The 144179-nt window shown below is 35.2% G+C and overlaps 3 protein-coding genes, 1 long non-coding RNA gene and 1 other non-coding gene across 6 annotated transcripts; 2 read left to right on the top strand and 3 right to left on the bottom strand.

Annotated features, from left to right (window-relative positions):
• The first annotated feature begins 1097 nt into the window (after positions 1 to 1097).
• LOC109012022 (transcription factor TCP12-like) lies at positions 1098 to 2738 on the top strand. Its single transcript, XM_018993447.2, has 2 exons — positions 1098 to 2257; positions 2463 to 2738. Exons 1-2 carry the CDS (start codon positions 1163 to 1165, stop codon positions 2559 to 2561), a joined length of 1194 nt encoding a protein of 397 aa, XP_018848992.1. The 5' UTR covers positions 1098 to 1162; the 3' UTR covers positions 2562 to 2738.
• A 12702-nt stretch (positions 2739 to 15440) lies between these two features.
• LOC118348702 lies at positions 15441 to 20703 on the bottom strand. The gene is made up of 3 exons (XR_004801681.1): positions 20652 to 20703; positions 20419 to 20508; positions 15441 to 15582 (listed from the first exon to the last, which is right to left on the bottom strand). It is a non-coding gene; the product is annotated as an uncharacterized LOC118348702 (long non-coding RNA).
• Positions 20704 to 40390: 19687 nt separating this feature from the next.
• On the bottom strand, positions 40391 to 94428 carry LOC108984299 (transcription initiation factor TFIID subunit 2). 2 transcript variants are annotated; one of them, XM_018956206.2, is made up of 26 exons: positions 94153 to 94428; positions 93718 to 94048; positions 93002 to 93147; positions 92814 to 92880; positions 82550 to 82749; positions 82304 to 82457; positions 81307 to 81342; positions 79318 to 79402; positions 79106 to 79197; positions 77779 to 77904; positions 77625 to 77678; positions 75532 to 75600; positions 69959 to 70056; positions 69461 to 69808; positions 59381 to 59468; positions 56856 to 56981; positions 56703 to 56759; positions 54296 to 54375; positions 54165 to 54207; positions 53013 to 53099; positions 46050 to 46139; positions 43493 to 43551; positions 43310 to 43400; positions 43066 to 43231; positions 42047 to 42230; positions 40391 to 41690 (listed from the first exon to the last, which is right to left on the bottom strand). In XM_018956206.2, exons 1-26 carry the CDS (start codon positions 94266 to 94268, stop codon positions 40535 to 40537), a joined length of 4149 nt encoding a protein of 1382 aa, XP_018811751.2. In that variant the 5' UTR covers positions 94269 to 94428; the 3' UTR covers positions 40391 to 40534. The 2 variants fall into 2 exon arrangements, with proteins under 2 accessions (XP_018811751.2, XP_018811752.2); XM_018956207.2 differs by lacking the exon at positions 81307 to 81342 and having other exon boundaries at positions 40535 to 41690; positions 94153 to 94268.
• On the bottom strand, positions 91837 to 91909 carry TRNAF-GAA. Its single transcript has one exon. It is a non-coding gene; the product is annotated as a tRNA-Phe (tRNA).
• A 37698-nt stretch (positions 94429 to 132126) lies between the features above and the next one.
• LOC109010523 (phosphatidate cytidylyltransferase, mitochondrial-like) lies at positions 132127 to 135551 on the top strand. The gene is given in 13 exon segments (XM_035690747.1): positions 132127 to 132207; positions 132209 to 132277; positions 132389 to 132445; positions 132545 to 132607; positions 132687 to 132738; positions 132741 to 132754; positions 132922 to 133014; positions 134024 to 134132; positions 134202 to 134334; positions 134558 to 134642; positions 135042 to 135114; positions 135117 to 135178; positions 135474 to 135551. Coding segments are annotated over 13 exon segments (918 nt in total). The 5' UTR covers positions 132127 to 132177.
• Positions 135552 to 144179: the final 8628 nt, after the last annotated feature.

Genomic DNA, 144179 nt, shown 5'->3' with positions numbered 1-144179 from the left:
TTTCAAAGAAAAGTTAAACAGATAAGCACGCATGGGAGGGAACCCAACGACATTCTCACATAGAGAGAGAGAGAGAGAAGAGAGAGGGAGAGGGAGAGGGAGAGAGAGAGAGATGGGATTTCTTCCTTTTGATGAAAGGGACGTGTAATTAGAAGCCCAGTCAAAGGGTGCATTACCTGAGAATTGCAGGCTCATCACAGTGCATTCCCCTTGGAGGGGTGAAATAATTGTCCTCGATTTCTCATCATGTTTAGATACAGCTACGTGTAGGTTAAGAAATCCTTTGTAAAATCATATATGCAAACATGAATCGTCCAATGAAAAAGTCACATAAGCCTTTTAGCAAACCAATTACGGTGACACATGACTTCCCACTTGAGGATCTCCCGACCCCTAAAACACACAAACACAATAACAATGTGGATATGATTAATTATTATTATTATTATTATTATTATATATTATTAATTTGCAGCATGTCTTAATTAATTTGTGATTGATCATGAGGGGCCTGTTGAAGATCAGTAGTAGTGTTTTTGAGGGTGGAGGAAGTAGTTCATGATCATGAAAGCCTCCTCATCACCTGCAAACCACGTGAAACCCCACAATTACTTGGTATTTTCCTATCCACTCATCACTTCCCAAATATCGCTAAAGTAGCCAGTGCTACTGTTTGCCCAAAAGAGAGAAAAGATTAAGAAAAAGATGGCTCTTTGTCTGCAATAAATTCCCCCTTCCAGGCCATCTTTATTCAATCTCTCTCTCTCTCTCTCTCTCTGTGAAGCCCTTGGTCGACGTACAGTATTTGAGCTCTGCTGTCTTTCTCAAGCTGAGGGGAGGTAAATGTACTCTCTCTCTCTACCACACACGCACACACACATGATCACACACACACACACAAAACGCAAAGACAAGCAAATATACATACATACGCATACATTGTACATCATCAAGAGGCTGTCCTTCTCAAGCTCGGGTAGAAAGTATTAACTCATCAAGGGTTGTCCTTCTCTAAGTCTCATGGTTTCCACTTGCAGAGAGAGGTAAAAGGATGAAATGAATAGGAAAAATTGAAACGACCCACGTCATTCTCCTGCTTTAATAGTCCAACCGGCCACCGTCAGGCCTAGTTAGGGTTGTCCAGTGCAATTCATATTCACAGATGTATCCCTCAAACAGTAACAATATTGGCAGTGACCCTTTCTCTTATTCTGACCAACCATTTTTCCAGCATCCTTTTCCAAATCATGACTTCAATATCATCTGCAATTCAAAACAAGGAGACCCATCTCCTTTATCCTTCTTCGGCCAATACTTCTCTTCCCCTTTCGTAGATGACGATGTTTTCATCCAACAACACCATGACCTGTTGTTTCAACAACAGCAATCCTTAGCAAAAGCTGCTAATAACACCGCCGGAGCTGTCACCAACAATATGGTGGATTCCAACAAAAATCACATGATGATGAATGGACAAAAAATGGCCGAGCAGATCCCGAGAAAACGATCTTGCAAGAGAGATCGGCACAGCAAGATTAACACTGCGCGAGGCCCAAGGGATCGGAGAATGAGATTGTCCCTTGAAGTTGCCCGCAAGTTTTTCGGCCTGCAAGACATGCTAGGCTTTGACAAGGCTAGCAAGACTGTTGAGTGGCTACTCCTACAGGCAAAACCTGAAATCAGGAAGCTAGCAAGAGAACTGAAGCGCAGTTGCAGCTTTAGTGTCAAGAGTGCTTCCTCTACTTCTGAGTGCGAAGTCGTGTCTGGCATCGATGATGTCGCAATTTCTTGTGAAAATCAACAAGGAACGGCTTCAGAGGAGAAGCCCTCGACGTGTGCTGTGAAAGAGAAGAAGATAAGGCAGTGTCGGAAGAGTGCATTTCACCCTCTTGCTAGGGAGTCAAGGGAGAAAGCTAGGGCAAGGGCAAGGGAGAGAACGGAGAAACTGAGGCGTCGGAGACTTGATGAATCAAAATTATGTGAAGAGGCGACCAACTGTGACTTGAGCCGGCTAGGTTCTTGGAGTACCTTTGAAACTGGGGAAGAATCTGCTGGAACTCAAAGCCATAACATGAACCTTTCCTTGGAGGTGCCACCGCCTGAGGTTGAAGAAAGAAGCTCCCATGCTCGAGATCATCATGATTTAGGGGCTGCAGAAGCCATGGTTAATGACGATTCATTTCTGATTATTGGAAGATGGAGCCCATCTAATAATTTGATTTTCAATTCTCTGAACAATACTGCAATTCCCCAAGAGGTAATTACTTCCAAAAAACAATATGAGTTTACTGAATTTTGCGAACAAGGCACTGATCTCGACCAGTCTAGCTAGCTTTAATTCCTATATATGTCATGTGCTATGACAAGCATATATGTATTTTCAAATGCATATATATATATATAGTGTCGTAGATGAACTACATTTTTTCGGATGACTGAACTCCTCGTACAATTTTTTGCAGCATCAATTTGCAGACTTTCAATTCTTTGGCAAATCGTGGCCGGAAGCCTGCAACAACAATCATAATCTATCAGACAAGGACAATCTCTCGTATGTCTGATGTGTGGAATGAATAAACATTAATTTGCAGCATGATATGTGGTGCATGCTCTCTTTCCGTTTGAAATGTAATATACAAAATTATCCTATTTGATCATTGTGCAATTAATCTAGCTTGTTTAATACTATGTTGTGAGTGATTGTTGTGTCTTAATTATAAGAATCTCATGTTTCTTTTGCTTCTGTTTCAAACATATCAGAATTGAGTAGAAGAAGACCATGATAAACTATCCACATGATCAGGTGGATTAGCAGCAGGTTGGCCGCTTGATAAAACTAAATTATGATGAAGTCTTTCGTGGTTAAGATGGACTAACAATTAAGTACTAATGCCAATCGATGTATTCTTCATTTATTTTTCATCCCCACTTTAAGGCTTTACCTGCAAATTTTCAAGGCGAATTGCTTTTCTATACAGGTTCACTTGACAGATTGCCATGTTTTTTTTTCTATGTCTTCTCTAGTCTATCTTTATTTGGAGTTAAAAGGATTAGGGTTGCTTCTCTACATGAATATTTTGTTTTTTTATTTGTGAGTAGCTAACTTCCTAAGTGCATTAATCCAGGGAATGAATTCGGTTTATCTTTTGAGATGTGATTGAATAGACGCTTGAGTGATCCACAATCCACTTTCAGGTCATGTTTTCAAAGTCCATTGACACCTAGGTAGTGAAATTTCAACACACCAATTATCTCATTACTTTACATGACAACAAAAACCTTGAAGTAAAGACAAGGAGAAAATGAATGACATAGTAGCTAGATGTGAAATTTATCTGTGACACATGACAGAAATAATTAAATTATTAGCAAGGAATTAAACTTTTATAATTTGCTAAGGTGGGGATCATGATCATGTATTGTCATGATGAGCTGCTGAGGTTTCCTAATTATTAATAGCTAGGGGATAAATCAATGATAGGACACAATTAGCTTCATGAAAAAAACAAATAATAAAAAGCTGGTTGATAAGCTCAATTGATGATATCTGACCAAGGAAGTGGAAGGAGAGGGAAAAAAAAACCCTATTACTCATGGTACGTACTGCTGCCATAGTGCATGATCTATTACTTCCAAGTACTTTACTTATTCCTAATGATACTAGAGCTAATTCTGGACATATACTGCATGATCATCTACAAATGCATGGGGTTTGTCCAAAGAATAGTAGTAGTACTATCACAGGCCAGTAGAATGGAAATTTGTATATATAACATCAAAGAAGCAAAGCTGAATTGTTCTCATCACTATAAAAGATCAATTGTAGTCATCAGTATTGCATGGTAAGCTATAATATTATAGGAGGAAGAAGGTTGTAATATGCAGGTCGATCTAGTACTGGAAATCTGGGTTTTCCATTTTCAATCTGTTTTTGTTGCAGTCGGGACTCATGCTCAAGATATCTATATCTATATATATATATATATATATAGTTTATTGCTTATATTAATAAGTTTTTATCTTCAAGTAAAGGGAAGTATCTATGAGCTCATCATGATGTATCACAGTGAGTAAAATCCTTTACAATTGCAGATCATGTAGTAGTACTGCTAGCTATATATGCAACTCATGAACAACACAAATTGTTAATAGCAAGGCTTTAAAGTATAAATTTTATCATAAACTTATCAATCATATTAATAAAATTATATTTTCCTAATCTGAACTATTATATATATTAAAGTGATATTTGATATATTATCTTAATTTTCTGACGCCTCCCATATAGCTGCATGCTGCATGCATCTTCAAAGTAAAATTTTCCATTAGACACCCATTAATATTTTACATATATCATAGCTCCCTTTGCTGAGTCGTTTGTATCTTTGAAAAATGAGGGAAAGCAAATTAAAATTGTTATATTGCTGCTGCTCAATCTGCTGAGCCAATTAATACCATTGCTACTGCATGTATGGCTGTCAGTCCTAAAGGGTGTTGCTTAATTGCCAGCTATGGCTTAGAAAAGTTTTCCTAAATAACCAAGCATGATATATAAGGTGAAAACACAAGAAGCTGGTGATCTAATATTTAATTAAGGTCATGAGACTACTCAAGAATCTCAAAAGCATGCATGTTGACGACAAATTTAATAAGATCAGACTCAAGAAGACACTGATCATAAAAAAACAATATTTAAGGAGACAGATGATCAGCCGAAATTAGCACATGATCAGTTTCTTTTTGATCTGCTTCGCATATTCCTGTATTTGTTTTTTATTTTTTTTTATTTTTCAGTCAACATATTGCTAGGAATGGGAGCTAGTAAGAGGTTTTGGGAGGGAATTGTGACATACATACAGCTAGCTAGCTATAGGTGGTAGATTAGGCTGCAGAAAAGATCTGAATATATGTCTCTTCTTGAAATATAGTTTTATGAAATGAAGCCTCATTTAGACTTAAGAGACATGTACATAACATTTATTTTTAAATGTGAAATAATTTCCTTTATATATACATATATATATATATGGTGGCCAAGTGTATTATATATTAATGTAAAGGCAGGTCCTAGCTAGCTAATTAGTAATTTAGTGAGCACTTAAAAATATAGTCATGTTTTCCTTAAAGAAGTCACTTGTGTTAGCCCCACATAAACACACACACACACACATATATATATATATATATAAATATATATATATATATATATTAATATATGCCATGTTTTCAAGAAAATTATCAAAATGTCTTCAAGATGAATAATTAACTCTTCTTCTTTTGAAATTTGATAGCCAAACAATTATTATTTTGCAATGTGTGATCATATATATCTGAAGTACTAGTGTAACTTCTGAGATTAATTTGGCATTTTGCATCCTTAATTTATTAAAAAGTCTTCTTGATATATATACACACTAATTATAAGTTAATATCGTATCATGTATATATATACCATGCACCGAGAATGCTTAATTCAAGTCATCTATTTTCGTTTAATATCCCACAACAAGAAATCAGACATTTTCCAGCGCTCAAAATTAGATAATGTATCCTATATAAAAAAAGAAGAAGATAATGTGCATTTTAAGGCAAATGATCATGATAGGTTAATGTTGAAATGCATGAAAAAAAAAATGATAGTTTAAATACCACAATATTACACAAATATGATAATTTAAATACCCTTCTCTCTCTCTCTCTCTCTCTCTCTTAATTTATTGTGTACCTTAAAACATTTTTTCTAGTTCCTAAACAAAAATTCTTGGAATTTTTTGAGTTTTATGTTTTGAATTTTAATTAATTAATAGTCGAGTCTCAGACTATAACGGCTCAAGAAAGGTTGAACCCACATCTGAATTTATGTTCCAAAAGATTAACTATATTAACTATATATATATATATAATGATCATGAGTACTAGTACTAGCATGAATAATGTAATTATATTCCAGTAAGTATATTACATATATATATATATATATATAATTCCTACACATGATGATGATCCAAACGAAACGTCTTGATCTAGCATGTATACATCGGAGTAATTGATCGTTGGAAACAGGTAGGCGTAGGCCTAGCTATCTAGCTTGCATGCGTACGTCTAGACTACCACCGGCCCCAATCAAGACTTGTTATATTAAATACATTTTCTATCTTGAATTGGAAAGTCTTTTTCTCAGTCATGAATATTATTATTATTTGATGGCAAAATTTTTGGATTGGCTTTTGTCCAACTTTTCAGCCGATATTGTTGAATGGGCAGACGTTTCTTTGTAATTACTCTGTATCTTTCTGGCCGTGAATTCCTCAGAAGCTGTGGTTATAAGAGCTGCCTTTCTATGTTTTAGTACGTATTCTATATTCTAATTGGATAAATTCTTTCTTTCGGATAGCGAGCAAGCTAGCTAGCGTGGTTATCTTTTCTATATATATTCTTTTCCTTTTTTTTTGGGTTGGTTCTGATCAGCAACTAGCTAGCTAGTACTTTGTGCGCATAGGCTTGTCTTTCCTTCTTCTAATTTCTCTTCCTAGCTATATTTTTACTGTTTAGTAGTTTGGCCACACATACAGGCACATACAGGCACTACATGATCAGATCAGATCGATCCATGGCTATATATATGCATGATGATCTTGTCATGAAGAACGACAATGGCCGGCGACACCAAAATATGTTCATGACCAGAACACTAATTAATGAACATATTGAGTTTGTACGTACGTACGTACGTAGCTTATAAAGAACAGAAAAGTATATAGCTTGCAGGTTGGAGCAATTTTCAAAGTCTTTTAAGCTGTCGGCAAGAAGTTCATTTTTTTTTTGTAAGTATATCAATGAAAAATGAAAGGCATTAATTCATAATGTGTTGCAAACTTTTTTGTAAGCCTAATTTGTTTTCGCAAATTGAGATGATATAATGAGTTAAAATAAAATTTAAAAATATTAAAAAATATATTTTTTTAATATTATTTTTATTTTTAAATTAAAAAAAATTGAATTATTTATTTTATTTTATGAAAAAATTTAAAAAAATTATAATAATTAAATATTAAGACAAGACGAGAATAATTGAGAAGTTTTGTGAAAGTGAACAGGACCGAGTTTGGCTGCATCTAGAGAAAAGAATTACAAGATGAATATATATATTCTTATATATATCGTCTTGCTCATGATGAATATATATATATATATATATATATATAGTTTCCTAGCTGCTGTAATGTTTCTCATGTCTAGGTTGAATATTAGGATCTATGTTTGGTATTTGTTAATCAGAGGAACCATATATGCATCTGAAACATATATACAAATTATATAAGTACTTGAGAAAACTGCAAAGTTGGGAAGAGAAAAGTCTTTTAGGGAAGACAAGTAGTACCATATGTTCCTAGCTCACTGTTACAGAACAAACGTACCACTGCACCAAACATTATATGACCAAACATACTCCTTATCATGTGCATCATCAGCTTCTGCTTATTTTCAAGTACCAAATTGAACATTGCTATATATTCTAAAGAATAAATATAGATAAAAATTATTATTAAAAGCATCTATTTTACATATATGATGTGGCATCATCTAGACCACACATCTCCCAAAGTGAGTATTGGAAACAATCAACTAGAAGTAACGACACAGTGAATACAAAGTATGCACTCCTATAATGACTTCTCTCTAACATTGCTATATATTCTAAATGCTTGTTTCATTTTATAGCACCCCAACCCCATAAAACCACTACATGACAGAAATTAGCAAATGATTTCAATATCTTATTTCAGTTTCTTTTAATGGAGGTGTGTTCTGGGTTCCTTTTCTTTCTCTGGAAAGTAAGCCCTCAACAAATTTATGCAGCTCAGCTTTAAAAAAAACAAGTTTATTCTGATCTTCTTTATAATTTTGGCCTTGCCCTAAAAGCGTGGGGGCAGATCAAAATCCCAGAAAACCTCTAAATACAATGAATATCCTTTCCCAGTTATTCAAAGAGATTTCACTGTACGTGCTAAACTAAACCCACAGAGAGAGAGAGAGAGAGAGAGAGATCAGTGCTCGAGTGATGATCATTCAACGAGATAACCTAGCTAGGAGCAGATCTAGAGAGAAGAGAAACAAGAAACTATATATGGAAACCTAAGATACCCTGCAGATTAGGACTTACTATTATTAAGCCTCAAGATCTCTATCATTCCTCCAACCCATTTTCCTGAAAAATGAAAAAGATCGAAATAAACAGGAAATATTCAAATATGATCGATCCAAGTTTACTAAGCCGTAAATAACCATGTGAGTACTAAGCTGGGTGGGAATTAAGCAAAAGAAAAATGGGAACAGTGAAACCCCAATTAGAAACCACTAGTACTCCTTGTGGAACCCCTTATACAGACACTATTCGTTTGCTTCACAGATTCTTGAAACAAAAACAGGATACCAAAAGTACCAGTACTACTTTTGAGAAGCGAATTCACATTTTTTGAGCTTGAAAACCTCCACAAAACATGATTTTCCCTCCATTAAAAAAGATGCAGTTCAACCACAGATCATGAAGATTCATAAAACCCCAAAAGATGCAGAAAGATTTACTGAGAGAGAGAGAGAGAGACAAACAGGTTCTTCCAACCCACTTCCTGAAAAACCCAGAAAGGAATTAAGTTGGATCAAAGTATGGATAAGAAGTGATGATGATGAGAAACCCTAATGGCATGGTGATGGAAAAAAGCTTGTCTTGGAGTGGTTGGAGGAATTTTAACAGTGGGGAACACCCGAAAAAGGGTTGGCTGATTACAGAAATGAAAGCGCACTGCTGGTGCATGTTGTATAGTACATTGGGCATTACCCAGCTTTGAGCAGATTGAAAATGACCACTTTGGTTCAGGGTGGCTGTAACTCATTATTAATCAAAGAAAGTAAATTTCACTAGTACATGTAACATGCCCTTTTCCTTTGGAGCATCTAATCTAGATTTACCACCACCTTAGTCCTTTGCATGTCCCAGCCCCTGCCCTCTGTCTCACTTTTTTGTTCTTGTTTTTTAATTCAAAAATTATTATTTTGTATGCCGGCCGTACCCACTTCTTCCTGCAGGACCACATGATGCAGAGGAAAAACTGATGATTCTTTAAGACTCGCTAGCTTATTGGCTTGGCTTGCATGCATCTATGGAAGAGGATAGGCCTATTGATCATGATGTCTGTTATTTTTTAGTAGGACACACATACATTCAGTAACGTACGTTTTAACCAGATCTTAGATATACATGAATCCAACCTAACTTTTAAGTCCACCACATGATCATACTTCATGCTCATCTACAGTACTTCGTGGTGATGAAGAAATAATTAACATCAGGACTTGAAATCTTAAACATGACAGAGGAGAAAAAAAAGTTAAGAGAACATATATATATATATGTATGTATGTATTTGGGTATTTTATTAATTAGGGAGTTTTGGGTGAGAAAAATGTCAAGAAAGAGCGTTAGTACTCATGAATTTGAATTTATAAACAACGCTTGAAGGCCTGCAGTCTGGAGATCAGGCCTAGAGAAAGGATTATCACCGTTGGCTGCACTACTTGAGAGACCATGCATAGTGCATAGATTTTGTGGGTGTCATCAATATTGGGGATCATATACATATATATATATATATATATACACATACATATATCTATATACGAAAAACTTAGAAAATGCTAATTAATGTACTTAAAAAAAATTTATAAAAAACTTCTGCTTATAAGTGGTTGTATTAATGGAACTTCATAACTGATCGAAGACCACGACGTATCATAGAATAGTGCTGTTCTTAGAAGGTTATAGATTGATCACCACAAATTGCTAATTAGGATATATACTTAAGTTGTAATGAGAAATTAAAATTGTATATATATTTTTGGAACAAAATATATATTAATGTGCATCTTATACGAAATATTACCTATATTAACTAGCATTTGAACCATATATATATATATATATATATATATATATATATATCTTTGTGATAAAAAAAAAAAAGGTTCAAACATCAAAATAAAACAACTTTCACAAAAATCAAAATAAAAACTCCCATTAAAAATTAAATTCAAACAAAATTTCAACAATTTACCCATTCAGTTCTTTCATCTACAAGCTCATGTCCTAATACAAGAAATATTTTAAAAAAATTATTTAAGTCCTCTTATCTATTTTTACAAAACCCAACAAACAATACATCTAAAAAAAAAATTCACAAAATTTCTCTTAAACCAAACACACAATTTGCAGGTTTGTTCTTCAGAGTTTTCAGAGAGATTAATTAAGGAGAAATATCGGAGAAAAACATATATAAAGAGATGATCAGCTCAAAATTAAGGAAAAGATGAGAGACCAAAGACAGGCAATGATATAACCCGACCCGTACTGATCATAAATCGATCGAGAACAGCTTTTAGAGAAAATGAATATATAGCTAGTATTCAGCTTATCTAATATATATATAGATTATACTCTTAATTAATTAAGCACCATAATTTCTAGAAACCACAATTGTTTATATATATATATATATATATATGAACCCCCCCCCCCCCCCAAAACAAAATTCAGTGGGCTGTGAATGAAAGTTAAGGGAATTGAGACCAAAGATCCAATTCAGAACAAACAAAGTCTCTAACCCGGCCCATGGGTAGGGTCCTCTGAACGCAATCTGTAGGAGGGAGGGTGCTACAGGAGATGAGACTCGTCGATCTGAAGACCCCTCGAGTAGTGTCCAGCTCTCAAGTACCTGTCTGCATAGTAGGTGTAATGTGCGGGGGACCCTTGATCTTTTGACAGGAAAAATATCAATGGACCACCAAAGATATTGTTTGGAAGAAAGAAATCGGAAAACCAAGCCGCATTAATAGCACCACTACCTGGGCTACATGCCATATTAATGACGTCATCGTAGAGTCACGCCGCATTAAATGACTCTGACACAATGAGCAGTACAAAGGACGTGGACTCTATGGGGGCAGACATGATCTGTCCCCAAGGCTTTTAGTATAAATAGCAGATTTCAGGTACGAGGATACTCTCTCCAATCCCTAGATTCTTTCACTTATTTACAAACTTCCAAAAATACTTACAAACTTTGGCATCGGAGATTCTTGGCCCCAAGACCACCCTCTCTTAGTTGCATTGTCTACCATCTTTTGCAGGCCCATTTTGAAAGACTTGAGTCGTCGGAATCTGGCCCAAAGATGTGCAAAACATGACGTTAACACCTGGATTATTCTATTCTTGAACCGACATATAGACCACACCCTCCACATCACTTACATGATAAAATTTGATTTGTAAAATTAAAATTTTAAAATGAATTTGTCAAATCAAACATGGTAGCCACGATATATCCAAAGCAAAGTCATGATAAAATGTTTTTGTCTGATCCTCATGATCATGTCCTCGATCATGATCCAGCTAGACTCTGATATTAATATTCACGGTTGTGTCTCAGGTAAACAAGATATAAATAAGTCTTGTATTTATTCTTTAATTTCAAATAACCATATCGTGATGATCGATCTAGATCTGGTAAAACAAAAAATATCTCTGTATCATGCCCCACATGCATTATTCATTGCATCCTGTGCATCTTTTACTTACGTTAATGTATCTTTGACAATCAACACATGCCACAAGTTTTGGTAATTGGTGCAGTACACATGGTATATTGATTAGATTAATGATCTTGATTTTGTAAATAATTGTGAATATTCAGTGCATTGGGACTGAAATAGTTTGAAATGACCAGCTTGATCATGATCATTTAGGTTTTTATTTGTTGAAATTATTGCGATAAACAGCAGCTTATGATCTCTGCTTGCTGTAGATATCATTAGCCATATTAAAGCTGTTGTACGTAGGGTCGTTAGCATTTTTTGGTTGAACATCTATATATAATTATAACCAATTGGCCGGGTTTTGATCATCTGTCCTTTGAATCGTCTCCCACCTTGCACTACAACCAGTACTAAACACCGAGTCATGTGCAAGCAACATCGAAATGGATGCTATGTCATGTCATGCCATGCCATGTTGATGTGATACATGCGACAATTATAATAAATAATATAAAAAAGAGAAAACAAGAAAAACATACAGAATTTAACGTTGTTTTATTCCGCTCCGCTCAATACATTACGATGATCCTCTCATTCCACTTTGCTTCATTCTTGACTTCAGTCTACTTTCTATATATATATTCCACTCAATATAAATCACATATTGCAACACATGCCAAGACATATATACGGTTGTTTACTGCAACATACGGACGGATATATAGAAATTAATGTATAAGAATAGTGGGGGAAGATGATGATCACAAGAAGAAGAGTACTTTTTTTTGATATCAGATCATTAATCAGCAGGTGAGCGAATAATTTGAAGGGACAGCAAGCTTTACAGCAAATCAATTCCTAGTTGTCGCTTGGAAGATGATTAAATCGAGGTATATTAGTAGTACTACTAGTGTCGGCTAGCTACATATCTAATAATCTGCATCATGTTGCTGGAACATTGACATAATATTGCTGTGCTGTTCCATCTTGTCTTATAGATAAAATGACACTTGTTGGTCATCATGTACAGTTCAGGTTGTAGTAGCTAGTACTACTGGAATGTAGGTAGCTAGGTACCATACCACAGTTAATTTTATGTTGTACTGATTGAGATCATGTTTTTTTGAGTCGCCCTTTGGATATTTCAGCTATGTTTGGATCTTAAAATTATCAAAGATAGATTATATGAATAATAATAAATTATAATAATAGTAAATTATTTGTAAATAATATATAATAATAAATTATGTATAAATAGTAATAAAATAATCTGAGAACAGTTATGTTTCTAAACATAGTACAGTTAATTTGAATATCTCAATATATCTATAAATAGTAGTAAAATAATTTAACTAAGATATTTTATTGAGTTTCGGGTGAGAAAGAAAAAGTTGAAACATAAATATTATAAAATTAAAAATTCTTTAATATAATTTTTATTTTGAAATTTGAAAAAGTAGTATTGTTTTATATATTTTGTTTAAGAGTTTGAAAAAATTGTAATGTTTAAATAATGATTAGATGAAAAAGTTAAATATTTGAAATTAAAAAATATTGTGTTTGAGTGATGTTTAATATTAAAATATATGAAATATCTAAAAATATTTTAGAGCAATTGTGTTGGCAAACATAACTTAATTTGTAGTTTGGGAGCTGTTCATGTATATATATTTGATGGGGTTTCCTAAAAATTCTTTGTGCATGGTCAAAAGAATGCAGCTTTCTGAACAGTGATCAAGAACATTGGTTTAAGTAAAAGACGAACGAAAATTCAGGATATCCACTGGCCGGAATATAATCTTTCTTTGGTGGGTACAAAATCTATCTAGAAGGAATATATATATATATATATATTATACACACACACACAATGAGATCACAATAAATCCAATGTATTTTAGGTGAGGTTTAAATAGTGAGATGAGATGATTTTAGATGAAAGTTAAATAAAATATTATTAGAATATTATTTTTTAATATTATTATTATTTTAAGATTTGAAAAAGTTGAAATATTATTTATTATATTTTGTGTGAGAATTTGAAAAAATTATAATAATTAAATGAGATGATTAGTTGAGATCAACTATGAATACAAACGATACCTTATTCTTTTCCAGGTCAAGACGGGCGCCAAACCCACATACATACACACATACATATACACATACTTATATACATATATATATATATATGAAAAATTGCACCCAAATATTTTTTTTCTTTTTCTCAGCGACTAATTATTTTTCTAAATTAATTAATTATTAATCGTTTCTGAGCATCGTAGGAAGTGCAATTAGAGCTAGCTAGCATGACTACAAAAAATGGGGTAACTGATAATTTATAAGAAGAAATGATCTTAATTAAATATTTATAATTAAGGAGATCAGTTTTTGGGTTTTCAACTCTATACCTGTATGTATGTGTGTGTGTGTGTGTATATATATATATATATATATATATATATTGTTAGCTCTTTTGCCAGTTCCTTATTCTTCTTCTAAACCTAATATTCAAAATTGGTGGCCAAAACCTGATCTAATAATATACCAATATCGAGTCCATGCCAATTTTGTCACTCTTAATTACCATGTACTAATTAATGATTTCCATGCATGCTTCAGCAATCCAAGCCCCATCTTGAAAAATCAAGCATGAAAGCAACTATATATATACATACATACATATATATATATATATATATGAAGATATGAAATTCAATTGACCCTCCAAAGTTTTCGGAGAAGAATTAATTTATAAGTTTGACAATAATTCTTAGGGCTCGTTTGGGAACGAAAACCATCTTACGATCTTATCTCAAAATTTTTCATAATTCCCTTCTCAAACATCACTCAAACACATATATTTTTTAATTTCAAATCTTAACTTTCTCATATAATCATTATCTAATCATTACAACTTTCCCAAACATTCAAATAAAATACAAAAAATAATACAAGTTTTTCAAATTTTAAAACAAAAATTATATTAAAAAATTATATTATAACAATATTTTACCTTTATAATATTTTTATTTAACTAATTTTTACCATTTTCTAAAACTCAATAAAATATCTTAACTTAAACTATTTTACTAATATTCATATATTTCTCATCTCATCTCATTCCTAGTTAAATATCTAGATCTAGAGTGCTGTGTTTGGTAAGTACTGAAATAGTCTTGAGACTACTTCAGTACTACGATTCATAAATAGTTTATTACTATTTACAAATTACTTATTATTTTTTCATTAATATTCACTATTATTTTTCACTATAATTCACTATTTTTCATTACTATTCACGTATAATAAAAAATCTCAACATCCAAACATAAAAGTCCTGACTACTAGCTGCTGCTGCTGCTGCTACTACTGCGGACAGGACTCAGGCCGACAGGGAAAACATATATGTCGTTTATTTTTATAAGGGCATTCAGGAATTAAGGTGCAAAAGTGATCTAAATAATATTAAATCGTCTGATAGTACATTTGTTTTAAATTCCTAAGTAGGCTGCATTCCCAAAGTATAGTAGTTAATTTATATTTAATTAAGAGTTTTTCAAACGGTTTTACTATATACTTTTTCAACAATTTATATATAATGTGTTTTTATTGTTATGTTTTTATATGAATATATATAAATATATATATATTTACGTGTTTAATGAATGAATTAATTAGCAACTATATATTAATTCTCGATTTGTGATATTCGTTTTTCAGATTTTTGAGAGATCTATAACCAAAATAATTATATAAAAAAAAAAGACAAGAAATTAATATGGAGATCAGCTAGCGAGGTACCTTGATGATGCATATCTTCATAGGCTACACATTCATATGCATGCATGCATTGCATATTACATCTTCCAACTCAATTTACTTCGGTCGACCAAGAAACCATATCATCCAATTAAGTGGCTCATGATAAATATGCATATTGAGATCAAAGGACATTCATTTGCTAGAATCATGACGTGCTGGCCAGTTGTCCTGAAATGATCAAAATTATTGAAATTATATATGTCACTTACATTAATACAAGAGTTTTGCTATATACATAATGAGTCATCAGTGTATGTATTAATGCATGAATACTACTATTTATTGTGGATTCCATTATAATTTTTTATTTTTTATTTTATAATTAATAAAGTTTATTGATTTTAAAAGTATGCATAACCCGAGTACACAGGTGGTATACAAGTGAGAGATGCCTAATTACAGCCTACGAACGAACGAAAAAAAAAGCGTATACAAGTCACTAAAATTACTCCCATCTAATACAATAGTCTTAGTCCAAAGTAACATAGTTTGGAAGTAATTAAAGATTAATTATAAGAAGTAATTATAAGAAGTAATTTAAAAGATTAATTCTTTTTTATGCTAATTAACTAAAGTGGAAGACTTTCACATTAACAATGTGACTTAGAAATATGTTTTTTTCATAAAAAAAAATAGCAGGTTAATTAAATATGTGATACGTACCATATATCATGCATAATTAGAAACCACCCAAGTTTGAAGAATGCATACCAATTAAATTGGTCCATTTGTTTTTCACAAAGTAGTTTCATTTTCATCTTTCCTCCTAATTTCTTTCTAATCTATACTGTCTATTAGATTGGAAAAAATCAATTAAACATGATAATTTTTTTTAATATAGACCCTTTTATCTTACACTGTATATATAATTCTCAATAAAAATATGAAATATTTAAAGAGTTTTGTTATACAATATAACTTTAAAAAACCAAAACACGAATAATTTTTTTAGCATAGTTGAGCTTCCACATCAGCGATGTGTTCGGTGTACATGTAAAAAAATAAGGTTTATATATATAGATAGATTTTCTCATATTTGAAACATTTTTTTTTTTGAAAGTATATTTAAAACATTCTTATCATGCTTGTAAAACCCATAATTTTCTGCTTTGCATAATTTGCAACCCCAAATTAAATCTTATCCCATGATTAGTCAAACACACTTTAAAATTAGTGAAAGAAATGCCTAATTAATATACAAAAATAATCCATGGTTTTGAATTTTTTTTTTTTAAATCCCTGAATTACACAAATATTCCATATATACCAGGTATCAAAAAGTTAAAAGATCAAAAGAAAATAAAAAAATATAAATGAGAAAAAAGCATAAAATTAATGAAAATGATGGGCATGGCGGAGAGGAACATTAACCCCTCCGGCCTCCACCCGGCCATCTCTGCAGCCGATTGGGCACACAACGGGAATGAGTTCTCTTGCAAATCAAGTTTTGTCATGTTAGCGACATAAATGATATATATATGTTTTACACACCGACTTATGAATAGAATTTCTCACTAGTTAAATTATGTAAATGGCCCCCATTCTAACCCAATTCCCATTACTTTTGTGAGGGTCAGGACCATTTGATCAGTTTCAAACCATCATGTGTACATGATGATTTCTGCTTTGAGCCCATCCATCATGTCTACATAATTTGTTTGTTTAATGACAGTATCTCTGCAACCAGATGGGCTTTTATAATCCCCTATGCTACTTTTACTGTGTGAATCAGTGACTCTATATAATGGTAACTTTATAGCGGTAGGCCCACTAAAGATGGTCATGTCCTACATACCCATATTCGAAGCTGACATTTTTACATTGGGAAAACAATGCATGTTCAGCTTTCCATTTGCTACATAAAGAAACCCTAAATTTTCAGTTGGGGGCCCAATTTGCGTACATGAATTCTGTTCACTAAAAATATAAAAAGGAATAGGATTAATTGTTGTAATACCAAATTGCATACATGATTTATTATTTTATTATTATTTTTTACATACTTTTTATTACTTTTTACTACTAATATTCACTACTAATTAATATTTTATCATTACTTTTTCACTACTATTCACAGAATATCTGAGATCACCTCACTAACCAAATGCAACCTTAGAGTCATGTGTAATCTTTGCATGCACTTTTCGATAAATTTGGAACCCGCATAAAAATAATTATTTTTTAATAGTAGACTCTATTTTTCTCAATAGAAATGCAGAACTGTATATATCAGTACTACTATATATATATATAAACCTTTGAGTTCTTGGACACCCGATGTGAGCCAATAAAAAAAAATATAATAACCTTTTAGCTAGTCAAAAAAAAAAAAAAAATCCACATAAAGAGGGAGGGTGCAATTGAAACCCAAAGATTGGAAGATGAACTTTAGAAGGATGCTATATACAGCTAGCAGATTATTAGGTTGAGATTATATATATATATACACACACACACACATTTCCTTTAACTTCAACTTGTTATTTTCTAGCATTAATATGTTTGCATGCTTGCTTGATAGGTATGTAGAAAAATTGGACAAAGTGAAAGTGGTATTCAAGTACCTTTTAATTGTAAATGTCACATCATCAATTATAGTAAAATTTTAAATTGAGAAGAAAATATGGATTTAATTATTTACATCATATCCTTAACAGTTTGGCCAACCTCCTCTCAATAAGTGGGTTCATCAAATATTTAATTAGTGAAGTCAAGATTCTAAGTTAAGACCCATGCTATGATATCATCATGTGAAGTCACCACTTATTCTAAAAATTTAAAATAATAGAAAAATATATATTTAATTATTTAAATTATAGCCTTCATAATAGAATCTTGACAGACTACTGATCAGTGTCTACAATTTCTATTAGTTCAATTATCTCAGCTCTCTCCCTATAAATATAATATAAATTTTTATAAGAATATTTCAGATGATTTATAAATAATAGTAAAATAATAATTATAAATAACTTATGAATAATAATAAATCATTTGTAAATAATAATGAATCAAAGTAGTGTGAGAATATCTACTCAAATAGGCCCTAAGCCCTTATATTAATTTTATGAACAGTAATTTTACTGTGCTTTGTACTTGGTTGCTGTCTACATAATACGTACACCCACATGAGGCTGTCCTTTCATGTTGACTTTAGTTTACAGACACACACCCAAATCACCTACATTAATTTCTGCTTGCTAACTTATGTTCAACAAGTGTTTAAGGGACTAATTAATTATTCTATATATAATTAATGGCTTTTTTAATCTTACTACACGTGCCTAGCTAGCTTGTGACACATACAATTACAAATTGCACAAGCTGATCAGGGGCTAGGGGAATATATTGGTAATAATTAATTACATAGACTGTTAATTTCAATGTTTCTGTTTTTCCTAATTTGTCCAATATCAGTCCTGATCTTGATCTTCGATCTCTCAAAAGGTCAGGCTTGAATCTTTATATTAAATTCATAATCTCATACATACATACATATATATATATATATATATGTATGCAGTATGCATGACTAATTTGTACATGATTAAGTTAATTTAGAACTGTGCATATAAAGGAATGAGCTTGTATTTGTTTATCTATGGATCATAATCTCATGTACTGAGCATCATGATGTGTGAATATTACAGATTAATTTTGGGTAGCCAATTAAGTAGTTATATATGTTAAATTTTATGGAGACAAAAACCAATTTACATATATATATATATATATATTATATAAGTAAGAGAAACAAAGAACAAAATTTTTTAATAATGTTTTTTTTAAAGATTAGATTAAAAATTTCGGTTTTTTTTAGGTAACAATAAAAAAAAAAAAAAGGGATTTGGCTATTGAATTTGAATTTACTATTTTTCAGGACCCAAAGATACAAGCTAGTCACTTCTATGATATATGGCCTATATATAAGAGAATAAAAATTATTCTCATCAGTCATTATTTACTACTTCACACCCTAGTCCACACCTTATAAAAAATATCCTAATACTCTATAAAAATTACACTCACACCCTATAAAAAATTATAAGTGTGAGGTGTGTGAGTGAATATAAGTGGTTGATCCATAGTAAATCCCTATAATCTAATTTAATTTTTTTTACAAAGAACATTAAATCCATTATTTATATATATATATATATATATATATTTTAAGGTGACATCCTGCACATTTAAGTAAAAACCTATAAAATGTTCACAAAAACTTAGATTTTACATCCAAACATCCCCTAGTTTGAATTAAGGGGCATTAATTAATTTGTACAGTGAAGCTGAACCTATCATGCATGCGTACACATACATAGATTCAGAATCTATTCATTCATAAAATGCAAATCTTAATCCAGAATGGGGATATTACCATAATTGGAATGAGCTAGGGCAATGATATTTAACTATTCCTCTTTTGGGGGAGAGAGAGAGGGAGAGAGATCAGCATGAAGGTGAGGTGACGGTGGTGGCACAGACGGCGAGGATCGAGTACTTCTGGGAGGGATCGAAGATCAGAATCGAGGTGATCATGATCATCATATTGTTTTATTTCCAATAATTACGGAAAAAAGAGCAAGTGGAGACAAGATTGTCCCAATACTCGAGGGGTGCATGACGTAGTACAGCTATATCCATGCTAGGATTACTGCAAATCGTCCTATAATTTGTACTCAGCACAAACCAGTAGCGAATTAGAGGCTTTGTTTTTCACACAAAATCCAAAAATGAAATTGGGAGTACTGAGAACTAGGAGAGGTTCATCCATGGTAGTTGTAGTAGTACTGCAGCAGTACTACCACCACTACTCTACCTAAAGAGTATCCTTTCCCACAACAATCTAAGCCAACGGCTGGCCTCCATTCTCTCAAATGGGCCACACGAGTAATACGTACATGGAAACTAGGGAAAAAAACACTCAAAAACGGAAGGAAAAAGAGAAAAGAAGCATGGTTAATGTCTAACAGCAATAAAGAGAAGCATGGACTTGTATTTTACCTGGGATATCAATCAAATTTTGGCTTCGTTTTGCTTAGAAGATCATGTTCTTCTTCTTGTCCAGCCATTACAGTCTGTGCTTAAAATGATCTTCGTTCAACACAATGCAGAAAAAGAGAAGAAAAATTGATGTCATCTGTAGAGCTCTATAAAGCACTAGCCCTAGAGAGAGAGAGAGAGGGAGAGGGAGAGGGAGAAGGGTATTTGAATCTGCAAAATATATATGATCTCACCTTAGAATTCAGCAATTTTTCCTCCGCACTTTTCAACACAAGCACCTTTCTTTCTCTGCACATTTGCTTCAAAGGAAAGTCTCCTCCAAATACAGAAAGTTTACGCCCATCGGCATCTTCTAATGTTTACTTTTTCTTCTCCCTCTCAGAAGTTGTGTGATAGGGAAAATGGTAAGTGAAAGAAGAGTAACAGTAATGATTTAGAACAAGTAGCTTGATCCATGGAAATCATTTTAATTCTGAAAAAGAAGCCAAAAAGACGACGAGATTAACGGAAAGTGAAGAGACAAATCTAGAAAAAGGAAGATACAGCAATAAATAATCGATACGGACTAGCAGTTCCAGGATCCACAACACTCCTCCTGCTGCTACATGAGCTAGCTAGGGTTTTATTTTATGGAGAGAAAGATAAAAAGGGCAGGTAATTGGCAGTTCCCCCAGAAAAAAAGAAAAGAAAAAAAAAAGGCCATAATATGGGCATAGAAATGAAGTACGTACAAAAGATAGAACAGTAACATGAGTGTCAGATTCAAAGAGATGAAGTTATGGGGGCTCTACATGGGTTCAGCAATGGTAGTTACCTTGGAATGTGTGAGCTTTTTGTGTGTTTTGTACGGGGCGTGAGCTAGCCATTGCTTGGAGGAAATAGATCATAGATCATCACCTTTTTCCATAGGACGTACGTACCCCGGCCAGGCCAGCAGGCTGCTGCAGCGAGCTAGGGCTTTAATCTCTCTATCCGAAGGATTGTGTTTGTGTCTAAAGATTGAGCCATGAATTTGCCCAGATATAACATGATCATCTAATATTTTTATATTGACAATGATGTACTTAGGGGATGCTCGATCGGAGGGGAATGAGACGATCGAGAGAATTTTATGAAAAATAATAAAATAATTTATGAATAGTAAAAATGAGATAGTTTGAATAAAATTTTTATTGAGTTTTAGAAAAGAAAAGAGAAAAAATTAAATAAAAAATATTATAAAATTAAAAATTGTTAGAATATAATTTTTTAAGAATAATGATCGGGTTACTATCCTATTACTATCCATTTACTACTTAATTTGTATTTGATTTTTTTTAATTTTTAATTTTACTTTATGATTAAGGAAGTGGATATTAGTAAAGTTATATGTTTTTTTTTTATTTTTTTCTTAGTGATTAAGGATGTTAAAAAAATACTTAAAATAAAATGATAAAAAAATAAAAAAAAATTGAAATGTGCTTGGATAGTAAATAGGTAGTAGATGGGTAATAACCTTATCACTACCCATTTTTTAATATAATTTTTATTTTAAAATTTAAAAAATTTGAATTATTTTTTATTTTTTAGTTTTGACTAAATCATTGCCAGTGGTCTAAGTCCGGTATATTCTTAGGTGACAGTACAATATTGCATGAAAAGGTTTGCACAAAAGCGTTGATTTTACTGTACATACATACATATACATATACATATATATATATATATGAAGCATATAATAGTAACAATTCATTAAATAAAAACTTTTTAAAAACAGATTCTGAACAACATCTAATTAAAAACATCATTATTTACATAAATGGGCCAACATACAAAATCACCATTCAATTAAAAAGCTCGTGCATGAGAGTTGCATTCCAAAATCACCAAGTTTATAAACACAATTTTTTACATAAATTTGGTTTCACTCACGCCGCCTCACTGCGTCAATGTAAGGATCTCAATTGTTTTTGTTTGTTAAATCGTCTCATCACCATTTTTTTTTATTTAAATAGATATTACATAATACTTGTTTCATCCAATTTGATACTTGTTAACAGTTAAATCGTCTCATCTCCAATTTGTTTTAGATCTAAACATATATTATATAGTATTTATTTCGTCTAATTTGATGACTGGTTTCGTCCAAGTTGATGCATGTTTATTGATCCCATTATTTTGAATGAAGGCTAACCCAGATTATACATGTGAGTTTTCTACACAGCTTCTAAAAATCCAAAGAGTTTCAACTGAGAAGAGAGACGAAGAAAACTCATACCCACGTAATGGCGAGATTCACAAGCAAGAAGAGAAATTTCAACACAGAAGAACCCATAAGTTTGTGTGAGAAAGTAGGGAGTAAAAAATATTGGAAACATGAGAAAGTAAGAGGAAAGAGATTTCGACCAACATTTGGATAACAATAAAGTTGTAAAGAGACAAGTGAAACACCGTAAAAAAAAATACACTTTACATAATCGGTGAAGGAAAGAAAAACATAAAAGGATGAGAATTTGAGAAAACATAGGGCAAAACTAGACGAAAAAATACTATTTATCTTGTACAGAGCATTCAAGGGCATAACTGTAATAACAATCAATTACATAGGGGCATAAGTGGAATAGAAAGTGTCAAACAAAATACTATTCATTCCTATTCATATGCTTATAATAGGCGCTTTTTATATGTAATGGATAAGGGATATATATGTACTGCTTTGAGTTGCATGAAGTAGTGAGGAACTGAACTGCTTTAGACATTAATGCACTTCTGTAGGTCATGTAGAAAATAATGTTACAGATTTTATGATCTTTGAACTTTTAGAAATCATGTTTTCAACCAAACTACTTTTGGGTCTTATTGTTTTTGAGAAAACAATTCTTCTAGGTACAAGCAATCTTGTGTACCGATTGTGCACCGATTACGGACATGGCTTATTATATTAAAAAAAATATCAAATCCCCTTCGTCATCCCCAAAATATGTCCCTTGAGCTTCTTGTTCTTGTTTTCTCAACCCCTGAAAAGCTCCCCCACCGCATCCGTAGTACCAGCTCCTCTTGAAGCTTTTCCTCCGTCACCACTGCCGCATTAGTTGCTATGTTTGCTACTGCATCAGCCGCTGCCATAGTTGCGGCATCCAAAGACCCAAAGCACCCGTTTCTCCAACATGCGCTGAATTCCCTTCTCTTTTCCATAGTTGTGCCATTCTTGATTATGTCATTGTGCAGGGGTTTATGCTAATGAAAATGGCCTAAAAGAATCTTTGGGTGAGAAATATGAGAAATTATCCACCTATGAGTTCAAGGAAAACAAGGAGTTTAATGAAGATCTTATTGATAACAATATAGACATGACAGTTAGACTTCAAATGGTCCATAGCAAATTGAGCATCCACTCTGTACGTAGTGCTTTTGAACATTCAGTAGGGAGCAGACTCCAAAAGTTTGGTGGATCGGATAATAAAGAATTGCTTCAAAGGTGAATCATCCTATGACTAAATAGTTTCTTTCCATGCCAATGGTAAGTATCTGTTGGATATTATATTTCAAAGAATGAATGACTGGAAATTGCTAAGAACTTTCATAATTGGAGGCCATTTTATGAAGGGATATCACATCTCTCTCTCATTTTCTACATTTTGTGTTGTATTCATAATTGTCGGGTGCTCTAATTTCACCATAGGAAGTGTTTTCAAATTTTTCCCAAAAACCAGATCCCCTTCATCTTTCCCAAAAATCAGATCCCCTTCTGCGCGCAACAAAACCTAAGTTTCATTTAATTAAAACTCATCGTTTTACTAATTGACGTGGAGGTTGGTGCGTGATCGGTATACATACGAAATTAGCTTCATTCAGACTTTTCCTTGAGAAAATATAGATGAACAATTTTTGGCAGAATTTATAGCAATTTCATGGCCAGGTCAGGAAGATTATTATATATTATTACAAAGTTAATTTAGATTTTAGATACAATGTAAACCTAAAGATCGATGATCATTTTTACAAGTCAAAATGATCAGATCAGTCTCTCCTTTTTTTTCAAGCATTTAAGTTTGATGATCGGTACCATTTAATTAATTAATGATCATCAGATGATGAATGAATTAATCCGAGATGCCAAACAGCACTTTTAATTCATCATCTTATACGTCCTTTTTGCCCTAGTAGTGTGCATGTTTAGCAGCTCAATGTGACAGTCCATTAATCCTTTTCAGATTTTGCTTTACGATGAGAAAGGATATACAGTAGTCTGTTTCATATGGCTGACACTTGTCCATGCAGTTGCATGCTGAGTTAATTTGGCTGCTCCGCCTGCCCTGCTGCTTAATTAATTAAAACCTTTTCAGATCTTGCTTGCTGCAACTTCGATCGATTCAGTCTTTGAGGGTACGTACATGATCAGTAGTAGAAGACAAATGTCAAGCCGACCATTCAGATCATTTCAGTACTACTACAACTGTTCCCTTTATCTCTCATCATCATCTTTTTAGCATCTGGCCGGGTTTCATCATTCTTTCAATGGAGTTCATCAGATGAAATAACGCTACTATATTTTATTCAATAGATATAATGAGATCAAATCAAGCTGCTCAAACTTATTGTTTAAAGTGATCGCTCAAATATTTTATTTTTTTAACAGTTAAAAAAGTTTAGTAAAGTTGTGTATATATATATATATATATTTAATAATTAAGGATATTAAAATATTTTTTTAAAAAAGTTTACATAACTAGCAATTAGGGCGGCTCAATACAAATTGAGGCCTAAGATAAAATTAAAATGAGTCATTCATAATTATAATATAATAAAATATAAATTATTATATAGAATATTTTCAAAATTTCTTTAAATATAATTTTTGTGAATTTATATTTACAACAATTTAAAATGAAACCTTTTTGTGCCTCAATTTAGCAAGATCTTAAAAAATTATTTAATATATAAATAATTCAATATATTAAATATTAAATTTAGTATTATGAGGCCTTGCACATATTGAAAACTATAAAAATGATTTAAAATTTTATTTAATGAAATAGTTTTTATTTTTTTTCAAAAAAAAAACTTTATTTTTATTTTTGGAAGGCCTTACATAAGGTGGAGGCCTTAGGCAATGGCCTAAATGGCCTTATCATTGAGCCGGCCTGCTAGCGATACATGCTTCGACTAACAGTACTGCTCAAATTCTTTTTCGTGTGGCCTATCGATCACCAATAGTACTACGTCTTAATTATGATAAACATAAAAAAAAATTATATTTACAGTTATAAAATATATAAACATTTCATATTTTTTTTATAAAAAATAAAAAAATATGAGATTTATATAAAAAAATATATTAAATTTTTAATTATAATATTCGACATCGCATCTTGTAAATTAATTGTTAATAAAATAGTCTTGAAAAACAGTGTTGTGTTCTCGAGATCATCTCATTTATATATACGAGAGGTCTTACAATTATAAATATATAAATTAATATAAATTTATATTTATTTTATAATAAAAATAATTATCTCTAAGAATATTTGTATATAAGAATATATATATATATATTAGCACTATTTTAAATAATATTTGAGAGAACCAAGACACATGTCACGTACACTCAAATGCAGAAGGTGTGCACGTGAGAGAAAGAGATCAGGGAAAGAGAGAGAGAGAGAGAGTAGCTGCACTTTCTTGACCAATCGCTTTATGCATATGGTTGAACAGACTATATATATATATCGTACCAAATTTAAAAGAAGAAGAGCTAGGTAGGTAGCTAAAAGACAGAGCAGCAATTAATAGTCTAAAATTCCTTACAGAAAGATTCCCAGTAAACTAGCTACCTAATGGCCATGCCATGCCATGCCCACTACTACGTCTGATCTTTTTCCCATGCTTCGTACGTATACATACATATGATAGCTATTAATACTCTATTTTCTCTTTTCTTTTTATGATTTTTCCAGCTTGCATGTCTTGTTGTCTGCCTACTACTACGTACTCTAATACCGACAAGTTTATTTTAATTGCCACCAATCTCCGTAAGCAACAGTTGCCTATAAGCTACAAGAGATCAGACCTCCTACGGCCTACTCACTTGGGCATTTTGTACCAAAGATGACAAAAATGCAACTCAACTTGTTATTTATTTAATAATTAAAGAAGTGATTATTAATGTATTAATATTTTTTTTATATTTTTTAAAAATATTTTAAAATAATAATGATAGGTTTATTACTTTTCTAACATTCTTTTACTGATTTATAGTGTATTTGAAATTTTTATTTTCTTATTATTTTTGAAGTATTTTTTTAACATCCTTAATCATTATGAAAAAATTAAAAAAATATACAACTTCACTAATAGTCAACACTTCCTTAACCATTAAGTAAAAAAAAAATTACAAAAAAAATAAAAAAGTAAAAAGAATAGTAAATGGATTGTAAGAAGTAGTAAACATATCATTATCATTCTATTAAAATAATTGCATCATACCACAATATTTTGTTTTAATAATATTAATTACAGTTTTAAATTGTGAAAATATTCTATATTTTTATTAAAAATTAATAAAATTTGTTTTTAATAATAAAATTTGTTATTAAAAAATTATATTTTTCATATTTTATAATTATAAATATCATTTCCCTTTTTATTTTCAATCTTCTCAAATTTCTCCCTAACGCAAGAAATACTTAATTTCTTACTAGTGGAAAAATCCCTCCAAAAAAACTTATTACGTAGCATTCATTTTTATTTTTTGAAAGAAGAAGAATAACTCTTCATCGATCAAAGTACCTCAAATGAGAGAAACAATACAAGAGGGACAACTCTCTAACTCAACAGCATCTTCATGGATGCATGATGCACTTTTTGCTAGTGCATTTGCTACAATGTTTGACCCCCTTTTTATATGAACCACTTCCTAATAATCTAATTGAGCAAGACCCTTTTTAATGTCCCAGATAATAGCCCTCAAGTAATGGCAAGAATCATCTACCTGTTTTATGTTGTTAACAACATTTAATGCATGCATCACCCTCAAGGATTATCTTTCTAATACCAATCTCTAGTACAAACTAAATTGCATGAAAATCCCCCAATGATTCAGTTGTATGTGAGTCTGGAGCATTAGTCACCTTCATCCTCTTTGTAGCCATGACAAAGCCTTCATGATCTCTTACAATGATCCCAATTCCAGCCTTGCTGTTTCTCTTGCTCAAAGATGCATCCCAATTCACTTTGAACATCCCATGAGGAGGAGGAGTCCAATTAACAACAGTTGCATTTGCCTCTGCTTTAGTTCTACTGTCCTTCTTGTTTGCATCTCTAAAATCATTAGTTGCCTTAACTGCTGATACCATCACTTCTATTGGGTGAGTAAAAAAGCTTCTGGACAGGAAATTATTTCTTCTATGATGTATCTTATGAGTTGTAACTACAATTTCCTCCACTTGCTCTTGTTCAAACAACTTTCTTGAAACCCATACACCAAACACCCCTCGCAACTGGACAATCCCATATCACATGAATACTTGATTCTTCGTCTACCTGACATAATGAACACAATGGTGAATCCACATCTCTCCTCTTAAAATGATTTGAGTTTGTTGGTAAAGACTCTAAGCAAGCTCTCCACATGAAGATCTTTACTGTAGTAGGCACATTTAACTTCCATAAAAAAGACCAAATTTGTTTATTTGCATTAGGATTTGAACCCTATCCTCTCTCTTTGTCATTCAACTCCTTTTGCAAATAATAAGCACTTATAATTGAAAACATACCATTTTGACTACATCTCCAAACAAGCTTGTATGGGCAGTTTGAGCAGCTTAGTGGTATGTTTAGTATCAATTCCCCTTCCTTACTTGAGAACCACTCCTTAATCAAATTGGCATTCCAATTTTTGGTATTAGCATCTATGATAGCACTTACTTTTATATTTACAAAACTGCAAGCATAGTTTGAATCTTAAAAGAATTAGGCTGTTGAATCCATCGATCTTGCCATATCCTTACCTGATTTCCTGTCCCAATCCTCCATAATAAGTCCTCTTCCACTAACTTCTTTGTGGCAAATAGACTTCTCCATATAAAGGATGGTTTAGCCCCAATTTTTGCTTCTAGAAAAGAAGTAGTTGGAAAATATTTTAAGTTTGAAAACTTTAGTAATCAAAAACTTTGGATTCTGCAAGAACCTCCTGCCTTGTTTTGCAAGTAGAGCCAAATTAAAACTTTCCAAGTCCCTGAATCTCATACCTCCATTGGACTTGGCTTTCTCCATTTGACCCCATGATGCCCAATGAGCTTTCCTCTCTTTCTCATGTTGACTCCACCAAAACTGACACATGATTTGATTAATTTTAAGGATAAGAGATCTAGGTAATTTAAAAACCCCCATATAGTAGGTAGGTAAAGCTTGAATTACTGCTTTTAGTAGAATCTCTTTTCCTACTTTAGACAGCAACTTTGTTTTCCAACAACTCACTCTACTTCTAACTCTATCCACAATTCTAGAGAAGGCCTTAAATCGATATCTACCTATAAGGACAGGTAGTCCCAAGTATTTCTCATAAGAGGAAGAAGATCTTACACTTGCTATGTTTAGAATAAAGTCTCTGGCTTCACTCATTGTTTCTACTGAAATGAATAGAAGTCTTTTTCTTATTTCGTCTTTGTCCTGATACTTTCTCATCTTTCCAACAAACTAATCATATTGCTCCATTCCAATGAATTAGTTTTGCAAGATAACAAGATGTCATCTGCCAAAAACAAGTGGTTAATACAAATCTATCCTCGAACCAGAGGAAAGCCAGTGATGGCTTTTGTCATCTAAGCTTGATTTAGCAAAGCACTCAAAGCTTCAGAACAAATAATGAAGAGGTATTGTGATAATGGATCACCCTACCTCAACCCTCTAGAATCTTTAAATTTAGTCCGAGGATAGCCATTTATCAATATGGAATATGAGACTGAGCTGAGACAACTTATAATCAAATCAATCCATTTCTGTTTGAACCCAAGCTTGGCCATAACAGCTTTAAGAAACTCCCACTCCACTCTATTATAAGCCTTACTCATATCTAGTTTCAAAGCCATGTAACATGTCTTCCCCTTCATCTTTGAATTCATTGAATGCATGGTTTCATAAGCCACCGTGACATTGCCAAGAATTAATCTTCCTGGTATAAATGCACTCTGAGTAGGGGATATGATCGCGGGCAGTATTGTTTTAGTCTATTTGCCAATACTTTTGAGATTATTTTGTAAATAACATTACATAGAGAAATAGGTCTATAATCTGATACCTTTTTTGAAGACTTCTTTTTTTGGAATTAACACTATATAAGTGTCATTGATTAGGCTCAGATCTCCTTCTATGTTGTTTAGAAATCCAAGGATTGCTCTACTCACCTCCTGCCCCACTATGTGCCAATGAGTTTGGTAAAAACCAGAATTAAAGCCATCTAGCCCAGGTGAACTCATGGGGTTCATATAAAAAATAGCTGCTCTAACCTCTTATACCACAAACTCCATTGTAAGCTTTTCATTCATATCTTCTGTTACCTTGGACTTCTAGCCATTGAGGCATTCTGGAATGCCAGTTGGATTAGAAGAACAAAAAAGGTCTTGGTAGAAACTTTGAAACAAAGTTGACATCTCTGTAGGTGAAAGTCATTGAGCCATCCTCCCTCTCAGTCTCACTGATCTTATTGTTTTTCCTTCTTTGATTAGCACACATGTGAAAGTACTTTGTGTTTTTGTCTCCTTCTTGTAACCGTCTCTGTTTAGCCCTTTGCTTCCACCTTGTATTCTCTTCCTCCAATAGGCACTCAACTTTCTTCTATCTCATTTTTATAACAAAACCATATTGCCCCTTATTAACCCTCTTGTAACCTTGATATCACTTTCAGCTTTTCTACAACTGAACCTCTACCCTTACTGCCATGCTTTTTATTCCACCGAATCAATGCCTTCTTGCACATCTGCAGCCCAGAAGTGATAGATAGCAAATTGTTACAAAATTGCCCTTTACTTTTCCATCATTCCTCTACAGTTTTACCACAATCTTCCCTCTTATTCCAACATGCCTCATATTTAAATAATTTACTGCCTTGCACATTTGTAAACTGGTGCTGACTCAATTTAATCAAAATGGGAGAATGATCTGAAGATTGAGCAGGCAGAGTAATAACACTATAGAATCCAAACAACAGAACCAGATTTAGGTTTGCAAACCCTCTATCCAGTCTCTCCTTAGTGAAAGCATTGTACTCCCTATTGTTACTCCATGTAAACTTGTTTCCTTGATACCCAAGATCACTTAGCCCACATCCCTCGACAGCTTCTGTAAATTTCTCCATCTGCTGATATGGTCTAATTGCAGCCCCTTCCTTTTCATTTTGGTAAAGGATCTCATTAAAATCACCAAAACAAAGCCAAGCTTTATCATTTGTAGGTTTAACTCATTCAACAGTCTCCAACTCTCCTCTCTTTGTTCAGTGTAAGGACTACCATAGAAACCTGTGATTTGAATCTAATTATTATTAAGATCACAGACCAGATTCATGGATATGTGGTATCTAGAATAAGAATTCAAGCTCAAATTTCTAGAGCTATGCCATAAAAATGCTATACCTCCACTAAGACCCCTTCTATCCACAATAAAACTATAATCAAACCCCAATTTATTCCTCACTATCTCCACCTTATCTCTTTTACATTTTGTTTCCATTAAAAAAATAAAATCTGGGCTCTTCGTTTTCACCCAAAGGTGAAGTTCTTGAATTGTTCGAGGGTTCCCAAGCCCTCGATAGTTCGATTTTAGACAATTCATTACTGTTGGTGGAGCTTCCACCAACTTATTTTGACTATCACATGAATCATAATTAAAAGCAGATTTTGTTCTCTTCCCATTTGGACTTAGAACCAGAGAACTTGCGTGTCCAGCTCATCTTTTTCTTCCCTTTTACCGTTAGGTTCTACTTCAATGAATTTATTAGCTATTCCCCTAGCTCTTCTTTTCCATGAAGATTTTTTTTGAGGTTCAGCATCAATCTTCTTAGAAACTTCCACGTGGGGATTAGCTAAGCTTAACTCAGCATCGACTAGAATTTGGTTCTCCTCATCTACTAAATTCAAAAATAATTCGCTTTCCCTTGTGCTTATCTCCTTTCCCTTATCTTGATACTTTAAGCTATCCACTGAATCAGTAACTCTTCTTTCATCTTTATCAATACTAATAGCAAGAGCCCCATTAGCACCACTCTTATTTTTAAGGGAGTAGTCCTCCTTATCCTTATCTATGCTTTCAAAAATAAAATAGCATGTATTATCTACCAAAGTCTTTTGGAAGTTTGAATTTGAAAAGCCTGAATTATCTGCAGAAGCTTCCTTGTTTTGCTCCTCAAAAACCGCATCTGGATAACCACCCCTCTCCTTTGGAACTTCACTATCTGCACTACCTGAACCTGACGGATGCTTGTGGCCTGAGCCCTCTCCTCCTCCATACTTCCTTACACCAAATAAGAAATAATTCATAAGTTGAGCTCTCATCTTGGGACCATACCGCTGGGCATATATGTGCATCTCCTTGGAGTAATTTTGAGCCTGAACACATTCATTCTCTACATGCTTCACAATCCTACACTTGAAACAAAAGTTCTGGAGCCTTTCATATTTAAAAGGCAACCATGTTTTCATCCCTCCTAGACTGAGCATTGTACCTCTCATTAATGGCTTTGATAATTCTATGTCAACTCTAACCCGAAGGCACCTTCCCCATCCCAGCCCTTCTCTGTCTACATCCACTTCATGAATAACACCTAGCCTCCTACCAACTTGAAGTCCAACTTCTTGAGACATAGCTGCTAATGGAAGATTATGAATTTGCACCCAAAAAGGCTCATAAGAAAAAGGAATGTCTTTTACTGCCAATCCACCATCAAAGGCCAGCATCGCTATAAGAGAACGATAAAAAAAATCATGGCCTGCCATGCATAACTTTGTCTTTATACCCATCCTTGGAACTTTCCACACCTTAGACATGGTTGCCTTGAACGCTTCTTTATTAAAACTTTTCTTAGAAGCAAGAAAAGCCAACAAGCAATGTTCTCCTCTTATGTTTGAGTCTTTAATTATATCTTCTGAAATTTGAATAGCTTCATTCTCTCCTTCAGTAAGATGGAAGCCCTCCCAGCGACATTCTAGTTCTTCCTCTTCCATATTCATTCCAGTACTTTTTTTTTTTCTTACAATATAGTGGCACTTTTTTCATCTTTTGATTTTATTTTTAATTTTTTGCTTATAATTTTCTTTATTTTGTGTATAGGAAGAAATTATATTATAATGTATATGAGTAGTTATTGCAAATTTATTGAATATAGTTAGAAAGAATATTTAAAATTAATAAAATATTTAAAAAAAATATTTAAATGATATAGAGAAAAAAAAATCACTATAAGAAAAATAAGTATTTGTGACAGATTATTTACAACGAAAACATACTACTTTTAGCAGTAAATAGTCATTTTCGCAAGAAACAACTAGTTACAAATAAACAGTTTTCTTATAGTGAATGTATGATATATATATTGTTATAAAATTCATTAGTTAAAATGAAAAAAGTGAATCCTAGTGATGTAAAGAAAATTAACAAACCATTTGGAGTGCTCTCTGAAAAAGAATGCAAAGTATACATTTATTAATGCTTGCATGCACTTCACGTACTATTGTACGTACGTTTGCATGCTTATATAAATTGTACACTTGGGGATGCATTTTGGCATGCGTGGATAAGAGAAAGGTTCACGCATATAATATGCGTGGCTGTGGGGTGCTTTCGTAGCGCCTTGTTGGTGCAATTGGCACTTAGCACGAAGCATCAAAGTGATCCTAATTAATTAATGTTTGTTTTTGGACGGTCCTTAAAATGTTACATTTCATCTTTCACTTCTTCCTTTTCAATTTCCTTTTCCATTATTCTGATAATCTATTACTGATCATTAGGGTTCTTTATCAAAATCGTAAATCTTTTGGTATTTTTATTTGATTTCATGAAGTGCCTAATGCAATCAAACAACCATGCCTGTTTGATTCGAGCACCCTTTTCTTTACGATATGTATTTATACCTATGAGCTTTAAATAATTAGTTAAAACTAATCTATCGGGTAACCATTTCAAGAAAATGTGCATTCACTCCATTTATAATAATACGGTGGATTGCTCGGACCACGACATGGCTTCCATCGTTACCGGGTTGTTCTCCTACATGATTGCCATCGGGTCGTCCGTTATGAAAAATTCTCGGTTGTACCATACCAAAATCCTACCACACAAATCCAAGCCTATCACTCTCCTGCTTGGCCCTAATTTACTTACTGCAGATCAAGCCTATAGTACTTAAATATTCAAGTCTATTGTGCTATAGATCATATCCTATTACTCTAGTACTAATCCTAAGTGACATTAAGGATTTACCCAGAGCGGTAAAGCTCTGATACCAAGTTGTGGCACCCCCGACCAAGGATGCTAGCCAATCGGCTATATCCCTCGCATTCACGAGAAAGATGTGTGTCCATATGCTAAGCACAAGAGTCGTAGTAAATCACTGCTGAATTTGTAGGAGGATTAGTCAGAGACTAATCTTATAGTACCAGAGAAGTATAACAATACTCTTTAATAATAATAATAATAATATCCAAACGTCACTATCACTTCGTCCTAAATATAGTTAGACACCATCATAAGGTCATCGCTTACATCAAAATATAGCAACCCACAAAGTACTCGTCGCCCAACTACAATGAACATCTTAATTTACGAAGTGTAAAACTAAAATGGAGACAGACCTCTGGGGTTACTCTCTTGGCTAGGCTGGGCTGGTTTATCTTCCTTGGGGAAATCTTCTTGGGTTACATTTACATCAAGGTCTACAACTCCAAAGAACGAACCCGCAGGTGGGACCACCAAAATGAGATTTCAAAGAAATCTCAGTAAATTAAAACCCATGATAGTATTAAGAATGAAAGACAATGACAGTGAATATGCATGCATCGATTCATATAAATAAGATTAGAGGACATTTTAAACATGGCAAGGAATTACCTTTTGAGCCTAAACACATGTATTCCCAAGCTTGGCGAGGAATCATCCTCTAAACAAAACATATACATCCATAAGTATCATCAAGTATGGGGAATCACTCCCTCATTCGACATGGAGAATCTCTCTACCTGGTCAACATGCGAATACATTCACAAAAAATCAATAGAAAATCACTCCTCTCATTATACACGGGGAATCTCTCTACTCGGTCAACACATGGAACACCTACACCAAAACACCACCAAAGACACTCCACTTGGTCAACGTGGGGACTCTCTCTATTCATGATATCAAGTGAAGTCAATATGAAAACACCTCACCCCCATCATCATGGGGAATCCCTCTACCCATATAAAACTCATGGCAACGTGTGAATAGGAATGGTACAAAGAGTCTTCAACCCGATCATATGAGTATAGAGCACATTGAAAACACATCACGTTAAATCACATCGCTAAAGTATTCCATAAATATAATGAGAAAAGTTTTCACTTTCATGAGAGAATGAGATAAGAAGTGGAATACTAATGGCCCACATATACACATAAGCATTTACCCCACATTTCTAGTATGGTCATAAGAGTGAACCTACCTTGATAGTATTCTAAATACTAATGGCCATGCTGGAGTGATGATCCTTAGGTTGACAAAGACTCTGAGCTCTTGGATTCCTTGAAACCTTCGAATAGAGAAGAAAAAATTTGTTGAAGTCCTTTATAATCTTTAAAGTGGGATGTTGACTATCGTCCATTGCCTTTTATATGACAAGACTGCCAGTTACAGTCCCATTGGAACTTGATGTTACTTTTGACTTTCTTCTTACTTGAATGAGAGACATTCGAATTCGGCTACCCATTTTTCTTCTGGACTTGAAGAATGATATAGACCGAGTGACTAATGAGATAAGGCGTGCACGTCCTTGCAACCTACCGTAGCTCCAATTCCGCAGTCTCCCTCCTTATGAGAGTCTCCCACGTGGAGTTCGGCCTTACTTATGAGATCAGATGATATGTCCTGTAGGTACGTATTCCTTCTTCCTGGGCGTGCTTCTGTTGTGCCGTCTGATGAAGTATGGGCCTTGGGTACGACACCTGCTACCTCTTGAGCGCCTTCGTGTTATCTCAAAGTGCTCCCAATTATGTATCGGGCTTGGCCTCACCCTTTGCTTGCCCTTTGTACGGTTAACACATCCTTTGCATGCCTAGTGGTGGGCAAAACTTCCTCCGCCGCCCTATGTTGTACCATATTTGCCAGGCTCTTTACCACGTGTTACTTGCCCTACTTCTACCTTGGCCACAAGTTGCTTGCCCAACTACCTCCTTGTCACCAAATTTTGCTCACACGAGGGGATTCCTTCCTTCGTTTCAGCATAATCCTCACATTTATGACTCAATGGGTTTCATTTTTTAATGTTACTTCCAAAGAGCCCCTAGTTATAATCATGGTATTCCTCCACCATAAGTGAGGTTCCATTAATAAATTCGGGGTGCCGTCATCTTAACTAAAAAAAATATGTTCCCAAGTCTGAACTAAGTCGAGTCGAGCCTTATGAGTTTGGCTCACTTAATATTCAAACCAGTATTAGTATTTACAAATATCTCACTTATTAAATATTGAGCATGTCACACCGCAAACCTTGAGGGTCAGGGAGTGAGGTCCTTTCACTTAAATCAAATTCCAACAATAATAGTATAGATTCCGACTAATATTAAAACACTTTAACAACATGCAAATATCATTTATTCCAATAATATATTCCTAAAAAAAACATAGTTGAACTCCTCGAATTTATAAGATTGAACCTCAACAAAATCTTAACAATTGCATTATTATCTCTAAATCTCGTTCAAAATAAATAACTAACTTCATAAATAAAATCCTCTAATAATTCTCATGTGCCCTTTGACACTTATTCCAGTATGCTCAACTAATCCCACCAGTGCTTCCTATCTCTGATCTTCAGCTGGAACCTCAAAGTCATTTGAAAAATATGAAGATAAATGGTTGAGTGATCAACAACTCGCTAAGTAGAGAACCTATATTAATGTGTAAACATGAGCTAGTTACAAAATGTAGAACAAAACAAAGTCTCAAAAATAACAAAGTCATATTTTAAAAACATTTAATATAGGTTGACAAGAAATCTTAGGCCATAACTGAAACGACATCAGAAACTAAAACGGAGGCCATGTTTACCTCGTGGCATGGTTGTGCATATTTGTGGTGTGCCAGGATATTGGTGATTCACCCCTCGCACAATGTGATAATAAATTATGTGCTCACATGCTTAATATATGTGTATAGTTAATTCGTTGTGGAAAGTAAAAGGATGGTCATTTAAAACTAATTAACAGTACTAGAAATATTACACAACACAACCCAAATTATGAATAAGCCTCTTGTCCCCAGAATATAGGCAAAGAATATTACAATCATCCGATCTTTATATGAAATTCAAAACACAACAAGTTAATGAGGTGGGGAAAAGTCCTAATCCTTACTCCTCGGGGAGGAGGGGGGGACAGTTTAGGCTCCTAAATCCCAGCCCCACCTCTGTGGGTGGGTGCCCTCGTCCCGATGCTGGGGGGCGGATTGGCCGTCCGCTACCCCTTCCAACAACGCATTACAGATTCTTGATGACCAAAATATAAATATTACAAAAATAAAAATAAAAAACTCCAAAAAAATCGTAGAAAGCATTAAAAATATCACATATCCAAAAAATAACCAAAAACCAAAAAACCTACAAATAAAAAGAAATCTAACAAATCCAACAAAAAAACTAAAGAAACAAACAAACCTAAAAAAATACAAAATTAATTCAAAATAAATGCATAGATCCAATAGCCACGGGCACGTTCATGTGTCGTACAGATATGTGCACAAATCTTTAGAGATCTATGGGCAATAACGTATGGCCCATGGTCGCGACCGTGTTATTAAGCTCGCATTCCCGTCACGGCATCATCCACGGTCGCAGGCGTCAACCACAAAAGTTAGAACTCCCAGCTCATAGAGTTCTAACACAAGCCATGATCCAAGACAACAGAGAGAAGTCTGTTGACTTAGAGGAGGAGGTGGAGGAGAAGAGAAAGGAGCGAGAAGATAGGCTGATGGTTACTAGGAGAAGAGAACATGGGATAAGAGGGGGAGGGGGAGGGGGAGGGGGAGAAGGAAGCATGGGAGAAGAGGGGACCACGGTTGGGAAGGGACAAGGAGAGAAATGTGAGGCGAGGGAAAATTTCCCTTTTATACTTAGGGTTATGTTTGGGAAACAACGCCGATATTGTTTCTTTCATTACAAAGCTATTATATATTTATATATAACTATATATATATATTACAGATGCGGGCTGGACTTGGTATATCCCAGTGGGCCTAGGCCCAACCAGGGCCCCATCCCCGCATGTATTTAACATGCGGACGGATGTCTCGCAGCCCGCATCTGACAGGTGGGGGACCTCGCTCCAGGCAAGAAAGGTTGGGTGGGGGGAGTGCGGACAGGTGACGGGGCTCCATTGCCCACCCCTAATTTGTAGCTCTAACAATGGTCTTGGTTGCCTATCCATTTGAGCTACAATTGCTTTATGTATGGTATGTGCTTTGAATGTACTGAAATATAAATATTTATACAATGGACGAAGTATCGAACAAATTGATTCATTTACATCTCTACACACCGTTGACTATCATGACTTGATTTGCAAAAGAAGTTTAAAATAAATTATCTTGCAAATCTAATCTTTTCATGTAAGCAATGCATTATAGATTCCTAAGGACTGTAATACAAATCTTACAAAAAAAAAAAAAAAACACCAAAACAATCATAGAAAGCATTACAAATATCACATATCCAAACAAAAACCAAAGAAACCTACAGATAAAAAGAAATCTAACAAATCCAACCAAAAAACCAAAGAAACAAACAAACTTAATAAAATACAAAATTAATTCAAAATAAATGCATAGATCCACTAGCCATGGGCGCGTTCATGGGTCTTACAGATATGTTTACAAATCTTAAGAGATATGTGGACAATTCTGTATGGCCTATGGTCGTGGCCGTGTGTTATTAAGACCCGTCACGGCATCATCCACAGTTGCAAGCACCAGCCACAGAACTTAGAACTCTAAGCTCATAGAGTTCTAACACAAGCCGTGACCCACGACAATGGAGAGAAGTCCATTGTTGACTTAGAGGAGGAGGAAGAGGAGAAGAAGGGAAGAGGAAGGAGAGAGAAGAAAGGCTAATGGCTATGGGGAGAATAGAACAGGGGAGAAGAGGAGAAGGAAGCATGGGAGAAGAGGGGACCACAGTTGGGAAGAGATAAGGAGAGAAATGAGAGGTGAGAGAAAATTTCCCTTTTATAGTGTTATGTTTGGGAAACAACACCGATATCATTTCTTTAATTACAATATAACTCTAGAGTTTATCTTGGATAACCCTCGAATAAATTGGTAGGATAGTTTTCCTAATCCATCGGAGACGTTATCTATTCTCTATGTTATCCATTACATGTCCATAGGTTCAATATCTGGGCTTGCAGATCAGACCTGATTCTTGAGGCCTCGGACTTGGGCCCTCTAACACATGGGCTTATTCCTTCGAGTCCTAAATATCCCTTCCAGTTGGTAAGCTTGTGGGCATTTTCAGTGGTATTAAAATCCGTAGATTTACCAAATACGAGGTAGGAATTGGCCACAAGATCAAGTTTTGACACAATGTATGGTGTGAAAATAAACCTCCCAATGGCTTCATGGTCTTGTTCAATACTGGGAAAAGATAGGAAAGAGGATGCTCTAGATAGTGAGGTTGATGGGCTTATGGAGGTTTGTCTATGGAAAAAAATTAGTAGATTTTTTATTTGTTATTCTTCTATAAGTAAATAAGAATTTTATTGAAGAAAACAAAAGTCATAGATCATGTACATACCACGCATTGAAAAGAGACTTTAATACGATGATCAATAGTACAAGAAAATCTATCTTAATCTATTGTAATGCGAGAAAAAAAATAGTGTTGAAAAAGAAGTCAAAGTTCATCCATTATCCACTCACAATCTTCAAAACTTCTGTCGTTCATTTCCCATTAACTGCACCACAATAAGCATGACGCTTTATTATGTCTCCACTTATGAGTGGTCAAGCCAATACAATAGGGTGGTTTTTTTTTTTTTGGTAAAATATGATTCAGTGGTTAATTGAAATGGGTATATTTCTGAGAGTGAATGTTTTCGTTAGTCCCAATAAGATGGTTTCTTTCATACCTTTCTTCGTTCTTAGTTCAATATTCTGGAGTTGATTCTTATATTATTCCTTATTTGTTCTCTTTCTTCTTTAAAATGGATTTGATTAAAATGATGGAAAACGATATTTAGAGACTAAAGAGAGGACTTTTCATTATTCATAATAATATAATTATACTAAAAATATAAGTATCGGTACGTATTAGCTCATTAATTAAAGTGTAGTAATTCAATTCCGCTTGTGTGTGCATGAGAGAAAAATATCTATTAATGTAAATTATACTTTTTTTTTTCTTTTAAATATTTTTTAAAAAGAAAAAAAAAATACATGACTTCACTAATAATAACTTTATTAACCATTAAAAAAATAAAAAATAAAGTACACAAAAGGTAACTTTAAGGAGACAAACTCATAAACCAAGTATCATTTTCCATCTATAATAGAATGGTGGTGTGGTTACAGCAAGATCGAGATCCTCTCAAGTTCTTGTCCAAATCTCACAGGAAAGATCTGAAAATCTCCCAGATCGAGTACTTTATAGATTTTCTATGTTTAATACAAACTTAAATACTTGAATGAAAATTTACCAATTCTTTGAGAGCGCATAGTTCTCAACTAGTATAGTTAAAATTTCACATAAACTGATTAATTGGAAGAATAAATGACAAACAAAAATGCATCTAATACAATTATTATTGTGTCAATACAAAGCAGTCCCTCATATGAACGCTCTACTTCTACACACTGCCGGAAATGAAGAATCTATAAAGAGAAGAAGCATAAAATACAACATCTATGATTTGTTAAGCGTTCGGTTTTTTATTTTAATTCGAATTTTTGGAGCAGCAGAAGTGCCTTCCGATGCCTCAGGCTTGACATCAACCCTTTTTGTCATACTATCCGATCCCCGGCGTTCGTTTGCAACCCTTTTGGTCACCGCATCAGATGCACTGGGTTCATTTGGATTCAATAGCGCAGGAGCCGACTTCATTCTAGGTTCCCCTTTCTTAGTTGGCTCTACAGAAGACGAATTTGTCTCCTTGCTCGGTAGCTTTGCCATCTCCTTTTCTTTCTGCTTTTTCTCCTTCTTCAAACGCTTACGTTCCAAATACTCAGGGTCATCTCGGCGTTCTTTATGGTCTTCCCGCTTCCTTTTCTTCTCCTTGCCCTTCTTCTTTTCCTTCTTCTTCTCCTTTTCATGCAGAGAAGAATCTGTCAAGCCAAGTGAACCACCATCAAGACCACTTCTACCAATTGAAAGAGTTTGAAGAGATGCGAATTTTTGCGCATAAGCATCTATATTGTTATCTTGGATGAAGCTAGATGATAATGGAACATCAGCCTGAAGTTGTCCTGAAACTTTGCTTGAATCTGCAGTGCACAGGAGTTCTTTTCGAATTTCGTCACCATCACTTGCAGGTTTTGCACTACCAATGCTGGCAGTCATTCGAGAACCATGATCATGGCATGAATTTACTTCCTCAAGATTTTGGTTGCTGATGCTTACAACCCCCGCAAAATTCCTTTGGGGTGCATCCACAGACACAGAACTACTTGCCCCATGATCAGTTTCGTGTTGCCCACCCTGAGATTTCTCGACAGTTTTGTTATCAGCATCCTCAGTTCTACTGGTGGCAGCAGATTGCTTGACCCTGATTTTAATAGATGGCATCTTACGTTCATGACCGCTGGAAACAGTGTCTGCCTCCTTGGAAGCATGAGGAATAGCCAAAACTTCATGTGAAGGGTTCGGAATGTCAGGAGGTGTCTCCAGAGGATGCCGCGTGTTAGAAGGTGGTTCTGGATGGTTCGGGATATCAGAAGGTAAGTCTGGAAGTTTCATTTCAGGAACAAGCGATGAAATCATGTTCTTCTGTTCAATGGAAGTTTCAGCATCACCCATAAGCAATGTTCTAGTTTCTCTGGGCACTCCGCATAGAGTTGGGGACCTGAAAAATAAGAGTTCACGTTCCGCCCAAAATTAATTTTATAAAAAAGAAAAAGAAGAAAAAAGATAGCATTAAGATGCAGAAAGCGAAAAGCTATTTCCAGCATACACAAGCCAAAGAGAACCAAAATAATTGCAAGAACGTTGGAAAAAAAAGGACCAAGTAACTTAATATAATTTTTAAGTAAAAAGGTGAAAATACATGTGATTAATTCATGGAAACTTATTCCAACGAAACTACCCATTATTGAAAGTCAAAACAATTGGGGACCGGGAAAAAAAAAAGCAAATCAGACAAAAGAATAAAGAGAGAAGAAGTTCCCCCCTCCCCTCTGAAGAAGGAAAGGGAATTCCTACCTTCCTGCAAGGATTTGTATAATGCAGAACAAGTGGTGCCGAAGAAAGACATTGTTGAACCCAATACGACCATCAAGTAGGAGAAGTAAAGACACAAGAACCTCGCTCTTTATGTTATCATTAGAATCAGATCCACCACTTATCTGACATAACCGCATAGCATGTACACCCAATTTCACTTGTCCTGCAATTGGGAAAGGGAAATACTTTAGCCATAAAGGGATTATTAAAAAGTAAACCACAAACTGACGTGATTTGATATAATACGTCACATTGTAAAGTTACTTTTATTGTAAAGTAGATCTAATAAATCCCATGAAACCATGTAAGTTTGTGGGTTTACTTTTGTGTAATCTCTGTCTGTTGTATATCTCATTGGGAAATTATTAATAAGAAAAATAACGCCTCATCATATAAACCACTTCCCCCTCCCCCCAAACACCCAAAAAACTAGTAATAAAAATCTAGGATCTATTGAAACAAAGTATCGAGGGAAAAAATAATTCCTAGGATGTACCCAAGGAAAGGCCCGAGCCACACTTGGGCCTATGCTCCAAAAGGAATAGTCAAGATTGCAATTGAAGCCCCTTGGAATCATATATAAGACGAGGTTTTCTCATTCCTAAGCAAGGTTGGATTTCATTCACCACATTCTGATACTAAATTCGAGATATTACAATCCCCCCATTAAATTCTCAACATCCACATCGGGCCATTTCATCATATGTGGCATGGCTTAAGTCCCACATTTCTTGTTAGATTTGGCTTTGATATCATTTGTAACCACCCAAAGAAAGGCTTAAGCCATATTTTAGCCAATACTACAAAATGACAGGTCAAGGTTACAATTGAAACCTTTTGAAATCATAGAAAAGATGAGAATTTCTCCCTCCTAAACAATGCAGGATCCCAATCACTACCTTTTTATACTTAATCCGGGATATGACATAGGAAACCACCAAAACAAAAAAACACAAGCCCATGAAAACAACGTTTGCACCGCAGAAATTAGTGCGTACCTCTGAAAGATGGCTCTTCCTCTAAATATTTGATAAACAATGACAATGCTGCATCAATGCCTTTACAGTGTAATTCTAGATCAAGAAGTGCCCTACTTGCTTCAATTCGAACTTGCCATATTGTCTTGAAATCCCGAAAAGGTCTTATAAGTTCTATGACACGATCCTGCAGCCATTCCGATAAAGTGAACTCAAGGGCCAAGAAATCTTAAAAGCAGTATGATGGGGACAAGAAAACACATACAAGAGGTATGAACTCTGAAAGCTTTAATGCAATCTGTGTCAGGGTCCGAATACAACTGACTGTTAAGATCCCATTGTGGCTAGGCATCAGCCTGGTACATGTCAATCCCAGATATATGAAATCAATTACAGGTAATTATGGCTCATAGTCCACGATATCAGATATGCAAGGAGTTAAACGCACCTGTCAAACTGTAAAAGTCTGTCGATGCGCTTGAGAAGAGATGTTAAAAATAGAACACTCTGGAATAAATTAAAGGACGACCAGAAAGGTAAGTTCTCAAAACAAATGGTAGCAGAGAAAACAAAAATTGGAATCCTAGAGAAGTATTTACCATACATGTTCATACCAGAGACAACAGAAAAGAGGAGTAACGTCAAATGCTTGTGAGTCAAGCAATAAATGCAGTGGCAGCTCTAACAAAAATTTCAGGCAAGCCAATAACAGACCAAAAGAAAACTATACCACCTTTGTATAGATAAGTCAGTCAAAACTCAGTAAACATTAAAGAAAATGCAAAAAATCCTTAAAAACACCAAACCATAAAAGATACAGAAAATAAAACGATTTTCTCTAGAATCCAAGCCCAAAAGGTTGTTAGAAGCTGCTCAGACATTTAGTAGTTAGTGTGACATTGTAAGTATGAACCAAACACAAGACAGCTTCTAGGATCCTCATAAGCTGTATATTGACCAGGATGCACCCGTTTATTAGTGAGTCCTAATCACCCAGTATTACAAACACTTTGGGCATTCATATCTTATGCAACCGACAAGACAGCAAAGTGGAATGCTAAAGAGAGAAGGGAAGTTCAAACTCACACATGTATGATTGTCAGAGTGCAAGAATCAAAACACTTCAAAAGTATTTTTGGGTAAACTTATATTTCAGCGTGAATTAAAAGAAAAGTAACTGGTGATCTTTACAAAGATGATGAGTAAGCATGCAAAGATCTATTTTGTTAGTACAGATTCATCAAAGGTCATCCAGCAAAAAGCTTTGCGATATGGGCCAATTCACAAAAGTGATCAGTTTAACAGCAAGTAGAAACATAACCTCATTTACTTGCCAGAGTCAAAATGAGGATTGCCGTCAAACCCTTCATTATGGCAGATACAGATTTTCAAGAAATGCATTTGACTGCATAACTATAAAACCATTCTTCAATCCATTTTCACACTCTAAAAGAAGAAAACCTAAAGCTGCTTTAAGGAGGCCTTCCAAGACAAAAAATTGAACCTCAGGATGCTCAAATTTGAATCACTAACAAGCTAGGTTTATAACTCCCCTATGCATTCTTTTATTTTTCATTTTTTAAGTAAACATGCCTCAATGGACAATTAAAAATTATTTTTACAGAACTAATAATCTTTTGGAAGGTAAGAAATAAGCATGAATTTCAATCCAGTATCAGTTTGATAGAATACTGCAGACAACTACCAACACTACCAAATACTAAAGAAAGATTAACAGACAGTTGATCCACTTTATCGCACCATTAGCAAAAAAGTTGGAAGTAATGAATAGGCGATGGGATACAAATCTCTCATAAGCACTATGTACAGTTCGTGCTGGTCGTTAAGAATTTTTTATTTTTGTCAAATAAAATTACTTACTTTAGTAATCAATAATCAATATAATTTAAAAAATAAATTGGATTCGAATTGGATACCGTATACAAAAGTATGGTCTATTTCTGTATTCACAAAAAGTAAAAATAAAAATAGATCTTCAAATAAATAAGAAGATTTTGTTGATTCATTTCTAGATCGAATTAATATTAATAATATAATACAATGACTCATTAAAATAGTAAGTATTGTGTATCAAAATGAAATGTAAGATAACGGGTATGTTTATTTTCGGGTGAAAACAGACACCATCGGAGCGGTTTTTGGGCAAAACCGACGCCAACCGACGAGAGGAAATATGGAGGAGCAACCGGCCGTAACCGGTCAATGGAGAGGAGAAAACCGGTCGTATCAACTCCGGTGGTTCTCTGGCGGTTCACAGTCGATTTCTTGGTTTGAGCTAGCGGCGATGGTGGTCTGAGAGAGTTGCAGAGGAGAGAGAGAGAGAGAGGATGAGAGAAACTGGAAATCGATTGGGAAAGAAGAACGGAGGTTGAAGACGATATAATATCGAAACGACGCTGTTTGATTTAAAATAAACGGCATCATTCCACTTATTTTTTTTTATAAGTTAAGGCTAAAATGACGCCGTTTGGTTTAACACCAAACAACGTCGTTTCAGTTGTGTTTAAAACACAATTACAAGCATAAACGATGCCGTTCCACTTAAACTTAAGTGGAACGGCGTCGTTTCATATATAAGATTGAAACATAATATACTATTGGCCGGTTCGGCGGTTTGATAGTGGTTCAAACCGGGACCGAACCGATCAACTTTGGTTTGAGCAAATAACCACTGCACGCCGGCCGGTTCTCCACCAGTCCTGGCCGGTTCCTGACACGGCCGGTCGGTTTGCATCGATGGCGGCCGGTTTCGTCAGTTTCTGTTCAGCCCTAGTTTATTTCTTTGTTTGGTATGAGAGAGAGAGAGAGAGAGTAACAAAAGCCAACAGTGAAATAAAAGGGCAATTGAGAGAAAATAATAGGCAGATTGAAATGGGACACTACCTAGCAAAAAGTTAACTGTGAAAGTTGAGCATTGTCCACTTACTAAAAAAATTACAGCATCTAAGAAAGGAGAACCAAGGAGAATAACAAGATTCACAAACCTGTTGCCCAAATTCAAGCTCACCGACCGACTGGACCAGTGCAGCAAGCCAGAACACATCAGAGTAAGTATTACCATTGTTGTCGTTATACTGTCAGTAAATGAACCAGAAAAAAAGGAAAGAAAGAAAGATTAAATCAGGTCAACCACTGTGCATAGTGAAGATTTAATGGGATGGAAATATGAAATTTTTTTTTGTAAGTAGGGTGGAAATATGAGAAATTAATGCTGGCTTTACACATTTCAGGGGGAAGAGGGATGCGAACTAGAACAATACATTACAATGATACTCCAAAAATAATAATAATCTTCTAGCCAATCTCTTTGGTGGTGTGGATACTTTAGAATGGGTTATATTTGAATCAAGAACCAAATTAGAGCTCTCTTGGTCCCAAAAGTTTTGCATGTTCAAGACCACTACCCTGGTCGAACTTGAGTTTTCAACATGCACAATTTCGTCAGATACTGAACATGCAAAAATAGTTACAGAGAATGAGGCAAATGATTACCAAGGAGAAGACCAGTGTGATGATCAAACGGATGGTGGGTTATTGTATTATGTGGTTTATCACAAGTGATTCATGTGATTAAATTCACTATGATGTAACAAACAACTTTAGCAGAAGGTTTTATCTATGGCTAATTCAGCCTAATTGTTCTAATTGGAAAATGTAGGGAACACATTGACACTTCATGAAAACCTTTTTGATAATTTTATTCCAAGTCCAAAAAGGTTTCAGCCATCACTGGAGCAAAAAAACCCCACGCGGAATCCGTTTCAAATATAGACAAACTAAGTAAACGGGTCGAATCGAATTCTCTTTTCCTTTATCAAGCTTAAGCGACTTCGCTCCACTCCTGTTATCACGTGGACTTTGATTCTTATTCCCTTCCTCCAATTTAAAAAATGGGGCCAGTTTTGTTCAATTTGTTGTTAGCCGGGCCTTTGTTGCCCTCTGTGCTAACCTTGAGCCCCCCACCCTTGGGCCCCTTCTCAGCAGGCTGTGTGACAAACCCGCTCTTGCCCAAGTCCACCTTTGTTGATAAAGAAGCAATAACCTCTTTCATTTCAATTTCTTTCTCATGTTTCTTGGTATAATGTATGCTCTATTTTTGCCAAGCCAACATTGGAATGACCAAACTCAGCTCCTGCTCCCTAAGAAATGCTTTTGTAAGCAGAAGATCAGTCCTCAACGGCTACTTCGCCACCTTACTTGTTCCCCTTACTGGCCCTATTAGAAATCACTGTCACTGAGGCTGGACCAAATGCACACAAGGCCACCACTTACGATCACTTTATTAGCTGTGACAACAGTCAGATCACTCAGATCTTTCTGCTCAACTCCACTTTGCATCCCCCATGACCCGCTAGCTTGTGCAAGCTCTTCCCTCATGACGCAAAAGCTTATAAACAAGCTCTTCCCCAATGATCCATTAACATGAACCGAGAAAACCAGAGCAGTGGCTTGGCATGGCTCAACAGTGAATTTCTCCCAACCCAGACCTTCAAAACCGTTCAGTATAACCATAAAACTTTGCTGGACTCCTCCACCATACTTGGCAAATGCTAAATAATACCATGAGCGTTGGAGCTATGTTGGGCCAAGTATGCTCTGTTTCCATCACTGAGTGAGTTTTATGAACTCTGGATATCCCTCACCCTGTAGCACCGCTTCCACCATTGGCGTTAGTCACCCTATAACAATACAACTCAGGGAGGCAAACCACACACCCCCTCAAATCTTCTCCTCAATATTCATTGTAGTAACTCCCTGTTTCCATTTAAAGCTCAAAAAGGCTTTGATTCAACCCAAAAATGGCTCAACAGACCCATTGCTAACATGTTATCACTGATAAGACAAGAAACAGAGAGAAAAGAAGCTATTTCCAACAAGAATCACGGTTTTATGATTTTCACACAATTAAAAACGAAAAAAAAAAGTTGTTGCTTAGCAGTCACCACCATGCATATTACTAAAAACACAGAATTTGGCATTGCTACATTCAGACGTAGCACGATTGCAGCAAAGGGATATTAACACCATTTTCTTTAGAGGTTTACCGAAATCAAATTGACTTACAAGAATGGAGTCTATCAACCACAATAAAAGGAAAAGAAACAAGAGTGTGTGTGGCTCCCTTTATTTTTAAGATTGATAGAATTTATTTTAAAGATGTATCCTAAAACAACTAAAGGGTACCTAATGCCATGTTATGAGATATTAATGTGTTATTAGCAAGGTCAATGATTCTTTTTGTTTCAAACATAACTGCATAAATTATTGCAAACTAAATATCTAAGGCACACAGAAAAATAAAACAAAGTGAAAAAAAGGAGCAAAAACAAAAGGACTTCAAAGACCAGTAGGGAAGCTATACTTGGCATGAGAAATTCAACCAATCCAAACTTAGATATCAATGTCGTAAACAAGTTCAAGGTACGGAACCTCTGGAATGGTAATATCACTAGAAGGCTGCAGTTCAAATAACATACATTTAATCACATTTTCCCTTCATCAACTACCTCTCCACTTCTACTTTTTTTTTAATCGGCAAACAGATATTTCATTGATGATAATGATAGGCATAGCCCATGTACATGGGAAATACAAGAGCAACACCTAGGCATGATTAACAGTTGTTACAAGAAAATCGTGGATATTCAACCCATCAAATTCTACCACAATTCACCAACAAAGTAAAGTGTTAAAAAAGTAAGTTCAAGCTCATTCATTGACCACTCGTGATCTTCGAGTCTTCTATCATTCCTTTCCTTTCAAAGACGCCATCATAGGCAAATGGGGACCATTTTCCATATAGCTGCAAACTTTGTTGATTGCCAAGTAAACCACTCCAATTTGAAAGAAAATCAACCACCCTTTTTGGCATCAACCATGCTAAGCCCACTCTAGAGAGAAAAACATTCTATAGGGTTGAAGCAACCTCAAAATGAAGTAGTAGATGCTCAACGGTCACCCACTCTTCTTGCACATGCCACACCAAACCATCACGATGATCTGGCATTTTCTTAAGATTGTCTATGGTCAGAATCTTCCCTAAGTTGTCCAAATAAAGAAAAAGATACTTTTAGGGGTACACTGGTCTTCCAAATACTCTTCCAGTGGAATAAAATCGCTACAAGATCTTGTCTACTCCCCCCCACGCCCTCACTCTGGTAAGAGTACAAAGATTGTAAAACTCTGCGAAGGCATGTACTTTTCCCAATCTTGTGTGGCTCTAATGAAGCTTACATTCATTGGAGAAAGCAATTGGATAGTTCTGCATCCATGCTATTCCACAGATTTCGGGATAGGCAACATTGAGAACGTTGTCCCAACCCCAAAGATCATACCATAATTTAATCCTAGACCCATCGCCCACCTCAAGACTAGTATGTCTAGAGAAAGTCCCCAATCCTCTACCTATATGCTTTCATAGCCCCACCCCATGTGGTCCATTAACCTCATTCGAACACCATTTGCCCCAAGCCTCACCATATTTAGCGTCTATTACAGCCCCACACAAAGCTCTCCTTTCATGTTGGTATCGCCACAACCATTCCCCAACAAAGCCTTATTAAAAACCAGCAGACTCCTGATTCCCAACCCTCCACCTTGGATTGAGGTGCATACTGTGACCCAATTCAGAAGGTGAAATTTGAACACATTCCATCGCAGCCATAGGAAATCCTTTTGTAGCTCTATATGGTTGCTAGCACACAGTGGAATCGAGAACAAGAAATATGCAGGCAGGCTGGAAAGAGTGCTTCCAATCAAAGTGACCCTTCCACCTTTGGACAAGTACATCCTCTTTCAAAAAGACAATCTGCACACCATTTTTTTGATTACCCCATCCAAAATAGACTTTGACTTGAATGAAGTGCCCCAAAGGGAGGCCGAGATATCTCAATGAGAATATTTTGCACCCCTACGATGTTAGCCAAAATCTCCATAATTGGGCATTTTCCCATCGCAAATAATTTAGACTTTACAAGCTACACTATCAATCTGGGAACAACTTCAGAGCACAAAGAAGTGCCCTCAATGTTTGGAAGTAGTCTTGGTTAGCCCCAGGAAAAACAAAGGTGTCATTTGCAAATTAAAGATGAGAAATATTGAGAATGTCGATGCTTGTCTCCCTCATTGAAAATCCCAAAAGGAATCCACCATCTACAATACTTGAAATCATTTTGCTAAAGGCTTCTATTACGAAAACAAAAGTAATGGAGATAAACCATCACCTTGTTGCAAGCCTAGAGAGCTGTTGAAGAAGCTCATTGGTGTGTCATTCACGAATATAGAGAAACAGACTATATAGGTACAATGCTTAAACCAACACCACGCTCCCCGAAACATCATCTCTCAAGCATGTAAAATAGGAACTTCCAAATGACTTTATCATAGGTGTTCTCCATATCCAACTTACAGGGACCTCAACTTTCCTGACTTTTGCCTACCATCCAAGCGTTCATTAGCAATAAGCACCAAGTCACGGATTTGCCTAGCTTTTACAAAAGTGTTTTGGGATTTCAAACAATTTTTTCATCAATGTACTCATTCTATTCGCCAACAATTTTTATATGAATTTGTACTTCCAATTCAAAAGGCTAATGGAATGGTAATCCTTTACGTCTACCACACCCAGCTTTTTAGGGATAAGGACAATGAAGTTAGCATCGAGGCTTTTTTCAGACTTTTTGTTTGCATGGGAATCCGTTGAGGCCTAGAGCCATGTCGCTAGCGATGCATTTACCACTTTACATATCCCTGGCTCATCAAAAGGCCTCTCTAACCATCCCACTTCCTGCTGGTCTAGTGACTCAAATACAAGTCTGTCAAGCTTCGGACTCCAAGTTTATTGTTCAGATAGCAAGTAGTAGGTAGTATTGTACAATATGTTATAAGATCCAAGGCAGATTCGATGATAGTACACCATACACTATCATCATCTCAATGGTATTATTCCCCTTAAGCAAGTTAGCTACATGATGGACAAACTTTGTGCACTTATTCCCCCTCCCTCAACTGTAATGCCCACGGTTTTTGCCTCCAAGAAATCTCCTCCATGAGTGTAACCCTTTCAAGATCCATAGTCACCTGAATTTTACGTGCTCTCTCGACTTGATAGTACTCCCACCGCCTCCACACCCTCAAAACACTAAAGTTCCTTGAAGAGAGAGTTCTTTTGCCATTCCACAGTATCAAACGCATGTCCATTCCAAGAATCTATCAACTCTCGACCATGCTGGACCACGTGAATGTGCCGCCTACAAGAGGGATATCCAAGTGATCTTGCTCTAAGATGAAATTAGAGAAATCCACCATAACTGAGTTGATGATAGAGCCTGCCAATCTTTCACTCAGAAACAGAGTGATGCTAAAGTCGCCACCAATGCACCATGACATGCCCCACAGGCTACAAAATCCTGCCAATTCACCCCCACAATAACCTTACAGTATTATCTAGACTAGGTCAATAAACTACCGTGAAGGCCCACAAAAACCATCCACAACATTCTTAGATGTATAAGCCACTGTAAATTTGCCCACACAATCTTCCATTTTTTCAAACACCCTCTTATCCCACATTGCCAATACTTCCTGAAGCCCCATCAGATTGTAAGTAAGATCAACGCACTTGATGACAACCCCACAACTTCTAGTTGGGCTTAAAGAAATAAAGCCCAACTCCATCTTCTGCAAGCATACAATGACTGCTTTCCACTGCAGAGCTGATTTTCAGTTATAAGTAGTTCCTTTTTCATTTTCAACTTGAACCTTAGTTTAAAATTTCATTTTCAGCTACCCCGCTCTGTAAAAGACCAATTTGGCTATTACAAAGATGTGTAGAACAATGAAATGAATTTTCATGCACTATTGATAGGCTTAGTTTTAATATGCCTAAGGGTAATTTTGCGTTTTGATGCATATTTCCATTAAATCAAACAGTAATTGGAGCTTAACTGATATTGAAACTTTAAATTAGGGTCCAAGTTACACGGATTTGAACCTACAACCAGTAAGTTAACAGTCGACCGCTCTACCACTGAGCTACTGAGGAACAACAGACTTAAGGAAGCCGACTCTAGTCCTTTGGACCAACCTATGATTCAATGTTTATGGGTAAATTATGAAAAAGGAGAGGGGGGGGCGGGGGGGGAATATGAAAGGAAAAGGTAAATAATCCAATAAGATATTACCACTTTCTTGTCCAAAAGCTCCAGGACTTCAAGAGGAAGTTTATACAATCTGGCTATAAAACCTACGGGCTGGTTTGGTTACATAAAACCAAACTATCTCATCTCATCTTATATAATCATTACAATTTTCTCAAACTCATACACAAAATATAATAAACAATTCAACTTTTTTAAATCCCAAAATAAAAATTATATTATAACAATATTTTATTCAAATTTTAATAAAACATCTCATCTCATCTTACATGAACTACGTAATCAAACATGGCCTAAATGTTTGAGGTTTTGACCACATTAAACTTGTAACTTTTTTTTTTTATTATTATTATTTTTTTATGATGAGGGAACCACCCCACGGCAGAGCCCTTAAGACTCACCCATGGAACCTAAACCCCCGGGGAGACTACCCCAGCAACCCACCGCCATGGCCTCCCACTTGAATTGCAGCCTGATCCTAGGGGGAATTGAACCTGTAACATGGGGCACGCACACAAGTTTGCCCTTATCATTTGGCCTACCCTCGGGTCTTGTAACTTCTATAAAGATGAAATAGAAAAATCGTGAATGGGGGCTTCTCTTAGTATAGACTACTCCCACTGTTAAGCTTCCTTACCCTACTCATTCCATACTGAATTACTAGTTCTTTTAAATCTTCCATTACAGAAATGCAAACAAGAGGCAATCAGGATAGATATTCTTTGTGGTTGTTCTGTCATGTGAATATTGCTGGCCATGTCATACAAGCAGTATGAAAAGAATAAGTACCTTCAAAAGTTGTAATATAAACTCAACAGCTTCTCTTGGACTTTTCTTGTCTGCAGCTCTGACCATAGCTACAGCATGTGGTATGGCCTGAGAAAACCAAAATTAAAAAAGAAAAAAAGGATTTTCCTAGCTGCTATGAACTAGTAGAAATTTTGTTCTGTAATATGTGGCAAGAGAGTAATATCCTAAGTATTACTCATAAAAATTTAAAGTAATACCCTCTAAGTTTTTTAAACAATACATTTTTATTAAAAAGTGCCAAAGGTGCAATCCTAGTAGACAAGATGCACACAGGAGATATAGCTATCTAGAAAAGAAGAAAACTACACAAGAAAATCATGAAAGCAAGGCCCATTAAAGTCAATAGAAGATTTCCAAAGGAAGAGAGTATTGAAAAAGAAAGTTCGCTTGTTCAGCATTTGTTCACAATTCTCAAAGTTTCTATCACTCCTTTATCTGCAAAGACACTAGTTTTCTTTTTTTTTTAAATTAATAGAAAGGATGAAATGAATGTGTACAATCTAAACAAGGCATCTCTTTTATCTCTTCTCTGCAACAGTTGATGTCAGCCTAGAGAAATGAACGAACATCTATTCTGTTCTGCGCTCCTATATTTGATCATAGTTTTCTAGGTCAAGCATCAGTTTGAGCTGGTCAAATTTAACTTCCAATTGCTTCATTCAACTCTAACAAGCCATGAAAGCCAACAGGTGATAAATTGGACATTAGCAAATTAACAACTCATCGTCTAATCACCAACAATAATCAGACGAAGGAATTAAACATCCTCGATCAACTTCAGTAACGGAAGAAAAATTTAAACTGTAAAGCACAATTCATCAAAAAAGTTCAATCAAATATATGCACATCAACTAGGGGTGTAAATCGGTCCGGTCCGGTCCGCTCGCCTGGGGGGGGGGGGGTTGATGGACCGAAACGGACCGGACTGAACACCTACAGGGACCAGACCGGTAGCCATTGGTCCCAATTATTTTGTTTTTGTTATTTTGTTTCATTTTTTTTTCAAATAAATTAATTAAAAAAATTATTTAAATTACTAAAATTAAAATTAAGTGAATTATTAATGTAAATTATGTAACCAATCACATGACATCGCATACAACTTTTACATATCCTACCTCAGTGCATTACCTCTAGAACAAAATACTCTGGAAAATCGTGAAAGTCATTTGGCCTGATAAGATTAGCATAAAACAAACTATTTCAACTTCATATCATAACAATCAGCCCACTACAATAACCACATTTGTAAGTAATCATACTTGGGGAGTCCAATGTTTGCATCAAACCTCCTACTTTTATAAAATTTCACCAAATGAACTAAACCAGCCCAATCAGTTTCCTGCTTGTCAATGACAGAAAACACAAGTCAAAGTCAATATTTAATATTTGTGTCACTGAAGACATAAATTAGTAGCCAAAGTCATTTTATTTTGCCCCTAAAAAAATGTAGATAAAGGCATTGCCATTGAATACACAAGCAATAGTACAAAGCGAAATAAGTAACAATAATTTCAAATTCAATTTGAAACTTGTTATTGTTCAATAAAACTTTGTTTTGCTAAATGGTTATTGCGTTTTGCCATGGAGATTGGTGGTAGAAACTAAATTTAGTAGCATGTTGGATGGATGGAGTGCAAATATATAATAGAGGGCAGCCCTAAGTGAACTCTTTTAAGGCCTTATCAATCATAGTAGGTTTGGGAAGTGAAGCTAGATATGGCACAATTAGTTTTATCAAGCCAAGTCAAATGCTCACTATGTTGGAAGCTAGTTAGCTACTGTGGTATGATGTGATCATTCATGGATAAAAGAGTTGTTCTCTTTGAAAGTACAACAATTAAACAAAGGAAACGAGATCCGATTTATTTGGGAAAACATGTATGGGAAGAGACTAAGGCTGCGTTTGGATGTTGAGCTGAGCTGAAATGAGTTGAGTTCTTTATGAATAGTAGTGAGTTAAGATAGTGGAGTGAGTTTTGTGGGGCCCACCTAAGATGAGTTTATATGTGTTTGGATATTAAGATAAATTTAGATATGTTTATGGGAAGTTGAAAAATATACGAGTCCCATCAATGATTGGGAAGTTGTCGTAATAATTGAATAATTAATTTATTAAATATTTTACTAATAAATAACATAAATCAAACATAAATTCTCTCAATGCATGTAAAAAATAATCACACTACTTTTTGTATGAAAATTTTTTCTTACTCAAAATTTATAAAAAAAATAAAATAAAATAATTATCAATAAAAAGGCAACAATATCATGCCCACATTTTATTCCATTATTCGTGTACATATTATTTAATAAGTAGTACAAAAAATTTTGTGCGGGAGGAAAAAAAAAAAAAAAAAAACTCACCCATACTTGGGATGGTACGAGAGAGAGGTCCAACATATACGATAACCTGAGCCGAGCTCAGTTTCATGAGGACATTTTTTATTTTTATTTTATGCGAGTCTACTAGGGATAATGAGATTGGGGAAGGAAATGGTTTCTGACGGGAAAGAGAAATAGAGAGATAGAACAACACAATTGAGTTAGAAAAAGTTACAAACATATGTGCTACTTTTGGCAGTTGTGGGTCCCGTGGGTTTGGTCGGTCTTAACTTGAGTGAGGTTCAGTGAAGGCTTGGTTGTGTGTTTGGATATTGAAGTAGGTTTAAAATTGAACTACACTCAGATGCTTCCAACATCCAAACAGGGCCTTTACCAAGAATGGAAAGAGAGAAATAGTTACTTTTTTATCGGTAAACGAGATTTTATTGATCACAAGAATAGGCATGAGCCCAAGTATACGGGATATATACAAGAGCAATACCTAAGTGCACTAGTTTAGTTATACAAGGAATTCAGGAAAAGTCAAAGAGAGAAATCGTACTGATAATTAATGTTTCCCCAAGGTTGCGAAGGGTGATGATATTGTGCAAGCTAGGAAATAACGTAAGTAGACATGATCACGGCTTTGTGGTTCGTAGATTCTCATTGATATATTTTCTTAAAATGTTTATAATTTTTCTAAATTATATTAATTGTTAGCTTTTTACAAACCCCTTATTCTGTATCTTAGATGATATTTCATGAATTGCAATTTTTATAAATATTTTATACTGCATGCTTTGCTAGATATAATATAAAGGGAAATAATTTGTGCAGTCCTAAGGTGTGAAAGCCTCATGCACTCCATTTGACAAAAGTAGGCAAATCTGAGACCCACATGAAAATCTCATTTTTTAATAGTGCGCCCCACTATTTTTCAAATCGAGTGCACATGTTTGCACACCCTAGGACTCTATCCAGCATTACTTTAATATAAATACTTAATGTTACGAAAAATTATGAAGGAACGAATGAAAGAAAAATGTCGTATGAATGCATGATATGATTTATATTTATAAGTAAAGTTTGGTTCAACAAGGAAAATGGAACAAGCTTGAAAAAACATTCTTCATTACAATAGAAAACAAAGCTAACTATGTAAAAAAAGTATTTCAATGTCAGAAATAACAGTTATGAAAATAATGTGGTCCCGTCAAGAACCATTTACAGAAAGTCCGTCCTACAAACAGTTTGGTGGATGTTTTACAAAGAATTATTAATTAAAAAAATTATAAGGGCCCACCATGTAGGTGAATATTTGTAAATACTAAATAAATACCTTACCTCAGATGCTGTCTTAGCTAATGCAAAAGCTGCCTCAATTCGAAGTCTCCAGAAGGCCTTGATACCAAAGAACAAAAGTTCAGATAACCAGTCCCCATTAGATACATGGTTAAAAACTTAAAGACCAAATAGACCTCACAGAGCAATCAAAACCTTGGAGTCGGTGAGGAAACTATTCAGAGCATTAACAACAGAAAATGAAAGCTGCGGCAATGCCTCTAGTGTTGCAATTGCTTGCGCCTGAGCAATAACATCTTTGTCCTTCTCTAACTGATTAATCTGATTAAGCATTCCAATGTTACAAAGAGAAACAAAATATAATTGAATAAAATATATCAAATAAGGTAATCCATGCATGGACATGCCTATGCATTAGATATATATGTATATGTAGATAACCACCAAAACATTTGGTCACAACCCTTATTGAGGTTTCTAGACCACTCAAAAACAAAGCTGAAATTCCAAACTAAGAATTTGTAGATTTAACTGGTATCCACATTTTCCTTCTGCATCCTGATGCAGAGCTGGAGGGCTGTCCTGAAGCATAGATGTCAACCTAGAGCTTATAAACGAAAAAGAAAAAGAAAAAAAAGTAAACAAATGAGTAATGCCACATACCACACTCCCATCTCACTTTCATCTCACTATGTAAAATATGACACTTTTATCACCCTCGGATCATCCTTTATTCTTTTAAAGAAAAATCCCAAGGTTGATGGGCAATGCTACCTCATCACAAAGGGATGAAAGCAGGATGGGAGGGTGGTATGTAGAGTTTTCCTTCCAAGAACGGTAACCATAGTCCACTTTGGATGATTCAGCTTAAAGTTCCCTACACGTCTTTGCTCTTAGGTTCCTATCATTCTTATGTACAGAAAGGATGATACCAAACAAATCGTGCATGTTTAAAAGCCACCTGCCTAGCATAACCATACTGAAAAAATTCTCTTACCCAAAACGTGGCAGTAGCAGCCACTACAGAGCAAGCAACATGCTTAAATAACAACGGATTCTCTCTGGGTTATTATAGTGAGAGGTGTTTATAATATTATCCACAACCCTACTACTTTCCAAGTGAATATAGACATCATGATATTTAAAAGAGAAATGATAGTTGCAGTCGTGAGTGTGCAAGTGCCACGCAATCACTTCGAAAAAAAATGAATAAATACGGGACCCACATGAAACAAAATTAATTTTTTAATAGTAGACCCCACTTTTTTTCAAAGCGACTGCACGGCGCTTGTACACTCCACGACTGTATGTAGCATTACTCTATTTAAAATTAGTGACATTATCTGTGCGCTTTACATGTAACAATTTATGACCTTTCAAACCTCTCTGACTTGAGACTTCTAGTGTCCAGATAACAAGATGGGAAGCATAAATAACGGCAGGACATTATGGTATCATAAGATTCACATAAAGATTTCCCAGTCTGCTTTCTTTAATTGTGAAGATTTTGGAAACGGCGATCACCATCCCTCTTCACCCCTTTTCACAAATAAGACACATCGGTGAAGAGAACTTACTAACAATGTATTTCAAATATTAGAAGTGCCTGCTTAATAACGACATATCAACTGCAGTGAGCCAAATAAACTTTCACTTCACACTTATTTTGTAACTTTAGATATATGAAAGACCCTTAGAGAAGAATTTTGAGCGGAACTGTTGGTAAGTAGTGGTAAACAACTACCACTTTTGTGGCACCCATCGAGCCCTCCTAATAATTCTATTTTTTGTTAAGAGTAATCCTCCTAATAGAATTACTCATCAAAGGACAGGGTGTCTGTGAGAAATTGAGACTTTTTTTTCCTTATTTCTTTAAGTAAAAACTTGAAAAAAAACCATGGTTTCAAGAATATATACGAATGCATGGTACTTTTCAGGACATGTTTATTTTTAAAACATGACTTTGCACACGACAACACAACTGAATCGTTTTTTCAGAACACAGCCTATTCACAATCTTGTCTTAAAAACAGAATTTCAGGTAAGTCAGATCCAAAAAAGACATACACAACTTTATTTAAACAACTCTCTTAGAGCCCTAATTAAAAACTTCATTTAAAAACTGTCTTGGATCTAAATAGTCTTGTGCTGCGATCCTTTCCGAAAAAGTTTTTCAGGTAGAGGCATGCATGATAGAACTAAATGTTCAAGAAGCTTTAAACACACACTTCCCAGCACACAATAATATGATCCATGAAACCAGTCAACCATCTACATTAGTAAGGAAGAAAATTATGTTCAACAAATGCAGATCTCTGGAAGCACATCAGCACATCTATTCAGCAATCACAATAAAACTTTGCCATTGCTTTGCCACTTCGGTTTTGAAGTTGAGAGCAGCAAGTTCCTAGTGTTGAAGTTAAAGCTTTCTATTTTTTAGTGCCTCTAAGATTGCACAGCAGCTTCTAACTTTTTTTCTCTCTCTAATTTGTTAGAGTTGATTCAACTCTTCAATTTTATATGTAGGGTTTCCTTTTTGCCACCCTCTTCGATCCCCTTCTATACCCCTTTTTGTGCTTTTTCTAAAGAAATATTACTTATCAGACCAAATATGCATCTTCTGTTAAAACTACGCAGGCAAAAGTATAATGCTTAATGACCAAGACGAAGCAGCAGCATGGCAGAGTACTATTAGAAACAGACCAAGACCTTGTTCTTACCCACATCTGTAAAGGTTGATTAAAATGAATTTCAGCAAGGTATTCCATTTCAGGATCTGCTCTCATCCATAACAAGGGAGATTCTGAACTGCAAAAGACAGGAAAGAGAAAAATAAGAACCTCAAGAAAAAATAAAAGAAAATTATAATTTACCCTCTTAGAACTTATCCATAAACTTGGAACCCCCTTACAACTCAACTTGCGAACATAACACTCTCATGCTTGGGATTAAATTTAAAACCTTAGTTTTTCGCTTCCAATTTAAATGACAAGAGGCACATGAGGATCATGTGACTATTGATCGATCGTGTCACGCCAAATGGTCACTAATTGATTATGTTGTCCAATTAGATTGTTAAATAGCCAATTATCCTAAAAACTTGATTGGATAGAAAAGAACAGATTTATTTATTTATCATTCTCTCTTTCATGTGAAGGACCAAAATTCGGTCATTAAAGTGAGCCTTGATACATTAATAACAATTTTACTTGTCAAAAAAAAAAAAAAAAAATCAGCCTAACACAAGAATTAGTAACTAAAATGGAGATGAAGTATGGAGCGAAGGTTCAAACTCAAGACAAATTTTTTTTTTTTTTTATGAATAAAAATTTTATTTAGACAAGTAACAAGACAAAGCCTAGTACATAGGAAGTATACAAAAAACTGAACCTATTACATGTCAAGAACTAGAAAAAGAAACAAGAAAATCATGGACACCAGTTCCATTAAATACAATAGCGGAAGCCCACAGAAATAAGGAATTAAAGAAAAAACATCTAAGTTCATCCACCAAGCATCCCTTATCTTCAAAGCATCAACCATTCCTATCAACCAAAATACACCACATAAGGCATAAAGGTATCATATTCCAAACAGCAACTATTTTGCACATTACCCCTTAAACCTCTCCAGCAAGCAAAACGGTCCACCACCCTCCTATGCATCACCCAAACCATACCACACCTATTGCACACTTCATACCATAACAACCTGGTCACATCACAATGTTTTTTTTTTTTTATTAGTAAAAATATTATATATATATCAATAGGAGTAACCAAGTACACTTACGTATACAAGAAAACACCTAGCCCATACTAGAGAGCCCCTAATGACCCAAAAAGCCCATGAAACCTACCCAAAATACACCATGTAACACACCTCCCCAACCCCAACCCTTGCCCCTTGTTTCCCGTAAAACTAATCATCTACCAGAAAATCCCACTATGAGAACGTCTTCACAATGCCCTCCCTTTAGTCTTCTCTCGACTTGAGCTACCTCCCTTAGCATCGTAGTTGATTACCCACTAAAGACGCTTTAACTCCCTGTTTTTCTTAAAATTTGATTTGGTTTCAAGCGCGTGGCTCGCCTCAATCGCAGTGAGTAGTGCTTTAAATTAGTCTTCATGTTCTCCATGTGAAAGCCACAAGATTTGCTGAAACCCATTAACTTTATTCAGAACCCAATCCGATAGTGAACCCGCTATATCGTTTATCGGAGGAAGAGAAACCAGGGGAAAAACATTACCCCCAGCCACAGTACCCAACTTCATTCCCGACTCTAAACCTTCCCCCACATGAGGCACCAACGACAAACCGATAATTTCCTTTCCACCATATGGTTGCTAGACAGCTATATGGTTGTTGTCTTGTATGTGCTCCACCCCCCGATGATCCTTGTCATGCCACTTTGTCAAACCTTACTGCTCCCTCAGGAGACATAGAACAGGTAGGGGAAGCACTACCTTCTGTTACCCTGTTTGCATCTTCTAAAAGAGGGTCGACTGTTTCTTCCAAAGTACTTGAGACCCTGGAGGGACCCTGGACAGAAGTACCAACCCCATCTGCAACTGGTGCCTGAGGCCCTACTGCTCCCTCAGAAGGCATAGTGACACTGGCATGAGCAAAGATGCCAGTGTCCAACGACCCTATCTGTGACGGCGTTGAAACGCCCTTTGTCGGCACAATTGTGGCCTTCAAACCCAAAGGATCTACCCCACGCCCTCCCTCATCCATCCTCGACCCACCACCAAAACCCACAACTAGGTCCAGCCCCTTATCCACTTTAATCATCAGATCTCTCAAATACTCCATAACTCCCTACAATTGAGCTTTGACATCCCACAAGATCCCCTCCACTTCTCTCAATGTCACCTGACGACCTTTGTCTCCTACAAGTGTCTTACTCTTTCCTTTTGCCGCTGAGCTGATCTTGGCCGGACCACCCGCCAGTGACTTCAACACCATAGCGTATGAAGCACATTTGACTAAGGAAGGCCTTCCCACTGTTTTTCCATCAACAAACTCCCTGGTGTTTGCATGCTTCAGAATAGTGGCTTTGGGCCCACTAACACTTCGAATGGACTGCAGAAAGCCTTTCCACCCAATGCGATTTGCGCCCTTCGGAATCACCAACAAACCTTTCCTCCTTCCATTCCGGAATTCTGAGGGTTGCAGAAGGCTGGCCCTTGCGTTAACATGATGTTGAATGATAAAAACTCCATTACCCATCCTTAGCTCTCTAAAGAAACATTCATGACAGTTAAGTTCTAAACAATCCTCAATCCCCTTAGCCACCCACGAAGCTGCCATCCCACCTAGACACATGAACTTAGCTATCATTTTGCTACGTTCAGAAATATGAAAACTATTTCCTCCATCTTTCGTAAAAACGAAAGTTTTTTATTCCACTTTCAACCACCTCTTGCCTTCCAACTAAGACGAATCCACATCGCGTGTCGTCATCGTCAAATCCCAAATCCCAGATTAGAGATACCCTACTGCTCCCGCTTCATCCTCTTAAGGAAAAAACCAAATTTGTGCCCACTGCAAATCAAAGGCATAGACACAGAATGGACTCCAGGTTGCCAGAGGAAAACCTACAATGGAGTCGCCGGAGTCCGTCGATCAAGTCTGTGCAGGTGGCGGACGTAAAGGCTCAGGTCGCAGTGCCCCTTAACTATATTAATGGAAAAAACCGAAGAAAACTCCCAGTCGCCGGAGAAGGACCGACGTCGAAGTCCCCACAATGGAGTCACCAGAGTCCGTCTATCAAGTTTGTGGTGGTGGTAAAGGCAGATGCAAGGCGACAGTTGTTGACACCTCCGACAAAGAGAAATAGTGAAAGAACCAGTTTGCTGAAAAGGACCCACACCAGACAGCCGTCAGCGAGGATGCCGGGGCTCGTCGACCTCATCTGTGACTGAGGTGAGGCATCACTCTCCAGTCGATGGTAGGTGAAGGGTGGCGGAAGGATGGATGTGTTTGGGTTTTCTCTCGCTCACTGTGTCAGGGTTCTCTCTCGCTCTTATTATCAATAACAACTTGATAATCACATAACAATGTACTAGTAGTAGATGATCCACTGATTCACCAGATATCTTGCATAAGAAACACCAATCTGAAACAATTAATCCACGCTTCTTGAGATTGTCCAATGTCAAAATCTTCCCTAAAGAAGCAGACTAGCCAAAGGACGTAGCCTGTGAAGGAACCTTACTCTTCCATGGAAAAGAATGAACCCCATTTGGCCTAGACAGCGCCTTATACCAAGAACAAACTGAAAACTTCTTGCTACCAGTATGCATCCAGCTTATTCCTCATTCCTTCCCAAGTTGAGTAGCATACGATAAACCAAACAATTCAGAAACAGCCCCCATTTCCCAATCATTCACAGCTCTAGAAAATAGAACATTCCAATGACAAGAGCCACTGGAACAAATAAAAAACTCAGCCACGAAAGCATCCGGATTCTGGGAAATACGAAAAAGATCTGGACAAACAGCACAAAGAGCCCTACCACCACACCATGGATCATGCCAAAAATGAATTCTGGAGCCGTCCCCAACCACCAAGATGACATGTTTTACAAAGGCATCCCAGCCTCTCCTAATGTTTTGCCACACCCCCACACCATAAGTACTTCTTACCTCCCTAGAAATCCACTCCCCCCAAGCGCACTCATATTTACAATCAATCACAGCTCTCCACAAAGAATCACACTCCTGATGATACCTCCACAACCAATTCCCTAATAATGCTTTATTAAAGATACTCAACTTCCAAAACCCCAACCCACCACATGACACAAGAGTACAAATCTCATCCCAACCAACCAAATGAAACTTAGCTTCCTCCTCTATACCTCCCCACAAAAAGTCTCAAAATAACTTCTCTAACTGATTTGGCACACCAATTGGAATGGGAAATAAAGACAAATATGTAGGAAGGTTAGACAACGTACTTTTGATAAGGGTGATTTTTCCCCTTTTTGAGAAATACAACCTCTTCCAACCCGCCAACCTCTCTCTACCTTCTCAAACACCCCATCCCAAACCGTATTGGCCTTGAACATAGCCCCTAAAGGAAGCCCAAGGTAGCAAATCGGCAAAGAAGAAACCTGACAATCCAAAATACTTGCCAACCTACTCATATTTCTCACCTGGCACCGGTACCATCTCGAGCTTTTGCAGATTTACCTTGAGGCCCAACATAGCCTCAAAACAAAGCATAAGTGCTCGCTAAGTTTGCACATGGCCTGGATTCACATCACAAAACAGCAAAATATCACCAACGAACAAAAGATGAGAAACTATAACCAAGCCTTCTTGAGGCCCTCCCACCATGAAACTTGACAACAAACCACTTCCAACCGCAGCCCCCAACATATGACTAAGAGCATCCATCACGATGACAAAAAGAAAAAGAGACAACAGGTCACCTTGTCTCAAACCACGGGAACTATTAAAAACCCCCTCAGAAGAGCCATTCACTAAAACTGAGAAACGAGCAGTCGAGACACAATGTTTGATCCAACCACACCACCTCCACCCAAACCCACATTTCCATGATCACAAGCCTTCTCCATGTCAAGCTTACATAAAATACCTAGCTCACCCAATTTTATTCTACTATCCAAACATTCATTTGCAAATTAATATGGAATCAAAAATCTGCCTCCCTCTAACAAACGAATTCTGCGATTTTGAAATAATCATCTCCATGACATTACTCAATCGATTGGCCAACACTGTAGAAATAATTTTATAGACCCCATTAACAAGACTAATGGGGCGAAAATCCTTCACATCAGAAACTTCCGTCTTTTTTGGTATAAGTGCAATAAAAATAGCATTTAGACTCTTTTCGAACTTACCAAAAGAGAATAATTCATGAAACACTTCCATCACATCCTCCCTCACAATGTCCCAACAATCCTGAAAGAAAGCCATAGAAAAACCATTTGGACCAAGAGCCTTATCGCTAGCCATCCCTTTTACCACAGTAAGAACTTCGTTCTCATCAAAAGGTTGCTCAAGCCATTGAGCGCTCAAAGGATCAATAGTATCAAACTATAAACGATCCAATTTTGGCCTCCAATCATGTTGTTCCGTAAGAAGATTCTCATAGAAAAGACAAATATGCTCCTTAATGTCAGACTGATCAGAAAAAACAGCACCATCAACCCCAATCAATTCAATAGCATTATTTCTCTGATGAGTTTGCCACCTATTTTGATACCAAGTTAAATCACAAATTTGTCCCAAAAACTAAAGCTGATGGGAAAGAGTGAGTTCTCTCATTAATTATATCCTACACCAGCATGTTTCATCATTATCTTTACCAATTACAAAAAACTAAGTATATCATCAAACAATCAATTTCTTTTATACCAATCTATTTCATTGTTTTTAACTTATTAAAAATACAAATGACCTCCTCATCAAGATGGCATAATCATTTACCCAAAAGGGCTTAGTTAAAGGCACTCAATTTCCTCACTCCAAACTGAACTACAATTCGAAGAGTGGTGAGTAGTAAATGAAATCTGGCAGGCTAAATCCACCCAGCTCTTAAGCTGGATCTCAACACCTCAGTCCACTGATCTTTCATCAACATTCCCTCCTTCCCTCTCTCGCCCTTGAGTTTCAGTGTCTCTCATATATCCTCACTTATTACAGTTAATGTAAACAATCTAAATTTAGACTTAAAATGGCAGAATAAATCACATTATATAAACAATCCAAACCCAATAACATAAAACCCAAATTAGCAAGAAAAAAAAACTATGGCACAGCAATCAACCAGTTGCCCAGCTGTCTCGCCAGTGGCTTCAACCCACAGATGCTCAAACAAAGTTTTGGTCAACCCATCCCCCAACAACCCTTTTCCCACAGCACACACAAAAATAAAAATAAAAAATAAGAAAAAAACTCTTTAGCACCAAACTCTAGATGAACTGATAGAAGAATGGCAAAAATGTAACCGAGATGTTTAAGTAGTGAAACATGCTGTGCACGTAATCAGTTCCTATAAATGGAAAAACTTACTTTTTAAATCCGCCCCTAACCACCTATTTACTAGGGGTGTAAATTTTGACCGGAAAACCGGACCGGACTGGTTGGCCCGGTTTTGAACCGGTCCTGTCTGGGACCAAAAACCGGCCGGAACCGGTCTGGTTCCAGTCCTAAGATTTCCCGGACCGGACTGGTTGGGGAAATATATATATAAATTAATATTTTATATATAAGTTTTATACAAAATTAATATTATACAAAATATTTTTTTATATATAAGTTTTATATATAATATAAAATTATATGTGAAAGTTGTATATATAATATATACAATTATATATCATATATGAAATAATTTCATATTATAATTTATAACATAAAATGTTAATCTTAAATGTGAACATTGTTATATTTGTAATTTGTTTGATCATATGTTATTAATATAAATTATAATTATATATAAGATAATGTTATATAATTTATAAAATAAAAGTTTAATCTTAAAGATGAAAATTTAATTGATCATATGCTTTAAACATAAAAATATATATTAAATTATATTATATATAGTCTAATATATTATATAGCTATACTAATAAAGTAATATATAAGTTTATAACTAATACTAATAGTCTAATATAGTATTAGTTATACTTACACTAATATAGTTATACTAAATTACTATAAGTTTATAATTAATACTAATATATAACTATACTAATAGTATGATATTAATACTATTATATAGTCTAATATATTATATAGCTATACTAATATATAACTAATAGTCTAATATTAGTACTATTATATAGTCTAATAATCACTATAACTAAATCACTATAGTATATAACTATGTATTAAATGTATTACAAATATATATAAATTATAATTATCATTTAAAAAAAAGAACCATCTACATAGAAGAAACCAACAGGAAATGGCGCCGTTTCCTCTATACCAACAGGAAACGGCACCGTTTAGACTTCCAGAAGGCAATAATGCCAACAAACCCTAAAATCGAACCTCACTCTCGTCTCTTCCTCGCCTCTCTACCGACTGCCTCACTCTGCCCCACTCTCATCTCTGCCTCGCCGCACAGACCTTCAATGTTAAAACCCCTAGGAAAGTGGCATCGGGACAAGCCTCGACACTGCCCTTGGAAGGCAATGGCAGCACCACGGCTAGCCTACACGCATGCCTTGGCCCTTGCCTTGACACGCACGGGGCGCCCAACATGCATGCATGCCTTGGCCCGCGCGTTGACACGCACGGGGCGCCCAGAATGCAGGCCAGCGAGGTTAGTGCCTGGGCACACCCCTGCCTGCGCACGCCCCCGCACACACCCACGCCTCCGCGCGCCCCCCAGCGCACGCACATGCGCGCCCCCATGCTCTGAGCATGCGCACGCCCTTGGGCGCACCCCTGCGCACAGCCACGCGCAAGCTCCTGCGCGCGCGCCCTCCTGGGGCGTGAACCCCACGCCGCACACCAGCAAGGCTAGTGGCATGCCTCACGGAGTGCCATCCAGAGCACGGCTCCAGCCCGTGCCTTGCGGAGCAGGCCAGTGGCATGCCCACCAGGCATGCCATCCAGCCCATGCCTTGCAGTCCAGCGCCCAGGCCACCAGCCAAGGCCATGCAGCACGCACACATGGCTCATCATCATCAAGCCTTGCATGGCACCAGGCCATGCCCATCAGCAGGCCCGTGCATGGCACCATGTCATGACCATCAACAAGCCATGTTGTGCCACCTAGCCATGGTCCAACCCGAAGACCACCATGCACCATTCTAGCCCACCATGGGCCATGCATGTCACGGCCAAGATAGGTCCATAGCCTTATCTTATTTCTTTTATTTATTTATTATTTATTTGCAAGGGACCTATAAGGGGTTTCCAAGTTGTAACTCTTATAAATAAGACCCTTAATCCTTTCTTTTATATCTTTTGACAAATTCCTTTTGGACGGCTTTGTTCTTGAAATCATACCATTCGGTGCTTAGCACTTGAGCTCTTTGGGGTGCAATTCGTGAATCCCTAAGGAGAGAATCACACTTTGCAATTCGTGAATAAGTGTGATTCAAGTTATCAATCTTATGAGTATTATTCATTCACTCTATTGTCTTCCATTTTCTCTCCATTGATACTATTATTTTATGTGCATTGCTCGTGAATTGTTCTTGAATTATTCTTGAGAATACATTGTGTTCTTCGGATTGTTCATTGGCAAAATCCATCATTTGCCTCATTTGATCCAACCAAACACTTAGTGTCGCCCACTATAGTGTTTGCCTTGGTCCACATTCCACACATAGCTTTGCCGACACTCTCATAAAACCCTACCCAAATCCCCACTTCCATACACAGCATTCCCATATTTACCCCACTTCCATGCTTGTTTGCCCTAGCCAAAACACCATCACATTTGAATCCAAGTCCAATTCTCGGTCAACACTTGCCTAAATTGGATTAACCCTAGCCGCCCACCTCCCTTTCCATATTGGGATTCCTATAACTTAGGAACCCTAGTTGACCATATTCTTCCCCACAACCGGCCATATCTTTCCTTATTGGAGTTCTAAGATTTTAGGAATCCTTCCTAAAATCTCTCAACCAATCAATCAATCCCTTCCTTGTTGCCGTCCACCCTAGCCGCCCAACATCTTGCCCTAACTCCATCTTCCTTCATCCAACCCTAATCCTAAATCCTAAGTGGCGCCAACCCTAGTTTCATCTATTGCCGTGTGCCTCCATCATCCATTGCAACACTCACACGCCATCATCATTCTCACCAACTCACACGCCAAGCCAAGCCAAGCCTAAACACCTAACCTCACCCTACCAAAATTGTGACCTTGGTAATCTTTGTTCACGAACCAAACGAGAGGAACGGGCTCTCTGTCATCACAAGGAGATCCTAGGCAAGTAGGTCATAGTGTTTAGGGACTTGACCGGCATCCCTAACAGCCTCACCTCACGGTAATGTTTCTCCATTTTTTTTTTTTCATTTCATTACTTGTTAGATTTAGTCTTTTAGATACATACCTAAATCGTTTTGGCCATATGACAGAGAACTAAGAGTCTAAGACCTAATCGAACCTGGGTTCAGGGACAAAGTAAGGGGGAAGGAAAAAAAAAAGAGTAGAATGATTATGGATTTGCTTGTAAGAACTTGTTATGGCATGTAGATCATTCAAATGTTTTATTAGGATTTTTGTGATTGTTATTCATTTCCACTCCATTTCCTGCAACATTCTAGTTGTAAATACATCATTCCCCATTTACATTCAATCATCATATCACCATCACAATAGGAACCTAACATAGAACTTCATTATCAGATTTATCAGAGTTATGGCATGTAGATCATTCAGATTTTTAATGACAAACTGTCAAACTTACAGTTTAGGAGGGTAACTTTAAGTACCGGACCGGACTGGAAACCAGTAAAACCGGAAATACCGGTTTAGGAGGGTAACCAGTGCATAATCTATTTTGGAAAATACAAAACCGGTACATACCGGTCCGGTCCTAAATTTTGTCCAAAACCGGACCAGACCGGCCCGGTTACACCCCTACTATTTACTTGTTTCAAAAAAATTTTAATTTACTTGTAAAGCAAATCAGCCCCTAACCATGAAAGGGATGATACAAGTTGACCTGCACAGGAGGTTTTATGTTTTGGAGCCAAATTATAGGGGGATAAACTGCAATTTCACCAAATTTAAACTGTCCTCTTTCAATGAAATATTGCACAAGAACCTATTAGAAAACAGTAGATACCTGGAGCGCATATCTAGGGCAGGCATAACATCACCATTATCGTCAGAGCCATCAGGTTTTGAACCCTTTTTGGGCTTCTGGAAGCGCCTAGCAGCAAGCTTTGAATGGCATTGTATTTCTAATAGCTGCCATATATCTCCAGCCATCGGCAAAATTGGATGGTCATACATACCATCAAGCTCATAAATTCTGATACTCATCATCCCAGGCCAACCAATGTCACTATCTCGGTTTTCTGAATCAGCATTAATATTAAGAACGGAAGCACCAGAATCTGGTGAAGCAGTACATCCACGTAACACCGCCAATTCAACCATATTTTTCCGTTTGTTATAGGAGAACCCCATCCTTATAATTGAAGTCCCAGGAGAGAATATAAGCAAATAAAATCAGAAGAGAATATCAGTAAATAAAATCAGTAGAAAATATCAGCAAATAAAATTGGTAGAAGAGTCCAAATATGAATTGAAAAGAAATGATTCCTGATATGGACTATACCTCAGCACTGGACAACCACAGGAACCCACCCACCGAGGAAAAAAATCTTTAAGAAAAGGACGCTCAAGATTTCCAACTTTATTTGCCAAATGCCGGAACTGCATCTCAAATAACATAAATATTTAGGTACCTCCACTAGGCGTGTGTGTGTTGCGTTTTATGCCGACAACCATCAAGAATGATATTACAAACTCCAACATCCTTCCAATTAGAAAATCAGGAATATATATGCTCATCAAGAAGGTTTATTAAATAGAGAGAGATGCAAAGATGACGGAAGTAACAATAAGTTACAAGGTAGGTCCTGAACCTAAAGGATATTTTCTCAAATATTTCAACATGATATCAAAAAACAATATATACATAGTTGGTAAAGTTGCAGATTCTTGGTCATTTCCTGGCCAATCATCTCACCCTTTCAACAACAGTAGCAAGGTTCACTGTCCTTGTCACCTAGATTTCATTGTCCTTGTCACCTATGGACCTATATTGACACCCTGACGTACATTGTTAGTATGGCCACAACAAATCTCAGATAGTCTATATTACAAAAGGAGGAAAGGTACTAAAAGTGGATAGATCAGTAATAGCTACATAGTGCCTCATCTTGACTGAGAAAGCAAAAGCAGCACATTCATGGACAAAGCAGCACGCTCCACCATTATTAGAAGTACAAATTGTTTGAGCATTGTCTCAACTACGAAATTGGTCAACAGTTACACCATGGAGGGTTTACTAGCTCCATGGGTGATCTACCCAATCCATGGACTCTGGTGAGATCACGTTCTTTGTCCTCTAAAAGATGTCACACACACATTCTAAGACAACTCACTTCATCCAACAGTGGAATGTCTCTTTCATCAGGATGGCGCAAGATTGAATCGTGGATCTCTTCATTTCCTTCTTTGATCTGTTATATTCTCTTAAGCATGGGGAGCGGTGGAGAAGAAAAGATTAGGTAGACCCCTTTCTAGGTGCAAAGTCGTTGAAATCAGATCTTTGTATAATGTCATATATCCACATGCTAATAATGTCTTTCCTTGAAACAGTACTTAGAGGCCTAGGGCTACACTTTTGGATAAATTTAAGGAAAAAGTGGGTGCTGAAGATTGATTAGTGTTGTATGTGCAGAAGAAGGGGTGAATTTGTTAACCATCATTAGCTTCACTGTGAAGTGGCCATGGCTTTATCGAATCATGCATTTGGGTAATGCCTAGAAGTGTGACGAATCTCCTTGTGTGTTGGAAAAGACAATTTGGTATGCATCACTGCGAAGTTTTGTGGAAACTACCTGTGTCTTGACTAATGTGGGGTATATGGTGAGAACAAAATGGTTGGCATTTTGAAGATTGTGAGAAATCAATGGACGAGCTCAAATGTTTTTTCCCCTTAATACCCTTTACCTTTGGGAGGCCACTCATATTTTTGAAATTGAGCTTCCCTATCAGGATTTCCCTCTTTTCCTTTCAATGTTTAGGCATCTCTACTGTATACTCCATGTGTACTTGATTTCATGACTTCGGAGATTGAATAAAACTTAATTTACTTGTACCAAAAAAAAAATATCATGGATACACATCACGCTAGCATGTTTTCTGCTCAAGAAAGGTCTTATCGGTCTATTATTAATTTTTTTATAAGTAACAAACTTTATTAATGAGAATACGCATAACCCAAGTACACAAGGGACAGTCTATTATTAAAAAAAGAATGTAACTCTTGTGAAATCATGTACAATTCTTGAGATATTCTCAAAGTATGATACAGTCGCAAAGTTTGATATATAAACACCATGTCCAATGATGAAGGAATGGCCACATGGCTTGAGCGACCATTCAAAGAGTGCAGTCCTTAAACTGGTAAAAATTAAGGATTATGAGAGGCCTTAATGCCATATTCATAGCCCTCATTCCCAAAAAAGCAAGGACAATGGATGATGACAAAGAATACCAACCCATTAGCCTTGTCAATGTCGTGCACAAGATAATTTCTAATGTTCTCGCTAATTAGTTAAGTAGGACAGTTGAGAAGATTATTTTTTGTATTGGCACCGAGTGTCTGGGATTAGCATCCCAACTAATCCTGGGGTGCACAGGCCCTCGGCAAGATGTTTTCTGCAAGTGCATCTAGGTGATTCAAGAGGAAATACGCCAGTCCAATGGCCCCTAGAGATTGTTTGCACCCAAGGGGATTTGAACCTTAGACCTTGGGGGGGGGGGGAGCATATCCCAAAGCCCAAGGCCTTTACCACTTGAGCCAACCCCTAGGGGTTTGTTAAGAAGATTATTTCAAAGCCACAAAATGTGTTTGTTAAAGGTACACAAGACTTGGTGCTTATTGTCAATGAGTATTTGGATAGTAAACTTGATTTTAGTGAACCAGAGGTACTTTGCAAATTAGATATTAAGAAGGCCTATGATCATGTCGATTCACAATTTCCCCACTATTTGCTTGGGAGATATGACTTTGGGTAAAAATGGCAATCACTTCTTTAGTTTGCTTTCTATATGGGTGAATGGCTCTCTAACTGGTTTTTCAATGGCTCTCATGGTTTGAGATAGGGTGATTCAGTGTCTCCGTTACCTTTTGTTATTGTCATAGAGCCTCTCAACAAAATGTTATTGGCTATTGTAGATAGGGGTTTTCTCTCTAGCGTTTCTATGGGGACTAATGGTCTTGGTGTACATTTCCCATTTACTGTTTGATACCTAAATAATAATAAGGCAAAATTATATCGAAGCCCCAAAATGCGTTTGTAAGAGGTATCAAATATTAGACATGATGCTTATTGCCAATGAATGCCTGGATAATAGACTTAAGTCAGGAGAACCAGGAATTCTTAGTGAGCTAGATATGGAGAAGGCATGTGATCATGTCCACTAAGACTACCGATATTATTTGCTAAAGATGTCTGGTTTTAGGGAGAAACGACAATCTCTACAGTTTGGTTCTCTGTATTGGTGAATGGTGCTCTAGGTGGCTTTTTTTTTTTTATCCATAAACAAGATTTTATTGGTCAAAAGAACAGATAAGAGTCCAAGTATACGGGATATATACAAGAGCAGCGCATAAGCATGCTAGTTTAGAGATACAAAGAATTCATAAAAAGGCATGCCATGAAAATCAATTACAATCGACCAATGGAGAAAGGTATTGAAAAATAAATTTCTAAGCTCATTAATTGACAGCACTTGATCTTTAAAACTTCTTTCGTTCCTCTCCCTCCTAATAGACCACCACAAACATATTGGAATCATATTCCAAATTGACATGATCTGAGAGTTACCCCGAATGTCTCTCCAAGAAGCTAGGAGGTCAATTACCCGACTCAGTATCACCCACTAATCCCATCCGAGCAAAGACTTCATTCCATAATGTCCTGGCAATCTCACAATGAAGTAGTAGATGGTCAACCAACCCTCCACTTTTTTTGCACATACAAAACCAATCCATGACCATAATTCAAGATTTCTTTAGATTGTCTAGAGTGAGGATTTTCACCAAAGGAAGCTGTCCATACAAAAAAAAAAAAATTGCCTTTAGGAGTGCCTTTGTCTTCCAAATACTCTTCCATAGGAATGAATTTGTATTATGCATTGTCATGGCTTGGTAGAAAGAGCTGACTGTGAACTCCCCTTTCTTAGAGAGGCCCCAAAATATCCTATCTTCGACTCCCCCCAAAAAATGGGTGGAGTACACTAGGTCATAGAACTCCGAACGTCAATTTTCAATATTCAATAGTTCTCGTGATTTGAGACAAAGTGACCCATTATCTCCATTACTCTTCGAGATTGTCATGGAAGCTATTAGTAGAATATTGCCAACAATGGTGGAGGGTGGTTCTCTCTCTAGATTTTTGGTGGGGATGGTACTCATGGTATACTCAACAATTCTCATTTGTTGTTTGCAAACGGCAATTTGATACTATGTGGGGCGAACAATTGATCACAACCACTCTTTGAAGGCACTCCTCCTATATATATACTTTGAAGCTGTTTCTAGCTAAAAAGTGAACTCAACCAAGTTAGAATTGGTTCTGGTGGGAAATATCCCTGATTTATGTGGGGAGTTTGGCTAGCATATTGGGTTGCAAGTTGTGATACCCCATTCTGATAAATAATAAGAGTGTGGTGCATGGGATCTCACATTACTTAAGAAGAAGAAGTTCTTACTCTTTATAATATTCCAATAGACTCCAATTGTATCACTGACTAGTCCTTTTGAGATATAGATCATATGACGTGGGCCTTCCAATGGGCTGTTACAAATGGTATAAGAGCTTATCCTAACCAGAAATATGATACCCCATTGTGATAAGTGATAAAGATAGGTGGTGTAGGGATCCTACATTGCTTGGGAATGAGAAGTTTGTACTATTTATAATATTCCAATGGGACTCCAATTGTGTCATTGACTAATCTTTTTGGAGTATAGGTCATGTGGCTTGGGCCTTCCATTGGGGCGTTACAAATGATATCAGACCCTATCGCAACCAGAAATGTGGCACTTAAGTCGCGCCACCTACAACAAACTGGCTCGATGAGAACGTTAGGAATATAAGGGGGGGAATTGTGATGCCCCATTCTATTAAGTGATAAGGGTAGGTAGCTTATGGAATCTCACATTGCTTGAGAATGAGAAATTTTTACTTTTTCTAATATTCTAATGGTGCTCCAATTATATCATTGACTAGTCCTTTTTGAGTATAGGTCATGTGATTTGAGCCTTCTATTGGGGCGTTACACAAGTAATCCTCTCTGCTTATGAAATGTACCTTAATTTTCCTTTGATAGCATCCTTTAAGGCCAAGTCCATTTGGGAATGTATGATTGGAAAGACTAAACATAAGTTGGCTAGCTGGAAGGGGAAGTATTTGTCGAAAGGTGGAAGGATCACCATACTAAGAGCACTCTTTCCAACTTGCCTACATATTTCTTGTCCTTATTCCCCTTGCCTACACAAGGAAGCATCATTTCATTGTTAGAGATTGGTGCCTGTATGTGTTGAAAAATAGGGTATTTGTCCACCACCTATTGCTCCATTTTAAGATTTTCAAAACATTGTAGAATGGCGTTTTTGGTAGAATTGGTTTGGCTTGAGTTCTATGCAAAAGAATCAGACCTCTTTGCAACTAGGGAGGAATATATGGTAGTCCACAAATTGCTTGTGTGGAAAATGGTCTCTATCTCTCTAGTGTGGTGTATTTGTAGGAAGAGTTTTCGAGGATCATGAATAGACAACAAAAGAGCTTAAAGTTTATTTTTCAATACTTTGATCCTTTGGGAAACCATTACACATTTTGTTTCTATTCTAATTGATGTTCTTCATATTTCCTATGTACTTGGGCTATGCCTTTTGTATTTTCTAATAATAAAATTTTCTTCTTCTTATAGAAAAAAAAAAAGCTTTTTAAGGTGCCCCTTGTTCAAGAACTCAAAGATGAGAATAATACTAATAATAGCTCGTTCAATTTGATTGTGCTAATGGAACAGCACAAATTAGAGTTCACTTAAATTGTGGGGCGTAAATGTACCAATAGTTGATATCATTTTTCCGTAGTATAATGCCATTACCTCCTTTGTACTGAGAGATCTGGATGTACGAGTTGAATCCTGTGCTCGAGACACTATAGTCTGCAAAATCTGTACAGACAAATCAAGAACGAAAGTCATCAGTATGGAAGATTGTGATTTCAAAATTGACAAATTATAGTCACATTGAGATCCACATGCATAGGCAAACACATTACTAACAAAAAAAAGTATAAAATATATGAGCATAAATTGCAAATGGCATCACTAAAAAGGCAGAGGGACAATGAGGCCCCAAGAGCAGCAGATGTGATGTGATGAAAAATTATTAGCAGAATGTTTTTCCATATATAACTTCATCAGCACACATAAGCTTGAATCCTCAGTTTTTACTTGAATACCTTCTACATGGAAAAAGCAAAGACTTGGGTCTCCACTCCTCCCAACAACAATTTACGTAAGCACAATGGGCAATTGTAATATTATCACAATCTTTTATCAAGAAAGGCTATCTCACCATCAAAGGCACAGTATTTGCTATCAAACCACCTGTTATATGTTATTAGAAGTATAACACCAATATAATTTCAAAATCATTATTTCAACAACAACTTCAAAGACAATGATGACATTAACACAAACTACAACTAAAGCTAATATAAGGGACCATGAAAGGAATATGGACATATCTCATAGCAACTGATGAGAAATAGCTTCATAAGGCTGGCTACATAAATTGCACATTCATTTCCTTCTACATGTGCATTTACACTTTTATGTCAGAGTTACCCTCACCTCTATTTTCAATACAAGTTAATATCAACAGCATTTATAAAACCTCCAACATCTGCCACCTCATCCCAAAACCAAAGATAAATAGAAAATACAAACTAGAGGAAAAATAACAGAACTTTATGATTCTGGAACACAAGCTAGCTTTCACAAATTGATTAAATTACTGAAAATGCCAATATTATCATCACAAGGCACCAACTGTGACAGAGTATATGCCAAAATATTAAAAGTTCCCAACCAGTATTGTTTATCATGATTGAACACTACTTTTTTGTAAGTAAAAATTGGATCATATGCGGCGTAAGATTAAGGAAATCAACTCTCTAGATTTATATCATCAATAAATCGACTGAGGCCCTATGTGGATGGGAAGAATACCCCAGATGCTTTTCAGTTTCAGCTGGTAAAAACAACTTCCTTATTGGGCAGCCTATGGATCCACTTTCAGGAAAAACTATGAATGACTCGCATACTGTTTAACAATATTCCTAAAATTCTGAGGCCCTAATATCTTTATGAAGACCAATAACTACCAAAATAAAATTATTTTTTCATTTTGATTGAGTGGAACCTCACCAAGGCAAGGCCCTTCAAATCCACCTCAAGGGAGTAAACCCTGAATACACGAGTCTACCAGCCAGAACCGTGTATTAGGTAATCCAAAATAACTCCTAGTGCAAAATTGAACCGTGTATCTGTGTCCACATCTATAACATCCCAAGGAAGGTCCAAGTCAAATCTAGGCCTATACTCCAAAATGAATAGTCAATGATACAATTGGAGCCTCATTGAAACTATTATAAAAAGCAAGAATTTATCCTTATCAAGCAATGTGGGATCTCATATACCACCTACCTTGATCACCAAGTATGGGGTATCACAATCCCCCAAAAAAAAAAAATTCCCAACGTGTCAGGCCAGTCCATAGATGGTACAACTCAAATCTCACATTTCTAATTGTGGTAGGTTCTTATACCATTTGTAACATCCCAATCAAGGCCCAAGCCACATCTAGACCTATACTCCAAAAAGACTAATCAATGATACAATTGGAGCCCATTGAAATTATTATAAATAGTAATAATTTCTCATTCCCAAGCAATGTGGGATCTCATTCACTAACTACCCTTATCACTCAGTATGGGGCATCACAACAACTAATCTCAAGCCCACCCTTTGGCCACTAGGCTACACCCTGATGGGTCTATTAAAATAAAACTTCAAAAACATATATTAAAGACAAAGAAAAACCAATCAATGCAACAAGCTCAAAAAATTGCTCGTGTTTCTCATCCATCAAAATAGTGCTAGCCAAACAACAAAGTATCTAGGGGTCTTACATTACGGAAAGACTCAGGCCCCATCTGCTTTTCCAACATTTGAATGATTGCCACCTTTAAAGAACCAACCAATCAGTTACTTCAAACTTTAATACAAAAGCAATTTAAAAACGTAGGCATACTTGAGATGGGGAAAAACTCAAAGTGAACTCACAGCCTTCCATGATCTTATTTTGCCAATTAGACCAATGCACTGGGTTCCATACAAATCCTTACAAGATGCAGAGAGGCTCAAAGCAGTTGCACCACTATAATCTGCCTTGCAAACTGCACAGTTTGCCTGCACTTACAAAAAGAAAAAAAGAAAGTGGCACTAACTTACAAATAAAATTATAATTTTTTTAGAAGTAAAATTATAAATAAACTACATACAATTAAAATCTGCATTTCTTTAGTCCCTGAAAACAAATGTGTGCCACCACATCTTTTTTTTTTTTTTTTTTATAAGTAAAAGTAAAACTTTATTAATAGAAAAAGGCATAGCCCAAGTACACAGGGAATATACACAGAATACAATACGCCTAATTACCACTAACACTAGTGATGGATACAAGCAAATTATGAAAACTGTCCTCATTACAAATAATGACCCAAGTCCACGAAAACAGTGTGTAAAAAAAGTTGCCACCGCAACCTTTTGATAAGGTAATTTTATTCAAAGTGCCGGGGGGGGGCACAACCTGAGTATACAGAAAACATACTATAAGAAACACCCAACTGTGGAAGAAGAGAGAACATAATTCATATAATATAGAGAACTAGAGAAACAGAAATTATTGGACAGAGCCATTTCCCAACCAGACACAGAATTGAACATAATATGGTAGGCAGAGAATATATTTCACTAAAGTGTGCATTTTTTTTTTTTTTTAATAGCGTGAAGCCACACCAAGGTAAGACCCCTCAGACACCCCTGAGAGTAAACCCCGGATACACGAATAACACAACCGTGCCCACCAAAACTCTGTATCAGGCAATTCAAATTTACTTATAGTGCAAAATCAAATCCAATAGGTCTGAATCTACAGCTCATTTCAACCCCACGTTTGATCACTACGTTGCATCCGGACAGGATTCACCAAAGTGAAAACATCAAAAAGGCAAGTCAAAAAATTATTAAATGAAAGGAAGATAAAGAAGTGGAAAGGATGAAAAAAAACCACAGGCATATGTCGAGGAATAAATCCAACAACTGCTAGATTTTTTTTTTACTGAAAAACAGAAATTTCAACAAGAAAACTGAGGGAACAACCACAAGGTGACAAATCCATCAAGTGGCCGAAAAATATGGCATTTACATTTTAATTGCCCCAAGTGAAGAAAGCGGGAGATAAATGTCAATTTAAACAAACCTTCCTCTAATGGAACAAATCCCCCTCCCAAACTAGCAATCTGATTCAGCACCTTAATGTAAACAACTTGTCCACGTAGCAACAGATATTAGGTGTGTAGCATATGCATGTACTAAAAGAAAAGCAAACCTTGTATCGCCGATAACGTGCTTCATTATTTCCCAAATTTTTCTTGATAAAATAATCCGTCAAGAAACCAGCAAGGCCATCCAGCAGCCATTCTGAACAATGAGCATTAAGCAATGACAGCAAAAAATGATTCTCAACTCTTATGCAAAATAAAAGTACCGATAATCTAAGTTCAGCACAGTACAAACAAAAAAAATACTGTACCAACTTACCATCATTTGGTGCCTCAGGAGTGATATAGACACCAAACCACTGTCTTGCAAGGGCATAAGCAAGTTTAATCCTTGTGTCTATAGTCTGCCACAGAAATGTTTCCCATCAACATGATGCAGTAAATCAAATTAAATTTAGCTCGGCTTTCCCTACTGGCAACTCTACTGAAGATCAAACCTGTTTAGTCTCGCACAAAGCTGACCATTGCATCTTACAATAAGGAGAACAAAAATTTAACAAACAAATACAATTAATCATAACCCTTAATTTAGGAAAATTCTAGCTGTCATAAAATTTTTATTAAAAAAAAGACTCAAATAACCTTCAATAGCTGAAGGAAGACAGGATGAAAAGTGTTTTATGGTACCATTTGAACAGTACATGCAAATAGTACAATGCTTCGTTTGATTTCATCTGTCCACAAGGATTAAACACAGTATGTTGTATAATCATAGACCAAAGTAGTGAATAGCAAGCTTTCCTTTCTCTTCATTTCACCATTTAGGCAATTGAGAAATGTTTCCCATAAAACAAAATGCAAGTCAACAGAAAATATGTTCCAGTTAAGAAATCTAAGAACGATGGGCAAAAACGACTTTTGCTTTCACAAAGCAGGAATCATTTTCCACCCCCGCTTAACTCCAAAAAAAAAATATCTTCCAACCATCACTACTACCCATTGCTTAGACTCTCAGGTCGAGGGTAATAATGATGATCTGCAGCACCATGGCAGACACTGCAGCTCAAGGCTCCAAGGATAACTCCCAAAGACTACACCACGCTCCTCTATGACACGTTCTTTGGCTCTATATCTACCTTTCTTGAGAAGAAGGACCCTCGAAAAGGCCAGCCATTCTGAAATATCTTCCAGTGTCAAACTGACTCGTCAGAATCGGCATTACTTTTTTGTGAATGGTTCATGTTGTTCTCTTTCTCTCACCCTTTTCTGCGATAAGCAAGCAATATTGCTGGGCAAAATCAGCAGAGGGTGGTTCTTGAAGATGGTGGATGTTCTGTCACAGGAGGAAGGGTCAAAGGAATTCGTGAAAACTGACAAAGTGGGCAACACAGCAAAAATTGCCCAACGAGCTCCAAAAGCCATGACAGGCTTTTGGCCTTGGCAAGATATGCCAAGGGTTTGAAGAGGGTTCACAGATGCCTTGTTAATGAAGTCCCCTGAGCAGCCATAGTAATTATGGCTGATTCTATTTATGTTTGGATGGCAGCACAAAATAGTTTCTTTCCACTAGCTTTCTAGATTTTATTGAATTTTGTTTTTTCTTCATTGCCCTAGTTAGCTGTTTCTTATTGTTTACTTCCAGTATACTAGGATTTTCTTTTTGCAGCAAAGAAGAATTTTATTGAAAATAGGAATAGGCAAGAGCCCGAGTACACGGGGTATATACAAGAGCGTCACCTATGCATGGTGATCCAGTGATACAAAGAATTCATGAAATTTCATGCTGTTAAAATCAATTACAATCAACCAATGGAGTAAAGTATGAAAAAAGAAAGTTCTAATTCTTCCATTGACCACTCACGATCTTCAAAGCTTCTTTCGATGTATACTAGGGTTGCACCCCTTTTTTAATAAAGTTGCCTTATCAAAATATAATGTTTTAGCAACATCTTCCAGCCAAAAGAAACTACATTAAAATAAACAGAGACTTGGTTAAAAGTTGCACTTGCTTTTCAAGGCTTATTGTTGTCCTATTTTTATTTATTTTTTTATTTTTGGAAAAAATGGCAAGGTAGACAATGTCTGCAGAGCAATTCAACTTCATAATCTCTAAAAGAATAGAAACAAAAAATTGGAAAAAAGGAAGATCATTGAGCATGTAAAAAGAAAAAAAAGTAACCCCTAGTGGTTGGCTAAAGTGGTAACGGCCTTGGTCTTGGTGGTATGCTCCAAGTCTAAGTTTCGAATCCTCTTAAGTGCAAAAAATTTCTGAGGGCAATCAAACTGGGGGAACTTCCCCTTGAATTACCTGAGGCCCACTTGCAGGAGACTCCTTGCCAACAGACTGTGCACCCGCAGGATTAGTCAGGACTTTGTTCTCAGACAGAAAGTGCCAATAAAAAAAATACTAAACAAACAATCTCCATTACCTAGTCATTTTATTTTAATTTAAGAATGATGGAACTCTTTTAAACATCAAATGGCATAGTCAAGAAAACAATATACCCTAACCTCCACCTCTTTTTGATTGTAATAATTAATATATATTTTTAGACCATAGCCTTCTCCTCTTAAACCGAGTCATCATATTTGGAAATTCAATAGTTGGAAGGCCATAATAAATTCAAGACAACCATTATGAGAAAAGACAATAGTTTTTAAATAAATTGTCCAAAGTGGTGCTATTGACTGATCATAAACAAAGACCAAATATGTAAAGGTCATATGTCTAGTAAAATTTTATATTTCTTGGTAGAAACAGCTCAGTTTTAGGGCAAGTTTGGGGGGTGAGATGAGAATTTTGTATTTTGTTTTAGTGTTTAAAATATTATATTTTAGTATTATTATTGTATTGGGATTTGAAAAAGTTGAATTGGGATTTGAAAAAATTGAATTGTTTATTATATTTTGTATGGGGATTTGAAAAAGGTATAATGATGAGATGAGAATTTTGTGTCTCATCCCACCCCCCAAACCTGCCCTTAGAATAGCATATTAATGCTTAGATAAAGAGTACATATGCTATCACTACTACACATGCATCATTTCTCGGTACAAAGTTTATACAGTTAGCCAAACCTATTTCCATCACCTTCCCATGTGTTTTGCCTGCAAACCAATGGCCCCCTTATTGTGCACATAAATACAAAATTACCATTCATCTATTAGTACATTCAGCAGCCGGCTTGACAACATAATATACATTATGCCTGTATGCATATACATGTATAACAAATTCACGAGAAAGAATTTGACTGCAAATAGTAATAAACTCATCAACCATAGGGGGTCAAGAAATGACCAACCTGATCAATAACCTTCTCATCAAATAGTGCTTGAGAACTAAAGATGCTCATGGAAGCCCCCAGACTTACTGAGGATACTGCCATCTCAGGTTCTATGAAAACTTGCTTGTATGACTCAAATGGAAAGTCTACCAAAAGGTAATCCTTATAACAGCTACAAAGGTAAAAGATTATATCAAGAGAAAATGTAAACGGAAAAAACTATAACTGCAAAAACAGGCCAACAATATGACAAGGATGAAAAACCTGAATGCACTATGGAAAAATTCCATAGTATTCCGAAGCTTTGGCATATTTGAAGACAAGCAAATGTGTGATATGAGATTAAATTGGTGATCTGGAAGGATTTCAAACGGTGCCACAGCCAAAGATATCCACTGAGCAGCAACTGGAACATTTAGACTATAGACATATGTCTTCCGAGGGGGATCATCCTTGCTCAGAACCTACAAAATCCAATTGGAAATGTATAAAATGTTCACTAACAAGGTTGTTACTCATATAAGAGAAGTCAAGTGTCAGGAACCAGCACGATAGACCATCCATAAGAACCACAAATCTTGAATTCTTATTATAAAAAAAATGGAATAAAGTTCTCAATTGTTTTGATACTGAGAAATCAAAACGGAAGAATAGATTATGCAAAAAACAAAAGCCAAGTGCCTTAAATTTTTTTAGCGAAACAGGGATCAAAGCCAACCTTACGGAGATAGCAAGTTAATTCCTACTACTACCTGATGCTTGAGGCAGTAGACTGCAAAACGCCATTTTTAATTTGCTTATCTAGCACTCGACTCACTTGTCTGCCGATTAAGCAAAACTCAAGCCAGGGTTCAGGAAATAGCTCCCATCTCCTAATTTTTATTGAAGACCATAAACAAACTAACTCACCAAATTTTCTAGATATATATATGATGAATGATTGTGCAATTGTACTTAAGAAATCCCAAGTTTTCCTAAAAAAGGCAATTTTTCACTAGAGTAAATGGGAAAATTCAAATTTCGTTGTGTCTACATACATTCTACTTCATGGAACATTTAACCTTGTGTTTTCACAAGCTAGCACATAGAATAAATTGTGCATAATACAGTAAATATCAGGCACTGTATATGCCAAAAGAAAGAATTCCCAAGTTCTTTTAAAAAAAATTATCATTATTTTTTTTTTATAGAGGTACTTTTCTCATTTCGTATTACATGGACATGTTTATATTTTGTTGCCTCTACATGCATTGCACTTTGTTGAACACTTAACCATGTGTTGAATTAACACATGGGACAAACTGTGTAGCATACATTAAATCTGGGGCACAGAAGACTAAAAGGCGGGAGAAGCAAGTTGAACCTCTGACTAACCTAGAAAAAGAAAATGCTCGGCGTTGAGCAAACTTAACCAACTGTACATTCGGCTTCTTCTCAATATTTGATACCATTATCAAACTCCTCTAAGTTTTTTAGAACAGGTTGAGACACCCAAAAAAGCTGCAATAACTGAGAAAACCAAAAGGAAAAACAAACCTTAAAAAATGAGTGGAGTAGAGGTAGGGATATATACCCCAGTGAGCCTTCCCCATGTATGGCTGGCACAGGATTGGAACTACAACCCTGAGGGGCATGGGGAGAGAGACCCCCAATCCCAACCTCATGCCAGGGGCCAAATCCACTCTCTGCAGCCCGAAACTGGTAGAAGGGTCGAGGGGGTGGATCCTCATTGGCGGGGCCCTCTTTTCTGAGATTTTTTTTGTTTTTTAATATTCGTAGATCTAATGTGGAAATAACAGGCATCTTTCTTAACACTCACAAAACTTTTTTCAGCATGACATGGGATTCTAAGAAGAATTAGTTTATAAAAATAAAATAGAAAAGACTTTAAGTTATGGATCCAAACACATCTCCTTTTTCCATATTTTGAAACTATTTACAAAGTTATTATAAGCAGGAAAACAAAGTTCTTTATTATAGGTATGCATCAATTAACTTCTGAAACATATGTAGAGAAAAAAAACCATCAACTATTGTATGGTTAACAAACAAGGGGGTGAGGAACCATAAATTGTGATTTTAGGCAGCCAGCCCTACTCCCCTTCTTTACATCTCTCGTATGACAGAGAACACCTAAGTCACCTCCATTGCAAAAAACGACCTAAAAATCCTTTCTGCCACTTAAAGCTTAGGTGCATATCAATTTCTGGAAACAGTAACCCCTAGGGGTTGGCTCCAGCGGTAAAGGCATTGGGCTTGGGGGTATGTTGTGCTCCCCCCAAGTCCAAGGTTCAAATCCCCTTAGATGCAAACAATCTCTAGGGGCCACACCCCCTGGTGAAAAGCTAGCGATTTAACCAGTTCTGTGTAGGGAAACTTTCGAGGGTGCGGTGCACGGGACCGAGTTTTACTCTGCAGGGATGAGTCCGAAGGGCCCTGCCTTGGAAAGAGAGGTTCCCTGACATCACCCAAAATAAAAAAAATCTGGAAACAGCACATCAAATGTGCGACTTTGGTTTCGTGATGCTCTACAAAGAAAATGAAGCACTTGTATTAGGCTAAAAGAAAGCTATTGCTTTTATTAATGATGACAACTTGCATTTCCTATTGTGTTCTTTAATATATAAAATTTTCGATCACTTGACCAGAATTATTACACTTTTGTTATGGTTCCTGGGGATAACTTATATATACTCCAATAGAACACAGGTTGACCATCCCTTTTCAATTTCTTCAAGAGCATTGTTAATTTAAAGAAAAAAATAACTTTTTGTTAAGTTTTTTTTTTATATATATAAGTAAACGATTATATTGATGTGAATAGGCATAGCCCAAGTACACTTTTCGATTGATGACAACTTGCATTTCCTATTGTGTTCTTTACTATATAAAATTTTCGATCACTTGACCAGAATTATTACACTTTTGTTATGGTTCCTGGGGATAACTTATATATACTCCAATAGAACACAGGTTGACCATCCCTTTTCAATTTCTTCAAGAGCATTGTTAATTTAAAGAAAAAAATAACTTTTTGTTAAGTTTTTTTTTTATATATATAAGTAAACGATTATATTGATGTGAATAGGCATAGCCCAAGTACACAAGATGATATACAAAAGCTCACACCTATTTAGGGAGAGGAAATAGAAACAAGAAATTCATGAAAATAGAGGCCACGTAAATCTACAGTTGTGACCCAAAGAAAAAGAGTGCTGACAAAAATTAATCTAAGTTCTTCTAGTGAGCGCTCATTGTCTTCAAATGTCCACTCATTTCGCTCCTTCCATAGACACCATATGATACAAATCGGGACCATTTTCCACACCGCTGAGATTTGTGGGAGACCTTGTAGTTTTATCCAGTTGGCCATGAGCTTTGTCACTATGGCAAGCATAACTCAAGCTAACTCCATTATATTGAACACTTCATTCCATAACGTTCCAACAACCTCACAATGCAACAGTAAATGATCCGCAATTTCACCACTTTTCCTACACATACTGCACCAATCCACTATTATCACCTTATGTTTCCGTAGACTATCCGTCGTCAAGATCTTACCTAACGCTGCTGCCCTTACAAAAAATGCCGCTTTGGGAGGCGCCTTGTTTCTCCATATCTTTCTCCATGGGAATTGCGTATTTTGTGGTTGTGTAAGAGACTTATAAAAAAAGCGGACCAAGAATGTACCTTTATCGGTGGGTATCCACCACATCTTGTCTGCTCCTTGGGTTCTCGGCATCATGGTGTATAGAAGACCAAAGAACTCCTTAATGCTGTCAACTTCACAATCTTGGGTGGCTCTAGTGAAATTCACGTTCCATTGAATATTTTGTTAAATTTTTGTAGAAGTAAAGATATCAAAATTTTATCAAAAAGAGCACTAGGGCAACCCAAGTATACAAAAGTATACAAAGGAGAACACCAAAGGCGGGGGAGGAGAACAGGAATTCAGAAAATCTGTAAAGAATGAGAAGCGAGTGTTGTTGTGGGCAGTTGTTCCCTTCTACCACCAAGCCGACCATCAAACACAAGATTGGGCCCCTTCTCAAAGGTTTGATGGAATGGCCCGGCCCACCCAAGAGCACTTATCATGGCTAGAAACAATACTGATGGTTTTTATATCCAGTAGGAATAATAAGATCAAAGTCCACCTCAGTTAGTGAGCCTAGTGATAGGAGACTATGTAGCTTGGTTCATAGAGCACTTGTTGGGTTAAAGATTTTTTTGCTGCTGAATGTTACAGCCTAAATGCTAAACTATTGACCATACTTGCCCAGATGGGTGTTCACCCCAAAATGTTCTCGGACTGCATGCATACATCAATAAGTAACGTTGTGCAATGTGGCACATTTAATTGAGAGGAATGATACAAAGTTTGTGGAACGAGATTCTTGGTAGGATGGGTATAGCTTGGATGATGCCTAAGCAGGTGGTGGATCTACTTGCTTGATGGAGAGGTGTAGAGGGGAGACAACATATTGCTGCCATTTGGAAAATGGTTCCTTTGTGTTTGATGTAGGTATTTCCTCTGGTATATGTCCTGTGTACTCGAGCTATGCCTATTCTTGGTGATAAATCTCTTATTAATTATCAAAAAAAAAAAAAAAAATCAACTCAAATCCAAACATCTTTCAATCTCAAAGATTGAAAAAAAAAAAAAAAAAAACTTATCAAAAAAACTTTTATACTTTTTATCCAATCATTTGCCTAGATTGAAAAGTAAAAACCACGACCAACAAAAACTACCCTAAAAAATTACATTCAAACAAATTTTCAACAACACCTATCCACTTTCACAAACCCCAATACAAAATATATTTCAAAAAAATTATTTAAAATTTTCCTATCTACTTTCACAAAAACTAATAAACAATACACCTCAAAACAAATTCTAAAAAACTTTAAGCATTCTAAAAATTTCTCTTAATTGATAAAAAAAAAAATCTCTTAACCAATACCCTTTAACTTTAGCAACATTTTCTCACTGTCTTCTGCATACTCCAACATTAAGCAAAAAGGAGTGGTCCACATACCCGGCTGATGTTTTGTTAAGTTACACACTTAGGCATGATAAAAAAATTAAGCTTCACCAGTATTCTCTATGTTAGTCTAAATATAATTTAGCGCTTACAGACACCACATGCCATTATGTGATACCCCATATGATATGGATAAGGGTAGGTGGTGTATGGGATCCCACATTGCTTAGGAAGGAGAAGTTCTTGCTCTTTATAAGGTTCCAATGGGGCTCTAATTGTATCATTGACTAGTCATTTTGGAGTATAGATCATGTGGTTTAGGCCTTCCATTGGGGCGTTACAAATGGTATCAGAGCTTATCCCAACCAGAAATATGGGACTTGAGCCGTGCCACCTACAATGGACAGATCCGACGAGGACGTCGGGAATTTAAGGGGGGTAGATTGTGATACCCCATATGATATGGATAAGGATAGGTGGTGTATGGGATCTCACATTGCTTGGAAAGGAGAAGTTCTTGCTCTTTATAAGGTTCCAATGGAGCTCCAATTGTATCATTGACTAGTCCTTTTGGAGTATAGGCCATGTTGTTTGGGCCTTCCGTTGGGGCGTTACAAATGGTATCAGAGCCTATCCCAACCAGAAATGTGGGACTTAAGCCGTGCCACCTACAATGGACAGGCCCGACGAGGACATAGGGAATTTAAGAGGGGTAGATTGTGATACCCCATATGATATGGATAAGGGTAGGTGGTGTATAGGATCCCACATTGCTTGGGAATGAGAAGTTCTTGCTCTTTATAAGATTCCAATGAAGCTCTAATTGTATCATTGACTAGTCATTTTGGAGTATAGGCCATGTGGTTTAGGCCTTCCATTGGGGCATTACACATTATTACTCATAAGCATAACTTGTATATTCTATCAATTCTAAAATATGATAATATTTTGCATTTTCAAAATGCAAAACTTGCTGTATCACTCAGATTATCACCATGGATAACATATGCCATCATAATTGACTAATGTCATATGCTTGTATATTCTATCAATTCTAAAATATGATAATATTTTGTATTTTCAAAATGCAAAACTTGCAGTATCACTCAGATTATCACCATGGATAACATATGCCATCATAACTGACTAATGTCGCACATGTTAGAATAGTTAAGAGTACGTTAATCATCTTTTACTTAATTGTGAGATTGCAAGTATATTGTGGACTAATTTCTTCAATCAAGCTGGATTGGCTTGGATCAAGCCTAGAATAATTGTGGATCTTTTCTATTCTTGGAAAGGGTTAAGTAGTAATCCACAAATTGTTGTAGTGTGTGGTTCCTACTTGCCTCATTTGGTGTATTTGGAAGGGAAGGAACAACTGAATGTTAGAAGACCGCGAACGAATGTTAGCATTTTTTTTTAAATACCCTTCCCATGTGGAGTGTTTCTATAAACTTTTCTTTATATGGATAAGAGTTTCTGTAAACTTTAATGAGCTGAATTTGCATGATTTTCTTGTATCTTTTTTTTTCCATCTACATTAGGGGTGGGCGGCGGCACCACCCCCCGCCACCACACGTCCACCGCCCCGGCTGCGGCGCAGGCAACCCTACCCACCCCATGCGGGGACAGGCACCCCCACCCATAGGCAAAATACCCAGCAGGGGCGAGGGGCAGTCTGGGCCTAGACCTACCCCCCTCCGCACCCCAGGCCTAGGCTTAAGCCCAACCCAAACCTAACCCCCCCCCAACAGTCTCTCTTCCCCCTCTCTCTCTCTTTCCTCTCTATGTCACTGCCCTCTCAGACCCTTTCTCCCTCTCGCAGTCACCGTGGGCCCGTGGCCATGGATTTGCGAAATCATTTTTACTAGTTTAGTTTTGCACTCTTCAAAATCCTTACTAAGAAAACTTGTTCCCTCTAAAAGCTGGCAAGGCTTTTAGTTGAATCACCATGTTATATATTGAGTTAGTCCCCAAGGATGTAAGGAGCAACTTTATGTTACTCAATAAGAGGAAAGAAAATAGGGGTGTCACCAAAATGCTTTATATTTTACATTAACTTTATAAACAAAACCTATAGCCATGTTCAATGGTTTACAATTTGCAGTTGTTTACAAGGTAATCACCAAATTGCTGCAGCATGGAATATGATTCCCTTATGTCTCATGCAGTATATTTGGCTAGAAAGGAATGGTCAGAGTTTTGAAGATCGAGAACGCTCATTGGATGGCCTTAGATGTGTCTTCTTTCATACTTTTTGTGGGGTTCTGCGATTATCCTCAATTGTAACTAGGTGTTTTTTTTTTTTTACAAGTAATAATATTATATATATATATATCAATAGGGGTAACCAAGTACATTGGAGTATACAAGAAAAACACCTAGCCCATACAAGAAAGCCCCTAATGACCCAAAAGCCCATGAAAACCTACCCAAAATACACAAAGCCAGAATTGGAAAACTATCAATACACCTCCTCGATCCCATCCCCTAGATTCCGTGAAAAAATCCTCTACCCAAACATCCCACTCCCATTTCTAATTTCTAACTTGTAACTAGGTGTTATCCATATATACTTATTGTGTACTTGGACATTGCCTATTTACTTAATCGATAAAATCTTATTTTACCTATCAGGAAAAAAATCTTTACAGAAGAGTCCAATGACCTAGTGCATTGGAATTTGTTAGCTATTTGTGTTAAACAAGAGGATGTAATCATATGGTATTTCAACCCTATTCGTTGTTGATTGGAAAGCATGACTTTCACGATTGCTAAGAAAGCTAAAGGATTCCAAAGTGATCACAATTTCAAATTTCCTCCACGGAGCGTGAGGAATCCAAAATGGTCAAAGTCTCTCATTTCCTCTATCATGCCTTTATTTTTATTTTTTTAATAGATGGGAGTGCACGTTACTAATTACTGTGTATAGAAAAATGTTATAGTGGATTATTAATTTGAAACCATTTGTATACGACAATAATCAGGCCTTCAAGAAGGTGTGTCATCAACTTACACAGAAAAATAAAAATAAAAAAGAAGACAAAAACAATCTATTGCTTATAAACAGCCCTTCTGGGGAAGTGAGTCAGTTACAGGCTAAAAGAGCAACATTGTCAATAGTGAATCAATGGGAAATGAGCAAACTTGTCAATACCGAATCAATAAGGGAGTTTTCTAACTTACAAAGATTTTTCTTTGTACTATATTCTCAAGTTTAGTTACCTGTCAAAGACATATTGGGACATCTTCTAACTATAACAGGGACATTGGACCAGTTTCCCCCCTTGGAAGCAAATCCACATTAACATAGAGGGATAACCTATTCTTGTATTCTATTCCTATTCTTGGCATTTGTAATTACCAAATCTATTCTCTAGTTTGGAAATAGTCAGTGTTGGTAAAAGCGCGCTTAAGCACAAAGCACTAAGTGCCAAGGCTTAAGCACAAAGCATATCAAAAGCAAAGTGCATTTACAAAAGATGCTTTAAGTGTGCGCTTGGCGCTTTTTGTGTGAGCTTAAAGTACAGTGAATACATTTTTGTATTGTTTTAGGAAAAAAAATTGTCAACATCAGTTCAAAACTTAGGCCTCGTTTGTTTTCACAACTCTTCTCAATTCATATCATCTTATCTCATCTAATCATTACAACTTTCTCAAATTCTCATACAAAATAAAATAAATAATTCAATTTTTTCAAATCTCAAAACAAAAATAATATTAAAAATATATATTCTAACAATATTTTATTCAACTTTCATCTCAACTCATCTCATCTGATCTGCGAAAACAAACAAGGACTTAGTTGATATTGTATTCTTATGCTTTTAATTCATATTGAAGATCATTTACATACCATGGCAATACATGTTGTCGTATGGATGTATATGCTTTGAACCCAATATAATAGGCAAAGTTGACTTTTCAGATGGATTGATATTTTAGTGCTTATGTTACCATAGAAGTCAATAGCTACAATTCTTGAGCTTTTTTGGTCTTGGCCTTCTAGGTATATTTGGATTGAACCATGTAATTTAATTTGAGTATGATATGAAACATCATACATGTGTATATTTAGTAAAGCATAAGACAATTATGGAAAATGTTATGTTTAAATATATGTAACAAGTTTATTACTTAATTTTTATGTCGCATGACACTCTAATAAATTGAGCTAATAGGCTAAATATACTACCATTTTGTTTTTAAAATTATTTTAATTATATTTTATGGCTTTTTTATGCATCATTTTTAAAATTGTGCCTTACTTCAGTCGGGTGCGCTTGCACTTTGTGCCTAAGCTCTAGAAAACACTTGCACTTAAGTGCGCCTAGCGTTTTCAACAACACTGGAAATATAATCAAACCAGAGAACAACTTCCTAATAAAAACATTTCAAACACGGGGTAGGTGTCTCATTTTCAATAGTATGTCACAAGATAGCTATTTTCCTCTTGAAATCGAGACTAGTACTGTATAGAGGGTTTTATCCTGATCAAGGGATATGTCTTATCAAATAACTAGATTATTAGTCAACTCATTAAAGCCCAATCCCAGGGATGCGTGCGGTGAGCGTGGATTGAACACGCGACCTTCAGATCTTCAATCTGACGCTCTCCCAACTGAGCTATCCCCGCAAATTATGCACCAGTTGGGAAACAAACCATGTTTGCACCATGGCAAAATATCCTATAAATTTGCATATCTAGTCCAAATATCATTTCATTGGCCAAGGTTTGTCAATATGTAAGATTGGGAACTAGAAACCCCTTATTGAAATAAAAGAGTGTACTGGGTGAGGGCTAGGATCAACTCCCCACATGGGTTCCAGCCTATCCCTTATGGGAATCGAACCCGTGTCTTCGACATGAAAAGACGATGTCCTTTCTTCCCTCTCGATTCCATCAATTTCCTGCCTCCCCAACTGGGTGTTCCGAGTAAAGTAGTTACGGGCTCAGCTAAATCAGAAGCGAGGGAAAAAAATGGCATTGACCATTATTTAGAACCCAATCCACAATATGCGATGACGTCTATAAATTGAAAGAAGGCACCATGCCCAACCAGAGAACAGCAAAAACATTTTCATTGTATAGATTCTCAAGTATTTGGAAGTCCAAAAATTCTCTAAGAATTCAAATTTGAAAAAAAAAAAAAAAAAAACCATGAATTAGCATATAAAGGTCATTAATACCAAACATGAGTCTTTTGATTCATTTGGCTCCAAAAAGTGATTTCCCCCACATATTCTTTAGGACAGCATGGAGCAACATTGATTTTAAAACAGGTATTCTAATTAAATCAACCAATAAGTTCCTCTATTAAGTTAAAAACGTGGGGATAGGTTATTGAGTGTACTGCAAGGGAAAAGAATATGCAAGTAATAATATATTAAGAATGGGAAATTGTATACAAGGTATTCAGTCAAATGCACAATATGGTGTAATAATGTAAAATCTAGCAAGAATCAAGATATTCTATATACAGCTTGCATGGAAATGCTCATAATCCTAGCACTGATACAAAAAATATCAAGTATCCCACCTGGTATTTTAAGTTTCCATTGCTGACAGCCACAAGATTCTGGGCAACCGTAAACTCCATATCATAGCTGAACATGCATCATGAAAGCCACAATTATATAGAGTATGAACTGTGATATGGCAATTGGCAAAAATTGCCAAGAAAAACATGCACATACACCATCAGTCATATAACCAAACCATTCATACCAGCAGCGCTGTGAACTGTCATCAATACAAGGGAACCAGCACCGTGCACGCCTTATCTGGTTATCAGTATGTAGCACATTATCCTTGAAGTGAATCCCTGTCTCAGCCTTCTCTACCCAATAATCAATACGAATCACTCTCGCATTCTGCACCCAACATAAACTGACATGAGAAAGCACAAAAACGTAAACTTCACTACAGCCTACCTCGCACTCCCAAACCACACCACTCATTTTATTATTTTAAGTGTAAAAAAACAAATGATTAAAATATAGGTTCAACCTTAAAGCTCTCCGGACGCATGCCTATCCTGCTCAGCCACTAAATTATCTGGTTTTGTGTCTGGTGTAAGTTTCAATTTCTTATATGTTGCATGGGTAGCATTAGTACTCCGATCTTATGGATACAAGATGTACCACCCAAAAACAGGCCAACCGGAATACATAGGTCAAACTAATACTAATATCAGATTAGCCATTCAGGTTCACATTGGTCATACTAATACTGATAAGTTCTTGATCTTCTGCAAAATTTCTACCCAAAACGTATAATAGCTGAAAATGAATGCATTTGATACAGAAGGATGTACATACATAGATATAAACTACCAAATAAATATGAGGTAAGCACAGAACAAAAATTCATTCAATAACTAAACATAAGCATTTAAGGCCCATTCTCCGTGACGGGTCTTGAACAAAGATAGAAATTATGACCTGCTGCTTGGCCTCTGTGGACGAATGAAAACCGTTCTCCGTGACGGGCTGCTGTTCACTCCCGTTCTTAAAACCCTTACAGCAATTAATCAACAGATTCGGGACCAATTCCCTCTCGAGTGCCGTTATATATGCAGACGACGCTGCGTCCGCAGCCAAACTCGGCGTTAAGACAGCACTTAACCCCTTTTCGCTCTCCTCGTGATACTGGTGCGGGTAGTACTCGAATTCAGCCGCCTCTCCGTCGACCAAAACACTCCCAATCCCCAAATTCTCCGCGTGTAACCCTACAATACCAATCTCTGGAACTGCAATTTCCAACTCCGTATGCCTGAAAAACCCAAAAGAGAAAAAAACAAAACAACATAATTTGGCGTATGCATACATATACGTGTGCTCATAAAGAAAGAGATGATATATGTGAGCGTGGCGGACCCGTAGATTCGGCGCCGATCGATGTCGATGGAGAGGCAGAGCTTTTGATGGCGGACTAGGGCTCCAGAATTTTCAGGCTTGGCGTCGTCGTTTTTTGGCTTGCGAGGCTTCGCCATGGCTATCTGGAGTGCGAGGTGAGGTTTAGGCTGTGCATTTGGCTCAGTTCGCTGGAGGGGAGGGTTTTTTTTATAGAGGACTCCCCGGCCCTCCGCTCAGTCTGCCAGTCTGGTGTCAAGCCTCGCCCATTTAGCGAGCAGAGATTGCCGTTTTGGCGTCACGCTCCTCAGCGGCTTCGATCCAACGGTGGGGGTTAAGGCTTAGTTTGGTGTTAGTATTTTCATAATATATCACAACTATTTATTATTTTATTATTATTTTTTATATATTTTTTATTATTATTTATTATTATTCAATATTTTATCATTATTTTTTTATTATTATTTACAGAATACTTGAGAATATCTCACTACCCAAACGCAACCGAAAGCAATTTATGTTTTTAAATTTTTTTAAACTTATTTATTGCGAAACTTTGGTCCCGTTTGATTTCATAGATGGTCTCAACTTATCTTATTTTATCTCATCTCAACTTTATTAAAAAACCTCTCTTTCACTCCAAAAAAAAGCATTCAGATCTAAATTTCGCCAAGGCTTCTTCCTCCTTCCCCCTCTCCTTCTCTCCTTTCTTCTTTCTCCTCATTCTCCATCTCGTTTCCTTATTTCTTAATTTATTTTTCTTCTTTCATGATCTAAAAAGTCATATCTACAGTTTTCCTACAATTTTCGAGAGACACGTGCAACATAAGAAGACTCAGGTCTCAAATCTTTTGGAGGATAGTGCTGGTTTGGTAGAAATCATCAAGCATGGTCATCACGCCTCATCCCTTCCGACAGCTCTTCTCACCATAAAAGCCAAATCACCGAAATCGCCACTACCAAATCTTTTTAAATCTAACTTTTGTTACTGAAAAGAGACAAGGTTGTTGCCTTCACGCACCATCAAAGTCTACCAGAATTAGTCCAAACTATAATACATTTTTTTTCGTTCTTGTTTTCCTTATTGTATAGTAAAAATAAAAAATAAGTTCGTCTCATGAACGGTTGGTCCATAAAGGATGAGTCTTCCATTTTTATGAAATGTGAGGTTAAATCTCTATTTAGGCAGAGTACTGTCTCTTAGACGTTTGTCTGTAAAGAGTATCGACAGTAGTAAAATCCAGACCAGTCCAATAGTGTACTGGTTGAGCTTCGAAAGGTTGATATAGAGATATCCTTGATGTATCTGGTCATGGATGTAAGTTTTTCTTATGAATTAATGAATGATGATATTTTTCTTTAAGAAAAATATATTCAAATACAAATACATTTCAATTTCAAGTTTTCAACTCTGAAACTTTTAAATTGTCGAAAGTACTTTTTAAGTTTCCAAACTCAAAACCAAACAACTCTTGATAAATGCTCAAAAGTTTATTAAAGCAATTGGAATTAGGTTTTAATTGTCACCAAACATTCATTTTCCTCTCGAATTGATCACAACACTAGCTCAAATGTTGTAAATCTCGAAGTTTTGTTTTCAAATTTAGCTAGTGATTTTAAATGAGCCAAGTATTTTAAGTATTTTAAATATCTAAAATTATTTTAAATGGGATATTTTTAGTATTATTAGACCAAATTTAATTTTTAAGTAAGTCTCTTTAATTTTTGGATCTTGATTCGAGAAATATAGTTTTACAAATTCATTTATGTTAAAAATATTTCTAAGATTTATTTTTTTTATGTTAAAAAATCTATTTATTTAGATGGATTTATTTTTCTTACAAATATTTACTAAAACTCAATATTTTATTTTATGTTAAAAATATTATTTATTTGGATCAAGAATAAAATGTTGTATCTTCGCATTTAATTTATTTCTTTTCCCTTTCTATTTTCTATATTATTTCTTTTATATTTCTCCATGTTTAATATCCACCCTCTGAGCATTTTATATTCATCTATATTGGTTTATGCATCTCTAAAATTTTGCATAGCTATAATCAGTGCTTCTTCAAGCACTATTTATTCATTCTTCAAACATTATTTTATTATTTTTTTCTCTCTCTTACCCATTAAAATTAATTTTGTAAAATTTATATTAAAATGATTTTGATACATGAAATTTGTATTAAGTTAATAATACAAAGTGAATGCTAATTGTAAAATATATAAAAATAATAATTTTAGGAAACAAATAAAAAATAAAAAAAAAATATTTTATTATTATTTAATTTAAAAATACATAATTTAATATGTTAATTTTTCTTAATATGCAAAACTAATCTTTAAAAAATGTGATTTTAAAAATGCATATAGAAAAATCATTGCCAATGCTCTTATAAAGTTAGGCATAAAAGTAGAAAAATGATTAGTTTGCCCAAAAATCCTATTTCTCCTCCACTTTCTCTTTACCATTTTCTCTTAGGGAAGGTTTGAGGGGTGAAATAAAAATTTTATATTTTATTTGAGAGTTTAAAATATTGTATTTTAATATTATTATTGTTTTAGGATTTGAAAAAGATGAATTAGGATTTGAAAAAGTTGAATTATTTATTATATTTGTATGAAGATTTAAAAAATGTGTAATGATGAGATGAAATGAGATAAGAATTTTGTGTATTATTCTCCCTCCACTAATCATTCCCCTCCCGTAGCCCCCAGCATGTCTCCCTCCAAGCCAGCCACGCCGCCGTCGATTCACCGCCAATAACCATGAGCACACTGTCACTGGCTGACTACCCCTCTCTCTCTCTCTCTCTCTCTCTCTCTCTCTCTCTCTCTCTTCGTTTGCTTGTCTCTTTCTCAACATAACCACATCTCAGCCCAGCACTACCTGTCAATCCACCCCACACCGATGTCTCCTTCAACAGACCCATTCTCTCAAGATTCCTCCTTCTCCTTCCCTATACTCTCTCGGCCTCTCTCACATCTCTCTTTCTCTCTCCATTGAAGCTCAGCCTCTTTTCGTAGCCTCCATCACCACTGCTCCTCCATAAGCCGCCTCCTTCCTCCGAGCACAGTAAATTAACAGGCCAACCTCTACATGTCTGCTATCCAACCATGCGAAATCAATAACCAAACCCCCCTCGTGCGGTGCCCATCACCACTCGCCATTAACTACAACCCACAACAGCATGTTCCACCCCTTTCGGTTTCTCCCTCTCATTCTCCCAATATTTTTCTCATGTCTTCCTCTGTCCACACCTAGTAGCAGTGCCCAACCACCACAACCACCCTCAACCGCCACCACAACCACCCTCAGCCACCATGAACAGTAAGAAAACCAATGTAGTCGCTGCCTACCCCAAGTAAACCAACTCCATTGTTATCACAAGCCTCCACCGCAGTCCCTCCATCATTGCCTCTTCTCACTGCCTTGGACAACCACAGGGAACATCATTGCCACCTCTAACCCATCTCACGCAAACCTTGTTTGCCACACCTAAATTAGCGCAAGCCGCATGCTTCCCTGACTGCTTAGCCCCTTATGGTATAATTTGTCTCTTTATATGTAGAAATATTGTATTTGTGAAGCTAAGATTTGTGTAGTTTGTGATGGTGGTATGTTGTGAAATGAAGAATTATTGAGAATTGTGAAATGTGCTATGTGTTGTGAGTGGTGGATGGTGGATGGTGGATGGTGAGTTGCATATTTGTGATATGTGTGTAGTGTAAAGTGATGGGATTAACTATGAATTTTGTGATGTGGTTGTGCTGTGTGAAGTAATGGGATGATTGTGTAATTTGTAAAGTGGTAGGATGCCATGTTTAGTGTTGGGATTGTGGAGGTTAGGAAATTGTGAAGTGTGATGATTGTATTGGTATGAAAATCTGTGAAACCACGTGTTTATGTTGGTTTGTTGTGTATTACATTTAAATAGGAGTGTAATCTGTCTGGGGTCACGGACCGAAAATTTCGATCCATCTTTTTTTCAGATCAAAACAAACTAATTACCCCTAAGTACCGGACCGGACTGGACCGTTAGCTATTGGTCTGATTGGTCCAATCGGTCCATATGAGCTAAGAACATTTTTCTTCTCTTTTCCTTTTTTGGTAGATAAACTAATACAAAAAACTAATTAAATTAGTAAAATCAAAATTAAGTGAGGTCGTTAATGTGGATTATGTAACTAACTCATAAAAAAATAAATAATTATAATTATATTTATGATATTAATAGTTACTAACTTAGTACTTTAGTAGAGCATTTATCTACATATAATAATATATATTATCATATGATTTATCGTTTGATATATTAAATTAATTGATAGCATATATTATTTTACATTTTATATGGTCAATGGTGATAGATTAGAGAAAATTACGTAATTAACTTATACAACTACTATATAAATAATATATTATATATTTAAAAAATTTATATGTAAATGATTCGATCGATTTTAGTCTAGTTCGGTCTAAAAAAAACCACACCCCAGGACTAGACCAAAAACCAAATTTTGGAGGCACCATGGATTGAGACCGAGTAGGGATGAATTCGGTCCGATTTGGTCCTATTGATTTTTCAAGTCCAGACTAAAAAATTTTCAGGTACTCTATAAAGGCACCATTCAATTACCATTTAAGCTTTAAGTAGACATAGAACCAACCCAAATTGTAGGTAGCAACAACATCTTCCAACCTTAGTTTCTTGAGGTTCTTTTCAATTTCTACTACATGATCTGTCCCATCCCTTCACCTTTCGAGTTTCACTTCCCTAAGTCTTGATTGACCACATTCCTCAAGATTCCTTATAGAAGCATTAACCAACCTCAACAAAAGTATCAAACAATAACTCTTTCTTAGTGAGCTCTTCTTTCTCTTTCTTAAATTGAATTAGATGTTAGTATCGGTGTATATGAACCTTATAAAAACAAATGGATGTTTTAGTGGATTATATGTTGATTTCAAGTGATAAAAATGTATGGTACATGTGTAAATTAGTTGGATGCATGTATCAGACAAATTTATCATATGTAATAGATAGTATGTTTTAAGCATGAATACACAAGGTTTAAGTCTTAAAGTTGACTTAAAGTTGTGTATTATGCTTGGTTTGGATTATAATGAGGTGTTGGTTAGGTTACGCATGAATGGAGGAAGGGATTGATAGAGTTTATAGGATTGTGCCTTGACCGTTAAAGTGAAGCATGGAGATTCACAGTATAAGGACCTGAAGTTGAATATCATGTGTTGGAACTGTGACTTTTAATGGGTCTAAGTGAAAGAAGTTTTAAGTCAAGGGTAATTTTATGCACGTTCTAAGTTTAAGTTACCTATGCCATTAAAAATGAAATGACGTAAAGTTATGTATGAATGTAGGTTGTCATTTGATACGCATATGAATGGACTGCATTAAATGAAAATGGTAGGGAGTCATGGTAAATATTATGTTCATAAGCTTTTAAAGTTTTCTAACTAATATGAAAATAGAATGAAAAGTTTTTATGAAAAATATTCCTTTTATGCAATGAAGGAAAATGAAATGTTTTCTTAGAAATCAAACTATAGTTTATAAAAATATGCTAATGTATAAATGTTTTAAGGTATACGTATGTAATGGCTTTCTTTGGCAACCGCTTTTTATGCATCTCAAAAATAGTTGTATGCAAATGAAATTGATGTTATATGTAGTACTATTGCTATTGTTTTTATGTTACATGAAATGAAATGATAATGTTTATGATCGAGACTATGAAATGATGTTTAAATGATGTCATGAAATGATGTTTAAATGATGCAATGAAATGATATTTAAATGATTCCACGAAATGATCATGTTTATGCTTGTGCTATAGAATGATGTTTTATGAAATGAAATGGATTTATGAATGAAATGAATGAAAAGGAAATTACTAAAAGGAATGAATGGAATGAAAGTAAATAAATGTTTTAATATATAAAGCTATGTAACAGTCATGACTGAATGAATGATGGTATCAACAAACTGGGCAAATTGCAATGCCGAGTAAGTAGTAATGGTAGTGCACTCAATGTTATCCCTAACTGAAAGAGATTTCCAACCTGTGGCCACGGGCGAAATCTAGGTCCAAAAGCGTGCTAATCCCAATACACTGGACGTAACAGTGTGTACCGGCCAATAGAAAGTGATAAGAATAATTTGATGTATGAAAGGATTTAGTTTCTTAATGAATGAATGTAGAAGGTGGGAGAAATATTTTATGATGAGTGAAAATCTTTTTTAAAAAAAGCTCCACCTTGTAATATTTTCAAAGTAAAGAAATATTTTATGTAAACTATGTAGAGAAATGATAAATGCATGAATTAGGTATTGCTTACTAAGTATATTTTTACAGAATGAAACAATGCTTAATGAGTATTTGACTCATTTTGTTTTTAAATTATGCCCCTCCCAAGAATGAAATGACGACGAAACATTTGGACAAACATGGCCTAGGGAAAAGGTTACAGAAGCCTAGGTAGGTTTTAAATAATGTATGAACTCAGGCTCTGTAAAATGGACTTTGTATTTTGATTTAAAAAATTTCGCTACAAACTCTCTTTTAAATTTTCAAGCAAGTTTTAATTTTAACAATAAAATCTTTTATATCTTGGGGAGGAAATGAAAATTTTTAAAACGTTCAATAATTCTCGTCTCATTTTCTAAAACAATTTCCTAAAAGTTTAGAATATTAACGATATTCTAACTCCTCTAAATCTTCTAATGTGAAACGGTAAAAAAACACAAATAAATTTCAAACTACATAATCTAAAGGTCCATTTGGATACTTAGAGTATCTCACTATATATGTGAATAGTAATGAAATAGTTTGAGCTAAGATGTTTTATCGGATATTGAGAAATGAGAGATAAAAGTTGAATAAAAATATAATAAATTTAAAAATTGTTTGAATGTAATTGTTTAATATTATTCTTGTTTTGAAGTTTGAAAAAATAATATTGTTTTTTATTTGAATGAAAAGGCTACTTGATCTTGATTATAAAAGAGGGAATATGTTGAGGCTTTTATTAATGGCACATGGATTAGGTTGATGTATTGTGACCAACCGCTCCTTTTCCTTTAAGGTTGATCACGAGCACCGCTTAATCGTTTTAAATCTCAAATTATTATTTTAAATCTAGTGGATGATTTTAAAATTGAGCTAAGTATTTTAAAATTTTCCAAATATCTTAAAAGTCTAAAATGATTTAAATGTGATATTTTTAGCATTATTAGACTAAGCGTAAATTTTAAGTAAGCCTCTTTAAATTTTGGAGTCCTGAAAATAAAATAGATTTTTAATACTTCATTTTATGTAAATGGTTTTATTTCCTCTTAGAAATATTTATTAAAGTTCATCATTTGAATTTATGTAAAAAGACTCTATTTATTTAGATGGATTTAATTCTCTTAGAAATATTTACTAAGATTCATCATTTTATTTTATGATAAAGAATATTATTTTTGGATCAAGAATAAAAAGTTTAGTTTTAAAATTTAGAGTATTTCCATTCCTTCTCTATTTTCTCTATATCTCCTTCTCTTATTTTTTCATGTATTATTTTTACTTTTAGATTAAAAATGGGACAAGTGTAGGGCTATGATCGGATTGCCCAAAACCCTAATTCCCCTCCCCTCTTCTTTCTTTTCCTCTTTTCCTTTCTCCCCCTACGCTGTCCTCCAGCCCATCACCCATGCACTGTCTCTTGGGCTGCAAATGAACCAGTCTGTTCGATAGCCCGCTTGGTACTCGCTCGATTAAATTCGAATCGAACTCGACTCATGAAACAAAAAAGTTCGTTCATTAAAGCAGATACCCGCTCAATTTGTAAATGATACATACTCGACAAAACTTGACTCGACTCGACTCGGCTAAGGCTTGTTAAGGCCTGCTCGTTTATGTTCGAGTCGACTCGATTAAAAGACATTCATATTTTGATAAATATATACATACATTTATGTAAATATACATATATATATATGTATTAACTAATAATATAAGCATACCACTTTTATAATTAAACATATAATATGTAATTTAATTACTTATGTCTATATAGTGAATGTACTTCATAGATATATTTTATAATTTGTATAATAATTAGTCGATAAAATTTAATAATTTCATATTCTAGTATATGAGAACCATATATGAAATAGATATATGTTATTATATTAAGTGTATGTATTAATAATATATGTAGGCATATAATATATTGTTATTTTGGATAAATATCAATTAGTTAGATATTAATTATTTATAAATTTTTAAAAATTTTATAATTCAATAGAGGTTCTACTTGTTAGTTGTATAAATTCAATATTAGATCTTTTATTTTTTATTTATTTAATTTATTAATTATTAAATCTTATTCAAAATATAAAAAAGTAAACAATTCTAGCTCGGCTCAACTCGAACTCGTTTGTGAGATGAGCTTGAGCTCGAGGTTTTTGAGTCAAGTAGAGCTCGGCAAGCCAAAGACTGGCTCGGCTCGGCTTGATTACAACCCTAACTGCTCTCTCCCTTCTCTTGCATTGACCACCGCTAGCTGCCATAGAGTTGTCATGAACAGTAACCATCGCAAGGCTCACGCATGGCCAACCACCTTCTACGCAGTCATTGTCGAACACCGCACAACGACTCTCTCTCTCCATCTATATTTCTCTCCCTCGGCCGCCATCCCTGAATCGTGTGCCACTAGGCGACCACCAACCACGATCACCTCATTCTCAGATCCTCTCTCTCTCTCTCTCTCTCTCTCTCTCACAGCATATCCCTTTCAATTCCTCTGTTTTGTTACTATCACCGCTCACCACGGTAGCTCAGCCCAGATCTCGGCACAGCTCCGCCTTTTCATCCACCCCACGCTGATGTCCCCCTCAGCAAACCTGCAAGCCACCATTGAATGCCATTTCCTCTCTAAAGCTTCCAGCTTCTCTGTGCCCAGCCGCCAACCATCGTCTTCGACGCCAATCCACAGTAGCCAAAGCCCTAGCCCCACCATCTCCTTCACCCTCAGACCACCGAAACCAACAGCACTGGAAATACCTAAACCTCACGGTGATTCCTTGTCTCGGCAACTAGGAACAGAGCACAATCGTGAAGCCCCATCACCCACCTCAGGTCGTCATGAGCAGCAGAAAGGAGAAGAAAATAGTAGCATTAATAGCCCCTCCACACTCGGCTTCAAGCAGTTATGTCGAGCCCCATGGTCAGCCCAAGGCCCTTGTGTGGTGTAAACAGAAACATTAGCAACACACAGCCACGACCAAGGAACAACCATTGCCCCGACCAGCTTCACGCCTCTTCTATGCGACCACGAACCACCACGCTACAACCACTCAGTTTTGATTTTACATGAGGACCATTGGGTCCAAGAATTTGACAGATTTGTTGTATTGAATGTGATGGTTATTCTATGTGGAGTGTAATTAGATTTTTTATTGAGTATGTATGTGAGTTGCATGATATGGTGTTTACTTTCATGGACTAAGGAAGTTTGTAGTTGAGTTGGCAAAGTCTTATAAATTGGTGGGTTTGTGTATATGGAGTTTATTTGTGCAAGAAATTGATAGTATGGGCAACAAGCATGTTTTATAAATTTAAGTTGCGTATGGAAGATTAGAGTGGGATGATGTGAATTAATACTAATTATTGAAGTGATATATGGTTGTAGTTTTGTGGAGTCATGATTTGTAACTTATAAAGTTTTGCAATTATGTTGTCTTGATGTATAAATGATATGGATAGATTTTATGCATGGAATGTGTAGGTTTCAATAAACTAAGAAGAATTTATGTGATTGGAAACTTGTCATGAAGTATGTGTGTTTGTGTTGGATGGTAAATTGGAAATATGTATGTATTACAAAGAGGCTTGTAAATTGAGTAAAGTGTTTGTGAAGGTTGGGTAGATTGATTATATGCATATTGAATGTAATATGGAATTTATATGACTATTTGGTTGTGTGATGGATATGTGTTGAGCCCAAGTGATAGATGGATGGAGCACGCATATTTTTGTATTGGTTGAATGTATGGACAAATTTAGTATTTAACCTTTGAGCTCACTTGCATTGGATGTTGAGTATGAGAGTAGCTTGTAATTGCATACTCATCCTTGACTTTGGGCAATGCTACATGATTGAATTGTATTGAGATTTTGGATATGAATGCATGGATTTTGGATTGAGATGGTATGTCTTGAAGTGTTGGGATTAAATGATGGAGAGTGAAGTTTGAAAAGCATGATAATGATGTTGGTTTTTAAGTGGACAGATTTTGTATATTTAATGTGTTGACTATTATAAATTATAAAGAGTGATGCATTAGGTTGACCAAAGAAGCTTGCATTGAATGTGTGGTACGTGTATGAAGCTTATAAAGCTTTGAGTGTGTGATGTAGGTGTATAAATTGAATGGGCAAACTTTATGTATTGAATGTGTTGGTTTGAATTGCAAGGGTTTGGATGGTTTGCTTTTGGACAGATTTATATTATGTGCTGTCTCGGTGTATTGTCGTGCTATTTATGAGACCAGTGGATTGTGTAGTGAGCTTAAATTAACTTAAATGGAGGGCTAGACATAATTATATTTATTATGTATGCTATATGTGAGTGAAGCTTGTAAAAACAAACGAGTGCTTTGAATGGATTGCATATTGATCTTAGGTGATAAAAATGGTAGGGTACATGTGTAAGGTGATTGATTTCTTTTATTAGACAGCTTTGAATACCTTGAATGTATTATGTATGGATGGAGCTTGTAAGATTAAGTGGATACTTAAATAAATTGTATGTTGATTTTAAGTGATAAATGAGTATGGTAATGTGTGCTTTTGGTGGATTGTAAATGTACACTTGTTTTGGATTGTGTTATATGTTTGGATGTGAGGAAGTGAATGAGAATTTGAGTTGATCTGTATTGGATTGTATGTGTATGGAGGATGGGTATTGTGTTTGTAGTTTGGATCTCATGGTGAAGTGAGACTACTTTGCAATGCATGTTGAGTGATGGTTTGGAGATTAAGGTGTTGTTTGGATAGTGAGTTGAGATAAAAGTTAAAAATTGAATAAAATATTGTTAGAATATTATTTTTTTAATATTATTATTGTTTTGAGAATTAAAAATGTTAAATTGTTTATTATAATTTGTGTAGGAATTTGAAAACGTTGTAATGATGAGATGAGATGAGATGAAATATTTTCACTATGCAAATAGGGCCTAAAGTGAAGCATATGAGCTTAGTGTATTAGTTAGAGATAAAGCTAGGCTTTAGGTTCATAGTTTAGGTTTATAATTTATGAAAATGGTCATGTTTCAAGAATTGAATGGTGACTTGTGCAAGTGTAATGAAAATGAAGTTATGAATACATATATGTGTAAGTTTGTACAATTAGGAAGATCATGAAGAAGTACACAAGTAAATAATCGATGGAGATTATTTGGGCGATGACTACTCTAAGTGGAGGAAGTTTAAGTAAAGAACCAATTAGAGGTTAAGGTCATGTGGAAGAGAATGCACTAAGAGTTATGAGTAGTTTTATTATGCAAGTTCAAGTTTAATGTTTTTATGTAAATGAAAAGGAAATGACATCGATAATGTTATGAAAATGAAAATGAAATGTTTTTCTTTAGAAAATTGAAATGAAATGCTTTTATAAGAAAAATGTTTTCTTTATGCGATAAAGGAAAATGAAATGTTTTCTTAGAAATGAAACAATGTTTTATGAAATTATGCTAAAGTATTAATATTTTAACGTATGTGATCTTCTTTGACAGCCTCTTTTTATGCACCCCAAGAATAGTTGTATGCATGTGAATTGATGTTATATGTAGTACTTATTGTATTTATATTCCATGAAATGATGATGTTTATGCTTTATGTTATGAAACGATTTTTATGAAATGAAATGGACTAATGAATGAAAAGAATGAAAATGAAATGATTGAAAGGAATGAATGAATGTTTTAATGTATGAAGCTATGTAACGACCTTAACTAAATGAATGAATGATGGTACCAATGAACTTGGCAGATTGCAATGCCGAGTAAGTAGTACTAGAAGTACACCTAATGCTGTCCCTTGACTGAGGGATTTCCAACCTGCGGCCATGGGCGGAATCGGGTTCGAAAGACTACTAACTCCAACACACAGGGGAGTAATAGTGTATATCGACCAGAGGAAAAGTGATAAGAGTAATCGGATCTATGAAACGTTTTAGTTTTTATAAAGGAAAGTACAAGGTGGAAAATATTTTGAGGAATGAAAATATGTTTAAAGAAAAACCTCACATTGTAATGTTTTCAAAGAAAGAAAATGATTTATGTAAAGTATGTATATGAATGAAAAACTGCATGAATGAAACCTAAGTTTGTATATTTTTACTGTATGAAGTAATCATTACTGAGTATTCTACTCATTGTGTTTTAATGTGTGTCACACCCAAGAATGAAATGTGGATGAAGTGTCAGGACAGACACTGTCCAAAGAAGAGGTGGCAGAAGCCTAGACATCTTTTAATAAATGCATGAAACATATTTTGTAAAAGGACTTGTATATTTAATTTAATGAATATCGCTACAAAACTCTTTTTGAGATTTTAACTATAGTATCTTTTATATCCTAGGAAGAAAATGAAAAGTTTTAAAAAATTTAATAATTCTCGTCCCGTTTTCTAAACCCTAAAGACCACAAGGACAAACATTACAACGAAACCTTAAAAGAAATCATTAGGGCCCCATCAATTATGACATTTGTAATAGAGTTTAGTATTATGCCAATGACTTAGTGTTGTATGCATGAAATATATTACCTTGGCCCATGAAATACTTAAGAGCATTTTGTTATGGGCTAAGACAATATTATTGGAGATGGACCATCCCCTCTTCAATCTTTCACACACAATCTCAAAAATTTTCATTCAAGTAGAAATGTGTTGTAAGAAAGAAATAAAAGTAGCTTATTGGATAAGACTGATCATCCGAGTTCCGGATTGGATTTTCGGGTATACCCGGCCCGGAACCAGGGCTTCAAACCCGGGCCGGGTTTCGGCCCGGATACACCTAGGTTATGACCTGGGCCGGAACCCGAATGGACCCGGGTTTCTACAACTCGGAAATCCGAGTTCCAGCTTCAACCCCCCCTTTTTTTTTTTAATAAAAGTCTACAGTATCTATTTTTTTCAGAAAAAAAAAATAAAGCTCAAAAAGTTTTTTTTTTTTTTATTCTAAAAGCCTATGTTACTGAAAAGTTGGTTATATATATATATATATATATATTTTTAATTTGAGATTAGATGATCATGTACGTGTAATATATTCCATATTCCAGTATGATAATACTTCTGTTAAAAGTGATCGATCAAGTAGTAGTTTCTAACCTCTACTACTTCTAACCTTCCATGGCCATGCATTATCATGTAAAATGCATGCAATAATGTAATTCATTATATATTAAATTAAATTACATTACATTACAAAATACAAAATTATAATATATGAAAATTACAAAATGCTTCAATGGAAAGTTTGAAACTGCCATCTATTCAGCTGCTTTTGTGTCCTTCAAGTGTTTACTAATTGCATCAGCACGTCATGAGAAACTAGAGAACCTGAAAAAAGAAAATTTTTACTAATTACTAATTGCATCAGCACGTATATGTTGATCATATAAATAAAAGAGTTGGCTAATTATGTAAGAAGAAAGTACTTACTCTAAATTTTTTTCAGCATCAATAGGAAGAGAGACTCACAGCATCTTCTGTTGAAAATGAAGTTAGATGATCATCTAAAAAAATATTAAAAAATGAGTTAGATAGATAATAAACTGATATAGATAGATATTAAAAAAATATTTCAAGTTTTAAACTTACCTTCAAGGTCCATCGACTGTATGTATTCTTCCAACTCCCGAATGTCGACAGGTTTGGTCCTTAACCAATTTTGGGTGCAAATGAGGGCTTTGACAGTTTCCGGAGACAATGAACTCTTAAAAGGATCTAGTATTCGTCCTCCAGTACTAAATGCAGACTCCGAGGCAACAATGGAAATGTGGGTGGCTAACACATCACGTGCTACCTCAGTAAGGACAGGATAATTGGCAGCATTAACTCTCCACCAATCAAAGAGAACAAAACCGAGCGAGTTATTTACACACTTCTCAGACAAATAATTCTCTAGCTCTGATCTAAATGCCATAACACCCTGCTCCTCAAGGAATTTGGTGAACATGATTTGAAATTTAGTCGGAGGCAGTGTTGGCTCATTAGAACTCCCCCCATTAATAGTGTTTGGCCTCCCTTAAGCCACATTAGAACTCCCTCCACTAGCCACATGAAATGTGTTATACTGCTCGATCAAGCGGCCTAAAAGGAGTTTAACATTGTCCTCTATCTTATCCGCCAACTCATACCCTTTGCACTTTTGCAACCAAAACTTCATTGTCATCATTTTGTATCATGGATCAAGCACAAAAGCGACATATATCATTAAGTTGAACCTATTTGTGCTACCCCAATACTTGTCATACTTACTTCTCATATTTATGCCCATAGTACAAGTGATAATATCACTACTCAAACACATATCATTTAATACATCTTCAATTGTGCAAAGTTGCTCAAAATATAAATTAGCAGTCACATACAAAGAACCATAAATGTTCAATGTAACATCATAAAAAATTTTCAGCAACTCTACAAAAATCCTTTCATTTTTCCAATCATCACTAGTGGGGTTCACAAAATGTTCATCCACAAAAAAAAATTGATCAAATGCTTGTTTATGTTTTTCAGCTGTACGCAACATCAAATATGTAGAGTTCCATCTAGTAGGAACATCCAAGCAAATCATTCTCCCAATGATCTTTTCCTTTACCGCACAAACCTTGAACTTCGCAAATCTTGAAGGCGAAGATTTTACATACCTGATGGCATCCCTAATTTTTGTTACAAATTCATAAACATTCTTCAAGCCGTTCATAACAATCAGATTCAATATATGGGTAGCACACTGCATGTGAAGAAATTCACCACCCAATATAGTACAATCATTGTCTTTTATTCTCCTGCTCATGTAATCAACAGCAACATCATTTGAGGAGGCATTGTCAACTGTGATGGTCAAAATTTTATCAACACCCCATTCACGCAATCCTAAGTCTAACACCCTCCCAATAGTTTCGCCCCTATGGTCAGGAATTTGGCAAAACTTAAGTATTTTTTTATGCAATCTCCAATTGTAATTAATAAAATGTGCGGTAATGCACATGTAGTTTATATTTTATACCGATGTCCAGGTATCGGTGGTAAGAGAGATTCTTTGACCATCCAACAATTTCTTTAATTGTATCTTCTTTTCGTGATACAATTTAATACAATCTATTTTTAAAGTGATTCAGGATGGCAAAGTAAATCGAGACTCTAAATCAGTCCATAACGGGCCCCTTGTGAGTGGCCAGACCCTTGGCTGCCCGTGGCAGCCAAACACTTTGGCCACCATGGTGTAGACCATATCAGGCTGCCCATTGTGGCAAGGCCTCTGGCAGCCATGGGGCAGCCCAAATGGGACTGCCGTCTCTATCAGTGGCCAGGCTGGCCACCCCTACCATGGGGTGGTTACTGTTTTATTTATATGTATTTTTGTTCAAAATATTATTTTTAAAAATTATTTTTTGAATTTTTTATATTTCTTAAAAAATTTGAATAACATTTGTACATTTGGGAGTAATATAATTTTTGATTCATAAATATCTTTGACTGAGATGAAATCACCTTCAAGGGCAAGAGTGGGCCATTGCAGAGAATTCTGCAGCAAGGATAGGAGTTGATGTTTGGACTCTTTCCAGGGCTCTGTTATGAAGCTAAGACCCAAGTTTTAACCCCATGAAGTCACCCCTTTCAGTGGTCACCCAAGTTGTAGGAGGTGAAATTCCACAACCACAAGGCTGCTTGCTTGCATAGCTATACACACACTTGTTACAATTTTGAGGCCTCATAGGCTCACTGTAAGAGTCTAAGTTCAGATCAAACATTAGGCCCTAAAGTGGAAATAAACTCTAGAAAGTACAACCATAAATCATGGATAAGAGGGCCCTCAAAGTCACCAAGAACACAAGGTACATTAGCCAGAAATTCCAGCACATGCCCCTTCATAACTCAGTCATGGAGCTGAATGTGTAGCAGTGGACAACAGCCCTAATGGCTCAAGTCAGTGACTCTAGTTAATATTTTTAGAGACCTATCGATTATAGAATGGTTGGTGTAAAATAGTTGTTTTTTTTTTTTAATATATAAGGGTTTAACCAAGGAAAACAGATTTGACTTCGTTTAGAAAAATGTGTACAAAAATAGCTTCAAACTTAGCAAGAGCGAAAAGGGATTGATAGTAACGGCTATGGATGTTCTTCTTGCTAGTTTGCGAAGAGAATGTTGGTTGTTTGCAATCTAAAAGAAGTAAGGTATGCAGAGATACTCATACCTTTGTTTCTTCAGAACAATGCAATATTTATCTGAATATTGTTTCAATTATGATGTAGTGTAGCCTTATTTTTGGTAGCCTTCTTTATTAAGATTTATGATATCTGATGGAAATGTAAAGGGTAGGTAGGAATCCTACTAGAGGATGAATTGGAACACAATCTGAAAAGTGTTTCTTTAAAACTAAAAACTGAAAACCTGCTTGGAAAAATAAACATAAATAATGTCTTCTAAGGGAAAAAATGAACTGTGTCTTCCTAATTGCTCACATTGACAAGAAAGTAACATAATATCACACCCTAGATAATAATATAGAAATTATTACACGATCACAGCCATATAAACCCACCTTATACATGATTCTGTTCAATGAACTCAACAATATAGAAATCAATCAGCACTACTTGAGCAGAAGAGGAAGCATTATCCATTAGACAACAAAAATACTCAAATAATTTTCAAATAAAAACCAAATCAGATACACAGAGAAACCCGAAAATCCAAACTCAACAGAAGATACTCGATACTTTTCTCTCTTGGAAAGCCAAACACAGAAATCCAATGGAGAGAGAGAGAGAACGAGAGAGAGTAGACACACAGGGTCATGATGGAGGCAGAGACTTAGGGAAAGGCCGACGGCGAGGGAGATGAGGTGGCGACGGAGATGCTACGGTGACAATGGGGTCGCCGTGACAAAGAGGCACGGACTTAAGGTTTCTTGCAAGCGTAACGAGAGAGAGAGAGAGAGTGACAGAGATGGATTCTGGGGTTTTAGAGACTAGTACCGGCTCGGAGTTTGTAACTCGTATCTGGGCCGGAAAGGTCCGTATTTTTCAACCTGGGTTCTGGACCGGGCCGGAAAAAAACCCGGCCCATTTGAACAGTCTTAATCTATAGTTTGACAAGATTGTTCAAGCCTTACAAGTGCAGTACTGCAATGCAATATTCTTTCATTGGAATAGCTCCAACGTCCATTGTGATATAAACTTATGAGCCAGAGGCAAATTATAATGGGAGAAGAGATCATCAGTGGTTGGGGACAGTACCAAAAAAGCATGATTGGTGGCCCCCGGAGGAATAGGGCTGCACAAAAACTGTGTGAACCAGCTATATATTGTGTTGAAGAACATGTTAATACTCAGATAGCTGGGGATTAATACTCAGATGTTGAAGAACATGTTAGTGCATGGTGAGAGCTGGCATAGCTTCTTGTTGCAGATAGCTGGGGATTAATACTCAGATTCTCACAAATTATTTGTACTCTTCTTTTATATTTAGTTTCAAATTATTAAAAGAGAGTATTATGGTCACAAACAGATTCCACAAAAATAAACCTACAAACTAACATTTTTTTATATGATGATATATTATATTTACTTTACTATAAAAGTTGTAGCTTTACAATCTAACGTATCACATTAAAATCATGTCAGTTTGTGAATTTATTTTTGTTGCATCTTTTTGTAGAAAATATTTTATTATATCACCTATTTTTCATCAATTTTATTGATTATAATTAGATGGAATATGATATTTATCAATATTTTAGAGTTCAATGATGCAAAATGTTAAAAGGGAGGGAAAAATACCAAGTATCTGACCCATTCGATCATATTGCTGTGAAATTCATGTGATTTAAACTTTAAAACTTCAAAAGGGTGTGAATTGGTGGGTGGTTGACTTTAAACCCTCTAAAGTTGGTAATCATCATTTTCCTTCGTCTTGGGATGGCCAACCACTCTCTTGAAATTCTGGATTCGAAAGAGGTTCCCAGACTTGACATTTTCAAGAATAAAAAAAGTAATAATATTGGGATAGCCAGTATCTTCCAATCAGGTTAGGTCAGAAATGGTGGCCCTTCTCTGTTTTCCACGTGGCATGATAGTCTCCATGGTCTAGCCGACAAGAGCCTCTCATTTTGCACAGAAAAACTATTCAAAGCCCTTTCCCACTTCCGAAAGACATGCATGCACAGAGACTCAAGGGAGAGAGAGAGATGAATTTTGGGTTCAACCTGTTTTTGGAGCTTGTGTAAGCACACGCAACGATGATGGATCTTTGTCTTAAGGGGGTTTTGTTTTTTAAAATGTCCATGCAATGCGAGTTATGAATAACTATAGAGAAATATTCTAGTTATAAAATAATTATATAAAAATAATTTTATAAATTAATGTAACTTAATATAATTTATCAAATTATAAAATTATTATTATTATAAAATAGATATGATAAATTACATTAAGCCACATCAATTTATAAAATTATTTTTATATAATTTTTTTATAGCTACAGCACTCCTCGTAACTATATAATGTAAGGCTTTTAGAAACAAAATGAATAAACACAATTGGTTAGACAGAAAATGATACTCGTATAATCTTTTAGTATAGCTATAATTTACATAAGGAATATTTTTTTTATAAAATAATTTATAAAAATAATATCATTTTTCATAAATATTATTATACAGCTTGTGATGCATGAAAGTTTTAAAGTAAGTCATTTTATTCGTAAATTGGAGTCTTCCATCCTCAATTATAAATATAATTTGATCTACAATAGAATTTAATTTAATTTGTTATTCAAATCAAATCGTGTCATATTGGTGGTATGATAATATATACGTCCAGCTTGAAAGTATAATTTTCCAGATTAACCACTAACCCAAAAAACAAAAATGCAAAAAATAAAAGAACTTAATATGTTTTAGGATTATGACTATTAATATCAATTATCATTAGTTTTAGAAGATGTTGAAGAATAATCTCACATTACCTGTAGAGAATGTCTTGGGTATGTTTATAAAAAATTAGCAATCATCTCTTGTTGAAATGATTTTATGAGATGAGTTAGGCCCATGAATTTTTTCATGATATCAGAGTCTGTCACAAGACAAATGGAAACCCACACTACTTATCCCGTGACAAGAATCAAGAAAAATACTGACCTACACGTGAGGGAGGATGTTGAGAAATAATCTCACATTGCCTGTTGACAAAGTCTTGAACATGTTTATAAGGAATGAATAATTCTCTTTTATTAATTAAACCAAGTTTATGAGATGAGTTAGGTCATAAATAATTTTTTCAGAAGGAACTTTTGACCATAGAAAACGATTTATGAATACGTAATATTCAAATCATGATGTAAACCAAAACAAGCCAAGAATTAAAGAAACATATAATTAATAAATAAGTGGGAAAAAAAACAAATTAAGACAAAATAACAGAGTAGGAAGGAGTTTAATTGAAGCAAGTGTTTTCTCCCATGCAAACATATAGCGTGTTCCAACATACTTATAGGCTTGTGCACTTTTATTTTATATTAATTTTTCATTGTTTTTTTTTTATTGGTACACAATTCCAAAGAATTGCTTTAATTGTGATTGTATGGTCAAACCCATTCACATATAATCATATGCTTTGACGATATATATATATATATACACACACACACATATATACATAAATGTGGACAAATCATGAATTCTTGATTAATTTCTTTCTTGAATATCTATGAGTTATTTTTTATTTATTTTTTTTTATTTTTTTTAACTTTCAATTTTCCTGGTGCATAGTAGTAGTGTGCATTTGAAGTACTTCGACCAGAGTACTGGTACGTTGAGCAAAGAATAATCCTGCCAACTGTTTCATTGGCAAGTCATGCCATGCATGTAACGTAAACTTGGATGAAACAATATTAAATTATTAATTATCCTACCTTTGGTTTGATAATTGAGATGTTTTATTTAATTTAATATTGTAATAAAATATATATATATATATATGTATATGTGCCAAAAATAATTTTATTTTGATGTAAATATCAGTCGTGTACTAAGTTTTAAAAAGATTAAAGAAATACCTTTCTATGTTGACTGGCGTGGGAGACAGACTTCCATATAATTAGTTGTATGTTTAAGAAAAATGCTAGATAAAATGATCGATTGTGTTTTTTTTACTTAATAGTTAAAGATGATTATTACTGAATTGATATTTTTTTTAAAAAATATTTAAAATTATTTTTAAAAAATGATTGAAAAAAAATAAAAATATATATTTATACTTATCGATACAATGTAGGGCACCATTCTCGATCCTCTAGCATTATCCTATGTTTAATATATCAATAAACAAACTATAAATGGTTGATTTTGCTCTTATTTGATTGCTTACTCAATATTTCATATTTATTTATTTACGGGTGGCTCTACAACCACAGCTCCCAGCTCCCAGCTCCTGCTAGGAGGTGTCGTTAGTTATATTATCATTTTTTTATATGTATTTTTTAACATATTTAAATATTTTTTAAAAAATAAAAAAATTATAATATTATTTAAAAATATTTTCTTAATCACTAAGTAAAAAAAATTAAAAAATAAAATAAAATATCGGTAACTCCATGCCTTAAAGAATAAGTGGCAAGAGTAGCATTTTTAATTATTTATTGCTTACTCATTTCGCAATTATAATGTCCTGTTTTAGACATGCATTGCTCATCTCTTTCTTCTTCTTCTTCTTGGGTCATACGAATATATAATTCAAGGTTTGACAATCTGCTTTTAATGTTTCCCTGTTCCTTGAACGCAAAGGAAGTTTCATTGAAAGAATAATATGCTCGACAACTCCCACCCCCTCTCCGCATCTCCTGGATAAAACTCTCTCTCTCTCTCTCTCTCTAATATAGTAATACCAGAGTCTCATGGAAGCAAGCACTCTCCCATGTCAACCTTCTGCAACGTTTCTTATGCTAATACCCTAGCAAATTCAAGCTGTCAAAGCTTCCAAAACCCTCTTTCAAACCCCCACTTTTTTTTTCTCAGTTTTTCCCTTCAAATTCTCTCTCTCCATGCTCTCCTTTCTGATCTCCTCCTCCCCCATGCACCATGGCTTTAAGGCTTTCTCGTGTATTAATTAGTCTGCTTCTTTGGCTCTCTCTTCTCCTGCTTTTTTTCTCTCATGGCGGCCGGTTCTTCAGTTTCTATAGTACCAAGAACATCAGAAGCATCCAAAACCACCACATGTCCATCTCTCAACACACCTTGATCAGCAACAGGAAAGTATTGGCCGGAAAAATCGACTTCAAAGCGTACCACCGGCATCGGCATCAGCGGCATCACCCCAGCGGCCGGGGTCATGTACCTGTGCAGCCTGGACCGGCTGCCGGAAGTGAGATTGACCCACGCTACGGTGTTGAGAAGCGTCTTGTCCCTACTGGTCCAAATCCATTGCACCATTAATAAGGTTATTCACATATATATGCTTGATCTTGTTGTAATCTTCTTAATTACTATTCAAAAAAGAAGAAAAAGAAGAAGAAGTTAGTGATCAGAGAACTTCTGAAATTACTTGTATCATTTTGTAAGATTTTCACACCTCTTTAGAAATTGAGAAGCCCTGCTAGCTCATACTCAGCTCCTTTCATTGATCTCCATTCAAATGGATAAAAACGTACAAGAAGATATATGTCTGTATCATATATATATATATATATATATGTTTGTCAAGTAATTTATTTTATGTTTCTAATTAAGAATATCGTATAATTTATGTTTGTTTTATAGCAATCCAAATAAAAAAGAAAAAGAAAAAGTGTTTGATTAATTCTGCTATAAATGTTGTGTGTGTGTGTGTTTGCGCGCGCATCATATTCAGTTTAGTGGACATCAAAACCCAAGCTGATCATGAAACAGATTGATTCTGCCAATAGTATATATACCTACTCTCATCTGTTTCTGATATGAAAGAAAGAAATTAACCATAGTGACTGAGACTCCACGGCCGTCATGGGAAGAGGAAATTAAGTAGCCTATATAAAATAGACATTTTCATATTGAGGTTAGTTACGAAAGTAACTTTATTAGAAATATATTTAACTAGTTTTTATGTTGAATTTTGTTATCTTAGTTTCACTTGATATGACATATTTTAAGCGACTTTCTATTTATGTGGTTCACTTTATATATAGAATCATCTAGAATATGTCATTTTAGTTGGTGTTATTGTGACTGATTACATTGAGGATGAATAGTAGTCGTACGTATAACAGTTGAACCATTTTAGTGTGGAGTTTGGTTTTTTTGCTCTAAATCCGATCAACCCATTAATCCACTGGATTAAGGTTTACTTATATCTTATATTAATATATCCTTATACAACCGCGCGCCGTACTCTTTTGTCATCGTCTGAAATAGAACTCTCTGCAATTCTGTGGACGTAAATACATTATCAAATCACGTAAATTTTGTATCGTGTGTGATCGATTCTACAATATTTTTTTTCTTGTTCCTAACAATATAATGTAGCAAGGCAGGCCGGATGCAAAAGAGTTGACTTAAGTATACATAAATATGTATTGTAACATTATATATAATTAGGTAAAGATTGATCAGGATGATGATCCTAACTAATCAGAATATTGTCTGATTCAACAGTATCAATATTTTAGAGAGGAACGGCCAATTGGGGTTGATTACAATATTCTCTACATAGGATCCTTATAAAGTGGGGAGGTTTCTTGTATTCTAACCCAAAGTGCTTAACATGATGTTTTTCAACGTGCAAGGTCAACCCCCCCCATATGTAGGGTTTGTCGTGGCCTGTGAGGACCCTTTCCATTCTTTTTGAGCTTCACGGGCTATGCTTTCAGCTGATTTCAACACAGAGTTGGTACTAATTAGTTCTAAAAGGTTAAACTACTTCATTTACTTTGTGTTTTGTTTTAGCTAACCCAATGCATTTTCGCATGTACGCACACAGAATTCATTTGTTGTGTGAATGTCCAATCAGTACCACTATTATTTGTTTATAATGTTTGGATGATGATGATGCTTTTGTGTGAAACTGTGTCGACTCAGCTTTATCAAGGTTGACATTTGGGAATGTTAGTGGCAACACCACTTGGTCTTGGAGGATTCTCTTGTTTTGGCCATGATTGTGAGACATTAATGTACCAATACAAGTTTTTTTTTTTTTTGTTCTTTTTATAGTGAGAATATGGGTCGTCTCTATAAATCAATCAAAGAGATAATTAGCTACTTTTGGATAATAAGTTGAGATGAGAATTTCTCAAAATTTCTGAGAATCTCTCAAACATTACTTAAACACAAAATATTTTTTAATTCTAAATCTTCAACTTTTTCATCTAATCACTACAATTTTTTCAAACAATTTTTCATCTAATCAAATTATATTCAAATAATTTTTTAATTTTATAATATTTTTATTCGACTTTTTTTTTTCTCTTTTCACAAAATACAATAAAATATTTTAATTCAAATAATTTCACTACTATTCATGAGATATACTCTAACTCGTTTGTTTTCACAACTCCTATCCTCTAATCTCATTTAATCATTATAATTTTTCTAAATTTCACAAAAAAAAAAAAATCAACTTTTTCAAATCCTAAAAAAAAAATATTAAAAAAATATGTTCTAATCGTTAACGTCGTGTTCCGTACACCTTGGAGCCAAGCTCCGACAACTCAAGTCTTCAGAAATGGGCCTTGCAAAAGTTGGAGAGTAGTGCAACTAGGAGAGGGCGGTCTCGAGACCGGGGAACCTCCGATACCAAAGTTAGTAAATGTTCTTGGAAGTTTGTAAATAAATAAATGAGTCTAGAGATCCGAGAGCTTCTTCGTACCTAGAGTTGGCTATATATACCGTGGGTTAGGGGTGTGCAAGTCGTCTTTGTCTCTACAAAGTTCGTGTCTCTCTTTCTCTTTCTGTTGTCAAACCTTCTTAATATGGCGTGGCTCTACGACGGCTCCATAAATATGGCATGTAACTCAACATCGGTGCTATTGATGCTGCGTGGTTTCCTGATTTCGAGTCTAGTCTATATGAGCCTTAGATGGTTTGACGCCAATGAATTTGAAAAGCGTGATGTGGCTTAAAGGCCCCGCTATTGGCTTTCTCAGTTTTTGTTTCAATGGATTCTAATGCTTTAGCCTCTTCTTTAGATTTGGAAATTCTCTTAACTTCAGCAGCTTTCCTAGTTGATGAACACCTACGCTAATAAGACAAAAAAGTGGGGAGTCTATGCCTTGAATGAATCAGTAACAATGAATTAGTGGAATGAGTGTAACACTCCGTATTTTAATGTATTTTTATTGAATGATTTATTTTTATTAATTCAAATATTTATTCTCTTGTTTTAAAATTGTTGAATTTTTAGTTGGTTTATTTTTTATGATTTTTTAATTTTGTGAAAATTATTTTGAAGTGCTTTCTTAATATTAATTATTGTTATGCATTTAAACTTCTTTTCATATTAAATTAACTTATTGTTGGATTTAATTATTTATTTTCATTTTAATTATTACGCTTGAATTATTTTATTTTACTTGCTGTTTTGAAATCGTTTCTGTTGGATCATTTTTGTTACTCAAGATGTGAGGATTGAACCTCATTTCTTTCACTCACTTTTTCTTTTTGCCTTTTTTTTTTTTTTTTTTTTTTTTTTTTTTCCTTTTTTCTTTTTCTCTTCTCCTGCTTCTCTCCTGTGCGAAGGACTTCTCTCCCTCTCTCCTTGTGCATTGCTTCTCCTCCACTCAACCCGCCACCGTGCGCCACCGTCTGGCGACACCGCCCTTCTCACCTCCTTCCCTACCCACCGGCAACCCCACCCCGATGTTTTTAGCCCCTCCAGTGCCGCGAAGCTCCCCCACGCATGGCTTCAAGCCTCACGGCTTTTGGTGCTCGCGCGTCGCCGTCGCGCCACCACTGGCAACCACTTTTTCACCACACCATCCTCGACCTCCTAGCAACCCAATGCACCCTACCCTAGCTCCGATTCGCCACCGGTGAAGCCCCACAATCAACATTTCCATTTTGGACATTTTTACACTTCAAGCACCCTCTACGCCGCCACCCACGGCCAACCACCAGCACCATTAGCTTCACCGACATCCCTAAGCCCTTCCCTATCAATCTCGGGTCTTCGTTTGTACCCGTTTAAAAGTGAGTTTTTGAGACCCACGGCCACAGTGCATTTGGCATTGTTTTGTTGCTGCGTCACCACTTCTTGCAGTTTCGTGATCCCTCGGAAATTATTATATAGCGATGTAAGTATTTTCTAAAAACTCTTGTGATTTAAATATATTTTTGCACTAACTCATTACAACTGTGAATTGATTGATTTTGTCGGACTGAGTCCGAGGAGTACGGGGGTTGGATGGATTGGAGAATGAAGTTATTTGTGTGATTGAATTGTGTTGAATTGTTGGTTGTTGGATATTGTTGTCGAGTCGTGTTCATTGCATTTGCACGCATGTTCATGTTTGTTACTGAAAACTAGGTTTTCGCATGATTGCATACATGTTCATGTGTTTATTTGAAAACTGGATTTTCATGTGAGAAATGATTTTGAGTATGCTTGAAATGTTTGGATTGACTAGTTTGAGAAAAAGGAAATAGACTGTAGGGATGGTAGTAAGCAGGGATGGTAGTAGAGTCCTACCTGTGATTCCCGCCTACGGTGCATGCGGTAGGGATGGTGGTTGTGTCCCGCCTGTGATTCCCTCCTACAGTGCATGCGGTAGGGATGGTGGTATAGTCCTACCTGTGATTCCCACCTACAGTGCTCTGATATGTATTCATTGTGTGGAAAGGAACTGTAGAGATGGTGGTAAGCAGGGATGGTGGTAGAGTCGCGCCTACGATTCCCGCCTACAGTGCAAGCGGTAGGGATGGTGGTATAGTCCCACCTGTGATTCTTGCCTACAGTGTCCGATAAATGGTTAGATTTTGTGTAAATCATTTTCTGGAAAAATGTCAGATTTTAAGTTTTGGTTAAAATGAGATTTTTAGCATGTATTGGAAAATAATCATTTTCGGGAAAAAAAAATGAGGTTTTGGGATCTGTTAGTTGGTTGCTTTAATGCGTTTTTATCTCAAGGGTTGTTTGGATTTTTACTTACCTGCAGTACCGTTTTATGGTATCGCAGATTTTGATGCAAATAAAGACGACAAGGCTTAGGCTTTGGCTTCGTTGGAAGAGTGATCTGGGGATGCTCTCGTGTATCGAGATTTGATTTATCTCTTGTCTATGTATTTGCCTTTTGTAATATTTTGGAAAAACTGTATAGCTTTTTAAAGGTAATTTATTTTGGATACTTGTAATTAAATTTCTGGCACTTAGTTGACTTATTTATATTATCACTTTTGTTGTGCACTTTTGCATGTTGCACACACTTAGGCACATTTCTTTGGGATGCGTAACCCGTGTTGTTATCATCTCGACGTCACGATTCTCGCGTTCTTGTACATGGGAGTCGGGGCGTCACAATGAGGGATCAAGAGATGGGTGTTGGGAGAGGGGGGGTGGGAATGGCCTATCAATTATTGGTGGATAGTTGAAATAACACCTATATTCGCATTAATTAGGGGTGTAACCGGTCCGGTCCGGTCCGGTCCGGTCCGGTCCGGTTTTGGATAAAATCTAAGACCGAATCGTTATGTACCGGTTTTGTATTTTTCAAAACCGATTACGCACAGGTTACCCTCTTAAACCGGTACTTCCGGTTTTCTCGATTTCCTATCCGGTCTGGTTTTCCGATTTTTTTAAAATGTAAGTTTCACAATTTGTCATTAAAAATTTGTTTAAAAAATTTTTTTTGATTTTAAAAAAATTGTTTTATACTTTTATTAATATATTAGACTATATAATAGTATTAATATTAAACTATTAGTATAGTTATAAATTATATATTAGTATTAGTTATAAACTTTTAGTGATTTAGTATTAACATTTGTTGTAATAATTTATAAATTATAATAAAAAATTATTTTATATATGAATATATATATTATATATAAAATTTCACATTAAAATTTATAATTATACATTATATATATAAGTTTTATATGTAATGTATAATTATAAATTTTTAAGTGAAATTTTATATATAATATATATATTCTTATATGAAATAATTTCTTATTATAATTTATAAATTATTACATAAAATGTTAATACTAAATCACTAAAAGTTTATAACTAATACTAATATATAACTTATAACTATACTAATTGTCTAATATTAATACTATTATATAGTCTAATATATTAATAAAAGTATAAAAAAGTTTTTCTTAAATGATTTTTTTTTTTTTATAAACAAATTTTTAATGACAAATTGTGAAACTTATATTTAAAAAAAATCGGAAAACCAGACCGGACCGGACCGGAAACTGGTAAAACCGGAAGTACCGGTTTAGGAGGATAACCGGTGCGTAATCGGTTTTGAGAAATACAAAACCGGTACATACCAGTTTGGTCCTAGATTTTATCCAAAACCGGACCGGACCGGACCGGACCGGTTACACCCCTAATTCTAATGATTGGTTTGAGAAAAATATATAAATTCAAGCGACTTGAATAATAATTTTTCTTTATAAATATGAGAAAGCTTCTTAGTTGCTAAACAAATTGAACATACACAAACAAAAAGCACTACAAATATATTGTGCAAACTCACCAAAGTGTCATAACTGTCTGAATATCATACAAACTAATACCTATCAAATCATAGTTGTCTTCATACATCATTCTTTAAGTAGCTATTCAATTTTCAGATTTGTATAATGAGTAGTTGAAACGCTATACCGAATTCGATTGTTCATTTAAAGAATGGGTCATGAACCCAACTAGTAAAGGTTATCTTATTAAGATTCAAAACTTTCAAAAAGAGTGGTAAAACTAATGCATAATCCACCACTTTACCTAACAACTGACTTCAAAACTTTTATAATCCGTTCCAATTCCAACTTAGCCAAATGGAGCAAATGTCGATATATGGCATAACCATAAATATTATGTCAATTAAGGAAAGTTGCAAATACCATTAAACTAAAATATTAATATAATTTGAGATTCTTCACTTATAATTCCCTCAATCCTCATCCTCGTTGTTCTCTTCCTATTTTTTATCGTCCTTTTCATCATTCACATCTTCTTCATCTTTCTCTTCCTCTTCATTCTCTATTTGATTTTGTCTTAAAGTCTGAATATAAATTCAAATGAGGGTCCAAAATTTTCAAAATAAGGTTGATTGATATCAACTAAACATATGTGGGGTGCCACCTGTGCATGCATGAATGTGTTTACTAAGTTTCGCAATTCAGTTAATTTGTTCCGCATTTTATCAAACTCTTCCTTGGATATACCATCTTCTTGCTTAGAAGTTGGTAGTGAATATTGACAAGTTTGCACACCTATTTCAAGCCTAGTACCTTCAACTATTTTTGGATCAAATATAGGGAAAACGTCACGTAACATGGTTGTCATCCCACTAAAGCCTTCATTTATTTGCTCATTATTATTTTGGGCATAAGTAGCAAGGTAAGATGGCTCCCCTTTTCTCTCCCAATGAGCATGCCAAATGGTGTAACCTTGAGAAATTCTATAACTAATCAAATAATTATATACTATGTTGGGCATGAACATCATACATAATCCACATTTTTTACATGGATAACAAATCGACGAATCTGTATGATAATTCTCACATGCAAACTTCAAAAACTCCTTAACACCATCGACATACTCTTTTGTATATCGAGATTGTTTTATCCAACTTTTGTCTATAACTTAACTATATTTAAGATATAAAAATAGAACTGAATGAGAATGTAAGATCATCAATAATTTAAAACATAATATGAAAAATAATATTAAACCTTAAAAAGTAAAGCAAAATAAAACATAAATATAAGCATCAACGACCATGTGCAAACAGAAACTTGGACGAGATGACCAACTTGATGGTGAGGAGAATTTGGCAAAATGCATATGGTAGCCCAAATCTAAAAACATTATAACAAGTACACGCCATTAAATGCCGTTAATTTAATTTAAAAACATAAATTAAAGCCTGCACACCTTGAAGGTAGCATGTGTTTTTCCCAATGTGTGAACTTGTTAATTTAATCTAAAAACATTATAACAAGTGCACACCATTAAAAGCACTCATTAGGCATATCTGAGAATTTTTTTTTATTTGTTCTTCAATTTATTTTTTTTCAACATGTTTCTAAGTTTTAAAATATTTTTAATAAGTTCTAAGTTTTTTTTTTTTTTTCTGAAATGTGGCATGCCTCATCAGCACTATTAACAATTCACTAATGGGTTCAAAGGAACACATTTGATTGATCTTAAAACCATAGAGAGCAAACAATTCAATTAAAAAACACAAAATGGATGCTATTATAATCATCTAAAGTTCCTTAATTTTTGGCCCGCTTCATTGAATTACTATAAAGTTTTCTGGAGATATTTTGAGCAAACAATGCATCTTACTTATAAGATAAATTCTATTTGTAGTCTTGAGTGTGACAATGTGTGTACAGTTCTATTGATAAATAATAATAAAATAAAAAAGATATTATTTTAAAAAAAATATTATTATAATTTTTAATTTTTTTAAATATAACTATATAAACTTACATCAGTCCCCATATGTAGACTAACTTATAAATACTGTTTCACGAAGGAAACTTGCTCACAAATTTACTCTCTCTATATATGACATATTGCCCACTCATCTTTAGACTGCTCTTTTGCAACCTGCCTATAATATCGTGCACCCATTAGGCATATCTTAGCAAAGCATGGCCTCAAATTAATGTGAAAAGACTAGGGCTTTATTTGAATTTGAAACTAATCTCAACTTATCTTATATTATTTTATTATTATAATTTTTTTAAATTTTCATATAAAATATAATAAATAATTTAACTTTTTCAAATCTTAAAATAATAATAATATTATTATTAAAAATAATATTTTAATAATATTTTATTATTCAACTCATTTAAATTCATCTCTGAATCTAAACAAGACCTAAATAGATCCACTTGCAACCTCGTTTGTTTTCATAGATCATATCAACGAATTTAATCTAATCATTATAATTTTGTTAAATTTTTACACAAAATAAAATAAACAATTCAATTTTTTTAAAATTTAAAATAAAAATAATATTAAAATAATATAGTTTAATAGTATTTTATTCAATTTTTTAATTTTAATTTTAACTCGATCGCGAATAGGGGTATAACCGGTCCGGTCCCGTCCCGTTTTGAATAAAATTTAGGACCGAATCGGTATGTACCGGTTTTGTATTTTTCAAAACCGATTACGCACTGATTACCCTCCTAAACCGGTACTTCCGATTTTACCGATTTTCGGTCCGGTCCGATCCGGTTTTTCGGTTTTTTTAAAATGTAAATTTCACAATTTATCATTAAAAATTTGTTTATAAAAAAAAATTGATTTATACTTTTATTAATATATTAGACTATATAATAGTATTAATATTAGACTATTGGTATAGTTATAAGTTATATATTAGTATTAGTTATAAACTTTTAGTAATTTAGTATTAACATTTTATGTAAAAATTTATAAATTATAATAAGAAATTATTTCATATATGAATATATATGTTATATATAAAATTTCACATAAAAATTTATAATTATACATTATATATAAAACTTATATATATTAATATTTAATATATATAAAATATTTTGTACAAAATTTATATATAAAAATATTATTTTTTATTTTTTTTAATCAACCAGTCCGGTCCGGCCTAAAAAAATCCCAAAATTAGAACCGGACCGGAATTGGCCGGTTTTTACATTTTAAAAATCGGTTCCAGACCGGACCGGTTCAAAACCGATAAAATTGATCCGGTTCAATTCGGTCCAATCCAATTTTTTGATTTTCCGATTTGAGTTTACATCCCTAATCACGAAAACAAACAATGCAAGTCATGTTACAATGCAAGCGTAAAGTAGCGTTAAAAAATGGACACAAATCTTCATACTGGTTGGACAAAAAGAAACGGTCAACAACCTCAAGTGATGATGGGTCAATAGGCCTCTGCAATGTTAAGGAGAGGTTTGGATTCAAAACCCACCTCAACCCATCTCAATTCATATCATCTCATCATTACAATTTTTTTAAATTTCCACACAAAATATAATAAACAATTCAATTTTTTCAAATCTCAAAACAACTTTCTCAAATTTCCACACAAAATATAATAAATAATTCAATTTTTATTCTACTATTCACAAACCATCTCAATCCATCTCAACTCATTTTTGAATCAAAACCTCTCCTAATCATTTTTACCCCCACAGAATGACCTCAAGTGGAAGATCCCTCGCAGATAAAGTCAACCATACCAGAATAAGGAATAATCTGAACACAAGATACAACTAAATTTATATGCACAGTTCAGCAGGATATGCAACATGATGTTTTCCCGGGAAAACTAGTTCAGAAACCGAGTTAGAGAGTCTTACGTACGTACGGGAGTGTTTGATGGTGGAGTGCTCTGTTTTGAGGGTGCAAAACAGAGGAACGTGGTTGCACGATGACAACACTAGATACGTAATGCACGATGACAACACTGTGTGTGAAGGAGGAGATGTGAGCAGTGGTTACCGTCGAAGGGACGTTCTGTGGAGGCGTTGCAGCACGATGACAACACTGGTAGCAATAAATTTTCGGCAACCCTAGCTTTGTTAAGGGGAAGATAAAACGGCATGTTTAAGATGGGGTTATGCGGTGAAAAAATATTTCTCTACCATGAAGTTGACGATCAACGGCAATAAAACGGCAATAAAACTTCCAAAAATTTAGTTTTTTTTCTTTAATTTTTTTTTTAAAAAAAATTAAATTACAATGAAGCCTAAAATTGATAAAGATATATAAAATGGGAATAAAGTTTAAAATTTGAGAAGTGATAATTTTATTTAATAATTACTGCTATTAATGTAACAAGAAAAAAATAATAATAATGAAACATAAGTGTCGCTGGAGAGGAAGGCTACGGGGTGAAGAAATTAAAAAAAAAAAAAAAAAGAGTTTGGTAGAAGCCAAAACTGAAGAAATTTCATCAGAGAGCGTTTGTAAGGAAGAAAATAGAAGTAACACTTAGCAGCCTCATGCCAACCTATAATGCCACTTTGGTAGGCCTTCCACCTATAATTCAAAAGTTAGGTTTACATTTAATAAATTTGTATTTAGGAAAAATTTAAGAATCTTCTTTATTTTCTATAAGTAGTTTTGGATAAATAAATGGTTCTAATAAATTTGAGTGAATTACATTTCATACATTAAGGTTTAGTGGTCAAGTTTTATATATCCGTGTTATTTCAAGGTTTGTTTCTACATTAATCTAACTATATTAATCTATTATTTAAAACTAGGAGTTAAGAGTTTGTTTAAAGTCTAATAGTCAAGTTCTATATATTTGAAGTCGAAGATCTTAAGTAATTTTTTGATCATTTGATCTACTAGCTTTAGCCTTGTATTCTGGTTAGGCAGGCACAATTTGATTGGCAATATAATATGGTGTTGAAAAGTTTATATTGATAGTATGTTTATATCATTAATAGTATTAGTATTACTAATACTATAGTGATTTATATAATAATTTATATATAGACTTAAAGTATATTACTAATATTAGTAATAAAGTGTTAGTACGGTATATTACTAGTATTACCAACTTACTAATATAATTATCAAATGGAATATGTTGATAATTTATTAAGAGATAAAATGTTATTAATATATTTTATTAATTATTACTTAATCATTTCAACTTTTACAAACAATTTTTCATCTAATCAAATTATATTCAAACAATTTTTTAATTTTTTAATATTTTAATTCAATTTTTTACTCTCATTTCACAGAATACAATAAAATATTTTAATTCAAATCATTTTACTACTATTCACATAATTATGAGATCATACTCTAAGTGTCCAAACGAGGTAGGATTTTTCAAAGAATATTTTAACAACCTTTGTTATTTTATGCTTTCCTCTTTGAATAACAATCATAAGTCTCATGGTCAATTAACTAGAATAATAACTCTTCCATGTGTGGTATAAACTTTAAAGAGGATGGTAAAGCAAGGACAAATCAATGATCTGAATCAGATTTCTCTCATCTTATCTCATCCTATCTCATCTTAACATCTAAATACTACTCAAGCACACACTTTTCAATTCTAAATTTTTAACTTTTTAATCTAATGATTTCTTAATCATTATAATTTTTCTAAACTTCCAAACAAAACATAAAATATAATTCAATTTTTTCAAATTCTAAAATAAAAATAATATTATAACAATATTTTACGTTTATAATATTTTTTTCAACTTTTTTCTCTCTTATTTTCCAAAATCTCATAAAACATCTTTACTCAAATTGTTTCATAATTATTCACACAATATTTCACTATTACTCATAGATTTTTCATCTCATGATCTTATCGCATCTCCAATCCAAACGAGGCTTTTTGAACTGTGGAGGAGGATGGATCGGAAAAATGAAATTGAAGTGGAAATTTTGTATGTACATTTGGAGTTAAAATTGAAGTTATGTGATTATATTTGTTGCTAAAATGGAAGTGGTTTAGATTTTGAAGCCTAACATGATACAGGGTTCCAACTTTGAAACACCAATCCAGTTTAGCATTTAAAGACCCATATATGATGGGCTAGACACCTGCATGCCCCTTGAATGGAGTGCTTGGCTTCCAAATAGAGTTTTCTTTTTTCTCAAAAAACGCTTGATAAATCAACTTGTTTTTCCTGACTAATGTAGACTAGGTTTGCACAAAACGGAAAGTCAAATGCGTTGTGTGGTTCACCCAAAGTAGCGAAACCTAGCGAATAGAAAACGAACCTTCAATCCGAATGTGGTGCTTTTGCCCATTTTATTGTCATGACAAAACTTGATTTGCAGGAGATTTGAATTTTAGATTTTTCAATCAAATCAAATTCTGCCATGCCAATGATATAGAGGGTCTGCTTTGCACTCCGTCCTCCAAATAGAATTCTTTTCTCAAAAAAAGGGAAACAAATCAACATGTTTTTCTTGACTTATGTGGAGTAGGTTTGCACAGAAGTGAAAGCAGATGGGTTTCAAAAACGTTGAACCTAACAAATCTAAGGCATTGAATTAGATAAACTAAGAAAAAGAAGAGAAAAAACAGAGAGAAGTCAAAGAGAAAGAGATGGAATACCAGTGAAGAGAAAGAAGAAAATCAATCTTTACCTCTGATTTGTCTACGGCCAGTGGTGAATCGACAATAGAAACCAACATGGGGCTGGGTTGGCTCTTGCGCATTTGAGAGGAGACAAAAACACTGGGGGCTGGGTTTGTACTTAACTGAAAGTTAGATAACTGTGTGTGTCGCATCCAAGCAAGCGGAACCTAATGAATTTAAGGTATTGGATTAGATAAAGTTGGAAAAAAATAGAGAGAAATCGATGAGAGAGAGATAGAATATCAATCTTGACATTCAATGAGGCTAGGATTTTTTTTTTTTTTGAAATGATAATGTTTTCAGTACTCGGCAATAAACTTGGGAAATTCCAAAACAGAACTTTCAATCCGGATGTGGTGCTTTTTTACACACACCCGACAATAAATTGATGACACGTAAACAATGCACATGCTACTCTTGTATTCCCGTGCCACATGGGATATGAGCATTTGCTTTTCGGGCCTTCGGCTTTGCAAAAAGTGACTAGCTTAGGGTTGAAAATATGACTACTAGAAAATGTAAAGTAGTCATGTAAAAAATAGTTGTAATTGTTGGAACAGGAGCTCTTCGGACCGCTGTCACTTAAAAATCCCACTTATCGGAAACCAATTAATAGGTATTCCTTTTGTAAACCATGTAGGACGTATAGTAAGAGATCATGAAAATCCCTTCCCGCTCGAGCTCCAGACCAGATCGAAAACCCTCTCCTTCGTTTCTCTCTCTGTGTACTCTCTCACATTCGAAGAGGAACTAAAACCCTAAACAGATCTTCAGAATCTCTCTCTCTCTCTCCTTCCCTCTCCCTCACAAAAACCCTAAGACGAAAATGTTTAGAATCTCAATTGAACAATGAATCTATACAAATGCTTCGTAGTGCTGTTATGACTCTTCCCCTCTTTATTTCTTTGCAAATGAACAGAGGCAAAACCAAATAATTTTTTCTTCATAGCCGCCATCGATGGACCTAGAGGAGGTCATAGAGCTCTTTGATTTTTACTAATTCGGCCTCAAAATCTTCAAGAAACAACTTCCAAATGTACCAAAATTTGTTGGACTTCAAAGCAAACACAGATCATCAAATTCAAGAAAACCTGCAAAAACCATATATTTCTCGCATCCACAAGTGGGAGATGAAAAAAAAAGAAATGAAAGGGGGGAAATATCTGGTTTGCCTCTATTCATTTGTAGAAATATCTGGTTTTGCCTCTGTTCATTGCTGATGCTTGAGGACCCCTAAGTTCAATCTTAGCCCTGTTTGCCTGCTGAGAAAACCTGGGAAATGAAAACAAAATCGTGATTTTTCTCCCGAATGTTTTTGGTAAACATTCAAGATATGGAAATGAAAAAAAAAAAATGGCATTCGGGAGTCTCAAATAACAAATATAAGTGTATAGGAATATTTTGATGAGAGAGGGGGAGTCTTGAAGATTCAGAGAGGGAGGGAGAGCAGAGAGGGGGGGATCGAGAGTCTTTTGGCTTCAGAGGAAGGGGGGTTTCAGTCTAATGTGCCTCCTCATTTCTTTCATGTACCACACATGTGGCAAGTTTTGATTGGCCTCTGATAAATGAGGGTTGCCAGTGTCACCTGTAGGAAGGTTTATTTTAGATTTTGTTATTGTTAAAATTTGACAAAAAATGTTACATCTAATTTTTTTTATTTTTTTTAACTTGATCATTTTGAAAAATTAATTTTTTTTAAAAAAAAATATTATTATTATTATTATCAAATTACAATTTTGAAAATATTATCACTGATAAAAGATAAATATATATATATTTTTTAAATCTCATTTGAGATTAATAGTCGAAAACACAAAGAAGAGCATATAGGAGACAAGTAATTGAATAGTTAAAAACATATGAAAATAAATGAGTTAAGAAATAGTAATAAAATTTTATTTTAATAAAACAAAACAAGGAGGAGATGATGTAAAAAAGTTATGAAAACGATAGTATACTTTTTTCAGTTTTGCTACGTACAACCGACGTGCGTAAACGAGATGCAATCGGTTGTACGTGGCAAAACTACGTGGAAGATAAAAAAAATATATAGGAAAAAAAAAGAAAGTAAAAAGGCAAAAAGTAAAAGCAAAAGAAAAGTACAGTTTTACTTTTTCTTCTTTCCTCGATAGCAACCACACTTTGAAGATTTGCTATTTTTCTTCTTCTTCCGTGGAGTAGCAGACCACACTTCAAAGTAAACAATATTTTTTATTTTCCTTCATCTTCGATCGATAGCAGACCACTGCAGCAACTAAGGATCACAGATTTTTTTTCTTCCTTCACAGACCACACTTTTCTTTTCTTTTTCAAAAAGAAAATGGAGAAGCATCAAAAGCAGAGGCCATTGCCCCTTTCCATTTCTTTTTCTTCTATTTTCCTTTGCTCTCCTCAATCCAAGCTGGTCAGTCTTTCCTCTTCACACCTCCTTTCATTTCCCTTCTCCTTTGCTCTCCACCACTGTTTTCGCTTCTAGAGATGGAGATCCTCCCAAACTGACCCAGATGCTTCATCTTAAAATTGATATAAACTTTTTCAATAATGGGAATAAAAGTAAACCCAGATGCTTCGTATCTTGAAATTGAGAAAAACTTTTATAAGAGAAAAGGCAAGTTAACAGAAATAAATGAGGTTCCTTTTGATGGGTCGAAGGAAGTGCAGATTGCAGTCATCAAGTTCGTTGGATGGTTTGAACTTGGTTCGACCTGTGCGCAAGAAAGGATTCACTCTGAAAGCTGATGATGAGCCACCAAAGATAAAGAAACCAAGCCAACGTTATCCTGAGGAAACCGAAGTTATTCAATAACGATGATGGTGGAGAAAGCAAACCCAGATGCTTCGTTCTTCCATTTAAGATACTTTTTTTTTTCCCCTAAAACAACCGGTTGGGATGCGGTTCCCCGCGGTTCCTCTTGCCGGTTGTAAATAGATTTTTTCTATGAATATCGTATTTACTTATTTATTTAGATATGATAATACGATATTTATTCACTTAAATATTATTTTTTAATTAAAAATTAAAATACTTAATTTGTATCTGACTCTTTTTGGATACCATTCCAAGCTTCAGGTATAAGAAAAATATTAAATTTATTTAAGAAAAATTTATAAAAAAATTTACTTATCCATATATCAATTATTGATACGTTAAAAATTAAAAAATTTAAAATTTAAAATTTAAATTTTAAAAGAAAACTAACAAAAGAAATTTTATAAATAAAAATATAAATAAAATTATAAGTATATATAACATTACTCTTCTTCTATAGTTTAACTGTTTGAAACAATCCCTCTTTGGTATTTTACATACTTCATCTACTATATTTGAATTTTTTGTGGGTTTATTTTTTTATTTTATTTTATGAACGATTCTATGTTTTTTCATGTGATTAGGTATGTATGTTTTTCTGCAGTTAAAACTTGAGTGAAAAATCCTCTTCGGAATTGCACGTGTCATCATGGATAAAGCTGAGCTTGAAAGTTTCCTGAAAAGTTCTTCCCCCAGTAGACTTCTGCTGTGTCTATGGCTCAGCTCTTCATCCAAACAATCGTGACATGGTTTTAAATTTGTTCTTGCCTTGTTAATATTCTGATTCTCAAATGTAAGCATATGTTTTTTTTTTTTTTTTGGCCAGTTTTCATTGAATTAATGAATTTCTGACATTCCAGTCAACCATGGTGGATTACGTTCTCGGTGTATCAAATCCTGAACAATGGCATTCTCAGGTAAGTTCTAACTTTTATTTTTTTTGGACAATCCCTTGTAGCGAACAAAGACTGTTTGGATTTCTGATCGAATTTAATTTTGCTGATTCTATAACCTAGAATCTACAAATGAACACAAATCACTACTCTTCATGGATGGTGCACCTTGGAGGGCCAAAACTGGTTTGTTCTCTCTCTCTCTCTCTCTTGTTGGTTCTTGGTCTCATTTTCACTGATACTATAAATTGTTTCATCATGTTAGATTACTGAAATTGCGGATGAAATTGGTGTCGGAGTACACTTTAACCCTTTTGTTGTTGGAATCACAATGTATTAACCTTTCAATGCGTACACTCATCAACTGTCTCTGATTGTGCACACTTCTACTCTATGTGGTAGAATCTATGTTCATTAAAATTTTGGTGTATGTTCTATTATGCCATGTAATATCGTCTGATCAATTTCCCGCAATTTTCACATTGAAGCAAATGTAACAGATGCTCAAATATGGGGTTGTTCGGATGCATGACTTGATTGAGGACATACTCAATTGGGAAAGATTCTACTTGAGTGGTTGTTTACAGAAACCGGTATGTCCTCCTTTTTAGTGCTTCTAGAAGTAATTTCTTTCATGTCTTCATTTCTTTACTTGGGGACGTTATAACGAAAGGGGTATTTATGCCAACAGGACATCATTTTTCTAGCGAGCACTTTTATGATGTATCTGTATATTGCATCCATCTCTGTTTTCAACCCCTCATTATATGCCTACATATGAGAACAAATTGTTGGATTTGATACTAATATTTTAGAAAAGAAACGAAAAATGTTTTATGGACCTTACTTTTCCCGGACAAGCCAAAATTATTTTGCACCGATCGTGTTTTTTCCTTTTTTCATTAATGATTTATTTAGTTAATTGACTCTTCAGTCAGTTTTTCTTACCAGCAGTTTTTAATGGAAGGGAAACAGTGTAATGGACAACAACTTCTGTATATAGTTTAAAAACTCTTCATCGTTTAAAACGGATTAGAAGATGGAAATGAACTAAGATGCCTTCGGCTTTCACAGTATGTGGGCTGCACGGAAGCTATTCAATGTTATTTTGTTCTACTTAATTGCCCTTTAGAGGATATTTTCTTTGCTTCAAACCAGACCCCCCACAGGGCTTTCCTTTGTCCAGCCATCTCTCTCTTTTTTGGTAGTTCTCTACATGTGGCTACAAAAATGTGAGTTGCCGAAGAGTCCTCTTTGCTGATGGTTCTTGGAGAGATATTTTTTTTTCATTATGGTTGTTGAACCCAAGTCATGATATGATTCCTAGTTTGGTAACATACACAAGTCTGAGTTCACATTCAATTCCACATAAAGTAGGTCAACATGTAGATATGAGTAACTTAGTCCGTTATCTGATCAAACTAGTATGGTGTCTTTCTTCTGCTGTTTTATATCCTATAATGTCTCAGCTTGTAATCTCTGCTTACATTGGCTGCCTCAAACTTTCTCTGCATTGCATTTGCTTGCTAGTCTGGACCTAGTCATTCTTGATTTTTGACTTTGTAAACTTAATCTCAAGGAAGCTTTATCATTCTCATACAGGTTCATGTACTTGTGGATGACCTGGATATAGAAAATGTAAACTCTGCTAATTTAAAGGCTGCAATGACTGCTGCCCTCCTCCTTTTGCCACCGAAATTCACTGAGGCTTGCTTCTATTCCAATCCTTGATCGTTTTAGAATTATTAGAGTTCATAACTTATTATGCTTCTTGATGAAGATCTTTATGCCAAAATATGTAGCCTCTCATATATGGGTGACTTGCGAATGCTTTTTGCAGAAGACAGAAATAAGGTGATGCTTGATAAAGTTCAAAATGCTCTTTTGATGGTAACTGGTCCTAGTTTTTCATAGCTTTATGCATGCCCGATAATTTGTGGGAGGATCTACTGAAACTATATGTATCTGTGATTTGTAAGATGTTAACTAACAATTGACCAAACTTAAGTATTATTTATAGTGATTGATTAACAAAATTGAGTTTATACGACAAGATATTCCTGTGGAAGACATTATGCAATTATGACTACTACCACTGAAAGTTTCGTAAGGCCTCATTTTTTATCACCACTTCAGTACATTTTTTGTAACTGCTTATCGGACGCCTTTTTTAGGGGAAAATGCATTTTCCACCAGCTATCTAATTTGCATTTTGCAACATGTGCTCCAAAATTGACACATTGTACCCTTCCAAGTACCATCGAATGCCAAATAGCCCTGTTCAAATCCAACCATTTAAATGGATAAAAAATGGGTAAAAATGAGTGATGCCACACAATATTGGTGGTCGGATCTCAACAGAGGGTGCACATTTCAACTTTTTGGTAGGTAGAGGACACAATGTGCCAATTTTGGTAGTTTATTTACGGTGTATATTGGGAAATGCATGTTAGTTAATGGCAGTAAGTTTATTTTTCTCTTTTTTTAATATATTATAATTTAGATATTTTTTATCAATATCTTATTGGACGTTACACCTGGTAAGACATTTTGTGTTTTGTGAAATTGTATAGTCTTAACAAAATTACTTTTCTTATGAAAGTTCAGTGCATTTCTATAACCTGTCCTGGTGAAGAAGATTGTTCAAGGGCAATTTGATTTATTCCAGTCAAGGTATAGGCCATTTCTTGAAGAGTAGTGGCTAAGGAGTTGTTGAGATTCATGTGGTCTGGAAGTGGCCAAACAAATGTTTCTCAGGTCTGTTTAGATCCTCAAGTTCTCAAAAGAAAGCTGATTCAATATGCCATCTTTGATTTTTTGTGATCTATTCAAGAGAGAGACCTAAGTGTTCTAACCTCTCTGCTGCTTTATGCGTCAAACATGTTGGTGATGTTAAAGCTGTTAGATTTCTTTCTAATAAAATGTGCAAGGCTTGGAAATCCTTGAGATGAGGCTACCTTTAATTTTATGAGAAATTTTATTTATCAACCTCTCAAGCCTATTCCTTTGTGGCTGGCCCCTGCACTTTATGGTGGAGTTATTCTATTTGCAGATGATACATTACTTTTTTGTGAAGCGAACCATAGTCAGATTCAAGCGCTTCGAGCACTATTATTATGTTTTGAAGTAATGTCGGGACTTAAGGTGAATCTTGGTAAGTCTGAGATGGTTGCGGTGGGCGTGGTGCCCAACATTAATAGCTTAGCAAGCCTTCTGGATTGTAAGGTGTCTTTGTTGCCTATGAAATATTTGGGCCTTCCATTGGGTGCAAAGTTTAAGGCTAGAGTTATTTGGGATGGGATAATGGAGAAGGTAGAGAAGAGGTTGGCAGGTTGGAAAATGGTGTAATTATCGAAAGGGGGTCGTCTCACTTTAATAAAGAGTGCCATAATACTTACACTTATAAAAAAAAATAAAGAGTGCCATAACTAATGTCCCTACTTATTTCTTATCTTTGTTTCTTTTGCCAGCAGGGGTGGCGATTAGGATTGAGAAACTCTTCTGGGTGTTCTTATGGGGGGGCATGGGGGAGGAAAAGAAATACCATGTTGTTAATTGGCCTACCGTATGTTCTCCAGTCTCAAATGGGGGCTTGAGAGTATGCAGTTTGAGAATATTCAATACAGCTTTATTGGGGAAATGGTTATGGAAATACTACTTGGAGGGGGAGTCGTTGTGGAAGGAGATTATTGATGCTAGACATGGAAGTGCTTGGGGGGGTTGTGCTCCAATGGAGTGAGGGAAGGGTTATGGTGTGGGATTATGGAAATTTATAAGGAAGGGATGGTCATGCTTTGGAAAACATATACGTTTTGTGGCCGAAAAGGGTACTAGAATCAGGTTTTGGCGGGATATGTGGTGCGGAGATCGTGCTCTAGATAAGGTTTTCCCAGCCCTCTATCGTATTGCTACTAATATGGATGCTTCAGTGGCGGATGTGCAGGTATCTTCTCACAGCTCTTACCAATGACATATCCTTTTTAATAGGGACTTTAATTATTGGAAATTGTCCATTGTGTCAGATTTTTTCAGATTGATATACTCCATGGGACACCTTACAGCACAACGAGATAGAATGCAATGGAGGCTCAATGATAGTAAGAAATGTACAGTCACAGTGTATTGTAAAATATTGACATCACAAGCTAACACTCTCTTCCTTTGGAAGAATGTTTGGAGGTCTCGTGTGCCTTCTAAAGTAGATTTCTTTGTATGGATTGCTGCTTGGGAAGATTTTAACCACGGATAATTTGAGAAAGAGGGGATGTGTTGTGATGGATTGGTGCTATATGTGTAAAAAAAGTGGAGAATCAGTGGATCATCTCTTATTGCACAGTGAGGTGGCAAGGGCGTTGTGGGATGAGATCTTTAAAAGGGTTGATATTGCTTGGGTAATGCCATTGAGGGTGGTGGATCTATTGGGCTGCTGGAAAATGATTCAAGGCTATTCCCAAGTGGCGGCGGTGTGGAAGATGATCTCATTGTGCATTATGTGCTCTTTGGTCGGAAAGGAATGATGTTTTGAATACAAGGAGTGCACAATGGCAGAGCTGCAGATTTTTTTTATACACACTTTACTGCTTCGGTTTGTACTAAATGAGAACAATGTGCATGACTTTTTGTCTTTAATTTACCATTCATAGAATGTATTTAGGTGTTCTTTTGTATACTTCATGTGTACATGAGCTATGCCTATTTCATCTTATTTATAAAATTTATCTATTACTTATAAAAAAAAAAAATTAACGATGATTGATCACTGACAGCCTGGATTATAAACTAACAATTCCACATAGGCTTGCATGGATGTCCTAATCAACTTGTTTGTTTGCAGATATAGGGGTGCAATGTGAAATGAATCCTGAGGTTGGGTAAAAAGGGTAGGTCTGATTGGTCAAAATGCAAATTTTTTTTTTATGTGTATTGATGTTGAAATTTTCTCTTAAATTGCTGAAGGGGGGTCTGAAGTTTAGCACATTCATTGTCGAATGATGCTCTCCTTGTGTCTTGTTTGAAACAATTTCATTCATTTTTGTCTACTGAATATGACTTAGATGTAGTGACTATACATATTTCTACCCAAGCAGGGGCTATTTTCAGTCAATATACTACGGAGCATTGAAAATTATAGGCTTGATTGGCGGGTCTTTTGTCTTTTGTTTGGATGCAGAAATGGCAATCTATAAAATATCATAAGCAGATGTTACATGACAGCCGTATACATAAGTCACAGCCTACAAGAAGTTAAAAAAGAAAAAGAAAAAGCCATAAGCCTCTCAAAACATGCAGCATTATGCAGAACCATACAACCCAAACACAAGCTTGGGCAATACCCAAAGTGCTCAGACACCTAAACTAGTCTCCGAATGTCTTTCTCCAAACGTCCTTTGTTAAAAGAAGTATGCAACCTGATTTTCTGGAAAAAATTGACTGATTCAAATCACTCCAAATTGATGAGAAAGAGTCACATGGGATGCTAGAAGATATCTTCGTCTACTTGAAAAGCTGAGTTAATTTTCCATTAGAAACCAGACATCTCATATGCAATCAGTGTGGTGAGCCAGTTCTTGAAGGCCCCAAAGGTTCCACATGATTAGGATGCTGTCACTCGGATTATTTGCTATCTCAAGCAAGCCTTACGCCATGGACTTTTGTATAGGATGCATGGGTATCTTAGAGTACAAAGGTTTCATTGATGCTATCGTATCAGGGTTGACAGGCTCGTTTGGATAGTGAGATGAGATGATTATAGATGAATTGAAAAAAATATTGTTAGAATATTATTTTCAAATATTATTATTGTTTTGAAATTTGAAAAATAAAGTTGAATTGTTTATTATATTTTGTGTGGAAATTTAGAAAATTTGTAATGATGAGATGAGATGGTTTCTATATCCAAATGAGCCCTAAGCATATCGGGATTGGCTGCCACTTCATTAGATAGATCACAGAAGATACTGAATGCATAGAGATACTAATTTCGATACTTTTCTACACTATTTGTGAAGTTGATCAACTTGAAGATATCCTTACAAATTAGTCTTTGAATCATACTCAATTGGGATAAAATTGACCCTATAAGTTTGTACTAGTCTTTGTAATGCTTTTATACATTATATATTCAATGAATGTAAAGTAAAGAAATATCTTTCTCAACATTTGATAAAGCCTACTTTTGGCAGCTAACTGAATGCCCGTCCAACTGTTTTCCAAAATAGTTGTTAACAAAGTTGCAAAAACCTTCATGCTTTAACCAAGTTATAAGTGCATGGTTATGTACCAGATCAAGATTACTTGTAGAAAATGGTATGTATGGCCCCTAGGTTCGTCTTACCATAGATCTGATCAGTTTATGTGCGGTGGTTGCAGGCCTGCGGCAGTTTCGGCCATCAAATATCATAATAAAAGCGTACCATTACTTCACCCATTGCATCGGTGCTTGGTGAGATGGACGTCTTGGGCTATAGGGAAGCACCGAAGCAATGAGAAATTGAACTGCAAAAGACTCCAGCTTGCATTAAAAAATTAAAAAAAAAAGAAAAAAGAAAAAAAAGATATAACTTTCACTATATTTTAAGGAACCTTTTTTTGTTTCTAAGTATATTTAAAAGAACTTAAGACTAGAACAAAGATGATTACTAACTAGAATTACATGGAATATACTCATCATGAAGTAGTTTGTTATTCTAATAGTCTTGAAGTATAAAAGAACTACATACGTATGTACGTATATATATATATATATATATATATATTATATACACACACACTAGTAAAGGTGCTACGTGGAACTTCCATGGTGATTTGCTAAGTACTGAACTATCCATGTCCGAGCTAAGTACTGAACTGTTTTGCTTCTCAAGGTATTGCTCTAGAGTTGTATCAAAATCTTCAGAGTCCAGATCATCACCAATAATACTAGAGGAACTTCTATGGGCCATATTTAATCTTCCACTACCTAGCCCATAAAACTTGTGGTATTGCTCAATCAAACGATTCATGAGCAATTTTACTTTGGCCTCAATTCTATCTCCGCATTCATCCCTTTGCATCTTTTTAACCAATATGATAAGGCTGTAATCTTATATCGAGGGTCAAGGACAAAAGCTACATAAACAATCATGTTCATCCTATATGTTTTCCCCCAATATTTATCAAACTTAAGTTTCATAATATAAGCCATCTTCATCAACATATCATCCTCACTCTGACCCATGTTGTTCAAAGTGTTCTCAATTGAACAAATTTGTTGAAATAACATATTAGATGTCACATACAATGAGCCAGAGATTTTCAAAGTGGCATCATAAAAAACTTTTAGAAACTTAATAAAAATACGAGCCATTTGCCAATCTTCAAACGGAGGTGCCAAAAGTTGTGACTCATTCACTCCCATTAGTACGAAAGCTCTTTCGTATTTTTCAGTAATACTAAGCATTAGGTATGTTGAGTTTCATCTAGTAGGAACATCTAGACACACCATTTTTTCAGACATAATATTTAGCTCGTTTGCACACGTTTTAAACATATCAAGCCTTGTCGGTGAGGACCTCACAAATCTAATTGCTTCTCTAATCTTATTTACAGCATCATGAATAATTTTTAAACCATCAAATACAATGAGGTTTAAAATATGTGCAGCACATCGCACATGTATGAACTCACCTCCCAAAATTGTGAACTCATTATCTCTTATGTTCCTCCTCACATGATCAATAGCAACATTATTGGAGGAGGCATTATCTATGGTGATCGTACAAAGGCGGTTAATCTCCCAATCTGCCAAACAAGACTCTTCCAAGCAATGGTCTCACCCCTATGATTAGGAATCTTGAAAAATATTATAATTTTCTTGTGTAATATCCAATTTTGATCAATATAATGGCATGTAACACAAATGTAATTCTTGTTTTGCACCGATGTCCATATATCGGTGGTCAAACTCACTCTTTGACTACTTAACAATGCCTTCAACTTTTGCTTCTCCTCTTTGTATAAACCAATACACTCTTTTTGGAAGGTGGTTCGGGATGGCAAAGTGTGTCTAGGCTCTAAATAACCCAAAAGTTTAACAAATGCCGGATGCTCTATAATCTTGAATGTCAATTCACACTGGATAAACAAATTGGAAATCATCGCTTTTAATTTTTCACGATTATATTGTCCTAACACTTGAGGACTAGAACATTTACCATCCATCCTAACTCCAGTGTGTGATGGTGATTTATCCTTCCCAAAATTTTTATTCTCTCTAATGGGAGAGTTCGGACAAGGATATCTTAAGTGGTGTGACATTGATGAAGTACCATTTTTATAATGGCATCCATAAATCTTAAAGCAATAATTGCATTGAGCTTTGGGTGCAATGGGATCAATAGGTTCAACTCTTGTAAAATGATCCCATACAAGAGATTGGTTCGTAGCCTTCTTGTCTCTTTTTGACTTTGGGAGGAGAGATTGTGTGGGGTTTTGGGTATTCATAGAGGAAGGCACTAAAGGACTAGTGTTTTCCTCCATATCCAATGAAATAGGCGCTGATCCACCAACATTACCACTAAAACTACCTTCCATCTGTTTTAAACATAAAAGATAATGTATATACTTCAGCAAATATAATAAGAACCAACAATGACAGCAAATATCAAACAAGCTTGGCCAATTAGATCATTCTTAAGTAACAAAATAGACAAACCAGATTCACATATAGCATAGGTCCTAGGATAGAAAATAGAAATGGGTAAGTGCTTAAGTACTCATAAAGCCATAAATTAATAATAAATTAACAACACGCCCCACCAAGTGATAATCATCATCCTGCATGGTAGTTCTGATCTACAGTTATTTCAACATGAAATTTCTCTGGTGAATCGATTGATGTATTTAATAATAAACGAGAAGGCAGTGCATGCAGCCTCCATGATACCATAGCTGATGTCAACACATTTGTCATATTACCATTTCCAAGATTCGATTCCAAGAAGCAAGCAAACAAAACATTTTAAAACATTTTGTGACTTGTCAATCCTATCTCTGCATGCCATCTTGTAATTGAAAATATTAATCAGTAATTCGAACTAGTACTGCTGTCTATAACAATATTAAGCCAATATTAAGATCAACTACAAATTCTCACTTAATACTAATTAGTTTTCCAGTTTTCTTTTAAATTATTGAACTTTTAAACTTCTAAATTATTGAACTTTTGTCCTATAATAATAATATAAAAAAGTCATTGAACTTCTAGGAATAATTTATTCCGAATAAAGGAGTGCTATGTTTTATCATTGTTCTTTTTTCTTTTCTTTTTTTTTTTCATTTCAATTTAGATGTAAAATATGTTTATTTAACTTTCCTTAGGTACATTTTCCTCTATAGCAATTACCCAAGGGTATGCAAAATAATCCATGCTCAAAATAGAATTTGATATTTCAGTTATTGGTATTAACTAGTTGTAATGTATACCTACACGACGCATAGAAATAATTACAATCTTTTGTACTTATTTAATCTTAAATATCAAATGAAACAACTCATTATAAGTCATATAATCTTTTATACGAAACTAAATAACTTAAATAAAACATACCAACTAATGTTGAAAACTCGTGTAAAGCTTTTGTTATCAAGCAATAAGCCATTTAAAATACACAATTTTAAGTTGTGTAGTATGAGTGTGATAGCTATCTTTGCATAACGCTTTTGCACAAGCTCAAACATCTCACTAATTGATAATTTGATTCTTCTTCCACTAACCCAGACATGATCTGCATTCAGCCATCAACACGTGACAGTAGCATCTACATTTTAATTTCAACACCATTACAATATCCAACAAAGTTGCTCAAGTGCATTTGGTGATATATAAAACATCAACACCATCAAATTAATTACAATTTATTTATCAATCTCCTTGTCGGGTTGAATAACACGTAATCAAATCCTAGCCATTAAAAATAGCCACATCACATCTAAAATTGTTCTCTTGGAATGATCCAAATTTCAATCAATGAAGTAAACCCATAACGAGTAAAATAGGGGAGGGTGGTTTAATGGACAGGGAGAGTGAAAAAATCCACAAAATTATTAACTGACAAAAAGGAACTCAGAATTTATTAGTAGACCTTACTTTGTATTAACGAAGATGATCTTTGCATCTTAAACAATATTGGGTCATTTGGTTCTCTCAGATCCTAGCCATCGATTGATATGATTGATGGTCACAATAGAAGATTCAGGCATGTAATTTTAAGTTACTCTGTTCAGCATTGTCTTCACTTTGGATGATTTTTAACATGGATTTAAATGAGGCATATTTTTTGTTGATGGCTAGCCAATCAATTCCATCTCCTGAGAATTATACTCATTTATCTAATCGTTTAAGACTTTGATTTCTCACCCTAGACGAGGGCTTGTTACAAGTTTGGTATTAGATTCCAAGGTTATATTTAAATAGAATGAAAATGAGAGGCAGAAGAACAAAGATAACCCAAGACTTTTTGGGGTTCATCGAGAAAAAGGGAAGCTGTAAAACATAATTTTTTTTTACATACTCCACCCTAAAGCTGGAAAACATCATCAAAAGCATACGAAAATAGAAGGCATAATGCCATAAACCCACTGTAATCGCAAGAAAATTAAATCTCATGTATGATAAACAGAGTAAAGGAAAAAAAATTCACTAATAAGGTATCGAAATAAGCTTACAGAGCAAAGGAAAATTCCTTAAGAGCTTCGAAGTTTCTATTTCTGTGTTTCGGTGAGGTCAAAAAACTTGAAAGAGAACAGAGCCTTGAGAGAGAATGCCAGAAGGGGTTCGGGAATTGGAAAGACTTGAGAGAGAAGGCCAGAAGGGATTCGAGAAGACGAGAAGCTGCAAGTTTGCAAAGGACTTCGAGACCGAGAGAGAAGGCTCGGATTCGGGAAGACGTCGAGATGAGAAAGCTGCTAAGGACGGGTAAGTAGAAACCCTAATCGATGCGAGAACGCCGATAAAGAAGAGAAACTGAATGGGGCGGATTTTTTGTTTTAAAGGACCCGGTTATCCGTAACCGGGTCACATAACCGGATCTGGAACCTTATTAACCGCCCGGGTGTAATCCGGGCAGATAATCGCCCCGATGCACCAGGGTTTCCGGGTTTCGGACCGGACCGGAAAAAAATCCGGTCCGGATGCACACCCCTATGTGGAAGGCACGTATGCACCTTGCATGTAGTGCCCGGTTATTTCTCATTTTACGGTTATTTCTCTAATTGATTTCTCGCTTATTTGCTATCTCATAGATTTGTCTAAAAGTTCTCTCTCTTTGCTCTCTCACTCTCTCTCTCTCTTGCCAAAAAGAATTCTCACACCATAGTGATTTGTAAAGTTCTTTCTCTACTCTCTGTCTATCTTTCTCCTATCGACGAGAAGATCTCATATAAACAAAAGAGAAATACTTAAGTCACAAAGAAATTACACAAAAATAATCACACAAACTGGTGTGGCTTCATGTGATCCATTAGATCTAATTTAAACATTTAATCACAAACATAATAGATTTCCCTTCTTCAAAGGGAGTATACTTTTTGAACCAATCTTTATAATAATAGACATGCTTATTGGCATTAGAATCTGCCCACCCTTCAACAAATTGAACCATGTTAATGTCTGTAATCATTGCTACAAATAGCTCCTCAGTTACGCTCACTTGAGAATTATTTCATCGCTCTTAAAATTTACAAATTCAAGCAAAGTGCCCACTTTTACCACAAACAAAAC

The sequence above is a fragment of the Juglans regia genome, chromosome 6 (genome assembly GCF_001411555.2).
Source record: "Juglans regia cultivar Chandler chromosome 6, Walnut 2.0, whole genome shotgun sequence".
In the NCBI taxonomy this organism is placed as follows: domain Eukaryota; kingdom Viridiplantae; phylum Streptophyta; class Magnoliopsida; order Fagales; family Juglandaceae; genus Juglans; species Juglans regia.
The sequence above is the reverse complement of the archived record's forward strand: the minus strand, read 5'-3'. Positions and strand labels throughout refer to the sequence as shown.

Excerpts from the sequence above, each read along its gene's own strand:
- LOC109012022 (XM_018993447.2), top strand. The coding sequence starts at position 1,163 with ATGTATCCCTCAAACAGTAACAATATTGGCAGTGACCCTTTCTCTTAT. Across the intron at positions 2,258-2,462 it reads ATACTGCAATTCCCCAAGAG|CATCAATTTGCAGACTTTCA; the intron begins GTAATTACTTCC and ends AATTTTTTGCAG.
- LOC108984299 (XM_018956206.2), bottom strand. The coding sequence starts at position 94,268 with ATGGCGAAGCCTCGCAAGCCAAAAAACGACGACGCCAAGCCTGAAAAT. Across the intron at positions 93,148-93,717 it reads CCACAGAGGCCAAGCAGCAG|AATGCGAGAGTGATTCGTAT; the intron begins GTCATAATTTCT and ends TGTTGGGTGCAG. Across the intron at positions 82,750-92,813 it reads ATGGAAACTTAAAATACCAG|GTTCTGAGCAAGGATGATCC; the intron begins GTGGGATACTTG and ends TGGATTTTGTAG.